This window comes from Aptenodytes patagonicus, chromosome W (genome assembly GCF_965638725.1).
Source record: "Aptenodytes patagonicus chromosome W, bAptPat1.pri.cur, whole genome shotgun sequence".
NCBI classification, from domain to species: Eukaryota; Metazoa; Chordata; class Aves; order Sphenisciformes; family Spheniscidae; genus Aptenodytes; species Aptenodytes patagonicus.
The window spans coordinates 45,795,702-45,905,343 of record NC_134981.1 but is presented as its reverse complement, the minus strand read 5'-3'; the positions used below and the strand labels follow the sequence as shown (position 1 = coordinate 45,905,343).

Sequence of the window (109,642 nt, the reverse complement as noted above, 5' to 3'; positions counted from 1 at the left end):
TCAGCAATAGTGTGGCCAGCAGGAGTAGGGAAGTGATCGTGCCCCTGTACTCGGCCCTGGTGAGGCCCCACCTCAGATACTGTGTTCAGTTTTGGGCCCCTCACTACAAGAAGGACGTCGAGGTGCTGGAGCGTGTCCAGAGAAGGGCAACGAGGCTGGTGAGGGGTCTGGAGAACAAGTCTTATGAGGAGCGGCTGAGGGAACTAGGGTTGTTTAGCCTGGAGAAAAGGAGGCTCAGGGGAGACCTCATCGCTCTCTACAACTACCTGAAAGGAGGTTGTAGTGAGGTGGGTGTCGGTCTCTTCTCCCAAGTAAGTAGCGATAGGACGAGAGGAAATGGCCTCAAGTTGCGCCAGGGGAGGTTTAGATTGGATGTAAGGAAAAATTTCTTTACTGAAAGAGTGGTTAAACATTGGAACAGGCTGCCCAGGGAAGTGGTTGAGTCCCCATCCCTGGAGGTATTTAAAAGACGAGTAGATGAGGCACTTAGGGACATGGCTTAGTGGGTGGTGGTGTTGGGTTGTCGGTTGGACTCGATGATCTTAGAGGTCTTTTCCAACATTAATGATTCTATGATTCTATGATTCTATGATTTCTTGATGTAGAGGGCAACCCCTCCGCCCCTCCTTCCTCGCCTGTCCCTTCTGAACAGCTTGTAGCAATCAATAGCCACACTGCAGTCATGGGATTCGTCCCACCAAGTTTCAGTAATGGCAACTAGGTCGTAGCTTTCTAGCAGCATGGTGGTTTCCAACTCCTCCTGTTTGTTCCCCATGCTGCGTGCATTGGTGTAGAGGCACTTCAGCTGGGCTGTCGTCTGTGTCACCTTTTTAGAGGAACACACCTTAAATCCTTTGAGGTATTTCACTGGTGTTTCCCTGTTGGCTCCTATTACCTCAGGACCCCCTGGCTCATCTCTGTAAGACTTGCAAGTGCACTGCAGTGTACCCAGCACGTCTCAGAGCAACAGGCTGAGGGCCCTCGCTAGCACCCTGTCCCTCTAACCTTGGTGTGTCATCCCTTGGCTTGTCACGGGTGAGCCTGATATTATCCCCTTCCCCCTTCAAGTCTAGTTTAAAGCTCTGTCAATGACCCCCGCTAGCTTGTGAGCAAAGACCCTCTTCCCCCTTTGAGAAAGATGAATCCCATCTGACACCAGCAGGACTGGTGCCGTGTAGGCCATCCCATTATCGAAAACCCCAAAATTGTGGCGGTGACACCAGCCACAGAGCCATATATTAATAGACTGGGTCCATCCGTTTCTTCCAATATCGCTGCCCACAAGTGGAAGGATAGAGGAAAAAGTTACCTGTGCTCCAAATTCCCTTACCAACCGTCCCAAGGCCCTGCAGTCTCTTTTGATTGCCCTTGGACTATGTGTCGCAGCTTCATCACCACCCACATGGAAGAGCAGTAATGGGTAATAGTCCGAGGGCTGTACCAGGCTAGGAAGTTTCCTAGTGATGTCCTTAACCCGGGCCCCAGGGAGGCAGCAGACTTCCCTAAGAGGAGGGTCTGTTCGGTATATTGGGGGTCTGTCTGAGCAGTTGCTTGCTCATGCCCCCACAGTGGGATGGAGGAGAGAATGGGAAGGGCAAAAGGGAGAAAAACTTGTGGGGATGACATAAACACAGTTTACTAAGTGAAGCAAAGCCGTGCACGCAAGCAAAACAAAATAAGGAATTCATTCACTACTTCCCATTGGCAGGCAGATGTCCAGCCATTTCCAGGAAAGCAGGGCCTCAGCATGCCTAACAATTACTTGGGAAGACAAATGCCATAGCCACAAATGTCACCCCCTTCCTCCTTCTTTCCCTAAGCTTTTATTGCTGAGCATGATGTTATATGGTATGGAACATCCCTTTGGTCTGTTTGGTGAGCTGTCTTGGCTGTGTCCCTTCCCAACTTCTTACGCACCCCCAGAGTACTTGCTGTGGGGGCAGAGTGGGAAAAAGAAAAGGCCTTGATGCTGTGTAAGCACTGCTCAGCAATAACTAAAACATCCCTGTGTTATCAACACTGTTTTAGTCACAAATGGGGGTGACAATGACCATAGCATCACACAGCACCATACGGGGTGCTACGAAGAAAATTAACTCCATCCCAGCCAGACCCAGTACAATGAATCAAATTTCTCTAATTAATTCATCCATCCATTGACTTGCTCCCAGTCTGTACTGTTACAGGTGAGATAAGAATCAGGGCTGAAGAAATCCAGGGGCACAAACCTAAAGATTAGACTAAGTGATACAAGTTTTAAATAACTAGAAAAAAAAACCCTCCGAAAAACAACCAACCAATTTCCAAAGATGAATGGAAGAGAAGTTTGCCCCTGGAATTCAGACTGGTTTTGAGGAAGAAATCCCTTCTTAGTGATACTTGATAGCATCCCAACCATAGGTGCTGTTAGAAAATATAGGCAACCTCCTTGGATCCTGGTTTGCGTTTAACAATTCACATTGCTCACACCATTCTATTCTTTAAGCATCTGCTTTCAAGCTCATTTTAATTGCCACTTGTGATAATACTGAAGTGAAACTGTACAAATCTGCTTTCAAAGGAAGTAATGCAGTGAGCAGTTGCTGTAGCATTAGGTTGGAAATTTTTCCTTGGCACATAGTCTGAAATAGCAAGATTTTTATCATGAGCATTGATAACTAGAGTCATCACAGACTAATTGTGGACTACTGCCTCTTTCTTCCTTAGAGAGGAAAAGCACTAGGAAATAGTGTAGGATTTCAATAGTGCTGGTAGTCACAAATCCCTAGCCCACCTATAAACATACTATAATATGCTGTTGTAGTCAGAGATGTTTCCAGTTGGCATTCCCAGACTCATCAGTTTTACCGGATTGTATAGCTATCAATGGGTTATGTACAGATCTGTGTTCAAGCAGTAACTTGTAAACACAAAAGTGTCATTATACTAATTCAGTGAGGCATAAACTCTGGGCCAGAGCGGATCAGGAGTTCTGCACTTTTCTCTCTTTTGCAGGAGAACCAGAACTGCATAGTCCTTTAAATGAGCCAACCAAGGGACTTTTCCGAGTCCTTATGCCATCTTTAAATATGTGAAAAAGGAGAGGGAGAGCAGAGCACCTCAGCTTGAGTTCTTCTGGCTGCCAGAATGCAAACAGCATTTCAATATGCTCTTAAGTAGAAGAAGGTATGTCTTAGAAAATACTGAGCTCTACTCACAGCACCTGTGAGGCTGATCCAGAGCCTCAGTTTTCTTGCCTCATCTCCCCTATCACACATGTCCCTGCACTCCAAACACTCACGTTGTTAGTCTATTACTATAAAAGCACATGATTTCCCAAAGAACCTAGAAAAGAAAGGATAACTGCTAGGATTTCTATGAGCACAACTCAGTATTTTCTAAGGTATACCTTCCAAGCACTGTTGCCCATATCCTCGCTGAGGAGTGCAGATGCTCCAGACCAGAACACATGGGCTATAGTTCATAATTTAGTGAGATCAAATAGCCTGGGCCAAAAGTAACTCCAAACTCAGGTTCAAAATTCTCTTAGTAGTCAACAGGCGAGTTTGAGCTGAAACCTGCAAAACTATCTGTAACTTTGCCATTACACGCAGAAGGCTGACTCCAATAGATGGTGTCCTTCAGACAGCAGAACTAATGGGCCTTGGTTTCTTACAGATTTGTATTTTCCTTGTTACTTGCACCGCAGCAATTCCAACTTCTAAATCTTCTATTACCCATCAGCAGTTTCACTTCCTTTCTCCCTCCAGTTTCCTTCTACAGAGGCAAAAGGCCATATATGAGAATTGGCTCTGACCTATGTACCTGATGATTATTCTGCTTGGCTTGCTGGCTGACCACATAGAAAAGATCTCAAGATAATGTGAAGTTAAATGGGATACATTAATTAGTGCCTTTTCTCCCTCTATCTATGCAGAGGCCAAATCTTCTGTGATGCTAAAGGGAAGGTACGGTCTCTTGGTACTTCTGAACCTAACCTCCTGCTAGTTTGCGTACTGTGAAAAGCACCTTCTCTACCTCCGATGACCCATGTTGTTAATTTACAACAATACCCTGTGAATTCACAAGCCCCAAAACCCATCATCTCCCTTCTCACAGAATTGGAAGAACAGGGAGCAGTCATTCTCACCAACTCACGTTTTAACAGCCCCATATGGCTAGTGTGCAAACCCAACGTGTCTTGGTGTCTAACCATTGACTACTGAGACATAAACTCTGCCTCCTCTCCACTTCATGCAGCAGTCCCAACAGCTGCTGAAGTACTCAACGCCACTCACGTTGCTTCTTATCTATGCATGGTGGTTTTGGATGTTAAAGATATGTTCTTCCAGTACCCTATCTGCTCAGACAACCAAGCTCGCTTTGCTTTTACTTGGAATAGCATTCAGTACACCTTTACTTGTTTACCTCAAGACTATCGCCATACTCCTACCATTGTTCATGGCCTGTTAGCCTCAGCCTTAGCTGAAATTTCTCCCGCTCCTGATGTTTCTCACCACCAGTATATTGATGACATACACCTGGGCGGACCTACATGCAAATCTGTTGCACAAGATATGACCCTCTTAATTTTATCCCTCAAAGAATGCTGGGATCTTTCTATTCCTTCTGGTAAATGCGAGAGTTCTGCCCAGAACGTAATTTTCTTAGGAGTCTCCTTGTGTGTTGGTACCTAAGGTATTCCTGAAAATGTCTTGCAATTTGTTTTATCTTTACCTTCTCCCTCCTCCAAACACAACCTCCAGAGCCTCGTAGGAACTTTAAATTTTTGGCATGCCCATGTCTCTGGTTTTAGTCAGCTAGCGCATTCTCTGTATTCCTTGCTGCACAAATGTTCCACCTGGGCCTGGAATGTGAGTCATCAACAGGCCCTAACCCTTCTCCTAAAATGTATTCAACAGTATCAGTATTTGGGACCTTATTACTGCTGAAGTGCGACGTCATATGGTATGGAATATTCGTTTGGTGAGTTTGGGTCAGCTGTCCTGGCTGTGTCCCCTCCCACCCTCAGCCTACTTCCCTTTGGGTAGGGGTGGAGTTGGTGAGAAAGCTTTGACACTGTGTAAGCACTGTTCAGCAATAGCCAAAACATTGGTGTGTTATCAGTCAACACTGTTTTAGCCACAAATGCAAAGCACAGCACCATATACGCTGCTATGAAGAAAGTGAACTCCATCCCAGCCAGCCCACGTACAACCCATAACAACCGAATCAGACAAGTTGCACTTCAAGAACCATCATGTTCATGCCTGGGCAGATAAACATGAAGTAAGGTGGGCATTCCACCACCTTTACAAACCACGGGCCAATGGCTTAGTGAAATGGATAAATAGGTTGCTAAAGACTGAAGTAAACACACTTAGGGAAATAACCTCTCCTCAGCAACACTGGGATATGTTATTACCCCAAGCAGCTGCCCTCTTGAACTATGGGAGAAGACTAATGGGTAGCCCCATAAAACTCGCATATTAGCCCATTCCACACTCAGAAAACTCGTCTTTACACACCATGGAAACCCTGACACCTTCACAAGCTCATAAGGACTATTGTGTGAGCACGTATTCCCCCTACCAACATGACCACCACAGCTCTAAATACAGGTTTACTATGACCAAACTTGTATGAAGGAATTCTGGAAGGAGGAACTCAAATAACATAACCCGACGCCTACCTTGTAGCCTAGTGTTGTGGTTTAACCCGGCAGGCAGCTAAACACCACACAGCCATTCGCTCACTCCCCACGACCAGTGGGATGGGGGAGAGAATTGGGGGGGGGGGGAAGTAAAATTTGTGGGTTGAGATAAAGACAGTTAAATAGGACAGAAAAGGAAGAGAAAATAATAATAATAATAATGATAAAAGAATATACAAAATCAGTGGTGCACAAAGCAATTGCTCACCACCCACCAACCGATGCCCAGCCAGTTCCTGAGCAGCGGCCCCCCCGGCCAGCTTTCCCCAGTTTATGTACTGAGCATGACGTCACATGGTATGGAATGTCCCTTTGGCCAGTTTGGCTGTGCCCCCTCCCAGCTTCTTATGCACCTCCAGCCTTCTCAGTCGGTAGAGCATAGGAAGCTGAAAAGTCCTTGGCTAGTGTAAGCACTGCTTAGCAACAACTAAAACATTGGTGTGTTATCAACATTATTCTCCTCTTAAATCCAAAACACAGCACTGTACCAGCTACTAGGAAGGAAATTAACTCTATCCCAGCAGAAACCAGAACAGTATCCACCCCTTACTTTATACCATCTATGTTATGCCCAGGTCCCCACACTTTCCAATACATTCCAATTAATCACCAACCCTTTTCCTGTCTTTTATATATATACACACAGATATCATTCCCTTAGTCTATGGGCCATCCCTCTAAAATGTTCGTTGAGTTCATTTAGTCCATGACTTTGGGCTCCATCTGTCATAACAGTCCTTCAGGGCAGGAGAGATGGTGTGTGGTGTTTCATTGTTGCATGCTGAAGCCAGTTTTAGTCCCATCACCACTGCACTTGTCCGGTTCTATCATGGCTGCACTTTGCACGGTTTCATCAAAGTTCATTCTTCATTAATTTGGGTGATTCTTACTGTGATACCGTTGGTATGGCATATAGCCACCACAGAAGTGATGATATACAGTATTATATAGCAATTAACCTCATACAATTTAATTCATTGGCTATTCTCACCGAAAATCAAATCCCCTTGAGGTACACATCGGACTGCCCCATCCTTCCGCATTATCCACCAAGTGCACCCAGGTCCTTGAGCAAAAGCAATCCCACGGATGGGTTTGCCTTTGCCCAAGGCAGGAATAACCCAGACTGTCTTCCCCAGCATATTTTTTATGTGCACTACAGGGACTTTATTCCCATCTACAGTACGTAAAAGTTCTGACTGGGCAGGGCCTGCTCGATTGGCAGATCCCCTCGTGTTGACTAACCCGGTGGCCTTTGCTAAATGCGTATCCCAATGTTTGAATTTCCCGCCACCCATTGCTCTCAGCGTAGTCTTTAACAGTCCATTGTATCGTTTGATTTTCCCAGAAGCTGGTGCATGACAGGGGATGTGATACACCCACTCAATGCCGTGCTCTTTGGCCCAGGTGTCTATGAGGTTGTTTCGGAAGTGAGTCCCATTGTCTGACTTAATTCTTTCTGGGGTGCCATGTCGCCATAGGACTTGCTTTTCAAGGCCCAGGATAGTGTTCCGGGCGGTGGCATGGGGCACGGGATATGTTTCCAGCCATCCGGTGGTTGCCTCCACCATTGTAAGCACGTGGCGCTTGCCTTGGCGGGTTTGTGGGAGTGTGATACAATCGATCTGCCAGGCCTCCCCATAGTTACATTTCAGCCATCGTCCTCCATACCAGAGGGGCTTTAACCGCTTGGCTTGCTTGATTGCAGCGCATGTTTCGCATTCATGGATAACCTGCGCAAGAGTGTCCATGGTCAAGTCCACCCCTCGATCACGAGCCCATCTGTATGTTGCATCTCTTCCTTGGAGACCTGAGGTGTCATGGGCCCACCGAGCTAGAAATAATTCACCCTTATGTGGCCAGTCCAGATCCACCTGAGCCACTTCAATCTTAGCAGCCTGATCCACCTGCTGGTTGTTTTGATGTTCTTCAGTGGCCCGACTCTTGGGTACGTGAGCATCTACGTGACGGACTTTTACAACCAGGTTCTCCACCCGGGCAGCAATATCTTGCCACAATGCGGCAGCCCAGATGGGTTTGCCTCTGCGCTGCCAGTTGCTCCGCTTCCATTGCTGCAACCACCCCCACAGGGCATTTGCCACCATCCCTGAGTCAGTATAGAGATAGAGCACTGGCTGCTTTTCTCGGCCAGCAACGCCTAAAGCCAGCTGGATGGCCTTTACTTCTGCAAACTGACTCGATTCATCTTCTCCTTCAGCAGTTTCTACAACTTGTCGCATAGGACTCCATACAGCAGCTTTCCACCTCCGATGCTTTCCCACAAGACGACAGGACCCATCAGTGAACAGGGCATATTGCTTCTCATTTCCTGGTAGTTCATTATACATTGGGGCCTCCTCAGTGCGCGTTACCTCCTCCTCTGGTGATATTCCAAAATCTTTGCCCTCTGGCCAATCCATGATCACTTCCAGGATTCCTGGGCGACTGGGGTTTCCTATTCGAGCCCACTGTGTGATCAGTGTGACCCACTTACTCCACGTAGCATCAGTTGCATGATGGGTACAGGGGACCCTCCCTTTGAACATCCAGCCCAGCACCGGCAGTCGGGGTGCCAGGAGGAGCTGTGCTTCAGTGCCGATCACTTCCGAAGCAGCTCGAACCCCTTCATATGCTGCCAATATCTCTTTTTCAGTTGGAGTATAGCGGGCCTCGGATCCCCTGTATCCCCGACTCCAAAACCCTAGGGGTCGACCTCGAGTCTCCCCAGGTGCTTTCAGCCAGAGGCTCCAGGTAGGGCCATTCTCCCCGGCTGCTGTGTAGAGCACATTTTTTACATCTTGTCCTGCCCGGACTGGCCCAAGGGCTGCTGCATGAACTCTCTCCTGTTTAATTTGTTCAAAGGCTTGTCGTTGCTCAGGGCCCCATTTGAAATCGTTCTTCTTCCGGGTCACTTGATAGAGAGGGTTTACGATCAAACTGTAATTTGGAATATGCATTCTCCAAAAACACACGACGCCTAAGAAAGCTTGTGTTTCCTTTCTGCTAGTTGGTGGAGACATGGCTGTTATTTTGTTGATCACATCCATTGGGATCTGACGACGACCATCTTGCCATTTTATTCCTAAAAACTGGATCTCCTGTGCAGGTCCCTTGACCTTACTTTGTTTTATGGCAAACCCGGCCTTCAGCGGGATTTGGACTATTTCCTTCCCTATTTCAAAAACTTCTCCTGCTGTGTTGCCCCACACGATGATGTCATCAATGTATTGCAGGTGTTCCGGAGCTTCACCCTGCTCCAGTGCAGTCTGGATCAGTCCATGGCAAATGGTGGGGCTGTGTTTCCACCCCTGGGGCAGTCGGTTCCAGGTGTACTGGACGCCCCTCCAAGTGAAAGCAAACTGTGGCCTGCACTCAGCTGCCAAAGGGATTGAGAAAAATGCATTAGCGATATCAGTTGTGGCATACCACTTGGCTGCCTTTGACTCCAGTTCGTATTGAAGTTCTAGCATGTCTGGCACAGCAGCTCTCAGCGGTGGCGTGGCTTCATTTAGGCCACGATAGTCTACTGTCAGTCTCCACTCTCCATTAGACTTCCGCACTGGCCATATGGGACTGTTAAAGGGTGAGCGGGTCTTGCTGATCACTCCTTGGCTCTCCAGTCGACGAATCAGCTTATGGATGGGAATCAGGGAGTCTCGGTTGGTGCGATATTGCCGCCGGTGCACCGTCATGGTAGCGATTGGCACTTGTTGGTCTTCGACCTTCAGCAGCCCCACAACAGAGGGGTCCTCCGAGAGACCAGGCAAGGTGGACAGCTGTTTAATTTCCTCCATCTCCAAGGCAGCTATACCAAAAGCCCACCGGTACCCTTTTGGGTCCTTGAAATACCCTCTCCTGAGGTAGTCTATGCCAAGGATGCACGGAGCCTCTGGGCCAGTCACAATGGGGTGCTTCTGCCACCCATTCCCAGTTAGACACACTTCGGCTTCCAATACAGATAGCTGTTGGGATCCCCCCGTCACCCCAGAAATATAGATGGGTTCTGTTCTTATATATCTTGATGGCATTGGGGTACACTGTGCACCGGTGTCTACCAGAGCCTTATACTCCTGTGGGTCTGATGTGCCAGGCCACCGAATCCACACAGTCCAGTAAACCCGGTTGTCCCTTTCCTCCCCCTGGCTGGAGGCAGGGCCCCTCTAATCCTCATCACAGTACTCGTTTCTCATTTCTTGTACGTATGAGTCAGAAGTTTCTTCATTAAGATCAAGAGTAAGATCAGCCCTTCTACTCTCTCTGGGGAACTGCCCGCTGGAAACTGGAGCAGCAATTTTCCTGGAAGAACCTCTTTCTGTGATTGTTTTCCCTTGCAATTCGCGTACCCGTGCCCCTAGGGCTGCAGTAGGTTTCCCATCCCACTTCCTCATGTCCTCTCCGTGGTCACACAGGTAAAACCATAGGGTGCCCCGTGGTGTGTACCCTTTATATTCTCTCTCTTGAGCAAAAGAACGCTTACTTCTAATAACCGAGATACTGGTCCGTACAGGTGAGGAGTAGGACCTATCCTCTCTGAGTTGCTGGATCTCCCGGGACAGTTTTTCCACAGCCGAGACGATGGAGGAAGAAAGACTTTCCTCGTATTGCCGGAGTTGACTAGCCAATTCATCCACTGTTTGTTCCTCTCCATCTTTCCAGGTTATCACTGCCAATGAATTGGCGTATGACGATGGTGAGCTCCTTATAAACTTCCGCCACATGGGTCGTGTGCACTTGACTTCATCTGGATCTTTGGATAGCTGTTCATTGCTCAGGTCACCAGAAATCACCTCCAGCACAGCTAATTCCCTCAGGAACTGGATACCCTTCTCCATGGTGGCCCACTTGCTTGGGCGAGATATGACATCTTCCTTAAAGGGATACCTTTCCTTCACGCTTGACAGGAGTCGCCTCCAAAGGCTGAGGATACGTGTCCCTTTTCCGATTGCTTTGTCAATGCCCCCTTCCCTAGAAAGGGATCCCAGCTGCTTGGCTTCCCTACCCTCTAATTCCAGGCTACTGGCCCCATTATCCCAGCATCGGAGCAGCCAGGTGACAATATGCTCGCCTGGACGGCGGCTGAAATCTTTTCATATATCTCGCAGCTCACTCAGGGATAGAGATCGGGTGGTCACTGCCTCGTTTATGAGTTCTTCCTCTTCCTCCTCCCCGATCAGCGGCCGGCTTTCCTCCTCCCGTTCTCGTGATGGTCCTTCTCTAGGGTCATCTGTCTCGTATACTTCTTCCTCCGGTTCCCTTTTAGAAGAAGCTTCTTCCTCCCTTACTAAACGAGCTGACTTCCGCTTCCAAAATTTCTTCTTGTGTACAGGGGCGACTGATACCGGCACAGGCTCGTTCTTTGGTTCAGCCACAGGACGTGTCGCCGGGGTTGGAGTGCCCGCAGTGCAACTGCATGTCACCGGAGTCTGAGTGGCCGCAGGGCCTGTTGCCGGGGTCTGAGTGGCCGCAGTACATGTCGCCGGGGTTGGAGTGGCCGCAGGGCCTGTCGCCGCCGTCGGAGTGGCCGCAGGGCCTGTTGCCCGGGTCTGAGTGGCCGCAGTGCGTGTCGTTTTACTGTCAGAGCCAGAGACCTTCTCTTCCCTTTGAGGGCACTGAATGGTGTTGAACAGGGCTCGGTAGGCATGGGCCAGGCCCCAGCACGTTGCAATGAGTTGCATCTCTCTAGAGTTGCCAGGGTGACAGCATACTTTGTCCAAATGTTCTACTAACTTTTCAGGATTCTGCATTTGCTCAGGGGTGAAGTTCCAAAACACTGGGGGTGCCCATTGGCCTAGGTACTTGCCCATCTTGTCCCACACACCCTGCCACTCATAAGTATCCAGCCTTGGGGCAGATCTCTGGATGATATTCTTAAATTGCTTACCAACTTTAGACAAAACCAAAACAATATTCCCAAGAAGTATTAATAGAAGTATCTTAACTGCCCAAGGATGCTCAAAATACTGAAAAATTACTGTAATGAAGGAGGAAACATCATAGAAGAAGATAGTGACACTGCCATTCTGTATTTCCTCCATAAAAAAACTCTCAGAAAAGTTACTGCAATTGCTAGTTGTCTCCACGAAATGGTCTCCGTGGTACAGTAATGGCTTCATTGCGAAGTTTACATACCACAGAAACGTCAAGGTCAATGTTCTAAAAACAAACCTCACAAGCGAGACATCACTATTCACTGCAGACCACAGCAAACTGCAAAACCCAACACCAATCTTTAACATGTACAGCAGGAAAAAGAGCGCGATGCAGATTATACAAATTAAAATCGAGAACAGAGAAACCAACATTGTGACCCACAACTACTAACAGATATAAGTTCCTTAATACACTCCGGTTAACCTGTTATTATCTCAAACCCTTCGAGCCCCACGTTGGGCGCCAAAAAGGACTGTCGTGGTTTAATTTCAGTCAGCAACTAAGCACCACGCAGCCACTCGCTTCACTCCCCCCCACCCGGTGGGATGGGGGAGAGAATTGGAAGAGCACAAGTGAGAAAAACTCGTGGGTTGAGATAAAAACAGTTTAATAATTGAAATAAAATGATGATAATAATATGATAATAATAATAATACACAAAACAAGTGATGCACAGTACAATTGCTCACCACCCGCCGACCGATGCCCAGCCAGTCCCCGAGCAGCGGCCCCCCCGGCCAGCTTTCCCAGTTTATGTACTGAGCATGACATCACATGGTATGGAATGTCCCTTTGGCCAGTTTGGCTGTGCCCCCTCCCAGCTTCTTGTGCACCTCCAGCCTTCTCAGTCAGTAGAGCATGGGAAGCTGAAAAGTCCTTGGCTAGTTTAAGCATTACCTAGCAACAACTAAAACATCGGTGCGTTATCAACTTTGTTCTCATCCTAAATACAAAACACTGTACCAGCTACTAGAAAGGAAATTAACTCTATCCCTGCAGAAACCAGGACAGTGGACAGCTGTTTCATTTCTTCCGTCTCCAAGGCAGCTATACCAAAAGCCCACCTGTACCCTTTTGGGTCCTTGAAATACCCTCTCCCGAAGTAGACTATGCCAAGGATGCACGGAGCCTCTGGGCCAGTCGCAATGGGGTGCTTCTGCCACCCATTCCCAGTTAGACTCAATTCAGCCTCCAATACAGTTAGCTGTTGGGATCCCCCCGTCACCCCAGAAATACAGATGGGTTCTGCCCCTATATAGCTTGATGGCATTAGGGTACACTGTGCACCGGTGTCTACTAGAGCCTTATACTCCTGTGGGCCTGATGTGCCAGGCCATCAAAGCCACACAGTCCAGTAAACCCGATTGTCCCTTTCCTCCCCCTGGCTGGAGGCAGGGCCCCTCTAGTCCTGGTCAGAATATTTGTTACTTCTAAATCGAATCAAAAGTCACTTTATTAATAACAGAAGTAGGATCAGCCCTTCTACCCTGTCTGGGGAACTGCCCGCTGGAAACTGGAGCAGCAATTTTCCTGGAAGAACCCCCTTTTGTGATTGTTTTTCCTTGCAACACACGTACCCGTGCCTCTAGGGTCAAGGTATATTTTTCCATCCCACTTCCTCATGTCCTCTCCGTGGTCACGCAGGTAAAACCATAGGGTGGCCCGTGGTGTGTACTCCCTATATCCTCCCTATATCCTCAGCAGCCAGGTGACAATATGCTCACCTGGACGACGGCTGAAATCTTTTCGTATATCTCGCAGCTCACTCAGGGATAGAGATCGGGTGGTTACTGCCTCTTTAATGAATTCGTCCTCTTCTTCCTCCCCGAGCAGCGGACGGCCCTCCTCCTCCTGTTCTCGTGATGGCCCTTCTCCAGGGTAGTCTGCCTCATCCACTTCTTCCTCTGGCTCTCTTTTAGAAGAAGCTTCTTCCTCCCTTACTAAATGAGCCGACTTCCGCTTCCAAGATTTCTTCTTTTGTACAGGGGCGACTGATACCGGCACAGGATGGCTCTTTGGTTCAGCTGCAGGGCGTGTCGCCGGGCTCTGAGTGGCCGCAGGGCCTGTTGCCGGGCTCTGAGTTGCCGCAGGGCCTGTCGCCGGGGTCTCTTCCCTTTGAGGGTACTGAATGGTGTTGAACAGGGCTCGGTAGGCATGGGCCAGGCCCCAGCACGGTGCAGTGGTCCGCGTCTCTCTGGAGTTGCCAGGGTGACAGCATACTTTGTCCGAATGTTCTACTAACTTTTCAGGATTCTGCACTTGCTCAGGGGTGAAGTTCCAAAACACTGGGGGTGCCCATTGGCCTAGGTACTTGCCCATCTTGTCCCACACACCCTGCCACTCATAACTATTCGTCTTTGGGGCAGATCTCTGGATGATATTCTTAAATTGCTTACTAACTTTAGACAAAACCGAAACAATTTCCCAAAGAAATACCAATAGAAGTATCTTAACGACCCAAGGCTGTTCAAAATGCTGAAAAGTTACTGTAATGAAGGAGGAAACATCATAGAAGAAGGTAGTGACACTGCCATTCTGTATTTCCTCCGTAAAAAAACTCTCAGAGGAAGAACTGTAATTGCTAATTGTCTCCACAAAGTGGTATCCGAAGTACAGTAATGGCTTCAGCACGACACTCAGATAACAGCTTACGCCCAAGGACAGTGTGTTAAAAACAAACCTCCCAAGCGAAACATCACCAATCACTGCAGACCACAGCCAACTGCAAAAACCAACACCAGTCTCTAACATGTACGTGATGCAGATTAGACAAACCAATATCGGGAACAGAGGAACCAACATCGTGACCCACAACTGTTAACAGATATAAATTCCTTAATACGCTCCGGTTAATCTGCTATTATCTCAATCCCTTCGAGCCCCACGTGGGGCGCCAAAAAGGACTGTCGTGGTTTAACCTCAGTCGGCAACTAAGCACCACGCAGCCGCTCGCTCATTCCCCCCCCCCGGTGGGATGGGGGAGAGAATTGGAAGAGTAAAAGTGAGAAAACTCGTGGGTTGAGATAAAAACAGTTTAATAATTGAAATAAAATAATAATAACAATAACAATAATAATGTAATAATGATAATAATAATAATACACAAAGCAAGTGATGCACAGTGCAATTGCTCACCACCCGCCGACCGATGCCCAGCCAGTCCCCGAGCAGCGGCCCCCCCCGGCCAGCTTTCCCCAGTTTATGTACTGAGCATGACGTCCCATGGTATGGAATGTCCCTTTGGCCAGTTTGGGTCAGCTGTCCTGGCTGTGCCCCCTCCCAGCTTCTTGTGCACCTCCAGCCTTCTCAGTCGGTAGAGCATGGGAAGCTGAAAAGTCCTTGGCTAGTGTAAGCATTACCTAGCAACAACTAAAACATCCGTGTGTTATCAACATTATTCTCCTCCTAAATCCAAAACACAGCACTGTACCAGCTACTAGGAAGGAAATTAACTCTATCCCAGCCAAAACCAGGACAGTATCCACCCCTTACTCTATACCATCTACGCCATGCCCAGGTCCCCCACTTTCCAATATATTCCCATTAATCACCACCCCTTTTCCTGTCTTTTGATATATATACACTGGGGGGAGTTAGCCAGGTGACCGCTGCTTGGGAACTGGCTGGGCATCGGTCGGCGGGTGGTGAGCAATTGCATTGTGCATCACTTCCTTTGTATATTCTTTTATCATCACCATTATTATTATTATTATTATTATTTTCCCTTCCTTTTCTGTCCCATTAAACTGTCTTTATCTCAACCCACGAATTTTACTTTTTTTTTTTTTTTTTCCTCCAATTCTCTCCCCCATCCCACTGAGGGACGGGAGAGTGAGGGAACGGCTGTGTGGTGTTTAGCTGCCTGCCAGATTAAACCACAACAACGAGAGACCACCCAACCAAGGGGAGCCTGTGGTTCCAAGTTCACAGCTTGCAGCCTAAGGCTTCAGCAAATTTAGCTACTAATGCTAAGCATGTTATGCTAAACAAGTTCTATATAAGTAGTATACCAAATCGCACAACAGTCCCCCCTTTTGTTTTTATAGGCATACCTGCCTTATAAAGGGTCATCAAGAAGGGTATGTCTATACCCTCCCATGCTCCTAAGTATTATGTTTCTTAAACAAGTCTGAACACATTGAAAAAAGCAACAGAACAGTAAAAGCATAACAATTACAGGAAGTAAAATCTTAATAAGAGTGGCTAATAGGCTTGATAACGAAGAATTAAGTCCCCAACGGCTGAACAGTGTTTCCCATCAATCTTTTGAGGTGCCTGGGTGTAGATGGGAAACTAATGATTGAATAGAGTTAGCATCTGTTATCACTTTGCCCGTGTTATTGACATAGAAACAGCAAGATTGATTAATAGCTGCACAAACACCCCCCTGACTGGCTAACAATAAATCTAAAGCCATTCAGTTTTGAAACACCATTTTAGTTGGTCCGCTATTGTTTGCATGCAGGCAATAGCCAGATTGGAGTTAGCTGCTGTACTATTAATAAAAAGTGTTAAACAATGGAAGAAGCCCAGGGAGTATATGGTTCCTGGGGTTGGTCTATTAGGGTCGCCACCAGTTCTGGATATACAAAGTATTACTAAAATGGATCCAAGGAGCATCAACAGTATCAATACCACAAGTTCCCACATATAATCAATAAAAAGGCTATACAATTAGAGCTAAACAGGCTGAGCACTACGGATGTGTGTAATTCATCTGGATGTTATTCCCAAATTATCAATATCCTGTATTGTTGCAAAGCTCTTATAACTTTTAGTGGCTGGTGTAGTCTGCACGCACAGCACCAGTTTATGTGTCCAGAGGCACCTTCCCTAGTTATACTTCCCTGACTCCAACCCTGTTGACAATATTCCCAATGACCTTTAAAACAATTATTAGTACACCTTCTAGGATGACATGGACCACAATTGTTACAGGATAACCAAAGCCAACCGTGCTGCAGGATTGGTGGGGTTCTGCGTGGGTGGTGGCTATTCATTTAACTGATATTCCTTAGGAATTCATTTAACATGCGAGTGATGAATCCAATTCTCTTCCCCCGTAACTTTTACAACAAAATAGGAAGTTAATAACACAGCATATGGACTCTCCCATTTATGGTCCAACTTCATTTTGCGAGAGTGGACTTTTATCATTACTGTATCCCCAGACTGGGTATCATGTACTTGCATTCCTGCTGGTACTGGTTGAAACCATTGGGCTTGTGCCCGATTTTCTTGTAGATGTTTTTGTATTCCCAATACAAATTTGGTAACCCGTCCATCTCCATCTAAGAGGCTGGTCCTAGTGGGGACAAAGGTCCCGGGTATAATTAAGTGTCTGCCAAACACTATTCCTGTTGATGACAACCCTGGAGGTTGGCGAGGGGTATTTCCAATATCCCAATATCCCATAGTACTATTCCTAAAACTTCAGGCCATTTTAAACCTATCTGACTACAAGTTTGAGCAATTTTATTATTTCTTCAATTTCATTGGAGCCTTTGGTATGAGCTGGACAGTGTACTACAGCGATTTCCCTTGGAAGCTTAATAGCTTCCAACAGCATTCGGATTTCAGTTCCATTAGAAATATTCTTTTCCGCCGAGGTAAGGAACTCTCGTTCTTTCCATAGCATAGCTGTTGCATGACACACTCCAAAAGCATATTTAGAATCAGTATAAATAGTTACTCGCTGATTACGTCCCCACCAGGCTGCTCTTGCTAATTCAGTTAATTCAGCCCCTTGGGCACTCACCGAGGGTTGTAGAGGTTCTGTTTCAAGTACCTCTAAGTTTCTCACCACTGCATAGCCCATGTGTCATTTTCCATTCACGTAGTATGAAGATCCATTGGTGAAAAGGGTTAGATCCAAGTTCTCTAGAGGTTGATCTCGCAGATCTTCCCGTAGTCGGCTGGAGTGAAACACCACCTCAGCACAATCATGATGCGGCTCACCATCGGAGGGAATAGGCAGTAAAGTTGCTGGATTCAAAACATTACATCTCTTTAAAGTAATATTATCCGCATTTAAAATCGTTAATTCATAACAACGTGCTCTTTGGGGGACAATATTTGTGTAGCATGTTGTTTAAGAATCAGTTCTACTTCATGCGGGACACACATGGTTGGGTGACCCAGAACCAATGGTCTGCTCCTTTTTATGATAGTTGCTGTTGCTGCTATCGCTTTAACACAGGAATTACTCCCTGCTGCTACAGGATCCAGTTGAGTTGAGTAATAAGCCACAGGGCAGCGATGTGGATCTAGCTTTTGAGTAAGGACTCCGCTGGCTACTCCTTTGTTCGCATGCACAAATAGTTCAAAGGACTTGGAGTAATCCGGCAATCCCGGTGCCGGAGCAGAAGCTAAAGCTCCTTTTATAGCTTGGAAAGTCTTTTCTTTCTCTGGACCCCAACGTATAGGCTCCACTTCCTCTGCCTTGGTAGCTTCTGTCAGTGGCTTACTTAACTCCCCTAGCCCTGGTATCCAGGGTCTGCAGTATCCTACTGTGCCTAAAAATCCTCGCAGTTGTTTCTTTGTTACCGGTCAATGTATTTCTACCATGGCCTGGACCCATTCTGGGTCTACTAATCTTTGTCCTTCTGTTAATATGAATCCTAAATATTTTACTTCCTGCTGACACAGCTGAAGCTTAGAAAGAGATGCACGGTGACCTTTTTCTGCTAAAGCAGTACATAGACAAATAGTATCTTTCAAGCAATCTTCGTATGTCTTGCTGGCAAGTAACAAATCATTTACATATTGTACAAGTCTAGAACCTCCAGGCAATATAATACCTTTCAGATTTTCTCCTTGCCACCCCGGCATGTGATCCTTAAAATAGTTGCAGATGTCAGAGGCGGCTTGGTCCACAAACACACTTGCTGTCAATTCATTATTAAAATTCTGGAGAGTCATTCCCCCGTACGTCAACAAAGCCTGTTGCAATCTTCCCCAGTACTCGCTGGGGTGTTCCTCTGGCCTCTGTCTACATTCCTGTACTTTAGTCCAATTTACTCTTATCTCCCCGCAAGCTCTAATGGCATCTATCAGATTTCTAACCACTGGTCGGCAATTATCTCTATCTGTTTGATTATTACAATCCCAACCAGGATCAACCTGAGGCCAGGCAGTCTGACAGCAGTGGGATAGCTATGACGTAGTCGCCATCACAGAAACATGGTAGGGTGACTCTCACGATTGGAGTGCTGCAATGGATGGCTATAGACTCTTCAGAAGGGACAGGCGAGGAAGGAGAGGCGGTGGGGTGGCTCTGTATGTTAGGGAGTGTTTCGATTGTCTAGAGCTCAACGATTGTGATGATGATACGGTCGAGTGTTTATGGGTAAGGATGAGGGGGAAGGCCAACGAGGCAGATATCCTGCTGGGAGTCTGTTATAGACCACCCAACCAGGATGAAGGGGCGGATGAAGCGTTCTACAAGCGGCTGGCAGAAGTCTCTCAATCGCTAGCCCTTGTTCTCGTGGGGGACTTCAACTTCCCGGACGTCTGCTGGAAATACAACACGGCAGAGAGGAAGCAGTCTAGGAGGTTCCTGGAGTGTGTGGAAGACAACTTCCTGACACAGCTGGTGAGGGAGCCTACCAGGGGAGGTGCCTCGCTCGACCTGCTGTTTACAAACAGAGAAGGACTGGTGGGAGATGTGGTGGTCGGAGGCCGTCTTGGGCTTAGCGACCATGAAATGGTAGAATTCTCCATTCTTGGTGAAGTAAGGAGGGGGGCCAGCAAAACCGCAACCATGGACTTCCGGAGGGCGGACTTTGGCCTGTTCAGGACGCTGGTTGAGAGAGTCCCTTGGGAGACGGTCCTGAAGGGCAAAGGGGTCCAGGAAGGCTGGACAATCTTCAAGAAGGAAGTCTTAAAGGCGCAGGAGCAGGCTGTCCCCGTACACCATAAGAAGAACGGGCGGGGAAGACGACCGGCCTGGCTGAATGGGGAGCTCTTGCTGGGACTCAGGAAAAAAAGGAGAGTTTACCGCTTGTGGAAGAAGGGGCAGGCGACTCAAGAAGAGTACAGGGATCTCGTTAGGTCGTGCAGAGAGGAAATGAGAAAGGCAAAAGCCCAGCTAGAACGCAATCTGGCCGCTGTCGTTAGAGACAACAAAAAAAGTTTTTACAAATATATTAATGACAAGAAGAGAGCCAAGGAGAATCTCCATCCTTTATTGGATGCGGGGGGGAACATTGTCACCGAGGATGAGGAAAAGGCTGAGGTACTTAATGCCTTCTTTGCCTCAGTCTTTAATAGTCAGACAGGTTATCCTCAGGGTATTCAGCCCCCTGAGCTGGAAGACAGGGACGGCGAGCAGGATGAACCCCCCATAATCCAAGAGGAAGCAGTCAACGACCTGCTACGCCACCTGGATGCTCACAAGTCTATGGGGCCGGATGGGATCCACCCGAGAGTGCTGAGGGAGCTGGCGGAGGAGCGCGCCAAGCCACTCTCCATCATTTATCAGCAGTCCTGGTTAACGGGGGAGGTCCCGGACGACTGGAGGCTTGCCAATGTGACGCCCATCTACAAGAAGGGCCGGAAGGAGGATCCGGGGAACTCCAGGCCTGTCAGCCTGACCTCGGTGCCGGGGAAGATTATGGAGCAGTTCCTCTTGAGGGCGCTCACAAGGCATGAGCGGGACAAGCAGGGGATCAGGCCCAGCCAGCACGGGTTCATGAGAGGCAGGTCCTGCTTGACCAACCTGATCTCCTTCTATGACCAGGTGACCCGCCTAGTGGATGAGGGAAAGGCTGTGGATGTGGTCTACCTGGACTTCAGCAAGGCCTTTGACACTGTCTCCCACAGCATTCGCCTAGAGAAGCTAATCCAGTTGGCGGCCGGTCACGAGCGGTGTTCCCCAGGGCTCAGTTTTGGGGCCGGTCACGTTCAATATCTGTATCGATGGTCTGGATGAGGGGATCGAGTGCACCCTCAGTAAGTTTGCAGGCGACACCAAGTTGGGCGGGAGTGTTGATCTGCTCGAGGGTAGGAAGGCTCTGCAGAGGGACCTGGACAGGCTGGATCGATGGGCCGAGGCCAACTGTATGAGGTTCAACAAGGCCAAGTGCCGGGTCCTGCACTTGGGCCACAACAACCCCATGCAGCGCTACAGGCTTGGGGAAGAGTGGCTGGAAAGCTGCCTGTCGGAAAAGGACCTGGGGGTGCTGGTCGACAGACGGCTGAACATGAGCCGGCAGTGTGCCCAGGCGGCCAAGAAGGCCAATGGCATCTTGGCCTGTATCAGCAACAGTGTGGCCAGCAGGAGTAGGGATGTGATCGTGCCCCTGTACTCGGCCCTGGTGAGGCCCCACCTCGACTACTGTGTTCAGTTTTGGGCCCCTCACTACAAGAAGGACGTCGAGGTGCTGGAGCGTGTCCAGAGAAGGGCAACGAGGCTGGTGAGGGGTCTGGAGAACAAGTCTTATGAGGAGCGGCTGAGGGGACTGCGACTGTTTAGCCTGGAGAAAAGGAGGCTGAGGGGAGACCTCATCGCGCTCTACAACTACCTGAAAGGAGGTTGTAGCGAGGTGGGTGTCGGTCTCTTCTCCCAAGTAACTAGCGATAGGACGAGAGGAAATGGCCTCAAGTTGCGCCAGGGGAGGTTTAGATTGGACGTGAGGAAAAATTTCTTTCCTGAAAGAGTGGTGAAACATTGGAACAGGCTGCCCAGGGAAGTGGTTGAGTCCCCATCCCTGGAGGTATTTAAAAGACGAGTAGATGAGGCGCTTAGGGACATGGTTTAGTGGGCATGGTGGTGTTGGGTCGACGGTTAGACTCAATGATCTTAGAGGTCTTTTCCAACCTTAATGATTCTATGATTAATTATTCTATGATGTTGTGGGGGGACCGTGTCAAAGGCCTTACAGAGGTCCAGATAGATGACATCTGTGGGTCTGATGTGCCAGGCCACCGAATCCACACAGTCCAGTAAACCCGATTGTCCCTTTCCTCCCCCTGGCTGGAGGCAGGGCCCCTCTAGTCCTGGTCAGAGTATTTGTTACTTCTAAATCGAATCAAAAGTCACTTTATTAATAACAGAAGTAGGATCAGCCCTTCTACCCTGTCTGGGGAACTGCCCGCTGGAAACTGGAGCAGCAATTTTCCTGGAAGAACCCCCTTTTGTGATTGTTTTTCCTTGCAACTCACGTACCCGTGCCCCTAGGGCTGAGGTAGTTTTTCCATCCCACTTCCTCATGTCCTCTCTGTGGTCACGCAGGTAAAACCACAGGGTGGCCCGTGGTGTGTACTCCCTATATCCTCCCTCTTGAGCAGAGGATCACTTACTCCTAATAGCTGAGGTACTGGTCCGTACAGGTGGGGAGTAGGACCTATCCTCTCTGAGTTGCTGGAATTCCTGGGACAATTTCTCAGCTAACATGTCTGGCTGTTTCTCTACAGCTGAGACGCAGGCCCGTAGTGAGGAAGAAAGACTTTCTTCGTATTGCTGGATTTGGCCAGCCAATTCATCCACTGTTTGTTCCTCTCCATCTTTCCAGGTCATCACTGCCAATGAGTTGGCATATGACGATGGTGCGCTCCTTATAAACTTCCGCCACATGGGTCGTGTGCACTTGACTTCATCTGGATCTTTGGATAACTGCTCATTGCTCAGGTCATCATAAATCACCTCCAGCACGGCTAATTCCCTCAGGTACTGGATACCTCTCTCCATGGTGGTCCACTTTCCTGGGTGACATATGACATCTTCCTTGAAGGGATACCTTTCCTTCACCCCTGACAGGAGTCCCCTCCAGAGGCTGAGGGCTTGTGTCCCTTTTCCAATTGCTTTGTCAATGCCCCCTTCCCTGGAAAGGGATCCCAGCTGCTTGGCTTCCCTACCCTCTAATTCCAGGCTACTCGCCCTGTTATCCCAGCATCGGAGCAGCCAGGTGACAACGTGCTCACCTGGACGATGACTTAAATCTTTTTGCATATCTCGCAGCTCACTCAGGGGTAGGGATCAGGTGGTTACCATCTCATTTATGGGTTCTGCCTCTTCCTGCTCCTGTTCTCGTCATGGCCCTGGTTCATCTTCATCCCTTACTAAACGAGCTGATTTTCTTGTGTATTTCTTCCTGTGTATAGGGGTGACTGATACCGGCATGTGTTGGTTCTCTGGTTCAGCCGCAGTGCCTGTCGCCAGGGTTTGAGTAGCTGCAGTGCCTGTCATGGGGGCTGGAGTAGTTGCAGTGCCTGTTGCCGGGGTTGGAGTAGCCGCAGTGCCTGTCGCCGAGGTTTGAGTAGCCGCAGTGCCTGTCGTGGGGGTTGGAGTAGTTGTGGTGCCTGTTGCTGGGCTTTGAGTAGCTGCGGTGCCTATCGGGGGGTTGGAGTAGCCGCAGTGCCTGTTGCAGGGGTTGATCTCTGGGTGGTATTCTTAAATAGTTTTTTAACCTTAAACGAGACGTGAACCACATTCAGGAGACAGAGCAATAGCACCATGCTGGTTTGAACATTCCAAGGATATTCAAAATTCTCAAGAGTTGTTGTAACTAGCCTGAAGGAGAAAGGGAAGGTGAAGGAGTGGGGGAAAGTGTCCCCCTCTGCCTCCCCCATAGATTGGTTCCCCGAGGAGAAAAGGTAAAGGTGTAATTATTAATACTTTCCGAAAAGTGACTCCCGAGGTACGGAGATGACAGCTATGCCGAGTACAAATGCAGAAGTACAAATACAAAAATTAGTCTCACGACGAAAAATTTTATCACATCATAAACCAGTAGTGTTACACAGTGCAGCAAAATGCTATCCTTGATCCAGCTCCCAGAGGTGATAGACAGCACGACAAGGAACATATACAGCAAGTAAGGTGTTACATAACACAACTTTGAGAGCAAGCATGACAACTTTGAGAGTAAATTAATCAACATTGTGACCAGCGACTGTTAAACCAATATGATGAACGCTTATAACAAATTTGCCTTAACACGCTCTGGTCAGATCTGTCGTTACCTCAACCCTTTGTTCCCTATGTTGGGTGCCAAAAGGACTGTTGTGGTTTAACCCGGCAGGCAGCTAAACCCTACACAGCCGTTCGCTCACTCCCCCCACACCCCAGTGGGATGGGGGAGAGAACTGAGAAAAAAAAAAAAGAGTAAAATTCATGGGTTGAGATGAAGACAGTTTAATAGGACAGAAAAGGAAAGAAAAAAAATGATAAAAGAATATACAAAGCAAGTGATGCACAGTGCAATTGCTCACCACCTGCTGACCGATGCCCAGCCAGTTCCCGAGCAGCGGCCCCCCTGGCCAGCTTTCCCCAGTTTATGTACTGAGCATGACGTCACATGGTATGGAATGTCCCTTTGGCCAGTTTGGGTCAGCTGTCCTGGCTGTGCCCCCTCCCAGCTTCTTGTGCACCTCCAGCCTTCTCAGTCGGTAGAGCATGGGAAGCTGAAAAGTCCTTGGCTAGTGTAAGCATTACCTAGCAACAACTAAAACATCGGTGCATCAACATTATTCTCATGCTAAATCCAACACACAGCCCTGTACCAGCTACTAGGAAGAAAATTAACTCTATCCCAGCCAAAACCAGGACACCTAGACAGGATGTATTTTGTTCTTTTTCTTACAGATTGCGTCATTTGACATCCTGCTACTGTGAAGAAGAAATCCCAATTTCCCATGCCTCTTGGTTCACTAAATTTACAGGACAAATGGGACAACCTGGCTCATAGAAGCTCACTACTTTAATATTGGTAGGAGGAAAACCCCACACTTCCCCCAGTATGGGATCCTTCTTTGAGACAATATGTCCTGGTTTCGGCAGGGATAGAGTTAATTTCCTTCCTAGTAGCTGGTACAGTGCTGTGTGTTGGATTTAGGGTGAGAACAATGTTGATAACACACCGATGTTTTAGTTGTTGCTAGGTAATGCTTACACTAGTCAAGGACTTTTCAGCTTCCCATGCTCTACCGACTGAGAAGGCTGGAGGTGCACAAGAAGCTGGGAGGGGGCACAGCCAGGACAGCTGACCCCAACTGGCCAAAGGGCTATTCCATACCATGTGACGTCATGCTCAGTATATAAAGCTGGGGAAAGAAGAAGGAAGGGGGGGGTGTTCGGAGTGATGGCGTTTGTCTTCCCAAGTAACCGTTACGCGTGATGGAGCCCTGCTTTCCTGGAGATGGCTGAACACCTGCCTGCCGACGGGAAGGAGTGAATGAATTCCTTGTTTTGCTTTGCTTGCGTGCGCAGCTTTCGCTTTCCCTATTAAACTGTCTTTATCTCAACCCACGAGTTTTCTCACTTTTACTCTTCTGATTCTCTCCCCCATCCCACTGTGGGGGGAGTGAGCGAGCGGCTGTGTGGTGCTTAGTTACCGGCTGATGTTAAACCACGACACAATATTATACCTCCATACCTCAAGGGTAGAACGTCACAGTTAATTGTGGGATTGTAAACAATATAATGGGGGACACCCCTGTATCAGTTAATGGACAACCCATCAGCAGACCAGCAATCAGTGTGTCATGTGCCTACTTGAACCCTTTTTGTAGTTTGACTCTTGTACTTTCTCACTTGTTGCCATTGTGTGCCTTTGGGCTAAGGCTCCAATCACTCTCTCTTTTAAGTTTAATGTTATTCCCTTGCCTCTGAGTTCCTCTTCTACTTCTCTTCCCAAACTCGCCACAACCATCCCTCATCCCTCCAACTATCCTTCCCAATTCACTCTTGTCTTCATCCCCTATCGTTACCAAAGTAGATCCCTATGTGATTTGGCAAAATTCATATGCAACAACTACTTTTGGATCATAACTGGTCCTTAAAATGGGTAGAGTTAACACACAAGTTAGGTCTTATTGCCCACCAGGCCAGATCATTCCTCAGTCTCAAATTACCATTGCTGAGCAGTTACAATTTGAATTTCCCCTTCACATGCTGGAACAATTGAGCAAGAAAGAGGGAATGGCAAAAGAAAAGGAACCACAACGCAGTGACCCCAGTCTCCTGTGCTGCCTGAAGTCACTGAAGGGACCAAGTGTAATGTGTCAACAACAAGAGGAATGGAGACCAGGAAGAGGGGAGGAGAGGTGTCTGGAGAGGAGCTGAGTTGTGTTTTCTCTAAGTGTTTATGTATTTATTCAGTTTTATTTCCCAATTTCAGAATCAGTAATTAAATGTTTGTTCATTGGCAATAACTTCATCAAAATTCCCTGACTCAAAACTCTTTTTTTTGGCCTGCAACACACATGAGATCTCATATTTGTGTAGTTCTGTCCATTAAGATAATGTGAACAAGGAAAAGTTAGATTCTGCAAGACAAATCAAAACTCAGAGAAGAGTAGATACACATACAAAGACATACTGTATGTGACCATAAATTAACAAGATGTAGTGTTACCCTGATTTTATTTTCACTACATATCTTTTTAAGGAGATTTTGTATGAAAGTAAAATGAAACTACTTGTGTTGCGATTAGTTTTCAATCTGTTGTGTAGTTACCAATTTAATATCTATGAGTGGTTTGTCATGGACCAGCAGAAGGCAAGTAGTTGATAAAGCCATGAGAACTCCTTTTTCTACTTTGGTTCTGAGAACTTCAACTCTCTGAAGAGGAATTCAGCTGGGAAAGGAAAATGCTTCTCCCTTGCAGGAGAGCAGTACTGTCAAGCCACAGACACACAGATAACTTGTCATGTAGCCGCTAACACAAACATGGTCAAGCACATTCTCATGTACTTTCAGTGCTTACAACCAAGACCAACACCAGCAAAACACTTACTTGTGAAGTTACTTGTAAAGTAACTTGTAAAGTTACTTGTAAAAACACTCTACAAGAGAGGCTTCAACAGCCATTATTATGACAGGTCTTTATTATGATTCTTTTTAAAGGCACTGTAATTTGGTTTTAAATTGTGTGATTAGGATTACGCTGTCCATGCTCAGTTATTTGCTGCTATATTCCCAGCAGGAGCATTCGTCTACTTGATGAAAGGCTTGGAGGAGAATCATAGAATCATAGAATCATTGAGGTTGGAAAAGACCTCTAAGATCATCGAGTCCAACCGTCGACCCAACACCACCACCCACTAAGCCATGTCCCTAAGTGCCTCATCTACTCGTCTTTTAAATACCTCCAGGGATGGGGACTCAACCACTTCCCTGGGCAGCCTGTTCCAATGTTTCACCACTCTTTCAGGAAAGAAATTTTTCCTCATGTCCAATCTAAACCTCCCCTGACGCAACTTGAGGCCATTTCCTCTCGTCCTATCGCTTGTTACTTGGGAGAAGAGACTGACACCCACCTCACTACAACCTCCTTTCAGGTAGTTGTAGAGCGCGATGAGGTCTCCCCTCAGCCTCCTTTTCTCCAGGCTAAACAGTCCCAGTTCCCTCAGCCGCTCCTCATAAGACTTGTTCTCCAGACCCCTCACCAGCCTCGTTGCCCTTCTCTGGACACGCTCCAGCACCGCGACGTCCTTCTTGTAGTGAGGGGCCCAAAACTGAACACAGTAGTCGAGGTGGGGCCTCACCAGGGCCGAGTACAGGGGCACGATCACTTCCCTACTCCTGCTGGCCACACTATTGCTGATACAGGCCAGGATGCCTTTGGCCGTCTTGGCCGCCTGGGCACACTGCCGGCTCATATTCAGCCGTCTGTCAACCAGCACCCCCAGGTCCTTTTCCGACAGGCAGCTTTCCAGCCACTCTTCCCCAAGCCTGTAGCGCTGCATGGGGCTGTTGTGGCCAAAGTGCAGGACCCGGCACTTGGCCTTGTTGAACCTCATACAGTTGGCCTCGGCCCATCGATCCAGCCTGTCCAGGTCCCTCTGCAGAGCCTTCCTACCCTCGAGCAGATCAACACGCCCGCCCAACTTGGTGTCGCCTGCAAACTTACTGAGGGTGCACTCGATCCCCTCGTCCAGATCATTGATAAAGATATTGAACAAGACCGGCCCCAAAACTGAGCCCTGGGGAACACCGCTCGTGACCGGCCGCCAACTGGATTGAACTCCATTCACCACAACTCTCTGGGCCCGGCCGTCCAGCCAGTTTTTGACCCAGCGCAGAGTACACCTGTCTAAGCCGTGAGCCGCCAGCTTCTCTAGGAGAATGCTGTGGGAGACGGTGTCAAAGGCCTTCCTGAAGTCCAGGTAGACCACACTCACAGCCTTTCCCTCATCCACTAGGCGGGTCACCTGGTCATAGAAGGAGATCAGGTTGGTCAAGCAGGACCTGCCTCTCATGAACCCGTGCTGGCTGGGCCTGATCCCCTGCTTGTCCCGCTCATGCCTTGTGAGCGCCCTCAAGAGGAACCGCTCCATAATCTTCCCCGGCACCGAGGTCAGGCTGACAGGCCTGGAGTTCCCCGGATCCTCCTTCCGGCCCTTCTTGTAGATGGGCGCCACATTGGCAAGCCTCCAGTCGCCCGGGACGTCCCCCGTTAACCAGGACTGCTGATAAACGATGGAGAGAGGCTTGGCGAGCACCTCCGCCAGAAGTTACACATCTGTAAGTTTCATTGCATTCTCAGTTTTAGAGAAATCAACTTTAAATTCAATGACATCCCCTCCATTAATGAAAGTGAGAGAACCCCTTATTGGTCAGTCCCACTGGAAATCAAAGGCTATGATCCCAATTCACACCTCTGTACTGTATTAAATGCTTCTAAAGAAAAATAGTGTATTTGACTGTCGCAGGTGAATTATTAAGAGAAGTCATCGTTGTGGGGTTAACTAACAGGGTTTTATTAATGATTAAACGATGATCAAATGATAATTAATCGATGATTGAATGAAAATTAAATGGTAATCAAATGGTGATTAAGCAATAATTGAATGGTAATTATACAGTGATTTGTCAATGATTTAAATGATGATTTAAACAATAATTTAGACGGTGATTAGAAGGCCGTCAAACACTCTACTACTTACTATGCTTCTAATACTTAAGCTATAGCTGGATATATAAATGTCGCTAGCATACAATATACCTTTAGGCTTAATGTAAAATGTCACTTACCTCGTTATAGATATCAGATGCCGGGTAAGGGGTCTCTCAACCTCGAGGAGTAACCTTGAGAGGCATCCCTGCTCAAGGGGGAGATCATCGCCATGCAGCCTGCTGCTGTACAGGAGAGCTCAATGGGCTCAGGGGGGCTACAGATATTTATAGTGTAAAGTGATTGACTCCTAGTCAAACCCCCCCTTTGGTGTATGTGCAGGTGTGCAGCTGTAGCAGTTTTAGTTTTGTCTAGTCCCAGCTCAAGCTGGTACTGTTAGCTCCTGATAAGACGTGGCCTAGATTCCTTAGTTCCCGAGAAGATATGGCCTAGCACAATTTCTCACGGTTTGCACAGCAGGGCTGATTTCAGTCAGGCCTACTTGTCGGTGATGCCTGAACCAAAGTACTGTTCACTCAGTCAGAGTGGGGGCATCTGTGATATTGATCAAAGCAAGTGTCTGTGCATGACTGACAAACACCTTGTATAAAACAAATTTACAAACACATTAAGGTTGACTCTTGTCGTGGTTTAATTTCAGTCGGCAACTAAGTACCACGCAGCCGCTCGCTCACTCCCCCCTCCCCCGGTGGGATGGGGGAGAGAATTGGAAGAGCACAAGTGAGAAAAACTCGTGGGTTGGGATAAAAACAGTTTAATAATTGAAATAAAATGATAATAATAATATGATAATAATAATAATAATACACAAAGCAAGTGATGCACAGTACAATTGCTCACCACCCGCCAACCGATGCCCAGCCAGTCCCCGAGCAGCGGCCCCCCCGGCCAGCTTTCCCCAGTTTATGTACTGAGCATGACGTCACATGGTATGGAATGTCCCTTTGGCCAGTTTGGGTCAGCTGTCCTGGCTGTGCCCCCTCCCAGCTTCTTGTGCACCTCCAGCCTTCTCAGTCGGTAGAGCATGGGAAGCTGAAAAGTCCTTGGCTAGTGTAAGCATTACCTAGCAACAACTAAAACATCGGTGCGTTATCAACTTTGTTCTCATCCTAAATCCAAAACACTGTACCAGCTACTAGAAAGGAAATTAACTCTATCCCTGCCGAAACCAGGACAACTCTAGAAGAGTGGAGGAATTAGTCAAATCACACAGAACAGAAAGAAAAAAGTAGCAGATTCAAGATTCTGAAGATGTGCCCAATCACTGTAGACCACGCAAAAGCTTTACATCTATGCTCAAACAATTAATTTTTGCCTTCTGCACTTGAGTATCAGGCCAATTGATTAATGTAGGAATGAAAGCGATTATGCATTACTTGGTACTTATTTGGGGGGGAAAAAAACAACCACTATAGAACAAAATCCTTCAAAGCTCACCATTTTCTAGTTCAAGTATTGAATAGCACTGAGTATGAACACTTATCTGACAGAGACTGTAAACAGCTTGTAAATACACCAGAATTACTGCAGAGAACTGAGCACCTAAGATAATGCCTCCACCCTGCCTTTCTTATTGCTTGCCCTGATACCAACCACCTTAGTGCTTATGTAAGTAATGTTATTTGCATAACAAACTTATCAAACAAAAGATAAGGCTACTACATTTCCAGGTTGTACATGTCCCCAACTTAAGTTTCTTGCAAAGTCCCACCTAATTCAGCTCTAAAATGCTATTTGAAAGTGTGGGAGCCAGACACTGCCTTCACATTTTAGAGATTAAAAAGCAATCAGATTCAACTGACATAGAGCAGTTGTTACTGAATCACAGGAGACGGGCACTTGGTTTATCCACAATCAACATCAAAAAAGGTTTTAGCATCATTGCTGACCCACAGGTCCAATCAGTGCAAGCTCAGCTGCCCAAGGAGTTACAAGCTAAAACAAAATAACAGGATAAACACCCTCCGTAATTTGTGTGCACGGTGTCCAAAGTTTATGTACTTTGCAATACTGAAGTGGAAACTCTGCCTCAGGACAGATTGCCTCTGATTGGTCTCAATTTTTTACCAGCTGGGACCAGTGTTGGGGCTATTAATGTTTTTTTCAGACACACTAGGAAAAGAATCAGTCTCTTCAAAAATTGTTCATGAAATTTCTCTACTGGCTGTTTGCAGCTACTGTAATAATACACCAGACAATACATTTAAAAAACATATTTCAATTGTTTGTCAACCCCATTCTTTCAAACTGTGATAACCTAGTCAGTTTGATAGACAAATCTGCATGCTCTAGACTATTTTGAAAGCTCAGTGTTTCACGTGCCCAGAGTTAAGTCATTTTTCTTGTGCCATACTACCAAGATCTTATCAAACTGCTCACTAAAGAGGTGCATTTCTGCCACATCCACAAATTCTGTTTCACATTTCTGCAATTTAATTACTTTAACAAACAGAGGTAACCAATTCTGTAATTTTTTGACCTATTTGTTATTGTCATATAAATGACAGAGGGAAGAAGCAAACATACTATCATGAAGTAAAGATTCAAACCAAATTAAAGGACAAATTAAAAGAGTACATACATTATTCCACACCAATCCTCTATCAGTCATAGCTAATAAGACTTATGACGCTAAATCAGTTACTATTAGTTAGAGTACTGTATTGCTTTATATAGGAACATATGAAAGCTGTTCTGAATTAAAGAGTTTCCTCTTTCCCCATGGTGAGCTTCTCTCATTAAAGAAAAATGGTTTTAAGTCTTGCAGATAAAACAACACATGAAAATCCTCAGGCCTGCAGAGCACAAAATTGCTGAAATACAGCCAGTATGTGATGGTCCAGTTCAGCTGTAAACAGGAGGTTCTCCAGGGTCACCATGTACTGCTGAATTATCTGGTGATGCTGCAGATAAAAAGATAAACCTTTGTTGTTTTCATTCATCTTCATACACAAGAACAGGCAGAAGAGTCAAGACATATTGTATCACAGATCAAACGTTTTCACCAGAACTAACAAGCACATCTAATTTACACAACACATTAATCACTGTCGACTGCAAGAATGGAGCATACATTGAAATCCTGTTTTGAGAAGTACTGTGTTCCCTGTAGCTACACAGTTCTAATCCTGATTCTGAATAGTGTGTAGAGGCAACTGCACAGATATGCTAGGACTCAGGACATTTGCTTTAGCATTAAGTCATTTTTATGATCAAGGTAGAGACTAACCCATAGAGGGAATTATGCCATTAATCGCATGCAGTTTCCCATCCTCTAACACAATTTATGTTCATGTAAACACAAATAATTTTCTATTACTCTGGCTGTTGCTTTCAGGCAGTTACTTAACTGTCTTTTTACATCTGTTGCCAGATTTAATATAGAGCCAAGAGTTCCAAACTATATTTTTAAATAGCTATTCATTATAATCAGATACATAAATTTAAAACATTTTCATCCACTTGTTAGGCACTTATTTTGGTATACTTGTTCTCTCAAAACTCTACCCTTACTATAACATATGGTAAGAAAAACTCAGCTACATTTACAACCACATCTCAATATTGTTTTGCACTATATTCACAGTGCAAGAAAAAAATCAAGGAGCTCACCCTCCAGTCATTTAGCAAGTCTATAGCAAAGATGGGGTCAAAACCAGAGACAGACACAGCCAAAACTCACACTAGTCCCTGAAAAAGACTGGTGATGCCAGCTATGTCTGTTCTAATGGAGCTGGTAAAAATAAGCGACCAAGCTCAGCTCTCAAATCATGTAAGCTTTTCTTTCCAGCAGCTGCCCAAAGCCTTCCAAACCAAGAAGTGAAACTTACCTGTAGGAAGATTTGCTGCAACCTCTCTATACAGCTTTTGTACCAAGGTGTAAATACATCAATCCCACCAGTTTCACAGCGCACTAAGTGTTCAGTTAACAACATAATGAAACGCTGTAGAAGAACACAAATAGAATGTTGGTTCAAAAAACTTTCCAGATGAAAATAGGTTACTAGCCTCAGATGAGAAAATCCATGGGACATTTGACAGACAGAAGCTTTGAACAGCAATGTCAGAATGAATATTTCACTTAGGAGACACTAAATAGAGTAACTACTCATATTCAAAATACCTTTTGTTTGTTTTGGAAGTTGCATGCTATCAAAAGAACTCGTTTTCTCAGGCTCTTGATGCTGAAACAATTCTTGTTTAGGGGAGTTAGGCAGTTCTTCGATTCTTATCCAGAATAAGCCCATCTACCCCTTCCCATGTACTCACCCCAAGAAAATGATTAAGATACAAATGATGCTGCAAAGACACCACCCATCATTACCTGGAATATAACAAGGAAGAGATTCTTCTGTTCACTCTGGGCTGATTCTACTCTCTCCTGCAAGCGTTCTATTTGCTCTTCTAGAGGTCCATCTTCCCTATCACTACTTCGGTCATCGTCATCATCATCTTCATCACTTTCTCGCTGTAAGTAAAAACAAAACACAACTAACTGGAGATGTGACTACCTGTGGATTCTGCTAGTATCCATTGGAATGATAAACAGGCCTCTTGATTGACCAAACACAAAGTCTGCAGAAAAACTGAAGCTGCTCTGTAGCCTTTCAAGTGCTATATGTTGGCTCTGTATGTTAGGGAGTGTTTCGATTGTCTAGAGCTCAACGATTGTGATGATGATACGGTCGAGTGTTTATGGGTAAGGATGAGGGGGAAGGCCAACGAGGCAGATATCCTGCTGGGAGTCTGTTATAGACCACCCAACCAGGATGAAGGGGCGGATGAAGCGTTCTACAAGCGGCTGGCAGAAGTCTCTCAATCGCTAGCCCTTGTTCTCGTGGGGGACTTCAACTTCCCGGACGTCTGCTGGAAATACAACACGGCAGAGAGGAAGCAGTCTAGGAGGTTCCTGGAGTGTGTGGAAGACAACTTCCTGAGACAGCTGGTAAGTGAGCCTACCAGGGGAGGTGCCTCGCTCGACCTGCTGTTTACTAACAGAGAAGGACTGGTGGGAGATGTGGTGGTCGGAGGCCGTCTTGGGCTTAGCGACCATGAAATGGTAGAATTCTCGCTTCTTGGTGAAGTAAGGAGGGGGGCCAGAAAAACCGCAACCATGGACTTCCGGAGGGCGGACTTTGGCCTGTTCAGGACGCTGGTTGAGAGAGTCCCTTGGGAGACGGTCCTGAAGGGCAAAGGGGTCCAGGAAGGCTGGACAATCTTCAAGAAGGAAGTCTTAAAGGCGCAGGAGCAGGCTGTCCCCGTACACCATAAGAAGAACGGGCGGGGAAGACGACCGGCCTGGCTGAATGGGGAGCTCTTGCTGGGACTCAGGAAAAAAAGGAGAGTTTACCGCTTGTGGAAGAAGGGGCAGGCGACTCAAGAAGAGTACAGGGATCTCGTTAGGTCGTGCAGAGAGGAAATGAGAAAGGCAAAAGCCCAGCTAGAACGCAATCTGGCCGTTGTCGTAAGAGACAACAAAAAAAGTTTTTACAAATATATTAATGACAAGAAGAGAGCCAAGGAGAATCTCCATCCTTTATTGGATGCGGGGGGGAACATTGTCACCGAGGATGAGGAAAAGGCTGAGGTACTTAATGCTTTCTTTGCCTCAGTCTTTAATAGTCAGACAGGTTATCCTCAGGGTATTCAGCCCCCTGAGCTGGAAGACAGGGATGGCGAGCAGGATGAACCCCCCGTAATCCAAGAGGAAGCAGTCAACGACCTGCTACGCCACCTGGATGCTCACAAGTCTATGGGGCCGGATGGGATCCACCCGAGAGTGCTGAGGGAGCTGGCGGAGGAGCGCGCCAAGCCACTCTCCATCGTTTATCAGCAGTCCTGGTTAACGGGGGAGGTCCCGGGCGACTGGAGGCTTGCCAATGTGACGCCCATCTACAAGAAGGGCCGGAAGGAGGATCCGGGGAACTCCAGGCCTGTCAGCCTGACCTCGGTGCCGGGGAAGATTATGGAGCAGTTCCTCTTGAGGGCGCTCACAAGGCATGAGCGGGACAAGCAGGGGATCAGGCCCAGCCAGCACGGGTTCATGAGAGGCAGGTCCTGCTTGACCAACCTGATCTCCTTCTATGACCAGGTGACCCGCCTAGTGGATGAGGGAAAGGCTGTGGATGTGGTCTACCTGGACTTCAGGAAGGCCTTTGACACTGTCTCCCACAGCATTCGCCTAGAGAAGCTAATCCAGTTGGCGGCCGGTCACGAGCGGTGTTCCCCAGGGCTCAGTTTTGGGGCCGGTCACGTTCAATATCTGTATCGATGGTCTGGATGAGGGGATTGAGTGCACCCTCAGTAAGTTTGCAGGCGACACCAAGTTGGGCGGGAGTGTTGATCTGCTCGAGGGTAGGAAGGCTCTGCAGAGGGACCTGGACAGGCTGGATCGATGGGCCGAGGCCAACTGTATGAGGTTCAACAAGGCCAAGTGCCGGGTCCTGCACTTGGGCCACAACAACCCCATGCAGCGCTACAGGCTTGGGGAAGAGTGGCTGGAAAGCTGCCTGTCGGAAAAGGACCTGGGGGTGCTGGTCGACAGCTGGCTGAACATGAGCCGGCAGTGTGCCCAGGCGGCCAAGAAGGCCAATGGCATCCTTGCCTGTTTCAGAAATAGTGTGGCCAGCAGGAGTAGGGAAGTGATCGTGCCCCTGTACTCGGCCCTGGTGAGGCCCCACCTCGACTACTGTGTTCAGTTTTGGGCCCCTCACTACAAGAAGGACGTCGAGGTGCTGGAGCGTGTCCAGAGAAGGGCAACGAGGCTGGTGAGGGGTCTGGAGAACAAGTCTTATGAGGAGCGGCTGAGGGAACTGGGACTGTTCAGCCTGGAGAAAAGGAGGCTGAGGGGAGACCTCATCGCGCTCTACAGCTACCTGAAAGGAGGCTGTAGCGAGGTGGGTGTTGGTCTCTTCTCCCAAGTAAGTAGTGATAGGACGAGAGGAAATGGCCTCAAGTTGCGCCAGGGGAGGTTTAGATTGGACATGAGGAAAAATTTCTTTACTGAAAGAGTGGTTAAACATTGGAACAGGCTGCCCAGGGAAGTGGTTGAGTCCCCATCCCTGGAGGTATTTAAAAGATGTGTAGATGTGGCACTTAGGGACATGGTTTAGTGGGCATGGTGGTGTTGGGTCGATGGTTGGACTCGATGATCTTAGAGGTCTTTTCCAACCTTAATGATTCTATGATTCTATGTTGAGGGCTGCTTACTTTATAAATACAATTCAAGAAGGAAATTTGGAAGGAAGGAGAATGAGAAGCTTAAGCTGAATCAACTTGAGACAATGCCAGGATGGAAAAGGCCTGGAAACAAACAAACAAACAAACCCAAACAGAAAAAACATGGCAGGTTGTACTGGGTCTGGCTCAGGTGGAGTTAATTTTCTTCATAGCAGCCCATATAGTGCTGTGTTTTGGATTTGTTGAAAACTGTATTCGGTTTATGTGGCAAGGTTTTGGCAGCGGGGGGGGCTGCAGGGGTGGTCTCTGTGAGAAGAGACCGGAACCGCCCTGTGCTCGACACAGCTGGTGCCAGCCAGCTCCAAAACAGACCCACCATTGGACAACGCTGAGCCCATCAGAGAAGCTGGTGGCACCTCTGTGAAACATATTTAAGAAAGGGCAAAAAATGCTGAGCAGCAGATGTGAGAGTGAAGAGTGAGAAAAAAATGTGAGAGAATACTGAAGACACCAAGGTCAGTGAAGAAGGGGGAGGAGGTGCTCCAGGCACCGGAGCAGAGATTCCCCTGCAGCCTGTGGAGAGATCACAGTGGAGCAGGTGGATATTTCCTGAAGAACTGCAGCCTATGGAGAGGACCCATGCTGGAGTAGAGGAAAAGTGTGAGGAGGAAGGAGCAGGAGAGAGGAACTGTTATGAACTGACTGCAACCCCCCCATTCCCCATCCCTCCTGCGACGCTGAGGGGGAGGAGGTAGAGGAGTCGGGAATGAAGGAGTGAAGTTGAGCCTTGGATATATGTTGGGGAGAAGGTGTTGTTTTAATTTTGTCTTTGTTTCTCACTACCCAAATCTATTTTAATTGGCAATAAATTTAGTTTTCCCCAAGTTGAGTCTGTTTTGCCCATAATGGTAATTGGTAAGTGATCTCCCTGTCTTTATCTTGACCCATGAGATTTTCCATCTCTTTTAGCCTCCTGTCCTGTTGAGGAGGGGGAGTGAGAGAGTGGCTGGGTGGGCATCTGGCTGCCAGCCAAGGTCAAACCACCACAACACACTAATGTTTTAGCTATTGCTGAACAGTGCTTGCACAGCATTAAGGACTTCTCTTTTTCACACTTTGCCCCTCCAGTGAGTGGGCTGGGGGTGGGCAAGAGACTGGGAGGGGACACACAGCTGAGACAGCTGACCCAAACTGACCAAAGGGATATTCCATGCCATACAATGTCATGCTCAGCAATAAAAAAATGGAGGTTTGGTCTTCCAAGGTAGCCATTGCTCGGTGAGTGCCTGGGCATTGGTCTGCTGGTGGGAGGTGGTGGGTAACTGCCTTTGTATCACTTGTTTTTTTCCTCTTCACTTATTAAACTGTCTTTATCTTGACCCAGTTTTTCTTGCTTTTGCTCTTCCTATTCTCTCCCCCATCTCACTGCAGGGAAAAGTGAGCAAGCAGCTGTGTGGTGCTTGGCTGCTAGCTGGGGTCAACCCACCACACAGGTTTAAAGACTTGCAAGATCATTTTCTAGTGGAACCACAAAAAGACAGTAGGCTAACTATCATCAACAGACAAATAGCAGCTCAGTAACATATCCGTGGCAGACCTTTTTAAAAACTTGTCTAAACACTGTTCCAGGACTCAGATTTCATTCAAGAACCTCACTGATGTCACAGGACTGCCAAAACCAAATATCCTTTGTGACAGAACTCAGATGGATCTGGTGGGTTAGCACAGCTAGAGGAAAGGGACTGGAGCCCAGGGTATTCAACTGGGAAGACTACATATGAAACCTAGTGGATGCTCTCCAATTAAAAAGGGCCATAAAGGCAGCCAACCTCATAACAATAAAAATACCATGCTAGTTCCCTTTAAAAAAAAAGAGTACATTATATCAGATCTGCTATCTAATAATTGGATAAGGAAAAGTCCTACACAAGGAAAGTCCTATACAAGGCTCCAAGGTGCATGGAGCCTTTGTTGCAGCTGTCTCCCAATTAGGGAGGGTCAAGCACCCTTTTAGCCAGTGCTTGGGAGAGGCCAATATAAGAGCCAGGCCTAGAAGGCAGCTCCCAGAGGGCAGCTAACACACACAGCCAACAGATGCAGCAGTTTGTGCAGAAAGGTGCCTCAGCTGAATTTGTACCAGCGAGTCTGTTACAAACTCTGAGTTTGTACATGTAAAGTCTGTTACATACCTGAGACTGTTAGTCTCAGGTATGGTTGTAACATGCCACAGGGCTGATTCCCCAGCAGTTGTTGGAGCAGCTGCCCCTGCCAGGGCAGAGGCTTCGACACAGACAGAGCTTCGGATGGTAAAAGCACCTCTCCAAGTCCCAAGCTGCAGGGAGTGCCTGGGGCCTCTCTCTGGCAGCGGGAGAGAAGGCCCTCTGTTCTGCAGGAGGTGTGCTGTCTTGGAGGAGCTGTGTTGCCCACTGGAAGAGTTATGATAAGAAGCGAGCAGGTTGCACAGCCTGTGTTCCTCAAACGTTATTCCTTGAACCAGTTAATCTCATACTGGCTGATGATTTGTGGCTTGTGCCAATCCTTTGTATCCATTGTGTTAACAAGGGCCATGTTACCCATCTCCCAATATGTTGTCTGGATGTGTAAAAGCCTTACTGAAATGAATTAAAATAGACCTTCAAAATTCTCTTCTTCCAAGCAATGATTTAGATCAGGAGGAGGGAAGCTCAGGGCAGGTGAGAAAATTTTGTGTCAGTGCTGGTAAACATTTGTGGTGCACATCTCAAACCAAGATTAAAAATATTACTTCCTCTGCCATGCTCCTAAGCATGGTGCCAAACCTGACTGTAACTAGTGTCTGATGTGACTGGATTGCCTATTTGTTTGCAGTCGGAATCATACCAGGGAGACATCTACCCCCTGGCTACTGAAGTCCAGCCAGCACCGACAGCGCAGGAGTAGCTGAATGGAATTAACAAAGGCTGGCATGTGGAGAGCAGCCCAAACCTTTTTCAGTTGTCCAGTGTTTGTGTAAGGTGCTGTTAGTTCTCGGGTCCATTAACTTCCAGAGAAACAAGCAAGGAGGAAAATGAGATGCATAAAAATTATAGATATAAACCAATATGATTTAATGGCTAAAATATTCCCCACAGTGAATAAACTCCAGAAATCCATGTGCAACCACATGAAGATGTAAGCACAAGCTGGTGGCCCTCCTCAAAAACTCCAGGGACAACCAGTCCCAGAAAGACCAATAAGATTCATGCAAGTGAGAAAGGTTGCTCAAGCTAATGCTGTGAAACGGCAGAGAGCACCAGCCCTCTAATCACAGAGTGGAAGGCTTATACTCCAGTGGCCCAACAAGGAGGCGTGCATGCCAGGGACAGAAAGGGTTTTGCTGCAGCCTTATCCCAACAGAGAGTCTGACAAGGAATATGGAGAGCCCCGGGATCCCATTTCCTAGTGCCAAGGTGATGGTGCCAGGAAAGTCAGGTACTAAAAAGGAGTGTAACACCTCGGGCAGCAATGCATTTTACAATGGCTCTTACTGATGAGACTGCTCAGTGACGAGCTCAGTGTCTCTATCCTTGAAGCTGGAGAATAACACGGTGACAACAGTTTCAAGATGGTGATGGACAAAGATGGTGCTGAAACCTCTGGCCAGCAGAGGCATGATCATACAGTGCTTTGTCTTTCGCTTTGTCAGGTGCAAAGCATCAGAAAAGACTTTCAGAGACATACAGAGACATTTGAAAGTCCATGCAGTAACACTTTCAGTAAGATTGTGGTTGGGTACTCTCTGTGAGGGGGAGTTGCCCTTTATGTGAGAGAACAGCTGGAATGCATGGAGCCCTGCCTGGGGATGGCTGATGAGCCAGACTGAGAGCTTATGGGTAAGGACTGAAGAGAAGACGGGTAAGGGTGGCATTGTAGTGGGTGTCTGCTATAGGCCGCCCGACCAGGAAGACCGAGCGGATGTGGCCCTCTACAGACAGATAGGAGCAGCCTCACATTCGCAGGCCCTGGCCCTCACGGGGGACTTCAACCACCCCAATATCTGCTGGAGGGACAACACAGGAGGGCATAAGCAATCTAGGAGGTTCCTGGAGTGCATCGATGACAGCTTCCTCACCCAAGTGACAGAGGAGTCAATGAGGAGAGGTGCTCTGCTGGACCTCCTGCTGACCAACAAGGAGGGGCTCGTTGCTTGTTGGGGATGCGAAGGTCAAAGGCAGCCTTGGCTGCAGTGACCATGAGATGGTGGAGTTCAGGATCCCGAGAAGAGGGAGAAGGGTAAAAGGCAAGCTCACAACCCTGGACTTGAGGAGAGCCGACTTTGGCCTCTTCAGGGATCTGCTTAGAAGCGTCCCGTGGGATAAGGTCCTGGAGGGAAGAGGGGTCCAAGAAAGCTGGTTAATATTGGAGGGTCACCTCCTCCAAGCTCAAGAGTGGTCCATTCCAACGAGCAGGAAGTCGGGCAAAAATACCAGGAGGCCTGCATGGATGAACAGTGAACTCCTGGCCAAACTCAAACACAAAAAGGAAGGTGGAAGCAGAAACAGGTAACCTGGGATGAATACAGAGACATTGTCTGAGAATACAGGGATGATGTTAGAACAGCCAAAGCCCACCTGGAATTGAATCCAGCAAGGGATGTCAAAGACAACAAAAAGGGCTTCTATAAGTACATAAGTGGCAAAAGGAAGACTGGGGAAAATGTGGGCCCATTACTGAATGAGACAGGGGACCTGGTGACACAGGACATGGAAAAGGCTGAGGTACTGAATGCTGCCTTTGCCTCAGTCTTTACTATCAAGACCAGCCTTCAGGAATCCCAGGCCCCAGAGACCAGGGGGAAGTCTGGAGCAAGGAAGACGTACCCTTGGTGGAAGAGGATCAGGTTAGGGAATATTTAAGCAAAAAGGATGTACATAAGTGCATGGGCCCTGATGGGATGCACCCATGAGCACTGAGGGAGCAGGCAGATGTCATTGCAAGGCCACTCTCAATAACCTTTGAAAGATCATGGTGATTGGGAGAAGTGCCCAAAGACTGGAGGAAAGCAAATGTCACTCCTATCTTCAAGAAGGGCAAGAAGGAGGAAACAGGGAATTACAGGCCAGTCAGCCTCACCCTGGGAAGGTGATGGAGCAGCTAGTCCTGGGAACAACTTCCAGACGCATGAAGGACAAGATGGTCATCAAGAGTAGTCAGCATGGATTCACCAAGGGGGGGAGTCATGCTTGACCGACCTCATAACCTTCTATGATGAAATGACTGGCCTGGTAGACGAGGGGAGAGCAGTGCATATTGTCTACCTTGACTTCAGGAAGGCCTTTGACACTGTCTCCCATAAGATCCTCATAGAGAAGCTGTTGAAGCATGGGCTGGATAAGCAGACAGTGAGGTGGATTGAAAACTGGCTGAACAGCCAGGCCCAGAGGGCACAAAGTCTAGTTGGAGGCCAGTAACTAGTGGTGTACCCCAGGGATCAATACTGGGTCTGATCCTGTTCAACATCTTCATTAATGATTTGGATGATTGGGCAGAGTGTACTGTACCCTCAGCAAGTTTGCAGGTGACACCAAACTGGGAGGAGTGGCTGATACACCAGAGGGTTGTGCTACCATCCAGAGGGACCTGGACAGGCTGCAGAAATGGGCCGACAGGAACCTAATGCAGTTCAACGAGGGGAAGTGCAAAGTCCTGCCCCTGGGGAGGACCAACCCCAGGCACCAGTACATGCTGGGAGCTGACCAGTTGGAAAGAAGCTTTGCAGAAAAGAACTTGGGGGTTGTCCTGGTTTCGGCTGGGAGAGAGTTAATTTCCTTCCTAGTAGCTGGTACAGGGCTGTGTGTTGGATTTAGGATGAGAACAATGTTGATAACACACGGATGGTTTAGTTGTCGCTAAGTAGTGCTTACACTAGTCAAGGACTTTTCAGCTTCCCATGCTCTACCGACTGAGAAGGCTGGAGGTGCACAAGAAGCTGGGAGGGGGCACAGCCAGGACAGCTGACCCAAACTGGCCAAAGGGACATTCCATACCATGTGACGTCATGCTCAGTACATAAACTGGGGAAAGCTGGCCGGGGGGGCCGCTGCTCGGGGACTGGCTGGGCATCGGTCGGCGGGTGGTGAGCAATTGCATCGTGCATCACTTGCTTTGTATATTCTTTTATTATTAATATTATTACTATTACTATTTTACTTCATTTCAATTATTAAACTGTTCTTATCTCAACCCACGAGTTTTCTCACTTTTACTCTTCCGATTCTCTCCCCCATCCCACCAGGATGGGGGGAATGAGTGAGCGGCTGTGTGGTGCTCAGTTGCTGGCTGGGGTTAAACCACGATAGCCAGCAATGTGCCCTTGCCGCAAAGAAGGCTAATGGTATCCTGGGCTACATTAGGCAAAGTATTGCCAGCAGGTCGAGGGAAGTGATCCTTCCCCTCTATTCAGCACTGGTGAGGCCACACCTGGAGTGCTGTATCCAATTCTGGGCTCCTCCATACAAGAGAGACGTGGACATAGTAGAGAGAGTCCAGCGAAGGGCCAGAAGGATGATTATGGGACTGGAGCATCTCTCCTGAGGAAAGGCTGAGACAACTGGGACTGTTTAGCCTAGAGAAGAGAAGGCTCGGGGGGGATCTTATCAATATATATAAATACCTGAAGGGAGGGTGCAAAAAGTCGGAGCCAGGCTCTTTCCATTGGTGTCTAGTGACAGGACAAGAGGCATTGGGCACAAACTGAAACACAGAAGGGGTTGTCTGAACATCAGGAAACACTTTTTTTACTGTGAGGGTGACTGAGCACTGCAATAGGTTGCCCAGAGAGGTTGTGGAGTCTCCCTCCTTGGATATATTCAAACACCATCTGGACATGTTCCTGGGCAACTGGCTCTAGGTGGCCCTACTTTAGCAGGGGGATTGGACAAGATGACCTCCAGAGGTCCCTTCCAACCTCAATCATTCTGTGATTAAATGATGTATAACAAGAAAGGGGGAATCTGGTAGAGTAAGGCACATTCAATACATTCAGTTACAGATATCGCTTCAGTCTCACAATGTTGTTTCTCTGCAATAATATCCATAAATTAACAGCTATAAACATCAATTTTTTGTAAGAGTATGTGCAACTTAAGACAAAAATAGGGCCATGTGCTAACTCACCTACTGTATGCAAATCACACTTGCAATTTATATTTTTGAATGCAAACTAGAAACTTGAAAGATAAAACTCTTAATTACTGCAATATTTAAAGCAGAAGGACTTGAGAATTTGTAGTAATTGAGAATTTTGACATTTTCTTCATCACAGGATCATACCCCCCCCCAACCTAGACTAACTGTTCAAGGACCAGTGGACACTGTTAACTCCCCTAGGAGCAGGCAGGTAAGCCTTGGCCTCATCCCATAACATGCCAGTCCACTTAGCACTGGGGCCATCAAAATTTGACATTTTACATCATCAATGAGGAACTGCAGTCTGGTAAAGCATCTGCTTCCAGAACTACTCATATTTTGTCTATTTTACTGTGGTGGGTTAACCTTGGCGGGCTGCCAGGTGTCCAACAAGCCACTCCCCCTCCTGAGCGGGACAGGGGGAGAAAATAAGATGAAAAACTCATGGGTCGAGATAAAGGCAGTTTAATAAAGAAAAGCAAAGGCTGTGGGGAGGAATCAAAGGAAACAAAAAAACCAAAAAACACCACCACCACCACCCCCCCCCCCCCCCCCGTTCTCTGCTTCCCATCAGCAGGCAATATCCAGCCACTTCCTGGGAAGTAGGGCCTCAGTATGCATAGCAGTTGCTTCGGAAGACAAACGCCTAAATAACGAATGCCCCCCTTCCTCCTCCTCCTTTCTCTTAGCTTTTATTGCTGAGCACAACGTCATATGGTATGGAATATCTCTTTTGTCACTTGGAGTCAGCTGCCCTGGCTATGTCCCCTCCCAACTTCTCGCCCACCCCCAGCCTACTGGACTTTGGGGGTGGGGGGTTGGAGAGACAGCCTTGATGCTGTGCCAGCATTGCTCAGCAGTAGCCAAAACACTGGTGTGTTATCAACACTGTTCTAGCTACCAATACAAAGCACAGCACTATGAGGGCTGCTATGAGGAAAGTTAACTCCATCCCAGCCAGACCTAATACATTTACTTACAAAAGTTATCTCATGGCATAACACTGCCCTTAAAGCACTCAGTACTCAAGAGCTGCAGCTAGGAACCAGTACAGAAACAAAAACATAGGTATATCCATTGAATGATACCAGACAATCTCTTTGCCTCACAGTGAAATCAATGAATAGCTCTTCAATACTCACAAACATTTGTTAATTGCTGATGAACATAGATTGAGGAGGTAAGCAACTACCGTGGCTGTTGCTGGGAATGAGCAAGGAAAAGAGCTGAAAGAGTTGGGATGAACTGACATCAGCAAACCATGAGGTCCTAGTGATCTCTCAGCTGATGCTCATAGGAAATTACTTGTGCTACTGCCATTTTTTGCATGATCCTGCATGTGTTCCATGTTGTGCCAAATTCTGACGTTAACCTAGGCCAAAGATTTAAAAGTAGCCTAGTGTTTTGTGCAGGTACTGGAAGACCATAGATCAACAAGGAAATACTCTCCTTTCTATGAAACTAAGATACTTTCTATAAATTGGCTTCATTCGATATCAGGATTAAATATTGTAGTCAGCCAAACTGTCTTGGGTCCTGCCCTCTGGGGCTGCTACAGGAGATACAACTCTCACCGTACTTTACAGCATCATTACTTAGACCTGAAGCCCCAAAATAGCCAAAAGTGAATTAAAAAAAGGACTAATTAGACTGGAGTGGCTGGCTAGGGACATTGAAAGTATTTGGTGCCATAAAACACTCAGATGGGGAAGGCACAGAAAGCACCTTCTTTTCCCAAGCGCAGTACAAAATCCCAGTAACCCAGCTGCTTGTCCAGGAATAACAAGCTTCTACTATCACTTCGGACTTAAGAGTCCACACAATGTGTTTAAAAATATTTGATAGTCATCTCACTGTAAACAGTAGTCTAGGTCATACAAGGACATTCGAAAATAAAATCCAAGAGAAGCAAAAGGCAGATGCAACTGTCTGAATCTAGCAGCATCTGTTAAAAGAACAGCGACAACTATCTTTGCTTCTCAATGACAGCTTGCTGTTTCCATGCACCACACAAGATACGAGGTCCTAAATGACTACTTACTAGTAAAATCTGAAAGTAACTAACAGAACCTACAGTAAACTTGAGTATGAATTTGACTGTTCCTATTGCTACCCAATAACGTAACAGGAACCAAGATTCAAAACACAGAGTGAAAGAAGCTCATGTTGGAACAAAAACTTACGAGAAAAACCTTGAATGGTGCAAATGCACATGAACTTCTTTAAAGACTTCACTGAATTCTCAGGCTCTAACAGCCTTTAGAAAAACATACAAAAAATGGGTCAACTTTAGTGTCCTAGTACTAGAGATGGCAACACGTGTAGATATGCCTCCTGACAGTATTTTTATTCAGCCCCTCCAAGAACCAATTGCGTGTCAGTCTGAAACGTGACAGCCTGCAGATTACTTAGTGTCAAATATATGTATTAAAAAAATAAACAAATTACTCTTTTGTGCTGTCTTGCCAATCTTGCTTTAGTCTCCTCCAGTTCTTTGTGAATCTTCAGTACATGCTTGTTCATTTTACGAATTGTGGAATGTAAGATTTCCCAGACATAGAACCTAGAAAAGATGCAGAACCCAAAACAGTAAATTGCACACTGTTCCAAGATAGAAAATGCACAGGTCTGCTATAACTCTCAACTCTTCTTATTCAAACCATCAGAAACAGGGCAACTTTCTATTGCTACAGAGCAAGTTAAATTAATAAACAAATAAAGAAGCGCACAACACTGATCTGGGGGAAATTTACAACATTTCATCATTACCTAGGACATCTACTGGAGTGAGCAGACATTCAATATTAAGAAAGCATATCACTCACTTCTTACCTGTACTTTGCACTGAATTACCAAACCAGTGCTTTATTTCAGAATCATTCTGCAACACTACTAGCATCAAACTGCCAGGTCTAAGCATGTTTCCCACTCTCAGTAAACAATATATCTGAGAGTGACGCAGGATGCATGCCCTAGGTGCAAGCCAAGACTCCACCAGGCTAGCAGCTATATAACAGGGTTAATGGTTCTTGTCCAGAAATGGTCCTAGAGCTTCTCCTTCCACTTTGGCAAACTTACAGGCTACTTGCATGAATCTTGCTAGCATAGCTTTTTTGCAGGACATAGAAATGCACACTGCAGCTCAGAGGAAAATACTAAAGCTTGTGTTTTAGGGAAGCAACACAATTTTATGTAGAGTTTAAAGCAAAATAATGAAAGTAAAAACTACAATTACTTTAAGTTAAAAAAATGGATTCTAACCATTTAAAATAAATATTCAGATAAAAAGCAACTGAAGACAGAAATTCCACACTTGTTACCTAGTAAAATCATGTGCAAGTTCTGAAGAGAAGATCCAGTTTGCTACTGCAGCACAATCAACAATCTGTGTTCGAATCATCTTATCCACAAGAACAGCAATCATCTACATTTTGGGAAAGACAAGATGGTCATTCCCTACCACAAGAAACTGTCAAGTTTACCTGCTGCAACATGGAGTCTGTGAAATTACTGTGGGCTAAGGTACAACCAGTGCTGGGTTGTATGAAAAGCTATTAGAGTCAAGTTTGGTTTTATGCAACTTTGCAAATACATTAGTCAAACTAATGGGTGATTTCAAACACTTTAGGAAGCTAGTACTGCTTAAAGCAGACATCTCATTTGCTGAACCTAAAAATGCTCAGACTAGGGGAGCTGTATCAATCATGCCAAGTATGCATTCACATTTTAACAAGTCATCTTTACCCCTCATGAGAGTGATGACTTCACTTTTCATTCAAGTGAGTACTTCTGCTATTCCCAAGAGCAAAAATACAAGAACTGAATTTTGAGACGAGGCATCAGAGAAGCAAGTCCCAATAGTCAACATTGGAGTATCCAACCAGAAGACATGTTCCTGTTACATAACCATAAGGTAACAGCAACTGCTAGCCTACTCTCCTTGGACTGCAACAGTCCCCAACCACAACCATATGCTCTTTCCTGCAGGACCTCTTCATTTTAGAATGAAACCAGCATTGTATATAAGTATTTACTACAGGACCCTACCTTGATGAGGCTTGTGGGAAAATCAAGCAGGTAGCTACAAAAACTATCTTGTGATTAGAACAGCTTTGTGCCATTCAGAAGAAAGGGCCCATCTTAATTATTCATGTACTCCATACCGCAATACCCAAGAAACTCAACCTGCAACATATTTATTCTCATAATCATCCATTCTCAAATAGGGAAGTGTAACAAAGCTCAATTTAAGGTAGAAAACTAAATTAATGAAATGAATCAGAGAACTCATGACTCATTTCTCAATTTCCAATATTGCTTCCTATATGCATTTGTCTTAAGAAATTCTTCCTGGCATTATCCAGATTACCTAGTTTGAGCCTTCATGTAACACAGACATAGGAATTTGTGAAAGTATTCAATCTTGATGTTAAAGTTTCCCTTTATGACATCAAAGCCTTTGTGCCCCCAGAAAATAGTTGAGGCTGTGACCATCCATATTTTAAAGGTTGATATTTCAGGTAGGAATGTGTATATATATTTAATCTCTGCTTTTTTTTGATCCTTTTATTTAAGAAGCTATTTTACAATATCTTACCTCTCTTTCAGGACCTGACTTTAAAGAATATTAAAAGTAATCTTTTAGTAACCCTAGAAAATGGGCCTTAGGCCCAGCAGCAGGTGCAAGGATTCTCCAGCACTCAATGAGATTACTTTTGGAAGTCTGGCTCATGCAACTGAGGCACCAATCACTTCCAGACATAACATCATATATTACAAACACACCAGGGAGAAATATCCAAATAACTAATGCAGAAAAATTGAACACAAGTTTCTTACTGATCTCCATTTATAAAACAACGACAACATGGGGAAACAACAATTGCTGTAAAAAAATAGCATGTTTTAAACAACTGAGCTACTTTTCATAGTTCTTTCAGCACATTATTTCATCAGACTCAGGAATGAACTTTAACCATGGTAGTGTCACAGACAAATCTGTTCTGAATGTTGGTTGAGAGCAGATTTACTTGTTCTGTCTGTGCATAACACTGATTCCAACCTGGTCTTCGTGGCTCCTTGTGATTGCTAGTGAAAAACCACACAAATGCTAAATAAACAGGTTCTCTCTTTTTGCCTACTAACCAGGTTCTCTCTTCAGCCTACTTCTGTGTTACAAGATCTACATCTTAAAAAGCATAAAGCACAAGAACGCTGTTCTAGTATTGAAATTTATAAGAAAAACAGGGTTGGGTTGGGTTTGTTTTGGTTTGGGTTTTAAGTTATTCTCTTGTAAACCAGAGCATAGCACAAAGCTGAAAGTCTTCTACACTGAACTTTTAACGTGAAAGTCTCACTGATAGAGAATAAATTTGATGTTCAGTTTAAGGCACTTAACAGTAGTAAACACAAATTCTTTTAAATACAAATAGACAATAGACAGTATTTTTAAGTAAACAAATGAAATTGTAATGCTTTGTATTTTAACATGACTTTCTGTGAGCGGAAACTTCAACAAATATCTGCCATTGATGCTCTTACCTGCGGATGATTCTTCCAAACCTCGTATACAACTCTCAGGACATGGAGTTTCCCCTCATCACTTTCAGCAAGTACTTTGAGGACTTCGTGAAACCTTTAAAGAAATATAAGTAGTCAATGGAGGGGTTAGGATCAGGGCAATGAAGCAGGAGACACAGTAGTGGTTTAGATGTTCCCAACATTTTCTTTTGGCCAATCTGCAACAATTCTGGAAAGGCTACCCCCTGACAAATAGAACTGTCCTGCGTTTAAAAGGTTGCAGAGACAAGACAACTCCTAAAAGCAATGTAACCCTGCCTCGGGCAAACTTACTCCTCAAAGCTAGGCTACAGTTCTCATGCTTTTAAATGCAGGAGAGAACTCTGCTGTTCGGTGTGCTTATCTATATGCAGGCAGAGTGAAATTTGCTGCTTTTTGTGCCTTGGACTTTGCCTATTGATAGGTGTTTCCATAACCATAGACCATTATTCAATCTCCCCTCTACTGAGGAAAGCACTGAGAGCATCTACTTCAGTAGATTTAAGCTGACTCCTATGTCAGTATTCGCAGCCCAGTTTATGTAATGTAGCTATAAAGTTTAAATGGCTCCTTTTGACCTTATGGATATCACTGTTGATATGCAGCAGTGAAACCACTATAGCTCTGAATACACAGAGTCCTGCTCCTTATGTTACTGACTGTAGGCTAGTGACCATCGTTTGTTATAAACTGTCATCATAAATCTTCCATGTGCAGACAAAAATCAAGCTTTTACATTTGTAAAGTATATAAAGTTGTATAAATAGAAAAATAATTCAGTAAGACACGACCACCTCTTTCATACTGAGACAGTTTAACAGCATCAAGTATGCAGTGTCAAAAATAAGTTATTTTCATCTCATTTTGCTTAAACAGTTGCAGTCAACCCTCTAGAAGTTAAAGCATGTCTTTAAGAGCATGCACTCTAAAAATATTCTAGAATAAATTTTATATCGCTTAGGTATATTTAAGAAGTTGTGGGTTGATTTTTTTTAATTTTTTTTTTTTTTAAAAACACCAACTTAACTGATTTTGAGTCATACTGGTTGTTGCAACACACTGTAGAAGACATGATACTGTCATGGGAGGTATGCAGTCACTCAACATGAAGCAATATCACTTGCTCCTCAGGACACTCAGCAAACGATTAATTTTAAAATGAACTAATCTACCAGCTGTTCAATCTCTGTGATGCTCCAAAGTACATTATGCTTGTGAACTCACAGATGGAGCCAGCCAAAGGGGTTTAGGAAAGGTTCCCCCCATGCATACGCTATATGGCTTTGTACATTTAAATACGCATCAGTCCTTGGAATACAGAATACACAGCAAAGAAACAAACCACCTGATCCACTCTATGGTGGCTTCCCAGCACTTCAGATACTAGTAGCATAATGTGCTGTTGGACAGTTAAGGAAGAATAAGTAAGGCTTGATGCGAGAGAAAAAAAGCAGGGCAAACTACAGTAAGTACATTTTAAAGCCAGCTGCAGCAGTACTCCTCTCCCATTATTCTTTGGGGTCTTCTAAACATAAAATTCATTAGCATCACAAAGCAGTCAAGCACTTGCAAGCACCTCCAGGACAGGCAATAAGCTATCATCTGCTGCACTGTGACCATTTTCAGCTCCAACTTTTCTTCCAGTCAGGTAACAGCTCTTTGTCTCATGGACTTTGTAAGTCTAAATAAAGTTCAGTAATGCAAATGAAATCGAAAACAGAGAACGTATGGCTTGAGCAATAACTTTCCTCTTTCAAAGGAAAGTATAGACAGAGTGCCTCATTTGTTTGATTTAGAAACTATCATTAAGAGAATGTAATAGATTTGCAAGTAGCTAATCCGGACACTAGCTAGGATATTTTTCATTACACAGTGATGTTTCTCAAGATTTTGCAATAGTATGCAGAAAGAATCATAACACACCACACTTGTTAGAAAGATTACTTAAGACTTCCTATTAACTCTCTTTATATTTTAAGTAGATTAAATATTCATAATTAGGAGTCACATACAGAAATATCTACACACTTAATGAGGTGATGTACTGCCACACAAATGATCTCCCCCATTTATTTTTTTTGTTTTGTTTTTTTAAACCAACTGACTAACCTGCATGTTATTGATTGATTTAAACACAACAGCACAACCCAACAGCAGTATGCTTGTGCAGGCAACTAACTCATAGCGCAATACCTTTTGTTAGTAACAAAAGCAAGGTGAAAGCTGGGTTGAAGGACATCTTTGTAGGCTACAATGAAGGGTACAAGGGGATTTATTTCAGCTCAGTTTCAAGAGTAATATTTGCATTTGAGAAAGCTACAAAGATTTTTGGTTTTTTATTTCAATAACAGACGTTTACAACATTCTCCACTGCACAGATGTATGTTTCCTCTCGCACTTTCTGCCAACATTAAACTCCAGGAAAGACCTAATTGCTTCTGTGCAGTAACTGAGTACCAAACAGTCTCTATTTTAGAACCCCTACAGGGCTACTGGTAGAATTAGGAACTGAATCACAGACATTCAAGGATGTACTCAGGTGAAGAACACTGATATGCCCAGATGTGACAACAGGAAAACACCAAATTGATATGTACCTTTATACTTGCAAGACACTTAAAGCAGACAGAACCCTCACCCTAATGCAATCAACATGCTTAAGATGTGTATGGTCTTGTTAACAACTCCATTCAGCTATGTAACCTAGTTTTCACATTACCTTCCTTTTAGTAGTGTTACCGCTTCTACCCAAAACACACCATCACATCACATTGTATAGCATCTAAAATGTTACTGAAGCCTGTAGATGAGTTATTTTATCAGGCACTTCACTGTCAGAATGAAATGGTTCTGTAAGCCCCAAAATAATGCACATACCACACTTACTTAGCCAGAGCACTGAAGGAGTGGCTGAAAGACTTCGCAGCTAGATGGAGCAGAGTCTGTACAAAAACTTCTATTTTCAAAGGATTGAAGGTAAATCCTTCATCTGCAAGTTATTTAAAGTTAAAACAATAAGTACTTGAAGTAGAGGTTTTAAGTTGCTTCAAAATCTTTAAAGATAATTTTTGTAAAATGAATTAAAACAATAAATTAAGTTTCAGCGACTGGATTTTGCAAGGCTAAACAGGGAGTTAGTAAATATCTTCTAAAAGGTGCAGATCTTGGGACTTCCATCTGTCATGGAGAAAACATGTAGAAATAGTTCCAGGTTAATGAGAAATAGCAGCAGAGAGACAGCTATGCTAGTGGCATCTAACAGCACTGATGGAGAGAAGCAGGGAACAACAGCTGAAGATGCTGCAGAAGTCTGCATTGGGTTGGAGACAAGGTAGGCCATAGAGCATGGGAAAGGGGGAATGGATGAGAAGAGAGGAAGCTGCAGATGACTATAATACAGAGGTTGGGTATTTGTAATGGTTGGGAAAGGGGGGCACCAATTGTGCATAGGGGATGTGGGACACTTGAGGTGAATGGTTCTGAATCCCCCGGACACTGCTGTAGACCTGCTGGCAACAATGGGTAAGAAAAGGAACATCGATTACTATGTGGTCTTTATAGCAAATCAAGGAAAACAATACTGGCTCTCAAGCAAAAAAAGGCTCACTGCTGTTCTGTGCCTGCATAACAGAACACTTACAAGTATTGCAGTATTACCCAATCTGTCCCTATGTTTTAAAGATCACTCCTCAAACCTGTAGCTCACGCTCCTTTCAGACCCCAAGAGCACATTGGCTTTGGAAATCGAGCATTAGGTGTGGCAGGACCAACAGCAAAGCTGGAAAGAACTTGAGCAAAGTCCTATTGTGAGAATGCTAGTTTCATTTAGATCTAGGGAAAGCTAAGATAGCCAGGGTGCTAGCTTTAACTGCTATGGGACTATATCAACAGGAGGCAAACTCTTAAGTAGGGCAAAGGCACTGGATCTTCGGGACAAAGCTGACACCATGAAAAGAGCTCTAATGCTGAAGGCAAAGGAAAACGTTAAAAATCCTTCATGCCACCTCTGTGGATAATTAGCAGAACCCACATCAAGGGACAGGTTGCTTCTATTAACTAGAACGGACCTGTGTCTGTACATGACAAGAACAGAAGAAACACTGACAATTGTATGTTACTTCCATTTTTTGTTAAACTGAAACCAACTATTAGAAAGGAAAGCATACAGTTCAATTAGCAGCAGAAACCATAACTACAGGACAGCAAAATGGTTTAGATGCAAAATTAATGACAACCTTGCAATGCCTAATATCAGATGTCCTTACCATCATCGTCATCCTTATTTGGATTAGGCACATCTTTTAAAATGTTGAAGATTTCATCGTTACTGGCCTTATTTTTAATTGCAATCGTTAAACAGAGTGCTACAGTATACCCAGGAAGAGACCCTAAATGAAAACAGAAAGTTCATATAATCCTTTTCAAGTCTAGGATGGAATGAATATTTTTACATCAGCATGTTTCTCAGAGAAGCATGTACACTTCCCAGCTACCCCCAAAACTTGCTGCTCCCAATACCACTGTCCACATGATCATTCCATAAAATTAATCAATGGGTTTCCTATTCTTCACAAATTCAAGCCCTTTTCTAGCACCTTCAGAGTTGAGGGGGGAATAAATCCCCTGATTAAAACTCCATTCTAATTTCCATCAGCTTCTTGAAAATGCAATACTTACCTGCATTTTCTCACTTATCTCTGCCTTTGATAATGACAGATCCTTCACATGATTTGCTGCCTCTCTGCTTGCACCATTAAACCAAATTTGTTTAGTAAAATCTTTTATTGTTAAGTGCCCCATTCGTTCAAAAACAAGTCCATATTATCTTTTGCTACATTCATTTCTGCACAGTATTCTGCCTGAATGATGGAAATAAATGAAATTTTCTTTTTTTAGACTCCTGGCAAACCAAAGCAATGCTGTAGCACCTAGACTGCAGTTACCTCAGCATGGTTTAACTTCATACAGCTAGACTTTTTTTTATTTTTTAAAAAAAGGTTTAGATTAGAAAGATCCAGACATAGCACTAGATCAAAATCAAACATATTTATTTCAGCTGAGTTCTCCTTCATGAAGTTAAGGGACTTGACACTCAAGCTAGGACATTCCCTTGCTTTGAAACAATTTGCTTGGAACTGAAGTTTCAGTAACTTAAATACTTACTATTGCTTTCATCTCCATATTTGTAAATACACACTGGGTTTGCAGGACTGAGGACAGAAAAACTTGGAGGAACAATGTCTATTATTCGCTGATGGTAGGAAAGCCTACAAAAGTAAGTTTCACAGCAGTAGAATTATAATGGCATATCATCATCAGGGCTGACTCAACTCACTGATTTAAAGTATTTTTCCTATTTTTTAATTTGGACTGTGCAAAAAAAATAAAATCAAAATGTTTACTCAATGCAATGGTAGTTCCTGACAGATAGCAAGAACTAACTTAATCAAAACTTTCTAGTAGATGCTTAATACTAGAATTTCATCCTCACACAAGTCTAAGATGCTACAGGGACAACTGGTAAAATACCAGTATTAAATGCGCGCGGGGGGGGGGAAGAAAAAAAAAAGATTAAACCAAATGGCTTCATTTTACCTTCCATCTTTCTTACCTTACAAACACTGAATTCCTCTACTAAATTTGCAGTAAAATCAAAAAGGACCCACAGACAAAATGAAACCTTGCAGCACAACAATTTCACATTTCGTATATTAAACTCTCGCAAAACAACAGGTAAGCTTTTTCCATGTAAAATACTGAATTACATAGGTTCTTTGAACATTTTGCTCTTGCACTCTCCTATACTCCCCATTTCCACAATCATTAGCCCAATCCTGACAGCTGTTGTGTTTTTGCAGCTTCTTTTTAAGGTCCATGAGAATCAGAGATGCCCAGAACAATCAAGATACTTATTTATCTTAAGCTAGGGATATAATAAACCCCCCTATTTCTGTGAATAACCACTGTTTTCCAGCAAATTACCTGAACTCTTTTTCCTTCCCTGCCTGCTCTATTATCAACTCTTTTTACCTATCCCCAAGCAGAAAAAGTAAAGCCTTCTTAATTTCTACCTAGAAGCATGAACAAGTGGGATGTCACCTCCACTTGCTCCACCTATTTGTCCCCTAGTCCACTAGGAAAAGCAGTGCCCTACAACAGATACACTAGAACAAAACTGAGCAAGACAACAGAACAGACTTTAGCTAAAAAAGTTAACTGAGAAAATATGTATGCTTAAGACAAGAGCCACATTAAAAGGAATGCATCATTACCTGGAAGCAATGGCCAAACTTCAGTTTAACATAACTACAAAAGCAAGATGTTCAGAAGTCTTACTTACCTCATGCATTTTTCTAAAACCTCTCTCACAAATTTGGATTTGGGCTTCTCAAGGTCCTGAGTAAGACAGTCTGACCTATCAAAGAAAAACAAAACAAAACAAAACCAAACCAAACCAAAAAAACCCCACACAATAATTTCTAACAAATGTATTTGTGTTCTAATCTGTTTTGGTCTAATACAACAGGTAGGGTACATTCACTGGATAATCACAATTCATAAAATCATTCAGGTTGGAAAGAATCTCAGGAGGCTACCTACTCCAACTTCCTGCTCAAAGCATGGTCAACAATGAATTCAAACCAGGTCACTCAGGGTTTTGTCCAATCAGTTCTGAAAACCTCCAAGGATGGAGATGCCACAACCTCTCTGGGCCCCTGCTCTAGTGCTTATCCTCACAATGAAATATTTTGCTTTATATCCAGATGGAACCTCCCCTGTTTGAATTTATGGCCACTGCCTCTTGTCCTCCTGTCATGCACCTCAGTAAGGAGACTGATCCCATCCTCTCAGTAACCTCCTCGTAGGTATTAGAAGGCTGCTATTAGGTCCCCCTGAAGCCTTCTCTTCTCCAGGCTGAACAAGCACAGTTCCCTCAGCCCCTCTTCATAGAGCATGTGCTGCAGCCCCCTGACCAGCTTGGTGGCCCTCTGATTAACTCCCACCAGTTTCTCAATGTCTGTCTTGTATTGGGGGGACCAAAACTGGATACAGTACTCTAGATGAGGTCTAACAAGTGCCAAGTAAAGGGGAATAATCACTTCCCTCAATCTACTGGATGCACTCCTGTTGACACTGCCCAGGATACTGTTTGGCCTTTGTCACTGCCAAGGCACACTACTGGTTTGTGTTTAGCCTACTGTCCAGCAGGATCCCCAAGTCCTTTTCAGCAGAGCTGCTCCCCGGCCAGTCAGTCCCCCACCTGCACCGTTGCAGGGGGTTAGTTCATTCCAAGTACAGGACTCTGCATTTGTCCTTGTAGAATTTTGGGAGGTTCCTCTCAGGCCATTTCTCCAGCCTGAATAGGTCCCTCTGAATGACAGCCCTGTCCTCAAGCATATCAACTGCACCCCCAAATGTAATGTTGTCTGCAAGCTTGATGAGGGTGCATTCTGTCTCCTCCAGGTCATTGATAAAGATCTTAAACAGGACAGGTCCCAGGATTGACCCCTGTAGTACTCCACTTGTAACCAGGCTCCAGGTAGAGTACAAACCATTAACCACTACCCTCTGAGCCTGACAAACCAGACAGGTTTTCATCCATCTAGACCATAACAATCCAATTTGGATACAAGGATTCTGTAGGAGACCACATAAAAATCTTTTCTAAAGTCAAGGTGGATGACTTTATGATGACACAAATTTAGTCCTTTCATTATACAAGGCAATGAGGTTGGTCAGGCATGATTTACCCTTGGTAAACCCATACTGACTGTTCCCAGTCACCTCATCCCTTGTGCTCAGAAATGCATTCCAAGAGGACTCGCTCCATGATTTTCCCAGGGACCAAAGTGAAACTGACAGGCTTATAGTTCCACAGATTGTTCTGTTGGCCTTTTTTGAAAATGGGTGCAACATTTACCTTTCTCCAATTATCAGGGACCTCTCCTGATCTACACAGCCTTTCAAAGACAATAGAGAGCAGCTTCACAATGAAATCGGCCAACTCTCCCAGCACCCTCAGGTGCATCCCATCTGGTCCCATGAATTTGTATGGGTTGAGATTTCTCAAGAGATTCCCAACTCGATCCTCTTCCACTACTGGTAATTCTTCTCCTCCTTGAACACTATCTCTAAGCACAGAGACTTGGGAGACAATGTTTGTGAAGACTGAAGCAAAAAAGGCATTGAGTACCTTAGCTACCTCTGCTGTCACTAAATCACCTGCCCCATTAAGCTGCAAGCCTGCATTTTCCTTGTTTATTCTTTTACTCATAATGTAGCAGCAGAAGCTCTCATTGCCCTTTATGTCCTTTGCAAATCTCAATTCAAGTTGAGCTTTGGCTTTCCTAATACCATCCCTGCATGCCCAGGCAATGTTTCTAAATTCCTCCTTTGTAGACTGTCCTTGCTTCCACCTCCTGTGCACATCCTTTTGCATTGGACCTCAGTTATGACCTCCCTTGGCTAATCAGCCAAGTTGGCCTACTTGGTTTCCTGAGTATCAGGATAGACCATTCATGTACTTGAAGGAGGGTGTCCTTAAAGACCTGACAGTTCTTTGGAGTTCCTTTGCCCTTCAGAGCTGTCTCTCATGGGATCCTCTCTACCAGTCCCCTGAATAAGACCACATCTGCTCTCCTGAAGTCTAGGGTCTGTACTCTGCTACTCTCCTTCCTCAGTCCCCTCAGGATCTTGAGCTCCACTATTTCATGGTCGCTACAGCCAAGGCTGCCATTGATTATCACATCCTCAACCAGTTCTTTCTTGTTAGTGAATAGCAGATTCAGTTGTGCGTCACTCCTGGTTGGCCCATCCAGTACCTGTGTCAAGAAGTTATTCCTCCAGAAATCTCCTTGACTACTTGCATCCCTCTGTGTTGCCCTTCCAGCAGATGTCAGGGAGGTTTAAGTCCTCCATAAAGAACAGGGTCTGTGATCCAGAGAATTCCTCCAGTTGTTTAAAGATGACTGACCGCTTTCTAATCCTGATCAGGTAGTTTGTAACTCCCACCATGTCACCCTCACTGACCTCTCCTCCCATCTTGGCCAACAAGCTCTCAATCAGCCTGTTGCCCATTCCATAGAAGAGGTCCATGTATTCAATCTGGTCCTTCACATAGAGGCCAATTCCCCTCCTCTTCTTCCCTGCCTGTCTTTTCTGAAGAGTCTGAATCCATCCACTACAGAACTGTGGTTATATGAGCTCTCCCACCACAGCTCAGCTACTCATCACGGTTCTTCATCTGCACACAGAGCTCTAGCACTTTGTTTGTTTCCCAGGCTGTGTGCATTTGTGCAGAGGCACTTGAAGTGGGCCCTTTTGTCCTGCTTTATCCTTCCAAGTGCTTTCTCGCTCCCATCACCCCGCCCCATGTACTTTCCACCCCATTTTCCATTCCCTCATGTCACTTCATGGTACGAACTCCATCACCCAACATACCAAGTTGAAGGTCATTTTCAAGCCTGTTGGCAAAGATGCTCTTGCCTCACCTTGTCAGATGGATCCTGGCTCTCCCTAGCAATCCTCATTCCTCAGAGGGACCCACAGTCATAAAAGCCAAAGTACTGCCTGCAACACCAGCCATGCAGCCAGCTGTTAACTCACAGAATGCATCCGCTCCTCATGTAGGTTTGAGAATACCACACATGTCCCTCACCTTTGTCCCCAGAGCTCCGCAGTTACCCTTGATATATTCCAGGTCTCCCCTGGCAGTGTTATTGGTGCCCATATGGATGAACAGCAAGAGGTAATAGTCCAAGGGCCAGACAACTCTTAACAGTCTCTCCACAACCATCCTGGATATGGGCCCTTAGCAAGAAACAAACCTTCCATGACAGCATGTCTGGTCAGCAGATGGGTACCTCCATCCCCTGCAGAAAGGGATCTCCAACCATTATCATCCGCTGCTTCCTCCTGGTACTAATGCACAATTCATGCCCAGCTGGCTCCGAAGCCTCCCTTACAGAGCCTGTTCCCTTCCATTAGTGTCCTGGTTTCGGCAGGGATAGAGTTAATTTCCCTCTTAGTAGCTGGTACAGTGCTGTGTTTTGGATTTAGGAGGAGAACAATGTTGATAACGCACTGATGTTTTAGTTGTTGCTAGGTAGTCCTTACACTAGCCAAGGACTTTTCAGCTTCCCATGCTCTACCGACTGAGAAGGCTGGAGGTGCACAAGAAGCTGGGAGGGGGCACAGCCAGGACAGCTGACCCAAACTGGCCAAAGGGACATTCCATACCATGGGACGTCATGCTCAGTACATAAACTGGGGAAAGCTGGCCGGGGGGGCCGCTGCTCGGGGACTGGCTGGGCATCGGTCAGCAGATGGTGAGCAATTGCACTGTGCATCACTTGCTTTGTGTATTCTTCTTACTATTAGTAGTAGTAGTAGTATTTTATTTTATTTCAATTATTAAACTGTTTTTATCTCAACGCACGAGTTTTTCTCACTTGTGCTCTTCTAATTCTCTCCCCCATCCCACCGGGGGAGGGGGGAGTGAGCAAGCGGCTGCGTGGTGCTTAGTTGCCGACTGAGGTTAAACCACAACAGTCCTTTTTGGCGCCCAACGTGGGGCACTGTCCTGGTTTCGGCAGGGATAGAGTCAATTTCCTTTCTAGTAGCTGGTACAGTGTTTTGGATTTAGGATGAGAACAAAGTTGATAATGCACCGATGTTTTAGTTGTTGCTAGGTAATGCTTACACTAGCCAAGGACTCTTTAGGTTTCCATGCTCTACTGACTGAGAAGGCTGGAGGTGCACAAGAAGCTGGGAGGGGGCACAGCCAAACTGGCCAAAGGGACATTCCATACCATGGGACGTCATGCTCAGTACATAAACTGGGGAAAGCTGGCCGGGGGGGCCGCTGCTCGGGGACTGGCTGGGCATTGGTCGGCGGGTGGTGAGCAATTGTACTATGCATCACTTGCTTTGTGTATTATTATTATCATATTATTATTATTATTATTATCATTTTATTTCAATGATTAAACTGTTTTTATCTCAACCCAGAAGTTTTTCTCACTTGTGCTCTTCCAATTCTCTCCCCCATCCCACCGGGTGGGGGGGAGTGAGCGAGTGGCTGTGTGGTGCTCAGTTGCCGACTGAGGTTAAACCACGACAGGCACGAAGGGTTTGAGATAATAACAGATTAACCGGAGCGTATTAAGGAATTTATATCTGTTAACAGTTGTGGGTCACGATGACGGTTCCTCTGTTCTCGATATTGATTTGTCTAATCTGCATCGTGCTCCTTTTTTTGTTGTACGTTAGAGACTGGTGTTGGTTTTTGCAGTTGGCTGTGGTCTGCAGTGATTGGAGATGTTCCGCTTGGGAGGTTTATTTTTAAAACATTGACCTTGGGCTTAATTTGGTATGTAAATTTCGCAATGAAGCCATTACTGTACTACGGATACCACTTTGTGGAGACAACTAGCAATTACAGTAACTTTTCTGAGAGTTTTTTTGCGGAGGAAATACAAGAATGGCAGCGTCGCTACCTTCTTCTATGATATCTCTTCCTTCATGACAGTAACTTTTCAGTATTTTGAACATCCTTGGGTCGTTAAGATACTTCTATTGCTATTTCTTTGGAATACTTTTTCGGTTTTGTCTAAGGTTAATAAGCAATTTAAGAATATCATCCAGAGATCTGCCCCAAGGCTGGATAGTTATGAGTGGCAGGGTGTGTGGGACAAGATGGGCAAGTACCTAGGCCAATGGGCACCCCCAGTGTTTTGGAACTTCACCCCTGAGCAAGTGCAGAATCCTGAAAAGTTAGTGGAATATTTGGACAAAGTATGCTGTCACCCTGGCAACTCCAGAGAGATGCAGATCATTGCACCGTGCTGGGGCCTGGCCCATGCCTACCGAGCCCTGTTCAACACCATTCAGTACCCTCAAAGGGAAGAGAAGGTCTCTGGATCTGACGGTAAAACAACACACCCTGCAGCCACTCCGACCCCAGCGACAGGCCCTGCGGCCACTCTGACCCCGGTGACAGGCACTGCGGCCACTCAGACCCCGGTGACAGGCCCTGCGGCCACTCCGACGCCGGCGACAGGCCCTGCGGCTGAACCAAAAAGCCAACCTGCGCCGGTATCAGTCGCCCCTGTACACAAGAAGAAATCTTGGAAGTGCAAGTCGGCTCGTTTAGTAAGGGAGGAAGAAGCTTCTTCTAAAGGGGAGACGGAGGAAGAAGTGGATGAGGCAGACTACCCTGGAGAAGGGCCATCACGAGAACAGGAGGAGGAGGGCCTTCCGCTGCTCGGGGAGGAAGAAGAGGAAGAATTCATGAAAGAGGCAGTAACCACCCGATCTCTATCCCTGAGTGAGCTGCGAGATATACGAAAAGATTTCAGCCGTCGTCCAGGCGAGCATATTGCCACCTGGCTGCTCCGATGCTGGGAGAATGGGGCCAGTAGCCTGGAATTAGAGGGTAAAGAAGCCAAGCAGCTGGGATCCCTTTCCAGGGAAGGGGGCACTGACAAAGCGATTGGAAAAGGGACACGAGTCCTCAGCCTTTGGAGGTGACTCTTGTCAAGCGTGAAGGAAAGGTATCCCTTTAAGGAAGATGTCATATCTCGCCCAGGGAAGTGGACTACCATGGAGAAGGGTATCCAGTTCCTAAGAGAATTAGCTGTGCTGGAGGTGATTTATGGTGACCTGAGCAATGAACAGCTATCCAAAGATCCAGACGAAGTCCAGTGCACACGACCTATGTGGCGGAAGTTTATAAGGAGCGCACCATCGTCATATGCCAATTCATTGGCAGTGATAACCTGGAAAGATGGAGAGGGACAAACAGTGGATGAATTGGCTAGTCAACTCCGGCAATATGAGGAAAGTCTCTCTTCCTCCCTCGTCACGGCTGTGGAGAAACTGTCCTGGGAGATCCAGCAACTCAGAGAGGATAGGTCCTACTCCCCACCTGTACGGACCAGTATCTCGGCTATTAGGAGTCAGCGTTCTTTTGCTCAAGAGAGAGAATATAAAGGGTACACACCACGGGGCACCCTATGGGTTTATCTGCGTGACCACGGAGAGGACATGAGGAAGTGGGATGGGAAACCTACCGCAGCCCTAGGGGCACGGGTACGTGAATTGCAAGGGAAAACAATCACAGAAAGAGGTTCTTCCAGGAAAATTGCTGCTCCAGTTTCCAGCGGGCAGTTCCCCAGAGAGAGTAGAAGGGCTGATCTTACTCCTGATCTTAATGAAGAAACTTCTGACTCATACGTACAAGAAATGAGAAACGAGTACTGTGATGAGGATTAGAGGGGCCCTGCCTCCAGCCAGGGGGAGGAAAGGGACAACCGGGTTTACTGGACTGTGTGGATTCGGTGGCCTGGCACATCAGACCCACAGGAGTATAAGGCTCTAGTAGACACCGGTGCACAGTGTACCCTAACGCCATCAAGATATATAGGGACAGAACCCATCTGTATTTCTGGGGTGACGGGGGGATCCCAACAGCTAACTGCATTGGAAGCCGAAGTGAGTCTAACTGGGAATGGGTGGCAGAAGCACCCCATTGTGACTGGCCCAGAGGCTCCGTGCATCCTTGGCATAGGCTACCTCAGGAGAGGGTATTTCCAGGACCCAAAAGGGTACCGGTGGGCTTTTGGTATAGCTGCCTTGGAGACGGAGGAAATTAAACAGCTGTCCACCTTGCCTGGTCTCTCGGAGGACCCACCTGTTGTGGGGTTGCTGAAGGTCGAAGACCAACAGGTGCCAATCGCTACCACCACAGTGCACCGGCGGCAATATCGCACCAACCAAGACTCCCTGATTCCCATCCATAAGCCGATTCGTCGACTGGAGAGCCAAGGAGTGATAAGCAAGACTCGCTCACCCTTTAACAGTCCCATATGGCCAGTGCGGAAGTCTAATGGAGAGTGGAGACTGACAGTAGACTATCGTGGCCTAAATGAAGTCACGCCACCACTGAGTGCTGCCGTGCCGGACATGCTAGAACTTCAATACGAACTGGAGTCAAAGGCAGCCAAGTGGTATGCCACAACTGATATCGCTAATGCGTTTTTCTCAATCCCTTTGACAGCAGAGTGCAGGCCACAGTTTGCTTTCACTTGGAGGGGCGTCCAGTACACCTGGAACCGACTGCCCCAGGGGTGGAAACACAGCCCCACCATTTGCCATGGACTGATCCAGACTGCACTGGAACAGGGTGGAGCTCCGGAACACCTGCAATACATTGATGACATCATCGTGTGGGGCAACACAGCAGGAGAAGTTATTGAGAAAGGGAAGGAAATAGTCCAAATCCTGCTGAAGGCCGGTTTTGCCATAAAACAAAGTAAGGTCAAGGGACCTGCACAGGAGATCCAGTTTTTAGGAATAAAATGGCAAGATGGTCGTCGTCAGATCCCAATGGATGTGATCAACAAAATAACAGCCATGTCTCCACCAACCAGCAAAAAGGAAACACAAGCTTTCTTAGGCGTCGTGGGTTTTTGGAGAATGCATATTCCAAATTACAGTCTGATTGTAAACCCTCTCTATCAAGTGACCCGAAAAAAGAACGATTTCAAATGGGGCCCTGAGCAACGACAAGCCTTTGAACAAATTAAACAGGAGAGAGTTCATGCAGTAGCCCTGGGGCCAGTCCAGCCAGGGCAAGATGTAAAAAACGTGCTCTACACCGCAGCCGGGGAGAATGGCCCTACCTGGAGCCTCTGGCAGAAAGCACCTGGGGAGAGTTGAGGTCGACCCCTGGGGATTTGCAGTCGGGGATACAGGGGATCTGAGGCCCGCTATACTCCAACTGAAAGAGAGATGTTAGCAGCTCAAACCCCTTCATATGCTGCCTCGGAAGTGATCGGCACTGAAGCACAGCTCCTCCTGGCACCCCGACTGCCGGTGCTGGGCTGGATGTTCAGAGGGAGGGTCCCCTGTACACATCATGCAACTGATGCTACGTGGAGTAAATGGGTCGCACTGATCACACAACGGGCTCGAATAGGAAACCCCAGTCGCCTAGGAATCCTGGAAGTGATCATGGATTGGCCAGAAGGCAAAGATTTTGGAATATAGCCAGAGGAGGAGGTGACGCGTGCTGAGGAGGCCCCAATGTATAATGAACTACCAGAAAATGAGAAGCAATATGCCCTGTTCACTGATGGGTCCTGTCGTCTTGTGGGAAAGCATCGGAGGTGGAAAGCTGCTGTATGGAGTCCTATGCGACAAGTTGTAGAAACGGCTGAAGGAGAAGGTGAATCGAGCCAATTTGCAGAATTCAAGGCCATCCAGCTGGCTTTAGGCATTGCTGATCAAGAAAAGGAGCCAGTGCTCTATCTCTATACTGATTCATGGATGGTGGCAAATGCCCTGTGGGGGTGGTTGCAGCAATGGAAGCGGAGCAACTGGCAGCGCAGAGGCAAACCCATCTGGGCTGCCGCATTGTGGCAAGATATTGCTGCCCGGGTGGAGAACCTGGTTGTAAAAGTCCGTCACGTAGATGCTCACGTACCCAAGAGTCGGGCCACTGAAGACCATCAGAACAACCAGCAGGTGGATCAGGCTGCTAAGATTGAAGTGGCTCAGGTGGAGCTGGACTGGCAACACAAGGGTGAATTTTTTATACCTCGGTGGGCCCATGACACCTCAGGTCACCAAGGAAGAGATGCAACATACAGATGGGCTCGTGATCGAGGGGTGGACTTGACCATGGACACTATTGTGCAGGTTATCCATGAATGCGAAACATGCGCTGCAATCAAGCAAGCCAAGCAGTTAAAGCCCCTCTGGCATGGAGGACGATGGTTGAAATATAACTATGGGGAGGCCTGGCAGATCGATTATATCACACTCCCACAAACCCGCCAAGGCAAGCGCCACGTGCTTACAATGGTGGAGGCAACCACCGGATGGCTGGAAACATATCCCGTGCCCCATGCCACCGCCCAGAACACTATCCTGGGCCTTGAAAAGCATGTCCTATGGCGACATGGCACCCCAGAAAGAATTGAGTCAGACAACGGGACTCATTTCCGAAACAACCTCATAGACACCTGGGCCAAAGAGCACGGCATCGAGTGGGTGTATCACATCCCCTATCATGCACCAGCCTCCGGGAAAATCGAACAATACAATGGACTGTTAGAGACTACGCTGAGAGCAATGGGTGCTGGGACGCTCAAACATTGGGACACACATTTAGCAAAGGCCACCGGGTTAGTCAACACTCGGGGATCTGCCAATCGAGCTGGCCCTGCCCAGTCAGAACTTTTACGTACTGTAGATGGGAATAAAGTCCCTGTAGTGCACATAAAAAAATATGCTGGGGAAGACAGTCTGGGTTATTCCTGCCTCGGGCAAAGGCAAACCCATCCGCGGGATTGCTTTTGCTCAAGGACCTGGGTGCACTTGGTGGATAATGCGGAAGGATGGGGAAGTCCGATGTGTACCTCAAAGGGATTGGATTTTGGGTGAGAATAGCCAATGATCTGAACTATGTGATGTTAAGTGCTACATAATATTATATGCCATACTAATGATATTACACTAAGAATCACCCAGACTAATGAAGAATAACTTCAGTGAAACCAAGCAAAGTGCAGTGATGATGGTACCAGAACTGACTTCAACATGAAACAATCCAACACCACACACCATCTCCATCTTTCCTGCCCTGGAAGATTGTTATGACAGATGGAGCCCAAAGTCATGGACTAAATGAACTCACCGAACATTTTAGAGGGATGGCCCACAGACTAAGGGAATGATATCTGTGTGTGTATATATATATTAAAAGAAACCCAGGAAAAGGGGTGGTGATTAATGGAAATGTACTGGAAAATATGGGACTTGAGCATGACGTAGATGGTATAGAGTAAGGGGTGGATACTGTCCTGGTTTCGGCAGGGATAGAGTTAATTTCCCTCTTAGTAGCTGGTACGGTGCTGTGTTTTGGATTTAGGCTGAGAACAAAGTTGATAACGCACCGATGTTTTAGTTGTTGCTAGGTAATGCTTACACTAGCCAAGGACTTTTCAGCTACCCATGCTCTACCGACTGAGAGGGCTGCAGGTGCCCAAGAAGCTGGGAGGGGGCACAGCCAAACTGGCCAAAGGGACATTCCATACCATGTGACGTCATGCTCAGTACATAAACTGGGGAAAGCTGGCCGGGGGGGCCGCTGCTCGGGGACTGGCTGGGCATCGGTCGGCGGGTGGTGAGCAATTGCACTGTGCATCACTTGCTTTATGTATTCTTCTTACTATTAGTAGTAGTAGTAGTATTTTATTCTATTTCAATTATTAAACTGTTTTTATCTCAACCCACGAGTTTTTCTCACTTGTGCTCTTCCGATTCTCTCCCCCATCCCACCGGGGGGCGGGGGGGGAGGAGTGAGCGAGCGGCTGTGCGGTACTCAATTGCCGACTGAAGTTAAACCACCATTAGCTATTACAGGACTGTACTGTTCCTGTAAGTTCAGATCTAAGGGCAGAGAAGGAGCCTTTCTCCTACTCTAGAAGTTACAAGTCTCCGGCCTCCCCCATCTTGTCTATCTCCATCCACCACTGGTTTAAGTGTAGCTTCTTGCTGTCACTTCTTCCTTGCGCTATGTGGCTCAGGCTCTAGTCTTTTCAAGGTCTCTGTGCAGACCCTGTTGATCTATTTGCCTTCCCTAATGCTACAACAGCCTGCTCACCTCCTTACACAGCTCCTTTACCTGGCAACTCTGCTCTTTGACCAGAGCACACCTCCCACAAGCAAAACCACCACTACCTCCTGCTTCAGGCAATTCCTGCAGCCCCAGACCTCAACAGCGACATTCTTCCTCTAAAGCTCCATCTGGAACAAGGCTTTTAATTTACTAGGGGTGTTGTTTCCAACCAGTGCTGGGGACAGAGCCTTGTGGCACATCACCACCATTGCTGTACAGCCCCACACTGTCTGGAGCTCCCTGGTGTGCTGACTGCCCTGCTAACTGCTTCTGTACTCTGGGAGCTGCATTTCTGCTTACCAGCTAAACAGGCGTCACCCACAGCAGCTGACCAGCAGATTACTCCCTAGTCAGCAGACTGTTTTAGACTTTCATGTTTTACAGTGTACACAATTTGAAGATAAGGAGCCGGTCTATCACTATTTCCTTATTGGCCATTAGCAATCTTAGGAATCCCATCTTCATAAGGTAACTTTTGGAATGGCTTCTCTGAAAAATTAAAGCAGTGTTTGCTCTGTTAGTTAGACTGCTTTCCCGAGGAAACAAAGTTTGTGTGATTTCACTATGTTCCTCCCTCCAAACATTTTTTGGGTTCTTAGCTGGTATTAAATACATTTCAGAGAAAGAGGAGTCTCAAAGGCAGTTATATTCTTAAAAGTTTTGTGAAAACTGGCAGCTTGGTAGAGAGATACCCACATCAGTGTTCCCAACAAGGGGAATGTAGGCAATGAAAAAACAGCTATTTGGAGGCTCCTACTTGGACAGTCAACATGAACAAACTTGATAAGCAGCAAACGCACAACTCCCAATTGGCACAACACAGGGGACATACATAAGTAAATCTGAAGTAATGCATCACATACACGGCTGCACCCCTCTTCCCAGGGATACCTAGGCACATTGGCTATGGGATGCAGGTATGGTAGCAGGCTGCAGAAGTTAGACTGTAAGGAGGACTAAGCCCCCAAGTAATCTTTCTTTATATGTGGGAGCAGGACAGGATGGGAGTAAGCAGAAGGCATGGTACCTGGAATACAAGGTTTTGGGAAAGCTATGGTTAGGCACTGAGGGGGTGCAGGGAGCTCCTGCTAGAAGCCAAAAGATCAAGATTCAGGGGGAGGGTGGGGGGTGTCATGTTAGGATGGCGCTCAGAGAGTGAGGTTACATATATGAATGCAGGGAGCCAAAGGGAAGGAGAGTCAAGGCAAATTACTGATAAGTAGGAGAACCCTTCTGAAAAGTTTGCAAACAACTGACTGAGGTGATAAGGACAAAAATCTACAAGCAAATCAGGTTTCCACTGTTTACAGAACACAGTACTGCTTGGATGTTCATTACAGAAAACTGGGATTGTTTTTATAGTGACTAAAGGTTACCAACCTTGTCTACCAAGGAATGGTAGTAAACAGGTGGGGGGGAGGGGTCAAAAGTGTTAGTGGAAAGCAGTTAACAGAACCACTATGTTGTGACGTTTGCTGGATAAGTTTGAAGGTTTAAGTTCTGATGGGAGACAGAGACTGACTTACCAATCTTCCCAGCTCCAACGGAACTGAAAGTTACTCAGGTGGTGGGAAAACCAGTTAATAAACCTTTTTTAAAAGAAGAAAGCTCTATTAAATACCAGAACTGCAAAGAAAAACAACAAACAAAAAAACCCCCACAAACCTCTTAATTGACAAGTAGAATACATCTATAAGAAAATCTCAAAGATAAGCCCAAACTCTCCAATCTGTAGTCATTAATGCATTAAATAGACATCGATATTGACTCACACCAAAAGACTGAATTGAGATTCAAAAGCCAGCCCTTATGGATGAATGTGCAGTCTCTCTTGTTCTCGTGCATATACGAGACTAATGACTTACTAAAATAAGCAGTGAAAAAAATTTAGTGCAAGTCTACAGGTTTTCACATTTTTGCACAGTAATTTTAGTTCTACATAATGCAGACCACTCAAACCACAGAAACACCACTGCTCTTTTCCAGCTAGCCAACCTTCCCATAAACCCACTTCCAACCCTTTCCTTCCTCAGGCCAATAGGGAGGAGAAAGTAGTACATAACAGAAGGGGGTATGGATGTGGAAGAGTTGTCACAGTTTTTATAGCTGTACTGTATAGCTAATCAGACTAGTGACTTGAAGGAAAGAGTTTCTGGGAGAAGAGAGGCAAGTGGTCAGTCCGTCCCTTACCTTCTCTTCAGATGGCTCAAGTCTAGAGCCCCAAAAACATTTTGTAGAGATCCAAACTGTTTATCAAGGATTTCAGATGATCCTTTTCAAAAATGCATCAATATCCAATGCACAAGAAAAATGAGAAACATTTTCTGTTGTCCCCAAAATACATACTTACCTGTCTATACATGTAGTATTCATTGTATCCAAGCGCATGTAAAGCATTTCTGTGGCTTGTGCAAGCTGAAAGTTTCTTATTAAAGTTAACAGAGAAGCATCTGAAATCATAAGTTACTCTCTCCATTTTTCAGAGATGATTTCATCAACTCTCTACTGACAGCTCCCTGTCTTTATATCATGACTTGCCCCATTTTGAAAAGGCCACAGGAATAAATAAATAATGAAGCATGCAGGTTTCTCCAATAAGTAACATCTATTCTCTAATCCAAGTCTGGTTTTCTTCCATTAATTACAGTGAGACCATTATCTCCTTTTACTGGAAGCCAGAATCCCCACCATGAGACAACAAAAACTGCACACTAATGATATGAATGGACATCAACCTCATTATGGATCACATTTTTATGATCTCATATTAGCTTCACATGCTCCTGTTGCTGCCTAATCAACGGACCATCTTTGCTCATCATTAACAGCTCAAGAAAGTATGTCCACACTGGCCTGACCCAAAGACCATGGCCAGCCAACCCTGATTCTTTGTTGCTATATCCCTATTGATACTTACTGCAAGCGGGTCCCCACAATTTTAGGGATAGTCTCAGTGAGAGTTTAGGCTATGTGGTTACAATCACTGGGTGATTTCAAGCAGTAGAATAAAAATTTGGGAATGGAATTACCAGTAGGTATGTCTGTTAGTCCTCCATTCTCAGTGACTGTAGCTCATTAGCCACAATCTAAAACTACAATGAAAAGGGGCCAATGCAACACAGAATTAGCTAGGAGCTGATACTTCCTTCCTCGCCATTAGCTACTCTCTGACCTGAGAGATTATTATTGACTTTATGAATGCTCCTAGTTCATTTCCGTGCAAACTCAAACAGGTTAATTTATCTACTACACTTTGCAATGAAATGGACTAGGAGCACTCATACCGCTGTTACAAGAAAAGATTTAAGAAGTTAATAATTTCCTTTCCTTTTCCAGGTTTTAATGTGACTATAACCATGCCACAAGCTGCCCTGATGTAAAAACAGGGCTCAGAATCATGCAAGTTATTTATTCCATCCCTTGGCTACAAGAGGGCTCCTCAAAAAGATCTGAGGAAGAATCGGAACAAGGTCTCTCAGTTTGCCTAGTCTGCAAGCTAAAGAACAGGCTTAGATGTGAATGCAGGCTTTACTTATAACTGTTGAGCTGTGTTATTCCTTCATGTGAGCAGTGTTATTGGCAAAGTTTCATACAGCTAAATATGGAAAGAAGGAAAATTTATTACTGCTGACATTTATTGCTATTCCGTCTTGTACAGAACAAAAGAAAAAAATACTCCATTTAAAAAGGCTCTTTAGCAGCATGAAAAGGATACAACTTGTGGTAAAGAGCCAGGCTGGAGTTTGCAGAGTTCAATGAGGAGTGCTGTGTACATAACCTCAATATGTGGTGGAGATGGAAGCTGAAACAATTCTGCAAATATTACCTACATGGGAGGAAAGCACAGAATCAGAACACAGTCAGACTCAGCCTGCACAATCCTGAACTTGAGAACAGCAATGCACACATTCAGCAATTGTATACCAAAACAAGGCCCATTTTATTCTGTCAAACTCACGTTCTGGGAATAAGAGAGGAGCTTCAAAAGATAGTGCAAACTCTTTACCATACTAATATAAGCCTCCTTAATTACCCCTATCGTTTTAGATTAATGCCATGCATAAGACTAGCATTATACAACAATTCTGTTATGTCTAGTAAATACAATGAACAGTGTAGAAATGTGCACTGAGTTATAGCATGAGCTAACGCAATATTACAGCAGAATCTGAGGAAGGAAGGAAGCGAGCAAGCTAGCTGAATTCATCTGCTCTAGGATACTAGGAAAGTATTAAATGAAAGATAAGCATTTAACATGAAAAAACAGTGGCATGAAAGTGACATCTGTACCTTTCTTATAGCACTGCGTTTACTTTACTCCCACCTAAAAAGTTATATAAGGGTATTTGCATGTCTGTTAGGCAAAAAACTGCTCCTATCCTCAGGATACGAAACAGAAAAAAAAAAAAAACGATAAGGACTGATCTACTTGAGACATTACATAGGACCATGTTTTTGAAATTCATCAAGTGTTCATTATCAAATGTTCAGATACAAGTTTCAAACTGGCATATCATACTTTGGGGGGGGGAGGGAAATCACCTGGCTACCTGGGCACTGATGACATACCCAGACTCTGTAAAGCTTAAGTTCTAAGTTAAGTTAAGTTCTAAGTTCTTATGTTGTTTTGACACTTTGGTTTGACAGACACCAATAATACCAACACATACATCCACGCGGAGCTATTAAGAAAAAGGGGCCACACTTCAGAGCATTTCACGCAGACTACAGAGTAGTATGGAGAATTCTGGGCTTGGCCTTATGAACTTTAAAGACATGAGGTCCCACAGGTGATTAATCCTTTCAGTCACCACTACAAGTGGGTTTATTTGAAAAGGGATAGAGTGCTTTCAGTTTATATTTACTTCAGCCTTGCAAATAAAGAAAAGTGTTGGTTTAGCATTTAGAAAATATCAGTTACGCTAAATTATATCTATTGCTCTATGTCCATCTGCAAAGCAAGGGAAATCTCTTAGAAATGTTTATTATATTGTAGTTGAAGGCAATGTATTATCAACTTGACAGGCCTTACAAGGAAATAGCAATAAGCAAACGGAATAAAAGGCTGCAGAATTCACACTAAAGTTTAAAACACTGCAGCTCTGTTGAAAATGTTTGTAGACAAGAAATAAGGTTAGTATTCAAAAAAAATTCAAATACTTGGGAGGGAAAACAAGAAAATTAGCAGTTATGCTCAAACAGTTTGTAAATCAGCTTTCCATTTCTTCTCAGTAAAGGGACAGGCAAGGAAGGAGGGGCGGGGGGCTTGCCATCTGTGTAAAAAAAAAAAAAGGATTGATTGCACAGAGCTGTCTTTGAAAGACAGCAATGAACAGGTTGAGAGCTTATGGGTAAAAATTAGAGGCCAAGCCAACAAACGAAACCTCGTGGTTGGTGTCTACTATAGGCTGCCCGAACAAAGGGAGGATGTTGTTCTTACTCCAGCTACAGGAAGCATCACACTTGCAGGCCCTGATCCTGCTGGGGGACTTCAACCGTGCTGACATCTGCTGGAAAAGCAGCGCAGCAAGCTGTAAGCAGTCCAGGAGACTCTTGGTGTGCGTTGAGGATAACTTTTTAATCCAGGTGACAGACAGCCTGACCAGAGGAGAAGGGTTACTGGACCTGTTGCTCACCAACACAGATGAGCTAATTGGAGAGGTCAAGACTGGTGGCAGCCTGGGCTGCAGTGATCATGCCCTGGTGGGATTTGCAATCTCGAGGGATATGGGCCAGGCAAAGAGTAAAGTCAAGACCCTGAATTTTAGGAGAGCAAACTTTCAGGTGTTTAAAGAACTAGTGGATGGGACCCCCTGGGAAACTGCCCTTGGGGATAAAGGAGCAGAAGGGAGCTGGCAGCTCTTTAAGGATGTTTTTCTTAGTGCACAAAAGCTCTCGATTCCCATGTGTAAGAAATCAGGCAAGGAAGGCAGGAGACCGGCATGGCTGAGTAAGGACCCTCTGGTCGAGCTGAAGCGCAAGAAGGAAATGCACAGGCAGTGGAAGCAGGGACACACATCCTAGGAAGAATATAGAGATGCTGCCCAGGCGTGTAGGGATGGGGTCAGGAAAGCTAAGGCACAGATGGAGCTGAATTTGGCAAGGGCTGTGAAGAATCATAAGAAGGGCTTCTACAGGTATGTTGGCCAGAAAACGAAGATTAAAGAGAACGTATACACGCTCCCCCCCCCCCCCCGCCAAAAAAAATAAGACAGGAGAATTAGTGACAACCAACATGCAGAAGGCTGAGGTACTCAATGATTTTTTTGCCTCCATTTTCACCGGCAATCACTGTTCCAAAATCTCTCAAGTCCCTGAACAGCAGGGAGCACAAAGGAACTCCAGTCGCAGCACAAAGGAACTCCAGCCAGTAAGACAGCTTCATCCAGGGCCCAGCTTCAATGCCTCTATGCAAACGCACATAGCACGGGGAATAAACAAGAGGAGTTCGAGACGTGCGCACGCCTGCAGGGCTACGACCTTATTGGCATCACGGAGACGTGGTGGGATGGCTCCTATGATTGGAGTGTTGGGATGGAGGGATACAGGCTCTTTAGGAAGGACAGGCAGGGGAGATGAGGAGGGGGTGTCGCCCTCTATGTCAATGACCAGCTGCAGTGCATGGAGCTCTGCCTGGGGATGGATGAGGAGCCAACCAAGAGCTTGTGGGTCAGGATTAAAGGGAAGGCAGGGACAGGTGACATTACAGTGGGGGTCTGCTACAGGCCACCCGACCAGGAAGACCGAGCGGATGAGGCCCTCTATAGACAGATAGGAGCAGCCTCACGCTCACAAGCCCTGGTCCTCACGGGGGACTTCAGCCACCCCGACATCTGTTGGAGGGACAACACGGCAGGGCATAAGCAATCCGGAAGGTTCCTGGAATGCGTCGATGATAACTTCCTTCTCCAAGTGGTAGAGGAGCCAACGAGGAGAGGTGCTACGCTGGACCTTGTTCTCACCAACAAGGAGGGGCTGGTGGGGAATGTGAAGCTCAAGGGCAGCCTGGGCTGCAGTGACCACAAAATGGTGGAGTTCAAGATCCTTAGGGCACCGAGGAGGGCGCACAGCAAGCTCACTACCCTGGACTTCAGGAGAGCGGACTTTGGCCTCTTCAGGGATCTGCTTGGTAGAGTGCCATGGGACAAAGCCCTGGAGGGAAGAGGGGCCCAAGAAACCCGGGTAATATTCAAGGATCACCTCCTCCAAGCTCAGGAGCGATGCATCCCAACAAAGAGGAAGTCAGGCAAAAACACCAGGAGGCCTGCAGGGATGAACAAGGAGCTCCTGGACAAACTCCAACACAAAAAGGAAGCCTACAGAGGGTGGAAGCAAGGACAGGTAGCCTGCAAGGAATACAGAGAAATTGTCCGAGCAGCCAGGGATCAGGTTAGGAAAGCTAAAGCCCCGATAGAATTAAACCTGGCCAGGGACATCAAGGGCAACAAGAAAAGATTCTATAGGTACGTCGGGGATAAAAGGAAGACGAGGGAAAAGGTGGGCCCTCTCCGGAACAAAACGGGAGACCTGGTTACCCGGGACATGGAGAAGGCGGAGGTACTCAATGACTTTTTTGCCTCGGTCTTCACCGGCAAGTGCTCGAGCCTCACCGCCCAAGCCGCAGAAGGCAAAGGCGGGGACTGGGAGAATGAAGAGCCGCCCACTGTGGGAGAACATCAGGTTCGAGACCATCTAAGGCACCTGAAGGTGCACAAGTCCATGGGACCCGATGAGGTCCATCCGCGGGTCCTGAAGGACCTGGCGGATGAAGCTGCTAAGCCAGTATCCATCGTATTTGAGAAGGCGTGGCAGTCCGGAGAAGTTCCCACTGACTGGAAAAGGGGAAACATAACCCCCATTTTTAAGAAGGGAAAAAAGGAAGACCTGGGGAGCTACAGGCCAGTCAGTCTCACCTCTGTGCCTGGGAAGATCATGGAACAGATCCTCCTGGAAGCTATGCTAAGGCCCATGGAGGACAGGGAGGTGATTCGAGACAGCCAGCATGGCTTCACCAAGGGCAAGTCCTGCCTGACTAACCTAGTGGCCTTCTATGATGGAGCGACTACATCAGTGGACACGGGAAGGGCTACAGATGTCGTCTGTCTGGACCTCTGTGAGGCCTTTGACACGGTCCCCCACAACATCCTTCTCTCTAAACTGGAGAGGTATGGATTTGATGGGTGGACTGTCTGGTGGGTGAGGAATTGGTTAGATGGTCGCATCCAGGGGGTAGTGGTCAACGGCTCAAGGTCCAGATGGAGATTGGTGACGAGTGGCGTCCCGCAGGGGTCCGTATTGGGACCGGTACTGTTTAATATCTTCATCAATGACATAGACAGTGGGATCGAGTGCACCCTCAGCAAGTTTGCAGGTGACACCAAGCTGAGTGGTGCGGTCGACACGCCAGAGGGACGGGATGCCATCCAGAGGGACCTGGACAAGCTGGAGAAGTGGGCCCGTGTGAACCTCATGAGGTTTAACAAGGCCAAGTGCAAGGTCCTGCCCCTGGGTCGGGGCAACCCCCGGTATCAATGCAGGCTGGGGGATGAAGGGATTGAGAGCAGCCCTGCCGAGAAGGACTTGGGGGTACTGGTGGATGAGAAGCTGGACATGAGCCGCCAATGTGCGCTCGCAGCCCAGAAGGCCAATCGTATCCTGGGCTGCATCAAAAGAAGCGCGGCCAGCAGGTCGAGGGAGGGGATTCTGCCCCTCTCCTCTGCTCTGGTGAGACCCCACCTGCAGTACTGCATCCAGCTCTGGAGCCCTCAGCATAAGAAAGACATGGACCTGTTGGAGCGGGTCCAGAAGAGGGCCACAAAAATGATCAGGGGGATGGAACACCTCTCCTCTGAAGAAAGGCTGAGAGAGTTGGGGTTGTTCAGCCTGGAGAAGAGAAGGCTTCGGGGAGACCTTATTGCAGCCTATCAGTACTTAAAGGGGGCTTATAAGAAAGATGGGGACAAACTTTTTACCAAGGCCTGCAGCGAAAGGACAAGGGGCAATGGTTTGAACTGAAAGAGGGTAGGTTTAGACTAGATATAAGGAAGAAATTCTTTACGATGAGGGTGGCGAGACAGTGGAACAGGTTGCCCAGATGGATGCCCCATCATTGGAAGTGTTTAAGGTCAGGTTGGACGGGGCTCTGAGCAACCTGATCAAGTGAAAGATGTCCCTGCCCATGGCAGGGGGGTTGGACTAGATGGTATTTAAGGTCCCTTCCAACTCAAACCATTCTATTAATATAAGAATTTAATCTATACAAACTTTGGTTATTTTCAGATTTGATGAGTTTCTGAATCAAATAATTTTTCAAGGCCTTTAAGTAGTCTGTTTAATCATGATCTGTGATAACTGCTTTTGGAAGTAATGTGTAACTGAACAGAAAGTAATATTCTGTAAAACAGTTGTACAAACAAACACCTGAGGTGTTAAGGTCCCTGAAAGTACTTAGATGTTAATGGTAGAAAAACTTACTAACTCTAAGATTTCTGTTGACTGAACTTGGAGTACAGAAAGTGTCTCAATCTGACCAAAACTAAGTTTCAGGGCATTCAGAATATTTGGGGTTTTGGTGCAAAATTGAATTGTTAATCCCATCTTGATTAAGGTAAGCATTCCACAATCTTATGACTTCTTGCCATTAGCTCTGAATTTTGTTTATAATTACCTCTTTTTAAGTTTTTCACGTGACAATTTGCTGTTATTACTGCAATCACTTTTTATCTTTTAATTTTAGACAGGAGTTTTTGAAGCAAGTTTTATACAGCTCTGCATCTTGTTAGCAGTCCACTGAAAGGAGGCAGCAAGAGTAAAACTACATTCCTATTCCAATATATATTTATGGTTATTTAAATCCTCGAACTTGAAGGAGAAAACATACCACGATTTCACAACAAATGCCTTTCAGGGGCATTGGTATACAATTCATCCAAGTGACTTAGAAGATCACTAAAAAAAGACTAACTTAAAAGATCTTGCGAATAAAAGTTACTTAAGTGCAGTCATCTCCAAGACAGTCTAGCACATCAGAGTGATTAACACAGAGAAACATTCAAGAACAGCTTGAGAAATACCACGACTTAGAATGCTGTTGCACTGTAAGATCCTGATTCCTGAACAAGGCTCCTAAACATCACATAAATAAATTAATAACAATAGTAATAATAATAATAATAATAGTTGAATTTATTATTATCTAACCTGTTCAAAGCCGTTGCACTTCAAGTCAACAGGATAAGACTGCAGACTCTTAAATTATACTGTAATTTAATAGATCCATCATGGAGTTAATTTGGGATTGTTACTTTGGAAATAAAGAGGTTACCTGTAAAACACATACCTCTACTATGTGGTAGTTCAAGGGGATCTTATTATTTCCTGGATAGCTCAACAACTGTGCAGCACTGCAAATTAACAGATGCATTTAGTTTAAACTGAAACACAGCAAAAGTGATGTAGATACTAAACAAACATGAAATACTTAATTCTTTGCAAGAGTTTACCCTTATGAAGCAGGTAAAATAAGCAGACCTCAAAGACTGAAATTGTCTATTTATCCACAGAACACAAAAAAACCTGGCACAAGCTCTTAACAGCAGTACCTGAACCATGGTTCAGAGAGACACATTTCATCTCCATACTCAAGCAATGCTTGAACGCAGATTGCTAAACAAAACGCAGTTTTACATAAACCCTCACGGTGACCTGTGATGCTGTCATCTGTCCACTAAAGGACAAACTACATTGGTATACCAGGAAAAATAAAAAAAAAATCCAAACAATAGATTTGCTTTCCAGTCATTCTCAACCCATCAAACTAATGGGCTACAGAAGACATATTAGTGTTACAAATTAATTGATTAAAAGATACAGCATCACCCATTATTTATAAAAAGCAAAAAAAAGCTATTTTTCAAATTTTAGCTCTCTAGCACTTCTTATAACCTCCCTCTAATCTTACTTTCTTTGGGGAAATAAAGAAGTCCCTTCCATTAACTTTAACAGCGCTGGATTTCTAGTCTCTGCTGAGTCAAAAAGCTGTAACCAAAAACCTACAACACATATCTACACCAAAACCACTATTCCTGCCTAATTTTTACAGAGTATACCAAGTTTGCTGGCTCTTACGTGGGAACACAAGAAAGCTAAATATCTGTGGTAAATTATCTGGGTCACCAGTTACCCATATCGGATATTATTTCAGCAGAAATAAAGAAATCTAACTGGACTGTTGTCTGGCAGCAAAAGAATTGCAAGAGAAGTGTTAAGACTGGCCTCATAGAATCATAGAATAGTTTGGGTTGGAAGGGACCTCTAAAGGTCATCTAGTCCAACCCCCCTGCCGTGGGCAGGGACATCTGCAACTAGATCAGGTTGCTCAGAGCCCCGTCCAACCTGACCTGGAATGTTTCCAGGGATGGGGCATCCACCACCTCTCTGGGCAACCTGTGCCAGTGTTTCACCACCCTCAGCGTAAAAAATTTCTTCCTTATATCTAGTCTAAATCTACCCCCCTTTAGTTTAAAGTAGAGTAGAGGGGCAGAATCACCTCCCTCGACCTGCTGGCCGTGCTTCTTTTGATGCAGCCCAGGATACGATTGGCCTTCTGGGCTGCGAGCGCACATTGGCGGCTCATGTCCAGCTTCTCATCCACCAGTACCCCCAAGTCCTTCTCGGCAGGGCTGCTCTCAATCCCTTCATCCCCCAGCCTGCATTGATACCGGGGGTTGCCCCGACCCAGGGGCAGGACCTTGCACTTGGCATTGTTGAACCTCATGAGGTTCACACGGGCCCACTTCTCGAGCTTGTCCAGGTCCCTCTGGATGGCATCCCGTCCCTCTGGCGTGTCGACCGCACCACTCAGCTTGGTGTCACCTGCAAACTTGCTGAGGGTGCACTCGATCCCACTGTCTATGTCATTGATGAAGATATTAAACAGTACCGGTCCCAATACGGACCCCTGCGGGACGCCACTCGTCACCAATCTCCATCTGGACCTTGAGCCGTTGACCACTACCCCCTGGATGCGACCATCTAACCAATTCCTCACCCACCAGACAGTCCACCCATCAAATCCATACCTCTCCAGTTTAGAGAGAAGGATGTTGTGGGGGACCGTGTCAAAGGCCTCACAGAGGTCCAGACAGACGACATCTGTAGCCCTTCCCGTGTCCACTGATGTAGTCCCTCCATCATAGAAGGCCACTAGGTTAGTCAGGCAGGACTTGCCCTTGGTGAAGCCATGCTGGCTGTCTCGAATCACCTCCCTGTCCTCCATGGGCCTTAGCATAGCTTCCAGGAGGATCTGTTCCATGATCTTCCCAGGCACAGAGGTGAGACTGACTGGCCTGTAGCTCCCCGGGTCTTCCTTTTTTCCCTTCTTAAAAATGGGGGTTATGTTTCCCCTTTTCCAGTCAGTGGGAACTTCTCCGGACTGCCACGACTTCTCAAATACGATGGATACTGGCTTAGCAGCTTCATCCGCCAGGTCCTTCAGGACCCGCGGATGGATCTCATCGGGTCCCATGGACTTGTGCACCTTCAGGTGCCTTAGATGGTCTCGAACCTGATGTTCTCCCACAGTGGGCGGCTCTTCATTCTCCCAGTCCCCGCCTTTGCCTTCTGCGGCTTGGGCGGTGAGGCTCGAGCACTTGCCGGTGAAGACCGAGGCAAAAAAGTCATTGAGTACCTCCGCCTTCTCCATGTCCCGGGTAACCAGGTCTCCCGTTTTGTTCCGGAGAGGGCCCACCTTTTCCCTCGTCTTCCTTTTATCCCCGACGTACCTATAGAATCTTTTCTTGTTGCCCTTGATGTCCCTGGCCAGGTTTAATTCTATCGGGGCTTTAGCTTTCCTAACCTGATCCCTGGCTGCTCGGACAATTTCTCTGTATTCCTTGCAGGCTACCTGTCCTTGCTTCCACCCTCTGTAGGCTTCCTTTTTGTGTTGGAGTTTGTCCAGGAGCTCCTTGTTCATCCCTGCAGGCCTCCTGGTGTTTTTGCCTGACTTCCTCTTTGTTGGGATGCATCGCTCCTGAGCTTGGAGGAGGTGATCCTTGAATATTACCCGGGTTTCTTGGGCCCCTCTTCCCTCCAGGGCTTTGTCCCATGGCACTCTACCAAGCAGATCCCTGAAGAGGCCAAAGTCCGCTCTCCTGAAGTCCAGGGTAGTGAGCTTGCTGTGCGCCCTCCTCGGTGCCCTAAGGATCTTGAACTCCACCATTTTGTGGTCACTGCAGCCCAGGCTGCCCTTGAGCTTCACATTCCCCACCAGCCCCTCCTTGTTGGTGAGAACAAGGTCCAGCGTAGCACCTCTCCTCGTTGGCTCCTCTACCACTTGGAGAAGGAAGTTATCATCGACGCATTCCAGGAACCTTCCGGATTGCTTATGCCCTGCCGTGTTGTCCCTCCAACAGATGTCGGGGTGGCTGAAGTCCCCCGTGAGGACCAGGGCTTGTGAGCGTGAGGCTGCTCCTATCTGTCTATAGAGGGCCTCATCCGCTCGGTCTTCCTGGTCGGGTGGCCTGTAGCAGACCCCCACTGTAATGTCACCTGTCCCTGCCTTCCCTTTAATCCTGACCCACAACCTCTTGGTTGGCTCCTCATCCATCCCCAGGCAGAGCTCCATGCACTGCAGCTGGTCATTGACATAGAGGGCGACACCCCCTCCTCATCTCCCCTGCCTGTCCTTCCTAAAGAGCCTGTATCCCTCCATCCCAACACTCCAAGCATACGAGCCATCCCACCACGTCTCCGTGATGCCAATAAGGTCGTAGCCCTGCAGGCACGCGCACGTCTCGAACTCCTCTTGTTTATTCCCCATGCTACGTGTGTTTGCATAGAGACATTGAAGCTGGGCCCCGGATGAAGCTGTCTTACTGGCTGGAGTTCCTTTGTGCTGCTCTTCAGGCGCTCGCCTGCTGACCTGTGTTCCTTCTCCAGGCTCTGGGCATCTATCGCTGGCCCTGGCATCAGACTGGTAGGAGTGGGATGGATTGAGGTTCCCCTCCCCCGGCATCTCTAGTTTAAAGCCCTCTTCACCAGCTTGGCAAGCCTATGACCGAAGATGCTCTTCCCCTTCTCTGACAGATGGACCCCGTCAGCCCCCAGTAGACCAGGTTTCTTAAAACGAGTCCCATGGTCTAAGTAGCCGAACCCCTGGCTGTGGCACCAGTCCCGTAACCATTTGTTGACTCGCCAGATTCGAGTGGCCCTTTCAAACCCCTTCCCTTTGACCGGCAGGATTGATGAAAAAACTACCTGTGCTCCCGAGTCCCTTACCGCCACTCCCAGGGCTCTGTAGTCCTTCTTGATAGTCCTCAGACTGCTCCTGGCTGCGCCACTGGTGCCCACGTGAAACAGCAGCAGCAGATAATAGTCAGTGGGCTGTACGAGGCTTGATAGCCTCTCGGTGACGTCCCTGATGCGAGTCCCCGGTAAGCAGCACACGTCTCTAGAGAGTGCGTCCGGTCGGCAAATGGGTGCCTCCGTACCTCTCAGAAGAGAGTCGCCTACTACTGTCACCCGTCACCTTTTCTTAGTGGCGCTGGTTGTTATACGGGGGGCAGATCAGGCTGCATTACTGCAGCCTTCTCACCGCCTCCTGCAGCTCAGCCACCTGCTGCAGGAGGTCCTCCACCTGGGCACACCTTTTGCAGGCAGGTCCGCTGCCTGTCCCTACCCCAGGAGAGAGGTCTAGGCACTTCCTGCAGCCTGAGGTCTGCACTGAAGCCTCTCCCTTCAGCAGTTCCGTCTGCGTGGAGGCATCAGCCACCGCTGGGGTAGGTGGTGCAGACCCCCCAGCTGGAGCTGCAGCCTTTACCCTCAGATGAGTGTCCACCATTCTGCCTTGAGGGTCAGGTAGGATGAGTGCCCTTGACCTGTGCCCAGTTGCTGGGTTATGTGTACGCCGAGTCCCCCACTTGGCCCGTGGAGTGCCTCTCCTTCGAAGAGGCACCCTCCCTGCACACCCTCCCTCGCGAACTGCTGCACCACACCCTAGCTGACGTGCCACACCCTGTTTGCCCATCCTGTTGGCAGCACTCCTGGTCACTAGCGCTCCCTGGGGCTGCCTTTAGTGGGAGTGGGGGGTGGCAGCCAGTTACTCCTGGCCCCGCCCATGCCTCGTCAGCCACCCTCGTGAGAGCTGCCGGCTCTCGAAGGGTCTCTGCACTCCCCTGTGGGTTCCCCGGCTCAGGAAACCCCCCTGTACGCAGCGATCCGCTGCTCCACTGCAGGACGTGCCTGCACCGGAGCTGATCGCCTGTGTGGGAATGGAAAATGAATAGGAATGTCTGAGTGTGAAAGCACCAGAAAGAAGAGAGGGAAGGAAGGCCCTGAGTACATCCCCCCAAGCTTTTGCTGCTGGACTATGGTGGGTTAGCCTTGGCTAACAGCCAACACCACACACATGCCCTACCCCACCCCCAGCTGCTCACTCACTCCCCTCTCCCACGAGATGGGGAGAAAACCAAAGGAAGATGAAAAGACTTGTGGATCAAGATAATGACAGTTTAATAGGGAGAGCAAAAGCTGCACACGCAAGCAAAGCAAAATAAGGATTTCATTCACTACTTCCCATTGGCAGGAGGATGTCCATCTGCTTCCTGGAAAGTGAGGCCTTAGCATATGTAATGGCTGCTTGGGAAAACAAACGTCATAACCATGAACGTCTCCCCCTTCCTCCTCCTTTTCCCAAACTTTTATTGCTGAGCACAATGTCATATGGTACAGACTATCCCTTTGGTCGGTTGGGGTCAGCTGTCCTGGCTGTGTCCCCTCCCAGCCTCTTGCCTACCCCCCCGGACTGCTATGAAGAAAATTAACTCCATCCCAGCCAGACCCATTATGTGGCCTTAAAATAACGACTTAGAAGAATGCTCAGCAGAGGCTCCCCCCAACCCTTTTTCCTTGGGAGCTGCTTTTAAGCTGAGGTTCTTGCACCTGGCCCTGCATGAGCTACACCTGCAGTTGTGTTGCAGCTATGCCTACACCTGGGCTTTTACCTCCCCGATTCTGACCCACTGACTCGACCTCAGCCCTGCCTCATCACTACAGACTTGCCTGGTGATCACCGGACTGTGCTTGACCCTGGTTATCATCATGGACCCTCTCTGCTCTTGATTGGGTCCTGAGGGACTGCACCCTGTCAGTGAGGCCACTGCCCTGCCTGTGTTGGGGTCACCCTTGGCTCCCCTTTCCTTGCAGGGCACCCTACCCTTGTGGCTCCCTGACAGGCTATAAGAGCATATGTTAATGTCACCTAGATTTACAGGTCATCAAGATCCTAGCACACCTCTACCTGCAGCTTCTCAGGATACCCAACTTGGGGAAAGGAAGGGCAGCCTAAAAGAAGTGATAGCCCACATCCAGACTAAAAGATTCAAGCCATTAAGAGATAATGGTGGGAAGACAGAAGAGGGTAGGAGCCATAAGACACACAGATAAAGAGATACAGAACAGAAACAGTGAGCAAATCCTACTGACTCTCAGAGGTGTCCAACACAGGATGGAAAGACAAAAGATTGCAACCACTTGTCAACTCCTTAAGCATACAAAAAGGCCCCAAACCAGCACACAGTTTCCAAATGAAGAACAACCCAGGAGACATGAGGAGGACTCAGTAGCTGGTGGGAATCCCTTGTCCTTGTCAATTCAAGGAATCTTGAACAGATTACCCAGATACAACCATCTTGGTGCCTGACTGCTGGACAGACTACTTGGGACTCACTCATGTTTTGATTCCTGAGAGGGTGAGTGTGAATAAGCTTTACTTCAGTTTTATTTTAAAATTAAACCATCTTCCCTCCCCATAAGGTCTCTCATTGAGATTTGCTACATTGTTGCAACATCATTTCCTACAGCTGCATAGAACTTTAAATAATAAACTTTGTTGACACTGTACTGGCTCCCATGCAGACCTGGCTCAATTATCTCTTCCATATAATTACAAAAAGAGGAAAAAAGAATGGGATGAAGAAGAAGCAGGAGCAACAGGAAACTTCCAGACAGAGCCAGTTCAACGCTCATCGTGCTTGTGCTGGAAAGCATGGTACAAACACATTGAGAGTCTCTGCAGCACTGCAAAGAGTGGGTCTGTGCCATCCTCTGTAGAGAAATCCTGGATAATCCAGGATGCAATTATCAGGGTGCCTCAGCCCTACTGAATTACATGAACAATCCATGATCAGGATACTCCAGCCTCACATTATTCCAGATAACAGCGTCAACCATAGTTCACTGAACACTTCAGGAAATGCTGAGTTTCAAACTTTTACTTAAATGTTGTTGGGCTTTGAAGGTCCCTGATGTTAGGGGAAGCCATGATTGTATATAAACAGTGCTGGGAACCCATAACAATAAGCAGCATCTTACCAAGTCTTTCTTTCTTTCCAGTGGGATTTGATGATGCAGTGGAGGTTTTCTTCTATTACAAATCTTTCAACAGAATGACTGCCAGGCATGACAGGGCCCTATTAAAATGGAATCAAGATTGATGAAAGATCACTGTAGAGAAACACAATTTTTTAATACACACACACATAAATAAAAATAAAACTTGACAGATTGAATTAGGCACTCATGGAGATTTAACATCAGCAAGTTTTAGAGTCAACAGCTAAAAGACAGGCTTCAATCTTCAGCACAAAGTTGCCAAATACAACATTATCATAAGAAAAGATTTGGGATTTTTGTACCAGATTTGTACATGAATCATGTAAAAATCTTATAAACAAATAGCCAGCTATGATTTCAACTGCACCCATATTTACAATGAAACAGTTTTGGTGACGTTTATAGTTTGTTAATTTCACATACAAGATTTAAGTACTTCTATATTTAGGCAGCTGGGACCACGCTAAACAATTGGCATTTTGCACCCTTTGTTTCTTCAAGTTACACAAAATTATTATACATCGGGAGTGTATTAATACACACTTCATCTTTTCCAGTTACAGCACAGAAGATCAGAGTGATCTGGGAACTGACAATGCAGCCTGCTAAGTGAAAACATTGCAGCTTTAATCATCTCAATGTTCTGTCTTTATGCTGGTTATAAAAGCATAGTTTAATAGCTAGCTTAACAAACATGCTTTACTTCATAACTAGTCCACAGTGTGGCTTAGTTGTATATTCACTGTCTGTTACTATGCATCAGCTGATGCAAGAACTCAAGCTGCAAGAACTCGATCGCATACCAGTACCCTATTATCCTTTACAGCCTTGCAAAACTAGACCCAAAGCATCAAAAACCTACAATTATAGCAAGTGCAATACTTGCAAAAGATAACTATTTCATTGGCTCTGAGAATTATCTTCCAAACACCCAAAAGAAATAGTCCCAGAAACATCCTAAAAAGTAGGACAGAATGATTTCGTTAGCACATTGTTAATTCTTTGCAATGTGCTCACAGTTATGTATCAATGTTCCAGAAAATACAACTAAATGGCACTGAGATTACTGTATCTATTTGCTCTTCCCATTGTGGCTATGATAACAGATCTGTTAACAGAAAGGTGGAAATTTTGACTAGGCAAGGGCAATCTCACTGTAAAACTAAAGAACCATCAAGGTATAAAGCATGCAGGAGCGAGTATAGGGCATACTGGTAGAAGAGTGGTGTTGCATGTTAAAGGGAGCACAGATGCAAATCAGATCAACAAGCTAAACGTGTAAATAAGTAACAGAACCCTGATGGATTGAAACTCCAGGCCTAAACAGGGAAAAGACATAGTATTTGACTACATGGCTAACTATGACAGCAACATAGGCTATAACATGCTGAGTAAAAAATACACTACTGCATTTTCTCATTTTACATACTTAGCTTCAAAAAGGGTATTATGAATAGAAGCTAAAAGGGGCAGCTAAAATGTTCCATTTTTGAGGGTGGCACAGAGACTATTTAAAGTTACCATGCAGCAAATGCATACTATTTACTGAGAGACACTTGCAAAGAGGCAAAAAGGAAGTCAGATGTGCTAAACAGTAGTACAAGAGCGGTTAGCAAAAGGAATCCTGAAAGCTGAAGTTGTGTCTAGATGAAGACATGCCAACAAGTGATTACCCACTTGAAGAGTTCAAGGAACTTGAGAATAAAATAGCTGACCTATTAATTGGGGTGCATATCCTCTCATTCAAAATCAACCTGATATCTAATCAACTAAGATGATACCAATTGTAAAGGTCTTCCAGGAAATTGCAAACCAGCAAGGCTGACTTCCATATTGGGCAAATTATTGAAAACTCTTAAAAAATAATAGCATTAGGAGGCATAAGCATAAATGCTGTTTGGGGAAGAGGCAGCACAGCTTTTGTAAAGTCAGGCCTCTCAAACTTATTGGAGCTCTCTGACGAAGTCAACAATCGCGTGTAAATATGAGAAACATGGCTGACAGCCTAGCTGGATCTTCAAAAGGCTTTCATGTAAACTAAGTAACCACAGTATAAGAGGGGAAGTCCTTACACAGATAAATAACTGGTTAAAAGATAAGTGATCAGTTCTCACAGAAGAGGAGGGTCACCAGCAGAATCCCACAGGAATCTATCCAGGGACCTGTGCTGTTCAGCAGATCCATAAATTATCTGGAAAGGGAGCAGGCATTGGATATGAAAAAGCTTGCAGATGCTACTTTTAAATAACTTGGTAACAACAAGGGCCCATCCATGAAAATTTGCAGATAAAAAAAAAAAAACTTGAGAAACATGGTGTGTGGGTGTTAAAGCAGAAGATAATCATAAAATGACTCGTTGACTTTTGCCTACAGATGGTAAAAATAGACCAGCTTCACATATAAAGTGGTGAGCACTGAACTGCCCTCTATTCTTCAGGAATGCAAAATTGGTTGCGACATAGTTCTATAAAAACCTTATCTCAGTATTCAATAACAGACTGGACTTATCAGAAAAGGAATAGGGAAAAACACTGAACATTATGCCACTGTATAGGTTCATGGCGCATCCACATCTTCCATTCGGTATGCAGTTCTAGTCATACTCACCACGCTCCCCTCCCCAAAAAGATATAGCAGTAGAGCAGAACTGGAAAAGTTTCAGAAAAAGGTGATGGTGGTGACCTAGGGTATAGAACAGCTTCTGTATAAGGAACAATTAGACAGGCTACTATCATTCAACCTAGAAAAGACACAGTTGAGCCAGGATATGCTAGAAATTTTATAAAAGATGAATTGCCTAGAGAGCTTGGAGAGGACAAATGTTTCTTGTCTCTTCCAATGTGTCGTGGTTTAACCTCAGCCGGCAACTGAGCACCACACAGCCGCTCACTCACTCCCCTCGTCCCGGTGGGATGGGGAGAAAATGAAAAGAGTAAAAGTGAGAAAACTCATGGGTTGAGATAAAAACAGTTTAATAATTGAAATAAAATAATAATAATAATAAAAGAATACAAAAAGCAAGTGATGCACAATGCAATTGCTCACCACCTGCCAACCGATGCCCAGCCAGTCCCCGAGCAGCGGACCCCTGGCCAGCTTTCCCCAGTTTATGTACTGAGCATGACGTCCCATGGTATGGAATGTCCCTTTGGCCAGTTTGGGTCAGCTGTCCTGGCTGTGCCCCCTCCCAGCTTCTTGTGCACCTCCAGCTTTCTCAGTCGGCAGAGCATGGGAAGCTGAAAAGTCCTTGGCTAGTGTAAGCACTACTTAGCAACAACTACAACATCGGTGCGTTATCAACATTGTTCTCATCCTAAATCCAAAACACAGCACTGTACCAGCTACTAGGAAGGAAATTAACTCTCTCCCAGCCGAACCCAGGACAGTATCCATCACTTATTCTATACCATCTACGCCATGCCCAGGTCCCCCACATTCCAATACATTCCCATTAATCACCACCCCTTTTCCTGTCTTTGGATATATATACACACAGATATAGTGTAGTGCCCCTTAGTCTGTGGGCCATCCCTCTAAAATGTTCGGTGAGTTCATTTAGTCCATGACTTTGGGCTCCATCTGTCGTAATAATCTTCCAGGGCAGGAAAGATGGAGATGGTATGTGGTGTTGGATTGTTTCATGTTGAAGTCAGTTCTGGTTCCATCATTACTGTGTTTTGCACGGTTTCATCTGGGTCATTCCTACTGTAATACCATAGATATGGCATATAATATTACATAGCAATTAACATCATACAGTTCAAATCATGGGCTATTCTCGCCCAAATTCAAATCCCCTTGAGGTACACATCGGACTTCCCCATCCTTCCGCATTATCCACCAAGTGCACCCAGGTCCTTGAGCAAAAGCAATCCCACGGATGGGTGTGGCTTTCCCAAGGCAGGAATAACCCAGACTGTCTTCCCCAGCATATTTTTTATGTGCACTACAGGGACTTTATTCCCATCTACAGTACGTAAAAGTTCTGACTGGGCAGGGCCAGCTCGATTGGCAGATCCCCGAGTGTTGACTAACCAGGTGGCCTTTGCTAAATGTGTGTCCCAATGTTTGAACGTCCCAGCACCCATTGCTCTCAGTGTAGTCTTTAACAGTCCATTGTATCGTTCAATTTTCCTGGAAGCTGGTGCATGACAGGGGATGTGATACACCCACTCAGTGCCATGCTCTTTGGGCCAGGTGTCTATGAGGTTGTTTCGGAAATGAGTCCCGTTGTCTGACTCAATTCTTTCTGGGGTGCCATGTCGCCATAGGACTTGCTTTTCAAGGCCCAGGATAGTGTTCCGGGCAGTGGCATGGGGCACGGGATATGTTTCCAGCCATCCGGTGGTTGCCTCCACCATTGTAAGCACGTGGCGCTTGCCTTGGCGGGTTTGTGGGAGTGTGATATAATCGATCTGCCAGGCCTCCCCATAGTTAGATTTCAGCCATCGTCCTCCATACCAGAGGGGCTTTAACCACTTGGCTTGCTTGATTGCAGCGCATGTTTCGCATTCATGGATAACCGGTGCAATAGTGTCCATGGTCAAGTCCACCCCTCGATCACGAGCCCATCTGTATGTTGCATCTCTTCCTTGGTGACCTGAGGTGTCATGGGCCCACCGAGGTATAAATAATTCACCCTTGTGTTGCCAGTCCAGCTCCACCTGAGCCACTTCAATCTTAGCAGCCTGATCCACCTGCTGGTTGTTTTGATGTTCTTCAGTGGCCCGACTCTTGGGTACGTGAGCATCTACGTGACGGACTTTTACAACCAGGTTCTCCACCCGGGCAGCAACATCTTGCCACAATGCGGCAGCCCAGATGGGTTTGCCTCTGCGCTGCCAGTTGCTCCGCTTCCATTGCTGCAGCCACCCCCACAGGGCATTTGCCACCATCCATGAGTCAGTATAGAGACAGAGCACTGGCCACTTTTCTCGGTCAGCAATGCCTAAAGCCAGCTGGATGGCCTTTACTTCTGCAAATTGGCTCGATTCACCTTCTCCTTCAGCAGTTTTGTCCTGGTTTCGGTAGGGATAGAGTTAATTTCCTTTCTAGTAGCTGGTGCAGTGTTTTGGATTTAGGATTAGAACAAAGTTGATAACACACCGATGTTTTAGTTGTTGCTAGGTAATGCTTACACTAGCCGAGGACTTTTCAGCTTCCCATGCTCTGCCGACTGAGAAGGCTGGAGGTGCACAAGAAGCTGGGAGGGGGCACAGCCAAACTGACCAAAGGGACATTCCATACCGTGTGACGTCATGCTCAGTACATAAACTGGGGAAAGCTGGCCGGGGGGGGCCGCTGCTCGGGGACTGGCTGGGCATCGGTCGGCGGGTGGTGAGCAATTGTACTGTGCATCACTTGCTTTGTGTATTATTATTATTATTACACTATTATTATGCTATTATTATTTTATTTCAATTATTAAACTGTTTTTATTTCAACCCACGAGTTTTTCTCACTTGTGCTCTTCCAATTCTCTCCCCCATCCCACCGGGGTCGGGGGGGAGTGAGCGAGCGGCTGCGTGGTGCTTAGTAGCCGACTGAGATTAAACCACGACAGATGGGAAACCTACCTCAGCCCTAGGGGCACGGGTACATGAATTGCAAGGGAAAACAATCACAGAAAGAGGTTCTTCCAGGAAAATTGCTGCTCCAGTTTCCAGCGGGCAGTTCCCCAGACAGAGTAGAAGGGCTGATCTTACTCTTGATCTTAATGAAGAAACTTCTGACTCGTACATACAAGAAATGAGAAATGAGTACTGTGAGGAGGACTAGAGGGGCCCTGCCTCCAGCCATTGGGAGGAAAGGGACAACCGGGTTTACTGGACTGTGTGGATTCGGTGGCCTGGCACATCAGACCCACAGGAGTACAAGGCTCTGGTAGACACCGGTGCACAGTGTACCCTAATGCCATCAAGCTATATAGGGGCAGAACCCATCTGTATTTCTGGGGTGACGGGGGGATCCCAACAGCTAACTGTATTGGAAGCCGAAGTGAGTCTAACTGGGAACGGGTGGCAGAAGCACCCCATTGTGACTGGCCCAGAGGCTCCGTGCATCCTTGGCATAGACTACCTCAGGAGAGGGTATTTCAAGGACCCAAAAGGGTACAGGTGGGCTTTTGGTATAGCTGCCTTGGAGACGGAGGAAATTATACAGCTGTCCACCTTGCCTGGTCTCTCGGAGGACCCCTCTGTTGTGGGGTTGCTGAAGGTCGAAGACCAACAGGTGCCAATCGCAACCACAATGGTGCACCGGCAGCAATATCGCACCAACCGAGACTCCTTGATTCCCATTCATGAGCTGATTCGTCAACTGGAGATCAAAGGAGTGATCAGCAAGACTCGCTCACCCTTTAACAGTCCCATATGGCCAGTGCGGAAGTCTAATGGAGAGTGGAGACTAACAGTAGACTATCGTGGCCTGAACGAAGCCACGCCACCGCTGAGTGCTGCCGTGCCGGACATGCTAGAACTTCAGTACGAATTGTAATCAAAGGCAGCCAAGTGGTATGCCACAGTTGATATTGCTAATGCATTTTTCTCAATCCCTTTGGCAGCAGAGTGCAGGCCACAGTTTGCTTTCACTTGGAGGGGTGTTCAGTACACCTGGAACCGACTGCCCCAGGGGTGGAAACACAGCCCCACCATTTGCCATGGACTGATCCAGACTGCACTGGAACAGGGTGGAGCTCCGGAACACCTGCAATACATTGATGACATCATCGTGTGGGGCAACACAGCAGGAGAAGTTTTTGAAAAAGGGAAGGAAATAGTCCAAATCCTGCTGAAGGCCGGTTTTGCCATAAAACAAAGTAAAGGTCAAGGGACCTGCACAGGAGATCCAGTTTTTAGGAATAAAATGGCAAGATGGTCGTCGTCAGATCCCAATGGATGTGATCAACAAAATAACAGCCATGTCTCCACCAACTAGCAGAAAGGAAACACAAGCTTTCTTAGGCGTCGTGGGTTTTTGGAGAATGCATATTCCAAATTACAGTCTGATTGTAAACCCTCTCTATCAAGTGACCCGGAAGAAGAACGATTTCAAATGGGGCCCTGAACAACGACAAGCTTTTGAACAAATTAAAGAGGAGATAGTTCACGCAGTAGCCCTGGGGCCAGTCCGGGCAGGACAAGATGTAAAAAATGTGCTCTACACCGCAGCCGGGGAGAACGGCCGTACCTGGAGCCTCTGGCAGAAAGCACCTGGGGAGACTTGAGGTCGACCCCTGGGGTTTTGCAGTCAGGGATACAGGGGATCTGAGGCCCGCTATACTCCAACTGAAAAAGAGATATTAGCAGCATATCATAGAATCATAGAATCATTAATGTTGGAAAAGACCTCTAAGATCATCGAGTCCAACCGACAACCCAACACCACCATGCCCACTAAACCATGTCCTAAGCGCCTCATCTACACGTCTTTTAAATACCTCCAGGGATGGGGACTCAACCACTTCCCTGGGCAGCCTGTTCCAATGTTTCACCACTCTTTCAGGAAAGAAATTTTTCCTCACATCCAATCTAAACCTCCCCTGGCACAACTTGAGGCCATTTCCTCTCGTGCTATTGCAAGTTACTTGGGAGAAGAGACCGACACCCACCTCGCTACAACCTCCTTTCAGGTAGTTGTAGAGAGCGATGAGGTCTCCCCTCAGCCTCCTTTTCTCCAGGCTAAACAACCCCAGTTCCCTCAGCCGCTCCTCATAAGACTTGTTCTCCAGACCCCTCACCAGCCTCGTTGCCCTTCTCTGGACACGCTCCAGCACCTCGACGTCCTTCTTGTAGTGAGGGGCCCAAAACTGAACACAGTAGTCGAGGTGGGGCCTCACCAGGGCCGAGTACAGGGGCACGATCACTTCCCTACTCCTGCTGGCCACACTATTTCTGATACAGGCCAGGATGCCTTTGGCCGTCTTGGCCGCCTGGGCACACTGCCGGCTCATGTTCAGCCGTCTGTTGACCAGCACCCCCAGGTCCTTTTCCGCCAGGCAGCTTTCCAGCCACTCTTCCCCAAGCCTGTAGCGCTGCATGGGGTTGTTGTGGCCAAAGTGCAGGACCCGGCACTTGGCCTTGTTGAACCTCATACAGTTGGCCTGGGCCCATCGATCCAGCCTGTCCAGGTCCCTCTGCAGAGCCTATGAAGGGGTTCGAGCTGCTTCGGAAGTGATCGGCACTGAAGCACAGCTCCTCCTGGCACCCCGACTGCCAGTGCTGGGCTGGATGTTCAGAGGGAGGGTCCCCTGTACCCATCATGTAACTGATGCTACATGGAGTAAGTGGGTCGCACTGATCACACAACGGGCTCGAATAGGAAACCCCAGTCGCCCAGGAATCCTGGAAGTGATCATGGATTGGCCAGAGGGCAAAGATTTTGGAATATCGCCAGAGGAGGAGGTGACGCGTGCTGAGGAGGCCCCAATGTATAATGAACTACCAGAAAATGAGAAGCAATATGCCCTGTTCACTGATGGGTCCTGTCGTCTTGTGGGAAAGCATCGGAGGTGGAAAGCTGCTGTATGGAGTCCTATGCGACAAGTGGCAGAAACTGCTGAAGGAGAAGGTGAATCGAGCCAATTTGCAGAAGTGATGGCCATCCAGCTGGCTTTAGGCATTGCTGACCGAGAAAAGTGGCCAGTGCTCTGTCTCTATACTGATTCATGGATGGTGGCAAATGCCCTGTGGGGGTGGCTGCAGCAATGGAAGCAGAGCAACTGGCAGCGCAGAGGCAAACCCATCTGGGCTGCCGCACTGTGGCAAGCTATTGCTGCCCGGGTGGAGAACCTGGTTGTAAAAGTCCGTCACGTAGATGCTCACGTACCCAAGAGTCGGGCCACTGAAGACCATCAGAACAACCAGCAGGTGGATCAGGCTGCTAAGATTGAAGTGGCTCAGGTGGAGCTGGACTGGCAACATAAGGGTGAGGGATTTATACCTCGGTGGGCCCATGACACCTCAGGTCACCAAGGAAGAGATGCAACATACAGATGGGCTCGTGATCGAGGGGTGGACTTGACCATGGACACTATTGCACCGGTTATCCATGAATGCGAAACATGCGCTGCAATCAAGCAAGCCAAGCGGTTAAAGCCCCTCTGGTATGGAGGATGATGGCTGAAATATAACTATGGGGAGGCCTGGCAGATCGATTATATCACACTCCCACAAACCCGCCAAGGCAAGCGCCACGTGCTTACAATGGTGGAGGCAACCACCGGATGGCTGGAAACATATCCCGTGCCCCATGCCACCGCCCAGAACACTATCCTGGGCCTTGAAAAGCAAGTCCTATGGCGACATGGTACCCCAGAAAGAATTGAGTCAGACAACGGGACTCATTTCCGAAACAACCTCATAGACGCCTGGGCCAAAGAGCACGGCATCGAGTGGGTGTATCACATCCCCTGTCATGCACCAGCCTCCGGGAAAATCAAACGATACAATGGACTGTTAAAGACTACGCTGAGAGCAATGGGTGGCGGGACATTCAAACATTGGGATACGCATTTAGCAAAGGCCACCTGGTTAGTCAACACTCGGGGATCTGCCAATCGAGCAGGCCCTACCCAGTCAGAACTTTTACGTACTGTAGATGGGAATAAAGTCCCTGTAGTGCACATAAAAAATATGCTGGGGAAAACAGTCTGGGTTATTCCTGCCTCGGGTAGAGGCAGACCCATCCATGGGATTGCTTTTGCTCAAGGACCTGGGTGCACTTGGTGGATAATGCGGAAGGATGGGGCAGTCCGATGTATACCTCAAGGGGATTTGATTTTGGGTGAGAATAGCCAATGATCTGAATTATGTGATGTTAAGTACTAATTATAGTTATAATAGTTATACTAATAATACACAGATATAATAATCATACTAATAATATTATATGCCATACTAATGTAATTACAATAAGAATCACCCAGACTAATGAAGAATAACTTCAGTGAAACCAAGCAAAGCACAGTGATGATGGTACCAGAACTGACTTCGACATGAAACAATCCAACACCACATACCATCTCCATTTTTCCTGCCCTGGATGATTATTATGACACATGGAGTCCGAAGTCATGGACTAAATGAACTCACCGAACATTTTAGAGGGATGGCCCACAGATGAAGGGAATGATATCTCTGTGTGTGTACATATATATATATTGAAGAAAAGGGGGTGGTGATTACTGAAAATATACTGGAAAATATGAGACGAGCATGACGCAGATGGTATAGAATAAGGGGTGGATATTGTCCTGGTTTCAGTAGGGATAGAGTTAATTTCCTTCCTAGTAGCTGGTACAGTGCTGTGTTTTGGATTTAGGATGAGAACAAAGTTGATAACACACCGATGTTTTAATTGTTGCTAGGTAATGCTTACACTAGCCAAGGACTTTTCAGCTTCCCATGCTCTACCGACTGAGAAGGCTGCAGGTGCCCAAGAAGCTGGGAGGGGGCACAGCCAAACTGGCCAAAGGGACATTCCATACCATGGGACGTCATGCTCAGTACATAAACTGGGGAAAGCTGGCCGGGGGGACCCCTGCTTGGGGACTGGCTGGGCATCGGTCGGCGGGTGGTGAGCAACTGTACTGTGCATCACTTGCTTTGTGTATTATTATTATTATCATATTATTATTATTATCATTTTATTTCAATTATTAAACTGTTTTTTATCTCAACCCACGAGTTTTTTTCTCACTTGTGCTCTTCCAATTCTCTCCCCCATCCCACCAGGTGCGGAGGAGTGAGCGAGCGGCTGCGTGGTGCTTAGTTGCCAAATGAGTTTAACCCACGACAAGTTTCTACAACTTGTCGCATAGGACTCCATACAGCAGCTTTCCACCTCCGATGCTTTCCCACAAGGCGACAGGACCCATCAGTGAACAGGGCATATTGCTTCTCATTTTCTGGTAGTTCATTATACATCGGGGCCTCCTCAGCACCCGTCACCTCCTCCTCTGGCGATATTCCAAAATCTTTGCCCTCTGGCCAATCCATGATCACTTCCAGGATTCCTGGGCGACTGGGGTTTCCTATTCGAGCCCGTTGTGTGATCAGTGCGACCCACTTACTCCATGTAGCATCAGTTGCATGATGGGTACAGGGGACCCTCCCTCTGAACATCCAGCCCATCACTGGCAGTCGGGGTGCCAGGAGGAGCTGTGCTTCAGTGCCGATCACTTCCGAAGCAGCTCAAACCCCTTCATATGCTGCCAATATCTCTTTTTCAGTTGGAGTATAGCGGGCCTCGGATCCCCTGTATCCCCGACTCCAAAACCCTAGGGGTCGACCTCGAGTCTCCTCAGGTGCTTTCTGCCAGAGGCTCCAGGTAGGGCCATTCTCCCCGGCTGCGGTATAGAGCACTTTTTTATATCTTGCACTGCCCGGACTGGCCCCAGGGCTACTGCATGAACTATCTCCCGTTTAATTTGTTCAAAAGCTTGTCGTTGTTCAGGGCCCCATTTGAAATCGTTCTTTTTTCGGGTCACTTGATAGAGAGGGTTTACAATCAGACTGTAATTTGGAATATGCATTCTCCAAAAACACACGACGCCTAAGAAAGCTTGTGTTTCCTTTCTGCTAGCTGGTGGAGACATGGCTGTTATTTTGTTGATCACATCCATTGGGATCTGACGACGACCATCTTGCCATTTTATTCCTAAAAACAGGATCTCCTGTGCAGGCCCCTTGACCTTACTTTGTTTTATGGCAAAACCGGCCTTCAGCAGGATTTGGACTATTTCCTTCCCTTTTTCAAAAACTTCTCCTGCTGTGTTGCCCCACACGATGATGTCATCAATGTATTGCAGGTGTTCCGGAACTCCACCCTGTTCTAATGCAGTCTGGATCAGTCCATGGCAAATGGTGGGGCTGTGTTTCCACCCCTGGGGCAGTCGGTTCCAGGTGTACTGGACGCCCCTCCCAGTGAAAGCAAACTGTGGCCTGCACTCCGCTGCCAAAGGGATTGAGAAAAACGCATTAGCAATATCAACTGTGGCATACCACTTGGCTGCCTTTGACTCCAGTTTGTACTGAAGTTCTAGCATGTCCGGCACGGCAGCACTCAGCGGTGGCGTGGCTTCGTTCAGGCCACGATAGTCTACTGTTTGTCTCCACTCTCCATTAGACTTCCGCACTGGCCATATGGGACTGTTAAAGGGTGAGCGGGTCTTGCTGATCACTCCTTGGCTCTCCAGTCGACGAATCAGCTTATCGATGGGAATCAGGGAGTCTCGGTTGGTATGTATTGCCGTTGTTGCACCGTTGTGGTTGCGATTGGCACCTGTTGGTCTTCGACCTTCAGCAACCCCACAACAGGTGGGTCCTCCGAGAGACCAGGCAAGGTGGACAGCTGTTTAATTTCTTCCGTCTCCAAGGCAGCTATACCAAAAGCCCACCGGTACCCTTTTGGGTCCTGGAAATACCCTCTCCTGAGGTAGTCTATGCCAAGGATGCACGGAGCCTCTGGGCCAGTCACAATGGGGTGCTTCTGCCACCCGTTCCCAGTTAGACTCACTTCGGCTTCCAATACAGTTAGCTGTTGGGATCCCCCCGTCACCCCAGAAATACAGATGGGTTCTGCCCCTATATAGCTTGATGGCATTAGGGTGCACTGTGCACCAGTGTCTACTAGAGCCTTATACTCCTGTGGGCCTGATGTGCCAGGCCACCGAATCCACACAGTCCAGTAAACCCGGTTGTCCCTTTCCTCCCCCTGGCTGGAGGCAGGGCCCCTCTAGTCCTGGTCAGAGTATTTGTAACTTCGAAATCGAATCAAAAGTCCCCTTATTAATAAACAGAAGTAGGATCAGCCCTTCTACCCTGTCTGGGGAACTGCCCGCTGGAAACTGGAGCAGCAATTTTCCTGGAAGAACCCCCTTTTGTGATTGTTTTCCCTTGCAACTCACGTACCTGTGCCCCTAGGGCTGAGGTAGGTTTTCCATCCCACTTCCTCATGTCCTCTCCGTGGTCACGCAGGTAAAACCATAGGGTGCCCCGTGGTGTGTACCCTTTATATTCTCTCTCTCGAGCAAAAGAACGCTGACTCCTAATAGCCGAGATACTGGTCCGTACAGGTGAGGAGTAGGACCTATCCTCTCTGAGTTGCTGGACCTCCTGGGACAGTTTCTCCACAGCCGAGATGAGGGAGGAAGAGAGACTTTCTTCTTATTCCCAGAGTTGACTAACCAATTCATCCACCGTTTGTCCCTCTCCATCTTTCCAGGTCATCACTGCCAATGAGTTGGCATATGACGATGGTGCGCTCCTTACAAACTTCCGCCACATGGGTCGTGTGCACTTGACTTCATCTGGATCTTTGGATAGCTGTTCATTGCTCAGGTCACCAGAAATCACCTCCAGCACAGCTAATTCCCTCAGGAACTGGATACCCTTCTCCATGGTGGTCCACTTGCCTGGGCGACATATGCATCTTCCTTGAAGGGATACCTTTCCTTCACGCTTGACAGGAGTCGCCTCCAGAGGCTGAGGATTTGTGTCCCTTTTCCAATCGCTTTGTCATGCCCCCTTCCCTGGAAAGGGATCCCAGCTGCTTGGCTTCTTTACCCTCTAATTCCAGGCTACTGGCCCCATTATCCCAGCATTGGAGCAGCCACGTGACAACATGACAACTCCTACCAGTTTGATGCCAGGGCCAGCGATAGATGCCCAGAGCCTGGAGAAGGAACACAGGTCAGCAGGCGAGCGCCTGAAGAGCAGCACAAAGGAACTCCAGCCAGTAAGACAGCTTCATCCGGGGCCCAGCTTCAATGTCTCTATGCAAACACACGTAGCATGGGGAATAAACAAGAGGAGTTCGAGACGTGCGCACGCCTGCAGGGCTACGACCTTATTGGCATCACGGAGACATGGTGGGATGGCTCCTATGATTGGAGTGTTGGGATGGAGGGATACAGGCTCTTTAGGAAGGACAGGCAGGGGAGACGAGGAGGGGGTGTCGCCCTCTATGTCAATGACCAGCTGCAGTGCACGGAGCTCTGCCTGGGGATGGATGAGGAGCCAACCAAGAGGTTGTGGGTCAGGATTAAAGGGAAGGCAGGGACAGGTGACATTACAGTGGGGGTCTGCTACAGGCCACCCGACCAGGAAGACCGAGCGGATGAGGCCCTCTATAGACAGATAGGAGCAGCCTCACGCTCACAAGCCCTGGTCCTCATGGGGGACTTCAGCCACCCCGACATCTGTTGGAGGGACAACACGGCAGGGCATAAGCAATCCAGAAGGTTCCTGGAATGCGTCAATGATAACTTCCTTCTCCAAGTGGTAGAGGAGCCAACGAGGAGAGGTGCTACGCTGGACCTTGTTCTCACCAACAAGGAGGGGCTGGTGGGGAATGTGAAGCTCAAGGGCAGCCTGGGCTGCAGTGACCACAAAATGGTGGAGTTCAAGATCCTTAGGGCACCGAGGAGGGCGCACAGCAAGCTCACTACCCTGGACTTCAGGAGAGCGGACTTTGGCCTCTTCAGGGATCTGCTTGGTAGAGTGCCATGGGACAAAGCCCTGGAGGGAAGAGGGGCCCAAGAAACCCGGGTAATAGTCAAGGATCACCTCCTCCAAGCTCAGGAGCGATGCATCCCAACAAAGAGGAAGTCAGGCAAAAACACCAGGAGGCCTGCAGGGATGAACAAGGAGCTCCTGGACAAACTCCAACACAAAAAGGAAGCCTACAGAGGGTGGAAGCAAGGACAGGTAGCCTGCAAGGAATACAGAGAAATTGTCCGAGCAGCCAGGGATCAGGTTAGGAAAGCTAAAGCCCTGATAGAATTAAACCTGGCCAGGGACATCAAGGGCAACAAGAAAAGATTCTATAGGTACGTCGGGGATAAAAGGAAGACGAGGGAAAAGGTGGGCCCTCTCCGGAACAAAACGGGAGACCTGGTTACCCGGGACACGGAGAAGGCGGAGGTACTCAATGACTTTTTTGCCTCGGTCTTCACCGGCAAGTGCTCGAGCCTCACCGCCCAAGCCGCAGAAGGCAAAGGCGGGGACTGGGAGAATGAAGAGCCGCCCACTGTGGGAGAACATCAGGTTCGAGACCATCTAAGGCACCTGAAGGTGCACAAGTCCATGGGACCCGATGAGATCCATCCGCGGGTCCTGAAGGACCTGGCGGATGAAGCTGCTAAGCCAGTATCCATCGTATTTGAGAAGTCGTGGCAGTCCGGAGAAGTTCCCACTGACTGGAAAAAGGGAAACATAACCCCCATTTTTAAAAAGGGAAAAAAGGAAGACCCAGGGGAACTACAGGCCAGTCAGTCTCACCTCTGTGCCTGGGAAGATCATGGAACAGATCCTCCTGGAAGCTATGCTAAGGCCCATGGAGGACAGGGAGGTGATTCGAGACAGCCAGCATGGCTTCACCAAGGGCAAGTCCTGCCTGACTAACCTAGTGGCCTTCTATGATGGAGCGACTACATCAGTGGACACGGGAAGGGCTACAGATGTCATCTATCTGGACCTCTGTAAGGCCTTTGACACGGTCCCCCACAACATCCTTCTCTCTAAACTGGAGAGGTATGGATTTGATGGGTGGACTGTCCGGTGGGTGAGGAATTGGTTAGATGGTCGCATCCAGAGGGCAGTGGTCAACGGCTCAAGGTCCAGATGGAGATTGGTGACGAGTGGCGTCCCGCAGGGGTCCGTATTGGGACCGGTACTGTTTAATATCTTCATCAATGACATAGACAGTGGGATCGCGTGCACCCTCAGCAAGTTTGCAGGTGACACCAAGCTGAGTGGAGCGGTCGACACGCCAGAGGGACGGGATGCCATCCAGAGGGACCTGGACAAGCTCGAGAAGTGGGCCCGTGTGAACCTCATGAGGTTCAACAAGGCCAAGTGCAAGGTCCTGCCCCTGGGTCGGGGCAACCCCCAGTATCAATACAGGCTGGGGGATGAAGGGATTGAGAGCAGCCCTGCCGAGAAGGACTTGGGGGTACTGGTGGATGAGAAGCTGGACATGAGCCGCCAATGTGCGCTCGCAGCCCAGAAGGCCAATCGTATCCTGGGCTGCATCAAAAGAAGCACGGCCAGCAGGTCGAGGGAGGTGATTCTGCCCCTCTACTCTACTTTAAACTAAAGGGGGGTAGATTTAGACTAGATATAAGGAAGAAATTTTTTACGCTGAGGGTGGTGAAACACTGGCACAGGTTGCCCAGAGAGGTGGTGGATGCCCCATCCCTGGAAACATTCCAGGTCAGGTTGGACGGGGCTCTGAGCAACCTGATCTAGTTGCAGATGTCCCTGCCCACGGCAGGGGGGTTGGACTAGATGACCTTTAGAGGTCCCTTCCAACCCAAACTATTCTATGATTCTAACATGCTCGCCTGGACGATGACTGAAAACTTTTCGCATATCTCGCAGCTCACTCAGGGATATGGATAGGGTGGTTACCGCCTCATTTATGAGTTCTTCCTCTTCTTCCTCCCCGATCAGTGGCCGGCTCTCCTCCTCCTGTTCTCGTGATAGCCCTACTCCAGGGTAGTCTGCCTCGTCCACTTCTTCCTCTGGTTCCCTTTTAGAAGAAGTTTCTTCCTCCCTTACTAAACGAGCCGACTTCTCTTCCAAGATTTCTTCTTGTGTACAGGGGCGACTGATACCGGCACAGGCTGGTTCTTTGGTTCAGCCACAGGGCCTGTCGCCGGGGTTGGAGTGGCCACAGGGCGTGTCGTTTTACCGTCACATCCAGAGACCTTCTCTTCCCCTTGAGGGTACTAAATAGTGTTGAACAGGGCTCGGCAGGCACGGGCCAGGCCCCAGCACGTTGCAGTGACCTGTGTCTCTCTGGAGTTGCCAGGGTGACAGCATACTTTGTCCAAATATTCTACTAACTTTTCAGGATTCTGCACTTGCTCAGGGGTGAAGTTCCAAAACACTGGGGGTGCCCATTGGCCTAGGTACTTGCCCATCTTGTCCCACACACCCTGCCACTCATAACTATCCAGCCTTGGGGCAGATCTCTGGATGATATTCTTAAATCGCTTATTAACCTTAGACAAAACCGAAACAATATTCCCAAGAAGTATTAATAGAAGTATCTTAACTACCCAAGGCTGTTCAAAATACTGGAAAGTTACTGTAATGAAGGAGGAAACATCATAGAAAAAGGTAGCGACGCTGCTATTCTGTATTTCCTCCGTAGAAAACCTCTCAGAGGAAGGACTGTAATTGCTAACTGTCTCCACAAAGTGGTACCCGAAGTACAGTAATGGCTTCAGTACAAAGCTCAAATACCAGATTAAGCTGAAGGCCAGTTTTTTAAAAACAAACCTCCCAGGCAAAACATCACTATTCACTGCAGACCACAGCAAACTGCAAAAACAAACACCAATCTCTAACATGTACAGCAAAAAAAAAGAATATGATGCAGATCAGATAAACTGATATCGAGAACAGATGAATCAATATTGTGACCCGCAACTGTTAACAGATATAAATTCTTAATGCGCTCTGGTTAATCTGTTGTTATCTCAAACCCTTCGTGCCCCACATTGGGCGCCAAAAAGGACTGTTGTGGTTTAACCTCAGTCAGCAACTGAGCACCACGCAGCCGCTCGCTCACTCCCCCCCTGCCCCAGTGGGATGGGGGAGAGAAACAGAAGAGTAAAAGTGAGAAAACTCATGGATTGAGATAAAAACAGTTTAATAATTGAAATAAAATAATATAATAATGATAAAAGAATACACAAAGCAAGTGATGCACAGTGGAATTGCTCACCACCCGCTGACCGATGCCCAGCCAGTCCCCGAGCAGCGGCCCCCCCCAGCCAGCTTTCCCCAGTTTATGTGCTGAGCATGATGTCACATGGTATGGAATGTTTCTTTGGCCAGTTTGGGTCAGCTGTCCTGGCTGTGCCCCCTCCCAGCTTCTTGTGCACCTGCAGCCCTCTCAGTCGGTAGAGCATGGGAAGCTGAAAAGTCCTTGGCTAGTGTAAGCACTACTTAGCAACAACTACAACATCCGTGTGTTATCAACATTATTCTCCTCCTAAATCCAAAACACAGCACTGTACCAGCTACTAGGAAGGAAATTAACTCTCTCCCAGCTGAAACCAGGACACAGTGCAAGAATTGGGGGCCATCAAATGAAGCTAACAGGTGGAAAAGTGCTTGGGGAAAGCATTTTCTTTTCTTCCCCTGTGCCTAAAGTCTCTTGTCAAAACACCTGCTCTTGACCACTGCTGGAGACACAAACCAGGCTAGATGGACTTTTGATCTAACTCAGGTCAACTGCTATGTTCCATGATCTATATCAACCACTTGAACAGATGGGTAGAGGATAGTCTTCAATGTATAAATTTCTTATAAGCAGCTAGGCTGAGGAAACCCAAACCACCATCCTCACAGAAGGAGAGACTGCTACCCGAACACAGTTATGTTATTGGACATCAGAGAATCCATTCAAGACATATCCTTAATGAAAACATCTGAAAATCACTTATTAAATTTTAAACTTCAATAATCTACCTGTCAGCATTAACTCTTGTCATCTAGTTAATCTCCCCAGCAGTATCAAAATATAATTACTACTGACTTTCACACTGATAACCATTCTGGGAGAGGCGATACTGCATCTTGACCAGCACTGCCTTGCAACCCCCCATTGCACATTCAGTTCCACCCCGGTAAATACATACCTCTGGGTCATCTGTGTAGTCAAACATCCGAAAAATAACCCTTGGCACTGGGTACACTGAATCTTCAGTGTGAGGCGGAGGAGTGAATGGAGGCAGGTTATGCTGCAATGCTTCACAAAGAATACTGTCAAAGGCAAGGTAAGGCCTCAGAATGTGTCTTTCTTGCCAACGATAGCCCTTCCCGTGTCCACTGATGTAGTCCCTCCATCATAGAAGGCCACTAGGTTAGTCAGGCAGGACTTGCCCTTGGTGAAGCCATGCTGGCTGTCTCGAATCACCTCCCTGTCCTCCATGGGCCTTAGCATAGCTTCCAGGAGGATCTGTTCCACGATCTTCCCAGGCACAGAGGTGAGACTGACTGGCCTGTAGTTCCCCGGGTCTTCCTTTTTTCCCTTTTTAAAAATGGGGGTCATGTTTCCCCTTTTCCAGTCAGTGGGAACTTCTCCGGACTGCCACGCCTTCTCAAATACGATGGATAGTGGCTTAACAACTTCATCTGCCAGGTCCTTCAGGACCCGCGGATGGATCTCATCAGGTCCCATGGACTTGTGCACCTTCAGGTGCCTTAGATGGTCTCGAACCTGATGTTCTCCCACAGTGGGCGGCTCTTCATTCTCCCAGTCCCCGCCTTTGCCTTCTGCGGCTTGGGCAGTAAGGCTCGAGCACTTGCCGGTAAAGACCGAGGCAAAAAAGACTAAGAGCGTCATTCAGACACTCCTTGAACTCTGACAGGCTTGGTGCCGTGACCACTTCCCTGGGGAGCCTGTTCCAGTGACCGACCACCCTCTCAGTGAAGAACCTTGTCCTAATGTCCAGTCTGAACTTCCCCTGATGCAGCTTCATTCCATTTCCTCGTGTCCTATCGCTGGTCACCAGAGAGAGGAGAGCAGCACCTCCCCCTCCGCTGCCCCCCTTGAGGAAGTTGTAGACTGTGATGAGGTCACCCCTCAGCCTTCTCTTCTCCAAGCTGAATAAACCAAGTGACCTCAGCTGCTCCTCATATGTCTTGCCCTTGAGACCTTTCACCATCCAAGTCAGCCTTCTGCCCTGCTTGCTTGACTTCTGACACTTTGGAATTGCCTGCTCCTGTGCTCTTAAGAGATGGCTCTTAAAATGTGACCAGCATTCGTGGACCCCAATACCTTCAAAAGCAGATTCCATGGGGACCTTATTAACTAGCTCCTTCAGCAGCCCAAATTCTGCTCTCCCCATATCCAGGGTCAAAGTTTTGCTGGCAGTTTTTTCTCCTATTGCCAACGATTTGAAACTCAACTACTTCATGGTCACTGTGACCAAGACAGCCGCTAATCACCACTTTGCCCACGAGAGCCTCTCTTTTTACAAACAACAAATCTAGGAGGGCACTTTTCCTAGTCAGGTCCCTTAGTACCTGCACCAAGAAGTTATCTTCACCGTGCTTCAGGAATTTCCTGGACCTGTTTGTGTCTGCTGTATGATATTCTCAGTTGACATCTGGGAAGTTAAAATCACCCATAAGGACAAGGGCAGCTGATCTAGAGATATCTCTTAATTCCTTATAGAATAATTCATTGGTGTTGTCGTCCTGGCTGGGTGGTCGATAGTAGACTACCACAACAACATCCACTTTATTTGCTTTCCCCTTCATCCTTACCCAGAGGCTCTCAACTGTGTCGTCACCAACTGCAAGCACCACACAATCCAACCCCTCCCTTACATACAGCACCACCCCCTGCCTCACCTGCTCTGCCTATCCCTCCTGAAGAGCCTATAACTGTCCATCATGGCACATCAGTCACAGGACTCATCCCACCAGGTTTCGCTTATGCCAGTGATGTTGTAGCTCTGGGACTGGGCCAAAGCTTCTAGCTCTTCTTGTTTATTCTTCATGCTGCACACATTAGTATAGAGACATGACTGAATAAGGCAATGCTCTTTTACAGTGTGGTAAAATCTATGGAATTTAAATTATAATTGTGATATAGGGAGGAAATTCAAGTTTGCCCTATAGCTGCAATTGTGGTATAGCTGAATATCAGGGCTGTGCTTGTGTGTATAACTGGTGGGCTTAGTCATTAATTCCTGGGTGGTCCAGGAACTTCCCAGCTTGTCTCTGCTTAGATGAGACAATGGATTGATTTGAGACAAGGTGATTGTGAATCTGCATAGAAGTTCAGTCAACAAATCAACTAATTGCTACAGGACCACTCTCTGGGTGGGTGGGATTCTGGACAGTCCAGGTGGTTCCCCCAGGCAGTCCCTGCTGTGCATAGGCCAAATGATAGGCGCTACTTCTATGCTTCAATGTGTTGATTAACATCCTAGGTGGAGAATTTGGCAGTTCAAGTGATTCCTCCCAGTTAGTTCCTGCTGTAGAGAAAGGAATTGACCGAACTGTACATAAATAAGAAAATTTTAAATAGTCATTTGTATTGGGGTTGACATGGCAAGGTTTTGGTGGTGGGTGGGTGGGTCTGCAGAGGTGGCCTCTGAGAAGAGGCCAGGGGCTGCCCTGTGCCAGTTCCAGCCAGTTCAGCAATGGACTGTACTGATCCTGACCGAAAGACCATTGTACATCACATTAGTGATCAGCATAACAGTTAACCCAAGTACGCCCGGACCTGTGCTGTGCTGCACTACACATATGTCGTAGTTTAACCTCAGTTGGCAACTGAGCACCACACAGCCGCTCGCTCACTCCTCCCTGCCCGCCCCCGGTGGGATGGGGGAGAGAATTGGAAGAGTAGAAGTGAGAGAAACTCGTGGGTTGAGATAAAAACAGTTTAATAATTGAAATAAAAAAATAATAATAATGTAATAATAATACTAACAATACACAAAGCAAGTGATGCACAGTGCAATTGCTCACCACCCGCCGACCGATGCCCAGCCAGTCCCCGAGCAGCGGCCCCCCCGGCCAGCTTTCCCCAGTTTATGTACTGAGCATGATGTCACACGGTATGGAATGTCCCTTTGGCCAGTTTGGCTGTGCCCCCTCCCAGCTTCTTGGGCACCTCCAGCCTTCTCAGTCGGCAGAGCATGGGAAGCTGAAAAGTCCTTGGCTAGTGTAAGCATTACCTAGCAACAACTAAAACATCGGTGTGTTATCAACTTTGTTCTCATCCTAAAACCAAAACACAGCACTGTACCAGCTACTAGAAAGGAAATTAACTCTATCCCTGCCGAAACCAGGACAGCTATGTCGTGGTTTAACCCCAGCCAGCAACTAAGCACCACACAGCCACTCGCTCACTCCTCCCTGGTGGGATGGGGGAGAGAATCGGAAGGGGAAAAGTGAGAAAACTCGTGGGTTGAGATAAAGACAGTTTACTAGGTAAAGCAAAAGCCGCGCATGCAAGCAAAGCAAAACAAGGAATTCATTCACTCCTTCCCATGGGCAGGCAGGTGTTCAGCCATCTCCAGGAAAGCAGGGCTCCATCACGTGTAACAGTTACTGGGGAAGACAAAATGCCATAACTCCAAATGTCCCCCCTTCCTTCTCCTTCCCCCAGCTTTATATGCTGAGCAATGACATCATATGGTATAGGATATCCCTTTGGTCAGTTGGGGTCAGCTGTCCCAACTTCTTGTGCACCCCCAGCCTACTGGCTGGTGGGGTGGTGTGAGAAGCAGAAAAGGCCTTGACGCTGTGTAAGCACTGCTCAGCAGTAACTAAAACATCCCTGTGTTATCAACACTGTTTTCAGCACAAATCCAAAACACAGCCCCATACAGGCTACTATGAAGAAAATTAACTCTCTCCTGGCCAAAACCAGCACAAGCTATTATAGGATTTTCTTACAAGGAAACAGCTCTATTTATCATATCTACAGTCAAACAGAAATTATGTTCACGAGAAATTCTTGCTGCACTGTTAGATAAAGGCAAGGTCACGCACGTGGCATAATTCCTGGTACTGAGTGGGAGCTGCCTGCAGGCTCCTGCGTTGCAGTGAGGTGGCTGAGTTTATTCTGTGGTCAAGGAGTACGTGCAGCACAACACAGGCCTGAAGGCCACGTTGTATATTGTCCTGGTTTCAGCAGGGATAGAGTTAATTTCCTTCCTAGTAGCTGGTACAGTGCTGTGTTTTGGATTTAGGAGGAGAACAAAGTTGATAACGCACCGATGTTTTAGTTGTTGCTAAGTAGTGCTTACACTAGCCAAGGACTTTTCAGCTTCCCGTGCTCTACCGACTGAGAAGGCTGGAGGTGCACAAGAAGCTGGGAGGGGGCACAGCCAGGACAGCTGACCCAAACTGGCCAAAGGGACATTCCATACCATGTGACATCATGCTCAGCACATAAACTGGGGGAAAGCTGGCCGGGGGGGGCCGCTGCTTGGGGACTGGCTGGGCATCGGTTGGCGGGTGGTGAGCAATTGTACTGTGCATCACTTGCTTTGTGTATTATTATTATTATTATCATATTATTATTATTATCATTTTATTTCAATTATTAAACTGTTTTTATCTCAACCCACGAGTTTTTCTCACTTGTGCTCTTCCAATTCTCTCCCCCATCCCACCGGGTGGGGGGGAGTGAGCGAGCGGCTGCGTGGTGCTTAGTTGCCGACTGAAATTAAACCACGACAGTCCTTTTTTTGGCGCCCAACGTGGGGCACGAAGGGTTTGAGATAATAACAGATTAACCGGAGTGTATTAAAGAACTTATATCTGTTAATAGTTGAGGGTCACAATGTTGGTTCCTCTGTTCTCGATATTGATTTGTATAATCTCCATAGTGCTCTTTTTCCTGCTGTACATGTTAAAGATTGGTGTTGGGTTTTGCAGTTCGCTGTGGTCTGCAGTGAATAGTGATGTCTCGCTTGTGAGGTTTGTTTTTAGAACATTGACCTTGACGTTAGTGTGGTATGTAAATTTCGCAATGAAGCCATTACTGTACCACGGAGACCATTTCGTGGAGACAACTAGCAATTGCAGTAACTTTTCTGAGAGTTTTTTTGCGGAGGAAATACAGAATGGCAGTGTCACTACCTTCTCCTATGATGTTTCCTCCTTCATTACAGTAATTTTTCAGTATTTTGAACAGCCTTGGGTAGTTAAGATACTTCTATTGGTACTTCTTGGGAATATTGTTTCGGTTTTGTCTAAGGTTAATAAGCAATTTAAGAATATCATCCAGAGATCTGCCCCAAGGCTGGATAGTTATGAGTGGCAGGGTGTGTGGGACAAGATGGGCAAGTACCTAGGCCAATGGGCACCCCCAGTGTTTTGGAACTTCACCCCTGAGCAAGTGCAGAATCCTGAAAAGTTAGTAGAATATTTGGACAAAGTATGCTGTCACCCTGGCAACTCCAGAGAGATGCAGATCATTGCACCGTGCTGGGGCCTGGCCCATGCTTACCGAGCCCTGTTCAACACCATTCAGTACCCTCAAAGGGAAGAGAAGGTCTCTGGCTCTGACAGTAAAACGACACGCACTGCGGCCACTCAGACCCGGGCAACAGGCCCTGCGGCCACTCCGACCCCAGCGACATGCCGTGCAGCCACTCAGACCCCGGCAACAGGCCTTGCGGCCACTCCGACCCCAGAAACATGCACTGCAGCTACTCAGACGCTGGCAACAGGCCCTGCGGCCACTCAGACTCCGGTGACATGCACTTGCACTGCGGCCACTCCAACCCCGGTGACATGCACTGCAGCCACTCCAACCCTGGCGACATGCACTGCGGCCACTCCAACCCCGGCAACAGGCCCTGCGGCCACTCAGACTCCGGTGACATGCACTTGCACTGCGGCCACTCCAACCCCGGCGACATGCACTGCGGCCACTCCAACCCCGGCAACAGGCCCTGCGGCCACTCAGACTCCGGTGACATGCACTTGCACTGCGGCCACTCCAACCCCAGCAACACGCCTTGTGGCTGAACCAAAGAACCAGCCTGTGCCGGTATCAGTCGCCCCTGTACACAAGAAGAAATCTTGGAAGCGGAAGTCGGCTTGTTTAGTAAGGGAGGAAGAAGCTTCTTCTAAAAGGGAATTGGAGGAAGAACTGTACGACTACCCTGGAGAAGGGCCATCACGAGAACCGGAGGAGGAGAGCCGGCCGCTGATCGGGGAGGAGGAAGAGGAAGAACTCATAAACGAGGCAGTGACCACCCGATCTCTATCCCTGAGTGAGCTGCGAGATATACGAAAAGATTTCAGCCGCCGTCCAGGCGAGCATATTGTCACCTGGCTGCTCCGATGCTGGGATAATGGGGCCAGTAGCCTGGAATTAGAGGGTAAAGAAGCCAAGCAGCTGGGATCCCTTTCCGGGGAAGGGGGCATTGACAAAGCGATTGGAAAAGGGACACAAATCCTCAGCCTTTGGAGGCGACTCTTGTCAAGCGTGAAGGAAAGGTATCCCTTCAAGGAAGATGTCATATGTCGCCCAAGCAAGTGGGCCACCATGGAGAAGGGTATCCAGTTTCTGAGAGAATTAGCTGTGGTGGAGGTGATTTATGATGACCTGAGCAATGAACAACTATCCAAAGATCCAGACGAAGTCAAGTGCATACGACCCATGTGGCGGAAGTTTATAAGGAGCTCACCATCGTCATACGCCAATTCATTGGCAGTGATGACCTGGAAAGATGGAGAGGAACAAACAGTGGATGAATTGGCTGGTCAACTCCGGCAATACGAGGAAAGTCTTTCTTCCTCCCTCGTCTCGCCTGTGGAGAAACTGTCCGAAAAACTGTCCCGGGAGATCCAGCAACTCAGAGAGGATAGGTCCTACTCCTCACCTGTACGGACCAGTATCTCGGCTATTAGGAGTCAGCGTTCTTTTGCTCAAGAGAGAGAATATAAAGGGTACACACCACGGGGCACCCTATGGTTTTATCTGCGTGACCACGGAGAGGACATGAGGAAGTGGGATGGGAAACCTACTGCAGCCCTAGGGGCACGGGTACGTGAATTGCAAGGGAAAACAATCACAGAAAGAGGTTCTTCCAGGAAAATTGCTTCTCCAGTTTCCAGCGGGCAGTTCCCCAGAGAGAGTAGAAGGGCTGATCTTACTCTTGATCTTAATGAAGAAACTTCTGACTCGTACGTACAAGAAATGAGAAATGAGTACTGTGATGAGGATTAGAGGGGCCCTGCCTCCAGCCAGGGGGAGGAAAGGGACAACCGGGTTTACTGGACTGTGTGGATTCGGTGGCCTGGCACATCAGACCCACAGGAGTATAAGGCTCTAGTAGACACTGGTGCACAGTGCACCCTAATGCCATCAAGCTATATAGGGGCAGAACCCATCTGTATTTCTGGGGTGACGGGGGGATCCCAAAAGCTAACTGTATTGGAAGCCGAAGTGAGTCTAACTGGGAACGGGTGGCAGAAGCACCCCATTGTGACTGGCCCAGAGGCTCCGTGCATCCTTGGCATAGACTACCTCAGGAGAGGGTATTTCCAGGAACCAAAAGGGTACCGGTGGGCTTTTGGTATAGCTGCCTTGGAGACGGAGGAAATTAAACAGCTGTCCACCTTGCCCGGTCTCTCGGAGGACCCTTCTGTTGTGGGGTTGCTGAAGGTCAAAGACCAACAAGTGCCAATCGCTACCAC

At 47.0% G+C, this 109,642-nt stretch overlaps 1 protein-coding gene across 2 annotated transcripts; it reads right to left on the bottom strand.

Moving 5' to 3' along the window:
- Positions 1 to 29,519: 29,519 nt before the first annotated feature.
- On the bottom strand, positions 29,520 to 102,180 carry LOC143172096 (nuclear cap-binding protein subunit 1-like). Of its 2 annotated transcripts, XM_076361346.1 has the most exons (17): positions 102,100 to 102,122; positions 86,052 to 86,126; positions 83,424 to 83,521; positions 76,393 to 76,456; positions 69,769 to 69,879; positions 68,404 to 68,468; positions 67,580 to 67,642; positions 54,708 to 54,782; positions 53,531 to 53,634; positions 52,633 to 52,755; positions 51,254 to 51,356; positions 48,350 to 48,443; positions 46,129 to 46,232; positions 45,257 to 45,371; positions 32,808 to 32,951; positions 32,314 to 32,427; positions 29,520 to 31,386 (listed from the first exon to the last, which is right to left on the bottom strand). In XM_076361346.1, the coding sequence occupies exons 3-17, from the start codon at positions 83,510 to 83,512 to the stop codon at positions 31,273 to 31,275; spliced, it is 1,482 nt and encodes a 493-aa protein (XP_076217461.1). In that variant the 5' UTR covers positions 83,513 to 83,521; positions 86,052 to 86,126; positions 102,100 to 102,122; the 3' UTR covers positions 29,520 to 31,272. The 2 variants fall into 2 exon arrangements, with proteins under 2 accessions (XP_076217461.1, XP_076217460.1); XM_076361345.1 differs by lacking the exon at positions 86,052 to 86,126 and having other exon boundaries at positions 102,100 to 102,180.
- Positions 102,181 to 109,642: the final 7,462 nt, after the last annotated feature.

Excerpts from the sequence above, each read along its gene's own strand:
- LOC143172096 (XM_076361345.1), bottom strand. The coding sequence starts at position 102,126 with ATGTTTGACTACACAGATGACCCAGAG. Across the intron at positions 69,880-76,392 it reads TGAACTACCACATAGTAGAG|GTAATATTTGCAGAATTGTT; the intron begins GTATGTGTTTTA and ends CCTCCCATGTAG. Across the intron at positions 32,952-45,256 it reads TGGCAAGACAGCACAAAAGA|CGAGAAAGTGATGAAGATGA; the intron begins GTAATTTGTTTA and ends TTTTACTTACAG.